Source organism: Peromyscus maniculatus, chromosome 7 (assembly GCF_049852395.1).
Source record: "Peromyscus maniculatus bairdii isolate BWxNUB_F1_BW_parent chromosome 7, HU_Pman_BW_mat_3.1, whole genome shotgun sequence".
NCBI lineage: Eukaryota > Metazoa > Chordata > Mammalia > Rodentia > Cricetidae > Peromyscus > Peromyscus maniculatus.
The window spans coordinates 28410042-28551124 of record NC_134858.1 but is presented as its reverse complement, the minus strand read 5'-3'; the positions used below and the strand labels follow the sequence as shown (position 1 = coordinate 28551124).

At 45.0% G+C, this 141083-nt stretch overlaps 1 long non-coding RNA gene and 1 pseudogene across 1 annotated transcript; one reads left to right on the top strand and one right to left on the bottom strand.

The window, feature by feature from the left end:
- Positions 1-8705: 8705 nt before the first annotated feature.
- On the bottom strand, positions 8706-9701 carry LOC143274392 (small ribosomal subunit protein uS5-like; annotated as a pseudogene).
- Positions 9702-21876: 12175 nt separating this feature from the next.
- LOC143274101 (uncharacterized) lies at positions 21877-109471 on the top strand. The gene is made up of 4 exons (XR_013052541.1): positions 21877-22469; positions 34558-34820; positions 37805-37938; positions 109287-109471. It is a non-coding gene; the product is annotated as an uncharacterized LOC143274101 (long non-coding RNA).
- The last annotated feature ends 31612 nt before the right edge of the window (positions 109472-141083 follow it).

The window sequence follows — 141083 nt, the reverse complement described above, 5'->3', positions numbered from 1 at the left end:
ATGAGGGGCAAGAATAGTTTGCTTTGCGATGTATCTGTAGGAAGAAAATGCATTCTTGTCCCAGTAGGAAAAAAAAAACCTGCATAACTTTGCAAAATAGTCTTGAGTCCCTGAGCTAAACTCTGCCTGCCTAGTGAGTCCTGGCAGGTCCCCAGCAGGCTGAGCTGGCAGAGGCAAGGGCAGCGTGTATGACCCCAGAGTCTTTCCATTGATCCTTGGCTTGTACCCAGCCCTCCCTGGGTGAGTCAGTCCTCAGGCTGCAATGCTGGCAACAAATCCCAGAAGAACGAGTCTCCCTTCGGGCCCTTCAGACGCCACCGTGTCACCTCCCAACCCACACAGCTCTGAGAAGGTTGCAATGAAATGCTCACTGCTCTCAAGCACTGCTAAGCAGAGCGCTGCATAGAGCAAACCCATTTCTCATCCTCCTCTGCCCATCCCAGGCCTTGGAGGACTCACCCCACCCGATCTGCTCTTGGAGCTCTATTGGGAAGCCGTCTATTGTCTTGTCTGGGCGATGGTCAGTAACGCAAACCAGGTTCCAAGAATTGACAGGAATGTGGTTAAGAAGATAGGAGGCATTCCAAAGGAAGAAACAGAACTGTTTGCCTCCTAAAGGGAGCAGTTTGGGGAGAAAGGACAAAACAGGGAGATGGTGAGATAAGGACATCTGGAAAAACAACAACAACTGTATTTTGGGAAAAAAATGGAGAGAACATAGTCCCGGTAAATGGCTGGAGGCTGGTGAGGTCAAAGTTGCACCTCAAATCCTGCTTTTGCTTCCCTGTCCCCTCCCCCACCCTGCTGTAGTCGCAGACAAAATACAGGGCCTTGGACACTCCGTCTTTGACTCTGACCAAGTGTTCTGATGGCAGGGAGACCTCTCTCAAAGCTAGAGAGTGAGCAAACAAGGCAGGGTTAGCTGTTGGGAGGAGGATCATGAGAGCGCACACAGCCTTTGGGCATTCTAGGGAAATGAGGCCAGGAAGCTGAACTCTTGGAGTGCCCGTTTTTTGGTGAGGTGTGCTGAGCCTCCTTCCAGATGTTCCCCGTGCTCTTTAGGAGCACTTGTCGTCGAGAGGCAGGGAGCCAGCTGTCTGACCCTTTGTTTTGCCCTGAAGCATTTCTTGTATGGAGCATGTTCCTGACATAAGCCTTTGGGGCCCCTGAAGGGCCCATCAACACACCCTGAACTTGCCCGAGAGTCCTGTAATATCTCCTACTAGGAAACCTATTCTCTTAATTGCTTTCTTGGCACAATTCCCAGCGGAGCTTCTGACGTCTCAGGGTTGGGAACTGACACGTGGAAACCACTTTGCCACCAAAGGAACCTTAACTTCAGAGAAGCCCAGACAACTGGGAGAGTCTGAGCTACTTTGAGTGACAGAGGAGGAGAGAAGTGTAAGAAGTGAACAAATTCTGGGCACGGGGCCCCTTATTTTCTCTGAAACATCCAGAGAACTGTTAAGAAATTACTGATTTCTTTGAAACAATTATGAAATATTTGAAATATACAGAAGGTACAAAGGATGAGAAAATAAAGCTTAGGTACCAATCACATGGTACAAAACGTAAAAGCACTACCGGCTGTGGGGTAGGGCACCTCTAACCCTAGCACGTGGGAGGAGCGTGAGTTGGACACTAGCCAGTGCTGCGTGGTGAGATCCTGTCTCAACCAAACCAAAACCAAACCAACCAACCAACCAAACAAACAAAACATCACTCACTCACTCAGTCGGATTCAGTGAATAGTTAAGACCCGCATCGATGCCTCTTGAGTTCTGCCCTGGTGGTAAATATCATCCCCAGTTTGGTGTTGGTCTCTCCCAGTCATTCTTACAGCCTTCTGCTGCACATATGCATTCCTAAGCAGTAGATAGACATGCTTTGCATGCTTCTAGCCCGCGGATAGACAAAACAGCAGGTTACATGCTCTTTCTTCCAAATTACTTTCTTCTTTTCCTCTTCCTCCTCCCTCTTCTAAGAAAAGAAAGCGTTTAATTGGGCTTATGGTTTTAGAGGGTTAGTGTTTATGATGGCAGAGCAAAGGTATGGCAGTAGGAACAGCTGAGAGTTCACGTTTTAATCCACAAGCTGGAGGCAGAGAGAGAAAGAGACAGACTGAGAATGGTCCCAGTCTTTTGGAGCCTCAAAACCCACCCACAGTGACACGCTTCCTCTGACAAAGCCACACCTTTTAATCTTTCACAATTCTACCAACCGGGGACCAAGCATTCAAATGCATGAGCCTACAAGGGCCATTCTCATCCAAACTACCTCATCTACCATCTTTTATAATTACCCTTGCCAGTATTTTTTAGTTTTTTTCCCAACATAATATTTTTATTGGTTATTGATTATTTGTGAATTTCACATCATGCACCCTGATCACACTCACTTCCCAGCCCTCCCAAGTCACCCCCACTTCACTGCCCCTTCCCAAAAAGAAGGAGAAAACCCATCATGTCCGATTTGTGTTGCCCATATACTCACTGGAGCATGGTCAAACTCCCAGTGGCCAGTCCCTTAAATAAAACTGAGTCCTTTCCCACACTCACCTCCACCAGAGGCCATCAACTGTGGAGATCTACACTTCAGCATCCTTATTACAAATTTTAAGGGTTCTCTTTGGTGGCTTTCTGTCTAGGTTGTTACTTTTTGGGGATGGGGTGGGTTGGGGGTAGGGGTTGTCACAGAAGCCTGTTATGTCCCTCTTTCTCAACTGTGAGTCTGTAGTCATCAGTACCACTGTAAAAGTAGCTTCCTTGCTGTTTACAGTCCATGGGAACATGGATCATGGACTTCCACATGGTTTCTGGCAACAGCACAGACCATGGATATCCACATGATCTACAGCCTCAGCACATGCCACAGACCTCAGCATGGTCTCCAGTGGCGGTACAGACCATGGGCGATGATGGACATCAACACAGCTCTTTGCTTCAGCATGGGCCCCAAATACCATCATAGCCTTCGGAGGTGGCATGGGACAACAGGGGCTACAGACACCAATATGGTTCCTGGTGCAGCTGGGCTCATGGACATCAACATGGCTTCAGATGGCAGCACAGACCACGAACATATGCATGGCCTTTGGTGGTAACAGGGGTCAGAGACATCAACACGATCCCCAGCTGCCACTGGACCATGGACACCACAATGGCCCTGTGGGGCAGCATGGATCACAGACATCAACATGGACTTAGGCAGCAGTACATGCTACTCACATCAACGTGGCTCCCAGCGGCAACATGGACCGCAGACACCAATATGGCCTCCCGAAGTAGCACAGACTACGGACTTCCCCCTGGGCTCTGCCAGTAGCATGGGCGTCAGACATCCACATGGCCTCCAGTGGCAGCCCAGACCTCGGACATCCACATGAACCTTGGGCTTCAACACGGCCTAGGGCATCAGACCATGGATACCAACATGGCCTCCAGGGCCAGCACAGACCAGAGGGTCCAATCCAGAAAATGAATTGTTCTTCATCTTGGACATCCTGCCGCTTCTCAGAGCCAGGATGATCCTGTGGCCAGGCAAAGTGTTGGCGGGCTGAGATTGCACAAGGTCCAGTCTACTGCACACCACCTTGCTGACCCTACTCCACAATGGCCGTTCTCTAGCTAATGCGCAGCCTTCTGTCACACTCGCCACCACCATCTCATCTCTAGTTCAGCTGCTCACCACTGCACATGAACCACTCCGTTCCTCCATCTTTCTCATGTTCCCATCTCATAGTCCTTTGTCAGAGTGGCATTGGAAACTGCAGCGTGTCACACAGTATATATATATTGTCCAAGCAGCTTTACATGCAAATATTTAATGCAATGAGTTGTTGTTCTGGTTCAAGGTTTCTGGTTTCTGACACACCATGATAACTGGACCTTCACCGAGACTCATCTTCGATATCCTGCTGTTGCCCAGAGTTAGGGTGATCTTGTATCTTGGCAGGGTATCTTAGGTTAGGTACCGTGCCAGCTCCAGGCTGCCGCACACCTCCCGACCCTCGATGTTGGCCACCCTAGGCTTGCAGAGCTTGACCTTTGTTCTTGTAGCCTGCAGGCATCACCACTGCCCTGTGCTCTCTGTCTCCCAGCAGGGCAAGCAATGTGGGCTGTAGCCACAGTGACTCCATGCTGGAGGCTGGCCTATGGGCCCAGGACCTGCCTTATTCATTAATGACATGTGATTCTACAGGACCTCATTCCAGCAGCTCGTAGACAGAGTAGATGTTGCAGTGGACTGACTCAAATCACTCTATCTGGGCCCAGATGGCAGCTGAGTTGGTTAGTGGGTGCGTGCTGCTCCTCTCTACTGTCTTTCTCCCTCCCCTCTCATTTTTTCTTTTGGGTTTCTCTGTGTAGTCCTGGCTGTCCTGGAACTCATTCTAGGCTGGCCTTGTATTGACAGAGATCCACCTGCTTCTGCCTCCCGAGTGCAGGGATTAAAGGCATGTACAACCACCTCCCAGCTATGTTCTTAACTAAAGCTGTGCTTGTAGGAGCCATTTGTAAAGACATTGTTAGTTATAGCACTTTACCTTATAGTCTGATATATATATCTATTTCAGTGTGTAGATATGAATGCTGGATGTGTAGTTTGTCTGCAGTACTTTACTGCGTTAAATCTGCTGTGAGCATTCTCATATATTCTCTCCAGTATATGGACTACGTGAGTTTGTAGGAATGGTGTTTCTGGACCATGGAGTGTGTGTACCTTTAACTTTATTGTTTGCTATTTCCAATTGTTCTTCAAAGGTAAAAAAAAAAACCCACAACAAAACAAACAAACAAAAAACACCAAAAAAACCACCAAGTGTTTGACCATAGTTTTTTTTTTCAGGGCCTGCCAACCTATCTTTCTGTCTCCTCTTTTCTTTTCCTCCTTCTCCCCCACCTCCTCCTCTTCCCCCTCCTCCTCCTTTTCCCCTTCCTCTCCTCCTCCACCTCCTCCTCCCATTCCCCCTCTTCCTCCTCTTCTTTCTCCTCCTTCTTTTCTTCTTCGCCCCTCCCCCACCTTCTACTGTCAGCCAGGCTTCCAGGACATATGCAGTACACTCATTTAGGAGTAGGGTCAGGAGAGAGTTGAATAAAGAACAATTTATGGGGCCTGGGCAGGTAGTGTAGTCAGTAAAGTGCTGACTGTACAACATGATGAATTGAGTCTAATCTTCAAGACCTATAGTTTTTTTTTTTTTTTTTTTTTAAGTGGGGCTTGGTAACACATACTTGCAATCCCAGAGCTGAGGAAGCAGAGAGAGGTCGATGATCCCTGGGGCTTGCTGGCTAGTGAGCATTGTGACTTTCTGGATATTGAAAGACCGTCTCTCCCAAAACAGAGTGGTATCTCCTGAGGAATGACAGCTGAGGTTGACCTCTGGCCTGTACACACACATGCACACATATGTACACCAACACAAACATACACTGACATACATATAAACACACACACACACACACACACACACACACACACACACACACACACACACACACGGAGACAGAGACAGAGACAGAGAAAAAGAGAAAACAATTGTAAAAAAATGTAAAATGCAGGCAGGGGATAAGAAATTTTATGAATCAAGAGTAGCACCCTAGGCTGGTAACGGAGTGGCCCAGGATTGTGAAGGGATAGGTGGTTATGAGGACAGAGTTAGAGAGGTTTCTGTAGATAGGACTCCCAGATAGGAGCTGTATTGGGCCTGCTTACACTATTGGAACAAAATACTGGAGTGTGGACCGTTTATGAAGAAAACAAGCTTATTTGGCTCATAGTTTTGGAGGCTGAGCATTGGAACCGCCTGTACTAGCTCTGGTGATGGTGCCCCTGGCTACATTACATTATGACAGATGATATCATGGTGGTGAAGACGTGAGAAGGTTCACATAGCAAGACAAGACAGGACACAGGATAGTGGAGAGGGACCACTGAAGACTAACCAGGGTCTCAGGAGAATTATGCCAACTTTTTTGAGGGTGATGTCCCCAAGGACCTCCCACTAGGCTCCACCTCTTATAGGCCTCACCATTTTTCACATAACGACATTAGAGCCCATGCTTCCTACCCAGGGACCTTGGAGAACATGCTCAAGCCATAGCAGCAAGTAAGGCTTTGGGTTAGGAGACATAGCTTCAGGAAACCTCAAACAGCTACTGCGTGAAGCCAATGGGATTAGAGATTCAATGTGGGGTTGGCATAAAGTGAGCATTCAATTTGCCCCAACTAGACACTACTCCACACAGAGAGAAGTTCCCAGGGAAAGAATTGCCATAGTTGCTACTTTCAGCCTGTGTTCTTTGTTAAATCAGTAGATAAAGGCAGGCACAGGGCACACACCTTTAGTCCTAGCACTCGGGGGGGGGGGGGGGGGGGGGGAGAGCACAGACAGGTGTATCCCTGAGTTTGAGACCAGCCTCAAACTACAGAGTGAATTCCAAGACAGCCAGGGCTACACAGAAAAACCCTGTCTGAAAAAAAAAAAAAAACCAACCAACCAACCAACCAACCAACCAACCAACCAACCAACCAATAAGACCATCACTGAAGGTTATTCTTATAGATATTTCCCTAATCCATCTGGGGTTCTGCCTGCTCAGGTTCCTGGCTCTTAGGAGTCAGTAGGAAGCCTGCCTCCTGGACATTGCTGATCTGATTTGGGGAGGTGACTCTACAAGGTTCTGGAGACTAAATTTCTCACTCTTTCCTCAAGTGTTTAATTAGGAAAAATATCAGATTTCCTAAATTGCAAGAACAGTCTCTAAAGAATAATCTTGAAGGAATAGTGGATAGTCACATGTCTCTCTCTTATAGCTTGTAATTATTATTTTATCATATCTGATGCATCCCTTTCACAGAGAGACTTTATTTAGATAAGCTGGAAGGTTGTGGGCTGACATTGCATTTAGCTTGTATTTCCTGAGCACGTGGTGTTTGAGATGTAGAAGATCAAGGCCTGTCTCTCCTTGATGCTGAAGAGTCAAAGACAAGCAAGGTAAAAAAAAAAAAGTACATCCTGCTGCAGGGAAGGGCCTTTGGGACACCTTTGGACATTTGTTTTTTTTTTTTTTTTTTTTGGAGACAGGGTTTCTCTGTGTAGGTTTGCGCCTTTCCTGGATCTCGCTCTGTAGACCAGGCTGGCCTCAAACTCACAGAGATCCGCCTGCCTCTGCCTCCGGAGTGCTGGGATTAAAGGCGTGGGCCACCACCGCCCGGCTTTGGACATTTTTAAGATTGCATCTTTGTTGATCTTGGATGAGTGTGTGTATGTATGTGTGATGTTCCTTTGTATGTGGAGGCCTGAGGTTATAGGAGTGGTTTTCTCCTACTACCTTGTGGGTACTGGGACTCAGACTCAGGTTGTTATGCTTAGTGGTAAGCACTTTTACCTGTTGAGTCATTTGCTGGCTTCTAATCCAGATATTTTTAATGCATCTCAGTGGGAGAGCACATGAAGCCCTGAGTTTAATCTCTAGCATCAAAAGACGAAAAAAGCTACTTCTTCATGTATCCTATAAATATCATCTGTGTGGCTGGGCGGCGGCGGTGGTGCACGCCTTTAATCCCAGCACTCCGGAGGCAGAGGCAGGCAGATCTCTGTGAGTTCGAGGTCAACCTGGTCTCCAAAGTGAGTTCCAGGAAAGGTGCAATGCTACACAGAGAAACCCTGTCTCGAAAAAACAATACACACACACACACACACACACACACACACACACACACACACACACACACACATATATATATATATACACATATATATATATACATATATATATGTATATATATATATCATCTGTGCATCTCCCAGGTGCCAAGCACAAAGAATATGAAGACTGTTCCTCTTGCTTCCTTGGAGTTTCTGAGCTGGAGTTATCATTTCTGTGGATTTTTTTTAGTTCAGTATTCCCCATGAGCTCTTCTTTCTCTACTGGCCTTTACTTGTCAGTGTTCTGTGGACCATGTGCACTTTAGGAGCAGATACAGGAAGATCCTGATATGTACCCTGGGCTACACAGCAAATTACTGTTTCAAAAAGGGGGGAGGGGTGAAAAGGAATTACAAAGCATAGTACAAGGCAAAAGAAAAAAAATATTTTTCTGACCTGCATCAGAATTAAACTTAGCTTGCTTCACACACTTTCCTAGAGAGTTACCATGCTCAGTCATTGCTTGAGGTAAAACCAGATTATTAACAGCTCCTGAAATCTGCATACTTAACTCCCTTCAGATTCCCATGGTTGGCTCCCCAGGCTATTAGCTGCGTGTGTGTGTGTGTGTGTGTGTGTGTGTGTGTGTGTGTGTGTGTGTGTGTGAGGGGCGGGGGATCTGGAGGTTGAAGGGATAAATGGTTACGAGGACAGAGTTAGAGACACTCATAGTTTGAGGGACTGCACATTGAAACCGCCTGTACTGGCTCTGGTGATGGTACCCCTGACTACATTACATCATGGCATTATGGTGGGGAACACCACATCTGTCCTCACAACACGACCCTTTCTACAGAGTGTCTTTAAACTTGGTCCATTCCTTTCCTCCACTGCTACTGCAATGCAGGCCAGTAGACCTTATCTGGATATATCACATTTGCCTCTGTCTTAGTTAGGGTTTCTGTTACTGTGAAGAGACACCATGACCATGGCAGCTTTTAAAAAAATTTTTTTTTAAACAGATTTAATTCACTTTATTTTTCTTGTATAAAAACCCTTATATAATGGCCACAGCTGGAGCCTGGTTCCTCTGAACAGAGACGCTGGTATGGGTTTTCACAAGATGGTCAGTGAATTCCTGATAAGGAGACTTGGTGAACACTGTCTCTTTCCAGAGGTCAGAGGTCAGGTACCTGTAGGTCTTAGAGATGGCATTAAAGGTGGCCTTGGCGAAGTTGCCCAGGGTGGCAGTGCAACCCTAGCTGACGTGTAGCAGTCATCCACACCGGGCATCATCAGTAACTTCTTGGGCACAGGAGCAGAGACGATGCCAGTGCGTCTGGGGTCAGGGATGAGACGCACCAACACAGAGCCACAGCGGCCTGTCACTTTGCACGGGACAGTGTGGGGCTTGCCAGTCTTGTTCCCCCAGTAGCCTCTCCACACAGGGACAATGGAAGGCTTGGCCAAGATGATGGCCCCTTGATGGCAGTGGCTACTTCCTTGGAATACTTAACACCAAGACCAACATGACCATTGTAGTTCCCAATAGTGACAAAAGCCTTGAACTTGGTCTGGTGGCCAGTCCAAGTCTGCACTGGCATGATTTTTAGAACCTCATCCTTTAGGGATGCACCCAGGAAAAAGTCAATGATCTCGGATTTCTTGCTTTTGTTTTTTGAGACAGGGTTTCTCTGTGTAGCTTTGTGCCTTTCCTGGAACTCGCTTTGTAGACCAGCCTGGCCTTGAACTCACGGAGATCTGCCTGCCTCTGCCTCCCCAGTGCTGAGATGGGAAGGGAGAACAGGTAGATCTCCTCCAGGGACTTGATCTTCATGTCCTTAACCAGGCGGCCCAGCTTGGTGACAGGGATCCACTCCTTGTCTTTAGCTGTACCTCTACAAGCCCCGCGGCCTGGACCACAGCCACAGCCTCGACCACGACCTCTGCCCTTAAGACTGCTGCTGAATCCTCTGCAGAAGTTGCTGGGGCCTCCTAATCCTGGGCCCCCGTGTCCTCTGGGCCCTCCTGCTGCACCAGTGTCATCCACCATTTGGTGTTTTCCTGAAGAAGCCCATGGCACCTCTTATAAAGGAAACCATTTAATAGAGGTGGCAGCTTACAGTTCAGAGGTTTAGTCCATTATCGTCATGGTGGGGAGCATGGCGTCAGGACACATGGCAGCCTGCCTACAGATACGGTGCTGGATAATTCTACATCTTGATCCAAAGGCAACAGGAAGTGAACCAAGACATCTGGTGGTATCTTGAGCATATATGAGATCTCAGAACCTGCCTCCACAGTGACACATTTCTTCCAACAAGAGAACACCTACTCCAAGAAGTCCACACCTCCTAATAGTGCCATTCCCCTTGGGGGCCATTTCTTTCAAACCACCACAGCCTCCTTTGTTTCTAGTTCTCTCCCCTTTCAACCCCCCCCCCTCCCACGCCGCCCCCCAAGGACTTACAGCCTCAGCAGTAGGAGTTCCAGCCTGAGCTCTCCTGGTTCCCTCTCCATCCTCTGTCACTGATATTACATGCATTGCTTGTCTTAGCTTATACTCTAAGGAGCTGAGGCTTGATTGTCCCTGTACTAAGTGAGTGTTTGACACACAGTAGTAATATAATAATTATATTAGGGTTCTCTAAAGGAGCAGAGCTCTTGGAATGAATCTATCTATCTATCTATCTATCTATCTATCTATCTATCTATCTATCTATCTATCTATCTATGTATCTATCTATGTATCTATGTATCTATCTATCTATCTATCTATCTATCTATCTATCTATCTATCTATCTAAAGGGGCTTTATTAGAGTGGCCTACATGCTGTGGTCTTGCTAGTCCAACAGTGGCTGTCCAACAACAGAAAGTACAAGAAGCCAGAAGTTGGTTAGCCCACAAGTCTGGATGTCTCAGCTGGCCTTCAGTACCTGCCGGAATCCTGAAGAAGTAGACTCTAATGCCAGAGAAGGCAGGTACACACGAGGCCTAGGAGTCAGTGTGATGGGGTCTAGAGTAGAGGTTTGTGTGTTGAGTATACAACACCAGCAGGAGCCACTGCAGGACTCTTGAGGTGATTTTGAAAGACTTCACAGAGGAAATTGTGCTTAAGGTGAGCCTGGAAGAGTGAAGAGAAGTCGTTGTGAGGATTAGGAGGCTCCTCAGATTGCTGAACGTCATGGGAAAGCTGGTTTTCAAAGAACTTGCTGTGGATGGGCAAATGCAACAGAAGAGGCAGGTGGATGGACGGCTTGCGGGCTGGGCTGGAGTCTGATCCGGAAGATTGCACGTGCCACGCTGGGAGGTCTTGCTTTGTCTGGTATGCAACAGAGACCCATGAAAGGATTTTCTATCTCTTCTTCAAATCAGATCAGATTTTAATCAGCCCACAACTGGTGAGCTGGCGTGAGCCTGGTTTGGAATAAGAAAAGATGGAGTAGAAAGACCAAGTAAGAGACCCAAGCCTGAGTTAACACTTGTGTGTGACAAAACTTTCCCTGGGGAGACACAACACACACATTTACCCCCCCCAAGACAGGGATCCCATGACAGACCGAAGTACAGAGAGCACCAGTGTCCAACTTGGTGAACCAATGAGTTTTATTGGGGTTATTACAGGAGTATAGGTGAGAGGTTACTCACAGGAGCAGAAATGACTCAAAGACAGCTGCATCACCAAAGCCCACCCAGGACTGGTGACAGTTCATGAAAGCTGGAAAATCTGGAGCACACTGCACAGCCTGCAGGCAGCTCCATGGGTTGGAAAGTGTCCTTTCCAAGTTACTCAGTTGGCATAAACCTCTTCCAGGCAGCTCAGGTGATTTCTGCATCTTCCTAGAAGCTTGGCTGGTCTCAGAATCTTCCTTGCAATTTGGCTTCTTTACCATGGCAGGGAGCAGCCTAAAGAATCTGGTCAGTTTCAGGGACTTCCTGAAGCTAGTTTGAGTTGTTTACCTTGCAGCTTTAAGGAGCTTCTCTGCAGGATGGAAAGTTCCAATCTCTGAGGAAACTGTTACAAAACAGCACTGCAGATTCTTTTTTCCCATCTCAATAACTTCTCTGCTTTATGAAAGAGCTACACAGTCCCTGTGATTCCTCAAATGTGAACATGACTGTGCAATGAGGGGAGAATAGCAGACATGCTTAATAACCTCTTGGGATTAAATTCTAAAACCCAGTGCTGCCAGAATTCAGAGGGAGGGAACGACTGACTTTTCTGCTGTTCCCGACTCCCACCATTCTTCTTTACACATTGTCTTAATTTCCTCTATCACACCTCCCAGAGCTCTAGTCTTAGTATTCTGTGGTTAACTTGGCTCTGGGAAAATGTACAAGAAGTCATGGGAGACTGAAATGAAGGAGGATAGAGAGATCAGAGAAGATGTCAGAGAGTGTTTACATATATTATTGCAAAGGCAACTGGATGGTATTTCAAATGTATTTCAGCACCGGTCATATAAACATATTTATTTTTTAATATACCCCCTGTTTCTTTCAATTAACTATATGTTGTACATAATATATTTCGATGCTTGTATCTCGGGATGGGAATAGCAGAAGCATATGTTAGCTGAGTTCTATTAACTCTAGAGACAATATCACTGAGTTACGAGATATTATGGCTACATGTTCCACTAACATATGTTACCCATAAGGAACCCTGGGATTTAATGTGGAATATAGTCCAGACTGGACTGGTAAGTGGATTGGAGGCAGGCTGAAAAAAAATGAAGATCTTCAAAATGAGAAGTGCTACATATTATACTTGGGTCAGAAAATCTTCCTTATGCAACCTAGCTGGATCTCCCTGCTGCCCAGCCTCTATCTGAAATGGAGATTCCCATTGGTTCAGGACACTGCTCTTTTGTTCCACCATCTTTAGAAAACTTGAACCACATACATTGCCTTGGAGATTGTTAGATAAATACTTGATTTCTGAGTGGAAATTTCTCTTAGTTCCCATGAGTCTGGGGTACTCTGTTTGTTTTATTCTTATTTCTTCATAACTTACCTATTTGGAGATGGGTCCAATGGCCTGAACAACTACTCTGATGGTTAATCTTGATTATTGACTAGATTGGATTAAGGGATGCCCAAGAGATCAGGAGAGCACAGTCCTGGGTGCATCTGTGAAGGTATTTCAGAGAAGTAACGGTGTGTGTGTGTATGAGTGTGTGTGTGTGTGTGTGTGTGTGTGTGTGTGTGAAGACACACCTCGAGGGGCCTGGATGGAATACAAAAGAGAAGCGGAAAGCCCCACTGTTTGTGTTTCCCTCTCTTTCTGTCTGTCTGTCTGTCTCTGTGGTTTTGTGTCTTTCTCTCCCCCTCCTTTTTTCTGGGCTGCCATGAAGTGAATAATGTCCTCTCAAATGCCTACCATCATGTTTTGTTTCCTCAAGACCCAGAAACAAAGAGCCAGCTGACCATGGATGAAAACCTTTGGAACTATGTGCCCCAACAGATCCCCTGTCCTTTAAATGGACTCTCTTGGGCATGTTTTCCCAGGGGTAAAAACCACAGCTCTGGCAGCCAGTGACCTTGTGGAAAAGACTTGTTCTTTGAGGGTTCCTTCTTCAGTTACTAGATGAGGCTCAGGCTTTGCTCGTCCTCAGTCTCCCTTCCAACTGCAGACTTATTGATTCCGGGCATTCAAAACACCACCTCCGAGGGGGGTTTTAAGAGCTTCAGTCTGCTGCTTCTCAAACAAAGGGAGATGTGTCATTTTGATTTTGTACTTTGGAAACTTCCGTGTCTCTCCACTCCTCTTTGGAAGTTCCTTGCCCAAGGCATGTCTACCTGTTTTCCATCTGTAGGCTGTCCTTCCGTGGGAGAACAGATCATTGGGAAATCCAGGCAGAGAGGTTTGCAACTGTCTCTGGGATTTTCTTAGTTCACTCAGTGCTAAAAGAAGTTTTTGATGTAAGGGACCAGGAAAATGATACTGGAATGTTCTTGTGCTAATTTATTTACTCTGCTCTTCCCGACATACTTAGCAAAGGCATCCACTTTGAACTCTGTGTTGTGACCCAGTGGGTAGCTCTCGCTGTTTCAGGCCTTGAGGAGGGACATCTAGACTCCTTTAGGAAGGTTGTATAATACGGTTGTTGTCTCAGCTAACAGAGGGTTTTCTATATGCACATTAGTGAACTGTGTTTATAGATTGCAAATTTGTGTAGACTACACATGGTTTGCCTTCATATCAACTTGAGAAAGTACGTTGTATTATCAACCCCATTTTGCATATAAGAAAACTGACTTTTGTAAGAGTTGATCAGTGACGAAAGCTTGGTTTGGCTTAGGGCTGGGGACAGTGGGCTGGTTGCTCCTGGACTTCAGATCCCATTGAAATCCTCAACAGCTGAGTTTCTGGTCCAGTTGCTTGGGTGGACTCAGTGGTAGACAGTATTTTCAGTTCAGTTTATAACTGCCTGTGGCAGTTTGTACTCAGAGTCAAAGCACGGTCCTCATCCTTAAAAGGTGTGTGATCCAGACCAGGGAGTTGTACTCATGTTTACTAGAAAATAAATATATAATACAGGACTATCCAGCAGTTTCATGGAGGAAGAGGGAGAGACAATTATAGGTCAAGTTTGGAGGCTTCAGATGAGATGGGAGATGGCTGGTGGCCGGGGGGACTCATAAGGATGATCTTGAGGGAGGGGCTGTGTCCTTCCCTGTTCCTCTTCTCCTCCTCCTGTTCAATGTTTGTTACTTCCTCATTGTATTCCAGGAGTATGGAATCAAGACAGTCCAATGGTGGGACCATGTGCAGAAGTAGGAGACAGGTGTTTTCTGAAGCCTCTTTGTGGGTGATAAGGAAGCTGTCCATCAGAAGGCCATGTGCCTGACAGGCTTTGGGGTGGGAGGGGAGCAGAGCTAGATTGTGAGATGCCCCAAATTCAGTCTTGATGCTGAACCATAGCCACAGAGAGTCTGGTTTCTAAACAAGGGAATAGCATTCTGAAACTATGTGGCAGTGACTTTTTTTAGGTAAGAGAAATTAGGGGAGGAGAGAGGAATATGCTTTGTGCCAAAAACAAGTCTGTGTTAAATGTGTTGAACTCTTTGAAACCAACTTTGGAGAACTCCCCCACACTGTCACCCCACTGCCTGTCTCCACCCAGAACTATTTCTGGAGGCATTCAACAGTGATATATTTAGCACTGGCAGCTATATTGACTGCTAGGGTCCCATTGCTTCCTAGGGTCTTTAAAGTGGTCTCCACAAGTTTAAGGAGTTTCTCCAGGTCCTGATGAGATGATAACTCCCCATCCTGAATCTAGAGATGCACTCTAACCTCTAGAACACACTCCTTGGTGACCACAGAGTTGAAAGTTCTGTCATTTTCTGGGGTTAAGTATGTGAATGACTTTTTCCACCTTCCTTTATGAAAACTGCCTCTCTCTAGGAAGGTCAAATTCAGTCTAAGAAATAAAATAGGCCACCTAAAAAGGAAAGTAGGAAGATACTTAACTACTGGGAAAGAACTGTGATGGATTATTTAGCAGACTATGCAAACAAAATCCAAAGATTCCAGGAAATATAAGATAGGTTTCTTATTCAGCATAGACCTCTTTGCTGCTGAACCTGAACTACAGAAATATTCAGAAAAACAATCACTTTTTAAAAGTAATTTTTATAATTGAAAAGGAAGAGAGAGATCAGATATCTAACAAAAACAAGAATTATTTTAATCAATTATGGTCTGTAGATGTAACCAACTGTCTTATTAAATAAGAAACACAGAACCAATGTAAAAGAGAAAGCCAAGAGGTCAGAGCTCAGAGCTAAAACCATACCCTTCCTCCTGCGGTGGTCCTACCTCTCCGAAAAAGACCTACTTCCTGTGTGTTTGTCTTGATATAGTCTTTCTGTTCTGCCTTCTCATTGGTTGTAAACCCAAACACATGACTGCTTCATCACCGCCTGTAAGTACAGCCCTCTAGGTCTTAAAGGCGTGTGTCTCCAATGCTGACTGTATCCCTGAATACACAGCGACTTACCTAGTTCTGCCTACCAAGTGCTGGGATTAAAGGTGTGCACCACCACCGCCATGCTCTAATAGCTCTGACCCCAAATAAAATACCACCATAATGGTCCATTCATAAAACAGAATTCTATGCAGCAGTTAAAAAGAAATACAGTAGAGCTGTGCATAGGTTTATTGGAGCTGACAGGAAGCTGAACACCAGGGACTGGGTTTCTTAAAGTTCTGGAGGCCTCAAGTCCAAGCGCAAGGGGTCAGCAGGTTTGGTTTCTTCTGAGCCGCACTTGGCCTGGTCTTCTCTCTGTGTGTCTCTATTTTATTATTTTCTTCTCCCTCTCTCATTGCCCCGCTTCTCCTGGATGGTTATGTGCTGCAATGGCTTGATTATGTTTGTCTCCTCAGAAACTTAAGCTGACTATAATGTTTAGAGGTAGGGGCCATTGGGAGGCAATTTGGTTAGATAAATTTACCAGAGTAGAGCATATTATTGAATCTCAATTCCTGTATAAGGAGAGAGAGACCAGAGGACACACACACAAACAAAACAAAACAAAACAAAACAAAACAAAACAAAACAAAACAAACCACTCCCCTTGGCAATGGCTTCTCTAAACATCTGTGTCACACTTGCAATTGGGAAAAGAATAAGACTTTTTGTGACAGTCAATTAGACAATGAAAGCAATACATTAGGAACAATGCTTGGCACCTGTACCAGCCGGTTTTATGTCAACTTGACACAAGCTAGAGTCCTCAGAAGAGAAAGCCTCAATAGAGAAGATGTCTCCCAAAGACCCAGCTGTAGGCAAGCCTGTAGGCATTTTCTTAATTAATGATTGAGTGATTGATGGGGAAGGGCCCAGCCCATCATGGGTGGTGCCATCCTGGGCTGGTGATCCTGGGTTCTATAAGAAAGTAGGCTGAGCAAACCATGAGAAACAAACCAGTAAACAGCATCCTCCATGACTTCTGTATCAGGTCCTGCTTCTAGGTTCCTGCCCTGTTTGAGTTCCTGTCATGACTTCCTTTGATGATGACCTGTATTGTGGAAGTGTAAGCCAAGTAAACCCTTTCTTCCCTAAATTGATTTGGTCCTAGTGTTCTGTCATAGCAAAGTAACCCTAAGACAGCACCTGGTAAGACTAACAACTGGTAACTATTTTTATTACTATGATAGTAAAGGAGAAAAATTCTCACTTGCAAGGTTGGGGCAACAGGTATGGTGTTCTTAATCCCAGGGTGTTGTCAATGAAATACTCTGAAGTTTAACTGATCAAACAGTGGAGAGCCTACCATCCATTCAATGCACCCTGCTAAAATCTGCAGCAGAACAACAGTATTAGGCCAAAGCATGCTTATCCATAGCTTGACAATAGCCAGCTATGAGTTCATCTATACAATCAATCACATCTATGTTCACAGCAGTATTATGACAGTTTAATGAGGAAATAAATCACTTAGAATTCAATACACAGCAATAATAATTGATTTTTGTTCATTTGTTTATCTTTTCTAGTAAAACATACCTAGAAAGTAAATTTAGAAGGAAGCTCAAATATTGTTTTAACTTCAGCTCAGTGGCTGCCCGTAACCTGGTGCTATCTCAGTCAGTAATTGCAGCTCCATAGTTACTGGCCTTCTTCTCTAGCAGCAACCTGGTTGCTCAGACCACAGCCTGGCAGGAATTCTGCTCCTGCAGGCACTGGCCCTGTAGCTGCCACTAAAGGCAGCTTTAACTAAATCTATATTGTTCTACTTATAAATAAGATTCAAAGGCTGGAGTAAAACCTGCTAGCTCAGAGATGTTGGGTCGCAATTAGCTAACCTTCCCTCCTTGCTGGTGTCTCTAAAAGACCCATGCTTCCACTCTGACATAGCAGAAAAAGCTGCACCACTCCAAACTCCACCCTCCTACTTCCTGTGTCTCTCTATCTCTACCAGATGCCCTTTGAGACTCTATGATTACTTTCTGTCAAGTAGTTGCTAATGCAGCCTCCTGCCCCAAGGTTCATTTTATTTAATTAACATAAATGCAAATTCAGAGTTCACAGTGGGATCGAATATTCCTCACCACTAAAAAAGAATGTAGGTTTAGGAATATTATGAAAAGTATCACCAAGGTATATGTCCATGGTTAACTAGTGTTGGAATTTAAGGCATGTGCCACCACACCTGGCTGTTTCCAGTGTGGTCTTGAACTCACAGATATTCAGACAGATTCCTGCCTGTCAAGATTAAAGGTGTGTGCTACCATTGCCTGACTTCTCTGTTTACTTATAATGGCTCTTCCTATCCCTCTAATCTCCAGGCAAGCTTTATTTATTAAAGCACAAATAAAATATCACCACATTTCAGCACAAATAAAATACCACCACAAGCCACAGCATCTGCTATTTCTCTGGAGGTCAAGTGGGAACAATGAATCTGCAAAATATGCTTGAAAAATAGGTGGGGTCAGAAATGGGCTCTGGAGAGTGTTAGTTTTCATCAGACCAGATTTCTTGACACAGTAGCAGAACTTTTCCCAGGAACCTGTAGGTATCTGTAAGACAGATGGAATGGACTTACATCATGGCAAAAGGGTTAAAAAATCCATTTAGGATTCTTAAGAACTCTTTGTAGTCAATATTCTATTAATTTATCAAAGCTGCATTTATCAATATTAAAGTTTTGAACCTCTGGACTTATATCTGAAACCAGTCTATTCTGTACCATGTGAATGAGGCATACCTGTGTGTAATTGAAAAGCATATTTTAGCTGGGCAGTGGTGGCGCACTCCTTTAATCCCAGCACTCGGGAGGCAGAGCCAGGCGGATCTCTGTGAGTTCGAGGCCAGCCTGGGCTACCAAGTGAGCTCCAGGAAAGGCGAAAAGCTAAGCAGAGAAACCCTGTCTGGAAAAACCAAAAAGAAAAAAAAAAGGAGAAAAGCATATTTTATATATATATAAAATCTTGGGATTGGTGCTGTTGAACTGATACCCTAGTCATCAAACAGCATCAGATCTGAGAAGGATAAATTTAAGAAGAAGTGAGACAGTTTTCCAGCTACCCAGGCAGCAATCCCAAGTCTCTTCGTGGTTGTTGGGGGGTAGAAAACTAGAGATGAGAGTTAAAGTTTACAAATTTATTTGGAGCCTTTTGGCCTATGGTCTTAGTAATTGAGAAGAGCAGGAGTCCCAAGCAGGAGAGAGAAAAAAATAACATCTTTAGGAACAGACAAGTGAGGAAAAAAAAAAAAAAAAGTTGTAGATGAATTAGTATGTCAGTCAGTACTGAAATCCAAATCGTGGAAAAGCAAGTAATGAGTGCCAAGGAAAATTTAAAGTGTATCAGAATTGTATGAATGTTAAAATCTGAAATTTAAAGTCTTAATATAATGATATTGCCTTGCATGTGGTTCAGCTGATGCCCTGGAAGGGAGCGCATACATCTCCGGGCCCTGCCCATATGAACGGCTGTGGAGGAAGAATGGCAGGCTGTGACTGCCCTTGCGCCCTGCTCAGATGACTGGAGCCTGAGAGAGGCAGCTGAGGAATGCCAGGCCAAGGCCGGAGGACTTCTCCGCCGCCGCCGCCGCCGCCGCCGCCGCCGCCGCCGCCGCCGCCGCCGCCAGTAAAATAATGGTGAAACAATGCACACGGGGAGGCGATTCCCTAATCTCCCTCCATACTGATGGCCTGAGCACTGAGTGCCCTGGCCACATGCCCTTAGTAAAGATGGCGGTGAGGTCCTATGACCTGCCTGTTTCGACCTTAGCCAAGATGACAGGTAGACCATGTGGTTGCCCTTATTTAAGATGGCACGGCCTGATCACATGATTGCCCCTATCAAATATGGTGCCTGACCATGTATTCATGTGGGTTTTTTTTTTTCCAAAATAAACTGAGCAGATAAGGAACTGATAAATTGAAGCATTTAAAACTCAGTCAGAAGGAAATATAGATGGCCCTATCAATCATATATTTCCATTCACACATAGGACTTTGTGAAAGGAAGATGGAGAAGTAGCAGTGTGGGAGAGAGAGACACCCCAGGTGTCTCTGGGCGGGAGAGAGAGACACCCCGGGATGCGGCATGGTGCCAGCAGCTGCAGGGGAATGAACTCAAGCCATGGGTTGATGGCAGTGGTGGGGGTGGGGTGGGGACCATTGGCACATTTTTCTACAATCAGGCATAAGGCCCAGCGGACTGACCTCTGGTGTCCCAGAGGGTCATCGAGGGCCAAAAATAATGGCTCAAGATAGCCAATGGACTGTCCGTCATCACAAAGGCTATGTGCCTTGGAATTGAGAGGGCACAGGCCATCTCCATATGCTGTCGCATAGGGACGGGTCTGAAGGGCTATGAGCCCGAAAGACACATGGTACCAGCAAGCGGAATGAGATGAATCTGACCTCCAGCATCCCAGAGAGTCAGCAAGGAGTAATGAACAGTGCAAGATAGCCATAGGACTGTCTAACAAAGGCTATGGGCTATGGAATCGAATGGGCACAGGTTGTATCCATATGCCATCGCATCGGTACCGGGGCTGAGGGGCTTAGAGCTCAAAAGACACGTGGTACCAGCGAGGGAAAGGAGATGAATCCTCACTTGTGGGAAAATGGCCAGAAGGGAAGAGGGAAGAGTCCCCAGCAGTGCTCCAGCCTGAAAAATGGCAGGTGGTACAGGATCCCAGGGCTCCTCAGATTGCCAGTGTGCAGGAGAAAGCAGAGGGATTGCATTGGGCATCAATGTTATGGAATATTGCATGGGTAGGCCCCCGAGAGTATCCTGAGAGTGCAGGGAAACATGCTGGGCAGATGCACATGATGTGGACTGGGCAGATGAGTGCCATGAGGGCAAGGCAGAGGTGGCCAGTAATTCACAACCCAGATGCTGCATCCACATGGAGAGTTTATTATAATAGAGAGATGAAGAGAAAGATAGGAAAGAGAGAGATAGAGAGAAAGACAGAGAAGAGGAGAGAGAGAGAGAGAGAGAGAGAGAGAGAGAGAGAGAGAGAGAGAGAGTTCAAGGGCGTGCACCTCTTGGGAGGAAAAGTGGAAGAGAGAGAGGAAGGGGAGGAATTTTTCCTTAGAATGAGGCTTTTATGTCAAGACGCAGGGTGGTGCCAAGGGGTGGGATTTCAAGGAGTGGATCAGAATATTAACACTTACACAAGCCTACATGCTTAGCCTCCTACACACCTGGGCTGTATGCTGTGTATCCATGGTGCTGCAGCCTGTCACCTCTAAAGCCATGGTGAGCCAAGCAGTGTGAGCACAGCTTGGGAAAAGAAGATGCCGGGTGGACAGGATAGGCTCCTCCTGTAGCGCTGTGCACTGCTTTATAGTAAACTTAAAAAAAACATGGCGGAAATGCTCTAAAATAATGATAAAACTACAGAACTGCGATAGTGAATCATAAGCCCTTTATTATCGATACTGAGTCTCAAGTACTTTACAGAATCGTAGGTGCTGTCTATATATTTGTTCCTCTGGGGTTGTAGTACCACGAAGGTGTGACTAACGTGTGGTGCTGTGGTGTTAGGCTAGCCATGACCTCACTGGGTGATGAAAAGTTTTCAGCACCGTTTTAATCTTATGGGATCTCTGCTGCAGCTATTGGCTGAATTCTCCCTTGTATGGAAAATGACTGTACTTACAGGTATTGGGGTTGGGCAGAGTATGGTGAAAGGGAACTCAGGTGAGAGCCTGGGGCCAGTGAGACACCTGGATGGGTGTGTGGTGGGTCTGTGGGAAGGTAGGCACCTGCAAAGGAGAGGGTGGAGGCACAGGGACTCAGTCCGGGCTCCCTTGCTGTGAACTTCAGGTGACCTTGGGTGAACCTCGCTCCGCCCTGTGTTTGGTTTCCTTATCTGTAAACAGAGTTAAAGGTTGTACCCACCTCTTAGGCTTGCGGAGGGGATTAAATGTGATAACCTAGGAAAGGTACTCAGCACACTGAGTACCTGGCTGTACTACTGTGGCCCGCGCCCGTCACTCAGCACAGCTCAGCTCTGTGGTCCTGAGCAGGGCACCAGCAGGGAGGCAAAACAGGGAGAGACCTCCTGTGGCCCCCAAGCCTCTCCCTTCCTGCCGTCCAGGTCTCGTGTTATGTGGGAAGATTCTTTAAGGAAAAGGTCCACCTCCCGGGAAGGTCACTTTCTCAAAGCTTTAGCTAGGGAGGTAGCACCTCCCTGACCGTCAGCCACGTGGTCCCTTCTGTACAGAGCGGATTCTTTCCTGGTCGGTTTCTTCAGCCCTGGAGATGCAGGCACAGAGGGCAGAGGACTGTGAGGCAGCTGTGGCTGTCCCGGGGCAGGCTGCTTCCTGGAACAGAAGGCCCGCAGCCCCTCCAGCTTCCAGAGATGAACAAATCTGGCCCCTTTTGGATATTCATGTTGGAAAGATGAAGTGTGACTTCCCTTGCTCAGCGAAGCCTGAGCCAGCCCGAGCTGACCTTATCTCTCTGCTCAGCCCAGTGTTTGTTTTAAGAAAATCAAAGCATACTCTTTTTCTGCTTTCTTCAAAGGAAAGAAGAGACTGATGCTGGCCACTGCAAGAGGAGAGGAGACTGTGAGTTGAGGGTGGAGTGGTCACGTCAGAGCTTCCTTCTCAGCCTCTTTGCTTCTGGTCAAGTCTTATCTCTTCCTCGGGCTATCTTCATGGAATTATTAGACTGCATTAGTGGCCCTAATCAAGGCTCTGCATGGTGCAGCCTCTGGATTCAGCTTTGAACAGTCATCTTGCCTGGAGTTCACCTACTTCTATGGCTCCCCTCACTCCCGGCTCACCACCCTTCTCCTCTAACACCCCTGAAGTGTAGGGAGCAGAGGAAGCTCCAAGTGAGTAAAGTCCTGAAGGAATGTATTATGTTGACAAGGGCATGCTGACCATGTCAGGGACTCCAGGGCCTCGGACACATGAGAAATTGGTAAAGTTCTTACCCATGTAGGCCAGGCTCAAGAGGCGTGGCAAGGCTTTCCTTGGGGGTCCCAGTATGAGTGTTTATGAATGAATGACCATTGTGCGCAAAGACTAGCAACTGCAGCTTCCTCTTGCTGGATGCTTACAGACGGAGACTGCATGCATTCAGAGACCTCCCATCAAGACTTGCTAACCCCTCCCCTATGCTTAATAAACACTCGGAGTTCAGAGTAGCTGATCCTACCCGATCCCAGATTTCCTGTATGTGTGTCTGAATATCTGTCCTTTGTAGCAGGCTTTTCTTTCAGGCCACCAACCAGCCTCCAAATCATGACATGGAGATTTATTATTAGTTATGAATGCTCGGCCTTATCTTATGCTCGTTTCTTGCTAGCTCTTATAACTTCACCTGCTTCTCTTTATCTACATTTTGCCTTGGGGCTTTTTAACCTTTCTTTCTGTATGTCCTACTCTGTGTCTGCTGGGCTGTCAGCTGTCTGCCTGGCCTGGCATCTCCCTCTTTTTCTCTCTCTTTCTCTCCTCTCTTCTCTTTTCCCGGATTTCTCCTCCTACTTATTCTCTCTGCCTGCCAGCCCTGCCTATCCCTCTCCTGCCTAGCTACTGGCTGTTCAGCATTTTATTAGACCAATCAGGTGCCTTAGGCAGGCAAGGTGAAACAGCAACACATCTTTACATAGTTACAAATGCAGCACAAACAAATGTAAACATCTTTACATGTATTTAAAATAAAGAATATTATTTACAATAATATTCCACAACAGTCCTTTCCTCATTCCAATGACAACCCTAGTCAGCATTCCAGGGCCCAAACTGTGAGGCCTTTCAGACCCCTTTGGCTGGCTGCCACTTCTGTTCAATAGTGTTTGCAAGGGACAAGCCTTGGCCCTCCTGGAATGCCACTTTCCATGTCTGCCCATCTATGCCTTCTCTCTTCCTTGTCCCTCTTCCCATACCTGGGGCCAGTACCACATTTGTCCATCTCCCCTCTAGGGCAGGTCCTGATCCTAAACTCTTGTCTTCTTTTTTATGCCCAGATCTTGGGGACCCCCAAAAGACCACCATGGAGACCAAATCCTGCATGTAAAAGCAAAGAGCCTTTATTTCAAGCTCCAGAGCTTGGTCTCTCTGTCTGTCCAACACGGCAGTGAGAACAGAGAGCCCTGAGTTCAGGTGGGGCAGAGTTTTTATCATAGCAGAGGTGGGGTAAAGGGATTTCCAGGGTCCAGGACCCTAATTGGCTGCCAATTGTCTAGGGGTATCTATAAAACAAAAATAGGTGTGTGCTAGACTCAAGGGCATCTGGGCACCTTATCTAATGGTTAGAATGTTTGGGATGTCAGGTACTTCCTCACCCCTGGGTGGATTCCTGGGTGGTATCAGCGTAAGACTTTTCTTTATCTGGGTGTTGCATGCCAGTAAGTCTGTCACAGAAGCTGTGTCTAGGCCCCTAAACCTGTCATGGCTGCTGTGTGGTCAAGCTATTTTGGGTCTCCCTCCCCATTCTTCTGTCTCTACTGAGAGTCAGGTTATTTATTTGTTTCACTATTTTCCTTTTCATCAGGGATTTGCGAGAGCAAAGTCCAGCCATTGTGAAGGGAACAATCTGTTCATTGAGATGCTTCTAGGAGCACTTAGGCACTACTAGGTTCCTGGGTGGCCTCAGCCGTGAACTGAGTAGGGCAAGGCTTATGTGTGAACTCTGGGAAGCTATGCTGAGTGCTGTGATCTGTTGGATCAGAGCATCAGTGAACATGTATTATCCCCTGGATGGTGCTTTATGGTACTCACGTTTTATTTTTTTTTCCACATCTAGAACATTGCTTAGGAAATGTTTAAAATGTTTTAATTCATTTTTATTTCATGTATTAGTTGTATCCATTAATTGGACCCAGTGTGATATTTCTATATATGCACATGGCTTGTATTGATCAAATCTAACCACCATTCTACCCCCACCCTCACCTTTTCTAATCTCTTATAATTTTAATTCCCTATTATATTTCCTGCTTGACTTTTCTCTTCCCTTCTCCTCCTTCCCCACACCTTTCTTCCACACACACAGAGAGAACATGATACTTCTGACTATTGGTGTCCAGCTTATTTCGTTTAACATAATGTCCCCCAGTCCCATCCACTTTTCTGCAAATGGCAGGATTTTATTCTTTATTGACAGATAATGCTCTGTGTATATTGCCATCCTTTCATTATTCATTCATCTGATGACTGCTACCTAGCGGTTCTGTGTTTAGCTGGTGAGAGTAGTGTTGCAGTAAAGTTGGGGATGCAGGTTTCTCCTTGGATGCTGAATTCATTTCCTTTGGGTATATCCCTCAAAGAAGGATATCTGGATCATATATATATGGTAGATCTGCTTTTAGCTTTTCTGAGAAACCCCTTACTGCTCTCCATAATGGCTATGCTGATTTACATTCCAAACCATGGAGTTTAAGAGTCCTCCCCCACCTCTCCATCCTGCCAGATTTGGTTAGTTTTGCTTTTTTGATAATTGCCATTTTAACTGGAGTTAGATGGTATCTCATTGTAGATTTGAGTTGCATAAAATATTTTTATTGTTGAATATGGTGAATATCCTGTAATCTTAGGCCCTGGGTGATGGAGTTAGTACAGTCATGAATTTGAGGTCAGCCTGGGCTGCATAATGTGATCTTGTCTCAAAAAAATATTTTTTTTCTATTATGGGTATTTAAAAATATACAAAAACAGAGGCGCTGTAACAGGAGTTTAAGTACTTACTACCAGGATTCAGAGTCATGAGCTTACTCTCCCTGCTTACCGATCCCGTCTCAGCTCTGAGCAATAGTGTCTTCTTAACTTGCAAAGAGTTAGGAGTTTTTGGATGAATTTGGCACATCCCTTTTTGCCACAGTAAACAGGAAGCCAATGCTATTCTTATGGTTCATTATGTTGGCTCATTTTTTACACTCAGGAGTCACAGTCTCTGTTTTACTAAGGATCGGAATCCATTGGCCAGTCATTGTCAGGAAGAACAGCCCCACCTAATGCTGAGTTCTTGAGAAGGGCTGTTCCACCCAGAGTTTTTCCTACATCCAATCAGACAACAACAAACAATGATGTGACTGGCCAGTTGAGGCAGCTGCTTGGTGTTGGATATCAGCTGAGGACCAGTTCATTACTGCCAGCTCTCTCCAGTCCTCCACCAAAGCAAAGCCCCTGTAGATTAGGAGCCCGTACCCAGCCTTGGTAATTTGCCAATGGGTTTATCTAAGGATGCTGTCCACAAGTCACCCATTGGCCTTTTTAAAGACACGACATCACAATTCCTCCTAGAAGGCAGCACCAGGAAAGCCTTGTCTTCCTTGATAACTGGCATGGTTTTTTGTTTTTTAATAACAAAGTTGTGTTTTGCTTCTTGCCTTGACTACCAGGAAGTTTTCTGCTGAATTTAGGGCTCAATTAGAGTGACTATTTCACCTATGACTGCAGTGAACTTAGCACATTTCCTCTATATGATTTCCGATTCCCTCTTATCTTTATAAGCCTAGGGCACAGAGGTTTTATTGTATCTGGGCTTCATTTCTCATCTCTTTAAAATTAGGAGTGGTAGAAAATAAAAATAAAAGCAAACAGAATTGGACTGTGTCTTTCCTGCAAATGCTGTCCAGAGAGTCTTGTTTGCTGGAAACTCAAAGGGTCTAAAGTACTTGTCCAAGATTAATGGTGGGTAAATGTGGGATTATCAGAGCTCTCAAGCGTGGAGAGCATTCGTGCTTTATCATGTATGATTTGAGCCTTTAAAAGTGCTTCCTTGAGCCCTGATTCAATTTGTTCTTGATTTATTATTTCAACATACACTCACTTCCACTTTATATACTAGGTGCTATAGGTGAACCAATAAAGATAAACAAACATTTATCTGTAGAGAATTTATAGTTTGCTGTTGAATACCAGACATGTTCCTCTGATTATAACACAAGATAAGAAGTGTGGGAGTGTTTTAGATAACATTTATTGAGAGGAGAAAGAACTTACAGTATTTGGAAATGAGAAATGAGAATGGGTTTTATATAGATGGCTAGCATGTAAGCTGGTTTATTTTTGTATATTTATTTATTTTATTGAAAAATGGATTCTTCTCTCACACAATATATCCAAGCCACAGTTTTATCTCCCTCCATGCCTTCCAGCTCCCTCCGACCTCCTGTCTCCCCTAGATCTACTCCCCCTCCATTTCTTCTTCAGAAAATAACAGCCCTCCAAGAGATAACAGGCAATCTTAAAGGAGAGGGAAGATATAGATATATGGACCACTTTCTCTACTATTTTCTTCATTCTACAGAGGATAAAATCAGTTCAGAGAAAGAACACTTTCCACACTAGCCAGTTAGAAGTTATTATATTCTAACTATATATTATAGCCATGCCTGTGTGGAAGGATGATTCCACAGCATCGGAAGGTTGGGTTCATTTGTTCATAAGTGACAAGTGCAGTTGGTCACTCAAATTTGTAGGTTCCATGCCTCTGGATTTAATGAACGATGAAGTAAAAATATCTGAACCACTCTTGTATAGCTCAGGTAACTCCCACTTGGTTGTGGTATATAATCTTTTTTTTTAAATACAATGTTGGATTGGATTTTGTTGACAATTTTTGCATGTATTTTTATCAGTATTGATCTATAATTGTCTCTTCTTTCAGTGTTTTTCTGGCATCATAAATAAATTAGGAAATATTCCTTCCATTTGCTTATGTCTCCTAGAAAAGTTGTTACAGAATTTGCATAATTTTTTTGTTAAATGTTTGATAAAACTCATCAATGAACTCAGGGGATTTACTTCATGTTTTGAAAGGTTATTCACTATTAATCCCATTTATTTAACAAATACAGATATATTAAAATTGTTTGTTTCTTTCTATATAAGTTTGGGTAGATTGCATGCCTTTAAAGGAGTTGGTTCACTTCATTGAGGGAACACATGGGCATAGAGTTGGATGTATTACTGTTTTAAAAGAGTTAATGTTTTGAGGAGGCTAAAGAGGTATTTCAGTGTTTAAGAGAATTTTACTCTTCCAGAGTACCCAGATTTGATTCCCAGTGCCGACAGGGTGGCTCACAATTATCTGTAACTATAATTCTCAGGGAATCCAATACCTTCTTCTGGCCTCTGTGGGCACCAGGCACACAAGCAGTACACATACACAAATGCAGACAAATACTCATATACATAAAATGAAAATAGATAAATCTTTAAAAACTAAGTAATTTTTTCTTTTGAGGCCAAAGTTTTGTTATATGCTTCATGCTGGCCTTGAACTCAAGATCTATCTGCCTCAGCATCCTGAGTGATGGATGTGCACATGTTACAGATGTGCACCATCATGCCTGGGTCAGTGTAGTGGGCAGCTGTTCTAGCTATGACCCTGAAGCACTGCCCCAGTGAGGTAGCAGGTAATTGTTACCCCTGCCTATGATCTTGAAGTACATGCCCCTGAGGTGTGGCAATTTGGGACCCTTAGGATCTGGGATGCATGTACGTGGTACTCTCTTGGCTCCCTCGTGTTTTTTGGATGCCCCACATTGGGTGCCAGACAATGGGTACAGATATTGCTAGCAATCCATGGAGTCTGCTTAAAGGACAAAGGAATTTATTAGAGAAAGAAAACTCACTATACAGAACAGAGGAGTTATTGCAAGGTCCTGGAAGGCTGAGGCATAGTCCCACGCTGTTCTTTTGCCTGATTTAGCTCCAGCATCCAAAGCCATCCCAGGTCTTAAGGGCCCTAAGCGGCCATGCCGCAGGGGCATGTACTTCAAGGTCATTGTCAGGGATAACAGTTACCTGCTGTCTCAGCAGAGGATTATTATCCTTTGAATGTTCATGGGATCTGTAGTGATGTCTCTTTTGTCAATCTTGATACTGTTAAGTGTGTCATCTCTCTTTTTTCCTCAGGAATTCTAACTGTAATTATTGAATTTCTTGGCTTTTTCTGAGAACTAGCCCTTTCTAAAAAAAAGTCTTTACTAATTTTAGGTTTTCGGTTGCATTTATTTTTGTCTCTAATTTTTATTATTTCTCTGTTTGCCCTTATTTTTTTCAGGTCTCCCAGGCATGAACTTACATTACTGAATTTATTATACTTTTATTCTTATACACTTATTTATTTATTAAAATAATTTTTTTTCATACAATATATTCTGGTCATGGTTTTCCCTCCCTCATTTCCTCCCAGATCTTCCCCATCTTCCCACCCATACAACTCCATGCCTTCTTTCTCTCTGTCTTCAGAAAAAAAACAGGCAAATTAATAAAACAAAACAAAACACCTAGACTTAAAAAAAATAACAGAAAAAAAATTGAGAAACACACAAATACACAAGCAAACAACAAGCAACGAAAAAGCCCAAAACAAATCCCCATAAAAACACAAAATCAGAAATCATCATATACAAGCAAAAGACAAGTAGCATTAAAAAAAAAAAAAGCCAGCAGGGTGGTGGCGGCGGCACATGCCTTTAATACCAGCACTCAGCAGAGGCAGGCGGATCTTTGTGAGTTTGAGGCCAGCCTGGGCTATAGAGCAAGATCCAGGAAAGGCACAAAGCTACACAGAGAAACCCTGTCTTGAAAAACCAAAAAAAAAAAAAAAAAAAAAAAAAGCCAAATAAAATGCCATTGAGTTCATTTCATGTTGGCCATCTGCTGCTGGGTATGGGGACTGCCCTTGAGTTTCTCCATTAGAGAAAACTAATTTCCCCTTTGCAGTCGTCAGTTGAAGATAGCTTCTTGGTTAGGGGTGGGAACTTGTGTTCACTTCCTCTCTCAGTGTTGGGACCTGTGCAGACCCTGTGCATGCTGCCACAGTCTCTGTGAGCTCACGTGTGCATCAGTCCTGTTGTGTCTGGGAGACACATTTCCTTGGCATCACCCATCCCCTTTGACCCTTCCAGTCTTTTGTTAAATGCTGTAAAGTCCCTCCCAAGAACTTCTTTCACCAACTTCCACAAATTTGATAAATTGCATTTTCATTTATTTCGAAATCTTTTAAACGTTCTTTTGAGGTGTTTTCCTTTGGCCTATGTGCTACTATGAAGTGTATTATTCAATCTCTAAGTATTTGGGGATTTGCCATCTCTCTTTCTAATTCCACTGTGGACTGAAAGCACACTGTAAGCTCTCTTCTTTTAGACTTGTGAAGACCATTCTTTTAAATTTTAAAGGCTTGTTTTATGACTCAGAAAGTGATCCACCTTGCTGAATGCTCCATATTTGAAGAATTTGTGTTTTATTGTTGCTGGGTAATATAGCCCACAGATGACAGTTATATCCATTGACTATTGGGGCTACTGAAGTCAACTGTGTCCTGCTGTTTATCTGTGTCCTAGATTTGCCTGTTTCTGATAGAGAGATATTCAAGTCTTTAATAACAAGATTGATTAATTATTTATTACTTAATTCTATCAGATTTTGCCTCATATATTTGACATATTTGAATATATTAGGACACTGATGGATGTTAGCATGATATATATTTCTTCATCTTTTTACTTATTACTTCACCTTTTTTACTCTTTATTTTCATTTTCTTGGTGGTACTGTGTGGGCGTCCAGCTCCCACCTTTTGAAGGGTTCTTAGGTGGAAGAGAGGAATGAGGAAATATCAGATAGAATGATAGCCCTACATGACAAGAAGAAAGACAGAAATACAAGACAGCTTTAGGAGGACCTGGGTCAATACCCACCAGCCTTGTCCTTTATTGAAAAGGGCTTTTTACTGGCTTTTTGGAACCCACTACCTATGGTGGGACACATTGCAAAGCCTTGAGGCAGGGGGAGGGGCTTGGACCTGCCTCTATTGAATGTACCAGGCTCTGCTGACTCCCCATGGGAGGCCTTACCTTTTTATAGGAGGGAATGGGGGGTCAGTTGAGGGGGAAGGCTGGAGGGATGGGAGGAGGAAAGAAGGGGATCTGTGATTGGTATGTAAAATGAATAAAAAAATTCTTAATTAAAAAAAAGAAGAAAAAAAAAGAAAAAAACAAAAGGGCTTTTTTATAATATGCCCCCTTGCTAGATCAAAGCACACTGTACAGTCAAGTGTAGACCCTTCCAAGCACCTGGTAAACACACTCGTGGCCAAATCATCTCCTAACACAGCCCTGCTGGGTAAAGCAAGCCCACATTCTCTGACCCTGAGTAAGCTTCTCACTTAGGAAGCCTCTGTGGGCTCCCACAGTACTGAGGATTGAACCCAGGGCCTTATACATGCTAAGCTTTACAACTGAGTTACATGCCTAATCTATTCATTCGTTTGTTTTTAACACACATGAATCATTATTTTTCAAGTGGGCTTCTTGTGAGCAATATATAGTTGGGTCTTTAATGGCAATCTTTGTCTTTTAATTGGTTTTTGGAAGCCATTCATTGATGAGTAAAATAATTCTTGGTATAGTTGGATTTAAATCTACTATAGTTTCTACTGTTTTGTACATACTGCCCTTAGTTTTTTTTTTGTTGTTGTTGTTGTATTTTTTTGTCTTTCATTCATTTTTTTTTTTTTTGCCTTTTGTGGGTTTTTTTTCAAGACTTATTTTTAAGTGGTGTGTGTGTGTGTGCGTGTGTGTGTGAGTGTGCAGGTACCTGTGGAGGAGAGGGCATCAGATCCCTTGGAGCTGGAGTTACAGGTTATTGGGAGCCTCCTGACATGGGTGTTGGGAATGGAACTTTGGCCCTCTGCAAGAGCAGTGCCCACTTTTAACCTCTGAACTATGTATCCAGATCCCGTTTGTGTTTTTTCTTGTTTCTTCTTTTGTGGTTTTAAATGAACATTTTATATTATTTTTTCTCTTCTTTCTTCACAGAATTACTCTTCTTTATAAAACTCTTTCAGTAGTTATGCCACAATTTGTAATATACATCACAATCAATTCAAATTCACCTTCAAATAACTCTGTATTACTCTAGAAGTAGGACAACACCCTCCCTCCCCTTGTATCATTGCTCTTATCCATTGTACTTACACACAAATGTTACTTATAATGCATTAAAATGTACACATGAGAATAAATAATCCAACACATTGTTATATTATTATTTTGAGCTAATTTATATGCTATATTAATAATGCCACGTAAGAGAGAAGTATTTTTCTCCTTTTCCTTTCTTCACACTGATCTGAGTTTCTGACTTTTTAATTTTTCTTCTGAGAAATTTTTGAAAACATTCCTTGCAAGCATGTCTGTTGGGAAGAGATTTTTTCAATTTTTGTCTCTCTGAGGAACTCTTTATTATTCCTTCACTTTTGGAAGATAATTTCACAGAAATTGTTTAAAGAACTTGTTATTAAAGTTACTTTTCTTTTGCTGTGATAAAACACCATGACCAAAAAGCAATGCAGGGAAGATAGAGTTTATTTTGGCTTAAGCTTCTGGAGGGATAAGAGACCATCACGATGGGGACACATGGCGCGGTTAGGCATGGTGGCCAGAACATGAAGCCAAGAGCTCACATCCTCACCCACAAACAGAACAGAGACTGTGAACTGGAAGTAGAGTGAGGCTATACACCGTGAAAGTTGGCCTCCATGACATACTTCCTCCATCGAGGCCACACCTTCTAGGCTTCCCCAAACAGTATCACCAATGGAGCCTGTGGGAAACAATTCTCATTCAAATTACCACAGAATTCCAGTACATTTTTTTTTTTTTTTGTCTTCTTTATTCTGTAGACCGGTTCTGTTACCCCAGTGGTTGCTAAGCTGTTGGATATAACTCTTACCTTGGCTTCACATAGATAAGGTGTTTTTCCTCTCGTGGCTTCTCTGAACATACTTTTCTAGTCTTTGATTTTCTTTAGTTTGAAAATAATTTATCTAGAAGCAGTTTTGTTTTTTGTTTGTTTGTTTTTTTAAATCCTGATTGGTAGTCTTTGAGCTTCCTGGTTCTGCCCATAGTTTGGTGACACTGATTTAGAGAAATTCTCAGTTATGATCACTTTAAATAGTAAGAAGTATAGATTCTCCTGATGTTCCATTTCATCTTGTGATCTCATAATTATTGGTACTCTGTTATTTTTTTTCAGTACTTTTCCTTTGTGTGTTTTTTGTTTTCTTTTCCATTTTGACTTTTTTTTGCAGTGTTTTCAAGTTTACAGACCTTACCTGGACTGTATCCACTCATGAACCAGACAAGCACTCTCCCGCTGAGCCCTATCTCTGTCCCCTCACATTTCCTTTTGGTTCTCTCTTAGCATTTCAATAGCTCTGTTTACACCACCCATTTGGTTGGTGTTGCATATTGTCTGCTGTGTGTGTTGGAGGCTTTGCTGTATTAATTGTAGTTACTTCAAATTCTTTGTTCAATAATTGCAGCATCCTTGCCAAATAAGTTTGATTCTGATGCTTAACGTTTTTCTTTTGCCTTTTACTGTGCTCTGTAATTCCTTTCACCCCTTCCCTCCTTTGGAAACAGTGTTTTGATATGAAGCCTCGGGTACATATCAAGATCTTCCTGTCTCTGCTCCTGAAGTGCTATGGTTACAGGCGTGCACCGCCAGACCTCTGAGTTTTCTTGACAGTCAGCCCTGATGTACTTGTGGAAAGAACCTGTAGGCTTTACTACTTTCAGAAAGTGAGGGTGAGGGAAATTCCCAGTCCTTTAGTGATCTTGTGTCACTGCTGCAGCCTCTTTGTTGGGGGTGATAGGCTTCTGGGTCTACCGCTTCATCACAGATAATTGTTCTCCATTTAGGATTGATAGAGTTCTGGGTGAAGCCTTTCCATCACAGACACTTGTTTAGAACTTGGGTCTGATAGATTCCTGAGTACAGCTTCTCCATCACAGATAATTGTTCTTCTGTTGGGGTCTGTTTTGTAGGGTTAAGTTTCCTGGAATTCAAGGTGACTGAAAGGTTTGGGTCAATGGCCTAACTTTGTGCTTTTAGCCTTGAAAAGTGAGGAGATATGTTAGGCATAGCCGGGTCTCACGCAGACTCTTCTTAGTGCCTATTCTGCCAATGAAAAACCAGCCAGGAATCGGACCCAAAAGTAAAGGAGACAGACACGAAATAACAGCAGAGATGCCAGGCTCTCATCCTGGTCGTGGTGACCTTGGCAAATCGACTTCTAAATGTCCGTTACAGTTCCCATTGATGCGCAGTGATGTCTCACGTGCTTATGTTTAACATACTGTTGACACGCTCCTTTGTCACCTTATATCTTCTTGGGTAAAATATCTTTGACCTGTTTGATTATGAATCATTAATTCTAACCTTTTTAAAATAGTGATTTTCAACATGCATTGTAATGTCCTTTGCAAATAGGGATTGTCTTTCTTCATTTTGAATCTACATGCTTTTTCATTCCTTATACTGGTGGGAACTTCCAGAGTTATGTAAACCAAAGCAGCAAAAGCAGGGCTGGTGGTGTGGGCACTTGGTAAAATACTTGCCTGGTGTGTAGGGAGTCCTGCAAAAACTGGGCATGGTGGCGCACGCCTATAATCCCAACACTCAGAAGTTCAATGCCATTTCTGCTATATGGTGAGTTCCAGGCCAGCCTGGGTTACATGAGAACCTGTCTCAAAATCAGAGGAGAAAAACCAGGTAACAAAAGCAGACACTGTGGCCCTTGTTCCTGAATTTGGCAAGGGCAGGAGAGAACACAGAATTAATTTTCATTGTAAAGTATGCTGGGTGACATTGGCAGCAATTGGGTAAGCCTTGTGTATTTGGAACAAACCTTGTCTGGTCTTAAAATATTGCTGAAATCCTTTTGTTTCTGGTTTTTTTTTTTGACCTAGGATGTTAGCATGTTACCTGGGCTGGCCTCAAACTTGTTCTCTTTCTGCCTTCACCTCCTCAGTGCTGCAATCACAGAAAATTTCCACCATCCTCGGCCTGTATGTTGCTTAATTCTATTTGCTAATATTTCACTAAGTACTTTGACATTTATATTCATAAAGTATATTAGTGTATAGTTTTGATTTTTTGTCTGTTTATTATTTTTAGGGATGGTGAAATGACAAGTGAAGGCTCCTGTCCCCTCACCCACCGACCTGGATCTGACCCTTCTGTCTCTGCATCCCGAGGGCTGAGATTATCAGTGTGAGCGACCACGCTCATCTCTGGTTTTGGTTTGAAGGGGAGGCTAGCATCAGGAAACGGGCTGAGCAGCAGTTCTGATGTCTCAATACTTTCTGGACCAGAGTGGATGTACTCAGTGTGAACTCTTCTTTAACTAGCTGGTAGAAATCTCCAGTGACATCATCTAGGTATGGAAATTTGTCTTTCTGGAATTTAAAAATCACAAATTAAATTTCCTTAATAGTAATAGAATTATTCAAATTGAATTTTGTATTGAGGGAGTTATGACTGCTTTGGTCTTTCCAGGAACTGGGCCTCTTCATCTAAGTTGTCAGATGTGTGCTGGTGGAACTGTATGCAGCAGCTGCCTTGACTGTCCTGTGTCTGTGAGGGCTGTGACACTCTGAGTCATACTCCTTATGTCACTAATTTGTGTTTTTTTCTCATTATTTTATGATTTGTAATATTTTTCCTCATTTTTATTGGTCAGTCTTTTTTTCAAACATAATTCTTTGTTATTCTTTGGGAATTTCATATCATGAACCCCAATCCTGCTTACCTCTCAGTCCCCCCATATCCTCCCCTCCCCCCTGCAGCACCCCTCCCCCCAATTAATTAGAAACCAAATGGTGCACATACACAAAACCCACCTTGTTCCTCTGTCTTTCCAGCACCTCTTCATTCAGCCTAGTGGCACTGGGAGCTGCAATGTGCCACACAGTACTAGACCCTTTTGTCCAATCAGCCCCACCCACAAAATGTTCATTGCAATGAGTCTTTGGTCTGGTTCAAGGCCTCTGGCACACCATCATCCCTGGAACCTCACCGAAATTCCTTTCGGACATTCTGCTGTTGCTTGTCATGGAGATCCTGTGGTTATTATTTTGCTGGAACAGTCCCTTCATTTACTCCAGCAGGTCATAGATGGGGTAGATGTTAGGGTGGGCCAACCCAAGGCCCAGGATGTGGGGCTGGGTGGTAGCTGAGCTGGTCAGTTTGGGCCACTGGGATGGCCCCCCTCGGATGAGGTCTAGAGCTAGCTCTTCTAGGCCCATTGGTGTAGGGTGGGGCCATCTCTCCAGAGTGTGGAGGTCAGCTCTCCTATGAGGGTGGGGCCAGCTCTCCTGCTGCAGTGTCCAACGAGAGGCAGGGCTAGCCATCTCAGGGATGGTGAGGGTTGGCTCAGCACGGCCCTCAGATTTCAACATGCATGGTTCATGTGACCCCCCCCCCCCCCCCCCCCGCCATCCCCTGCAGCAACATGAGCCAGCTGTGGCAGGAAGCACAGATCCAGACATGACCTTCAGCACCAGTTCAGGCCCAGATGTTACCATGGCTGCAGCGGCAGTACAGGCTACGCAGACCAGTATGGCCCTGGAGGCAGCAAGGCCCTTGGACACCAACGTGGTCTCAGGTGGCTGTCCAGACCCTGGGTATCTACACAGCCATGGACGGCAATAGGACTTACAGATATCAACCCAGACCCTGGCTGCTGCTGGGCTATGGACCCAGACATGGCCCTAGGCAGCAGCCCTGGTCCAGACAACAACATGGATCTGTGTGGCAGTGTAGGATACCTGGGTCAGCATGGCCATGGTGGTAGCAAAGCCCTATGGCACCAATGTGGCCACAGGTTGTAGCCTAGACCCTGGGCATCTGTGTGGCCTTTGGCGGCACCACAGGCCACAGACATCAACATAGACACTGGCTGTGGGAGGACCATGGACCCAGACATAGCCCTCATGGGCAGCTCAGGTTTGGAGGTCATCATGGCCCAGGTAGCAGCAGCACAGGCCACTCAGGTTGGTATGACCCCAGCTGCAGGGTAGCCTTTGGGCCCCAACCAAACTCCAGGTGAGGGACCTGATCCAGGGCATCCACATGACCCTGAAGGTAAGAGGCACCATCGGCATCAACACAGACCCTGGCTGTGGTAGGGTCACAGACCCAGACATGGCCTCTGGCAGCAGCTCAGTTGGTCCACAACATGATCCCTGGTGGCAGCACTGTCCACTTAGATCGTCATGGCCCTAGCCACAGCACCCCCCTTAGTTACTACCATTGGCCACAGTTGGTGACCCACAATCTGGGCATTAGTGTGGCCCTTGGTGGCAACTTGGGCCATGGACATCATCACAGACCCCAGCTGCTGTTGGAACATGGACACAGACACGGTCCTGGGAAACAACCCTGACAGGGATGACACCAGGGTCCTGGGTGTAGAGCAAGCCACTTAGGTTGGCATCACCCTGGCTGCAGGGCAGCCCTTAGAGCCCAACATGGCTCAAGGTGGCCCAGATTCTAAGCATCCACATGATTCCTGATGGTGACAGGAACCATGGACATTAACATAGGCCCTGGCTGTAGTAGGGCCACAGATTTACACATGGCCTCTGGCTACAGATCAAGCCCAAATGACTCCATGGCCTTGGGCAACAGCCCAGGCCAATCAGACCAGGAGAATTCCTGCTGTGGCATGGTCCTTGGGTACCTACTTGGTCACATGTGGTAGCTCCAATTATGGGTCAGTCTTGAAGGTTTGCCAGCTTTGTTGATTTGCTGAAGAACTGTAAATGTTTCTTGTTCCAACTGCCTGCTCCCAAATAATCACTCAGAGGCTTAATATAAATTTATAATATAAATTATAAATGCTTGGCCAATATCTCAGGCTTGTTACTAGCTAATTCTTTTTTTTTTTTTTTTTTTGGTTTTTCGAGACAGGGTTTCTCTGTGTAGCTTTGCGCCTTTCCTGGGACTCACTTGGTAGCCCAGGCTGGCCTCGAACTCACAGAGATCCGCCTGCCTCTGCCTCCCGAGTGCTGGGATTAAAGGCGTGCGCCACCACCGCCCGGTACTAGCTAATTCTTACCTTTAAATTAACCCACATTTCTATTGGCTCATGGCTTGTTACCTCATTTTCTACATGTCCTGCTTGCTTGGAGGTTGGCTTTCATCTCCCTGACTCTGCCCTCCTTCCCATTGTTCTCAGTTTGGCTTTCCCACCTAACCTTCTGCCCAGCTACTAGCCTACCAGCTTTATTAACCAATGAGAGTAATACATATTCATGGTGTAGGAAAGGATTATTCCACTGCAAAGAACTGGCTTTTTGCTTCATTCATTTTATCAATTTCACTATTTTATGCTCTTGTCCTTATTTTCTCTTTTTTATAGCTTGGATCTGAAATGTTCTCAAGAGGCCCTCATTGTTGAAGCAATTTTCAGCTTGGTGCTATTGAGAAGTGGTGAGACTTTAAACGTGGTCTCTTTGGAGATTCCAGGTCATGTAAAGAGTGTGCCCTTCAAAGGTATTATGGGATACCAGTCTGTTTTCGCTGTACTTTCCCACACACTGTTATTGAATGAGTGGTTTTCTTTGCCATGTGCCCCCTGTCTCCATGGGCTGCCTTACCATAGGCTCAAAGCAATTAATCGATCCGCCATAACCTCTAATCAGAGAGGTTCTCAACATTCCTAATGCTGTGATTCTTTAATTTAATACCTTCCTTATGTTGTGGTGACTCCCAACCATAAAAGTATTTTTGTTGCTATGTCATAGCTGTAATTTTGCTACTGTTATGAATTGTAATGTAAATACCTTTTGGAGATTGAGGTTTGTCAAAGGGGTCATGACAACCACCTCTAAGCCATGAACCAAATCAACCTTTTTTTTTTTGCTTATAAGGTTATTGTCTTAGGTATTTTGTTACAGTAATGAAAGACAAACTCACATATTCCTTTTACTTCATTTTGTTTTCTTTTTCTTTTTTTAAAGGTTTTTTTAAAGTAAGAGCCTAGATGATCAATTCAAACACAGACACTGCCCCCCGCCCCCCATGCACATGCACACACACACAGCCTCACTGTGTAGCCCAGGCTCATCTTGAACTTTTAATCTTCCTTTTTCAGTCTCTCAAGTGTTGCAGTTATAAATGTATGCCACATCCCTGAAGAAGAGACATTAAAAAAATGTATCATTTAGTTTTATACATTTCCCTTGGAGCACTGCTTTAAAGGCCCAACAAATCCATATTTTCATTCAGTACAGCATTTTTTTTGTCTTTAGAACTTCCTGTTTGAATACAGATTATTTGTAGATGTGTTGTTTGTTTTCCCACATCTTCTTTCTGCTATTGATTTCTAGTTTGATTCCATTGTTGCTGAAGAATCCAGTCTGTGTGATTTCAGTGAAGGGTTTTTGAGGCTTGTTTTACAGCCCAGAACATAGTCTATCTTGTGGCCAAATGCTCTGTGGGTACTGAAGAGAACATGCATTCTCTAGTGTGAGTGGGATGTTCCATAAATGTCAATCAGGCTCTGTTATGATGGTATTGAATTGTTCTATATTTTTTCTTTTTTTCAATCATTTTTCTTCTGTCTACAACATTATTTATTTATTAATTTATTATAGTGAGTGTGGGCATACCTTTGCCATGACATGGGTGTGCCACAGTGCACGTGTGGAGCTCAGAGATAACACTAAGGAGTTGTTTTCCTCTTTCCACCTCAGGAGGCAAGGTCTCTCTTGTATGGCCACATGAATGCTCCAGAAGGGCTAATTGTACCAGGCTTTTTCTTTCAGGCCACCAACCAGCTCCCAAATCATGACACAGAGACTAATTCGTTTTGAGGGCTCAGCCTAGCTTAGGCTCGTTTCTGGCTAGCTCTTTTAACTTAAAAGAACCTGTTTCTCTTTATCTACCTTTTGCCTTAGGGCTTTTTACTGTTCTTTCCTTCTGTACATCTTCCTTTCACTGCTCCATATGTCTTGCTGGCTGGTGGCTGCCTGGCTTCTTTGTGTCCCTTGTTCTCTTCTCTCCTTCCTCCTCTCTGAGCCTATTTATTCTTTGCCCACCAGCCCCACATGTCCTTTCTCCTGCCTAGCTATTGGCTGTTCAGCTTTTTATCAGACCAGTCAGGTGCCTTAGGCAGGCAAGGTGAAACAAATGCAACACATCTTTACATAATTAAGCAAATGCAGCATAAACAGATGTAACATACCTTTATACAGCTAAAGAAATATTCTGTGACATAAACAAATGTAACACATCTTTGCCTAGTTAAAGTAATATTCCACAACACCTGACTCTCAGGTTTACAGGTCCTTCTCTTATAGGGAGCTGCTGTCTCCCATCTTGGCAGTCAAAATTCTGGGATTGCAGATGCCTGCCTCTACATGTGGCTATTTATGAATCTACTGCTGTGGTCATTTTTCCAGTTTTGGTCAATGGGTTTTTACCCTTCATCTTTCTTCCATTTCTAAATGGAAGCTACATTAAATATTTGCTCTATAGACATTAGTCCCCCCGCCCCCACTGTGTTTCCTTCTTGGTGTTTCCCAGATTCTCCCCCTCACTATTCTTTCCCGTTTGGAGCACTTCCATTGGCTGTTCTCTAAGGTATGTCGATGACAAGCTCTCGGCTCTTATCATGGAACATCGTGACCATCCCCTTCTTCCAGAGGATGCTTCTGTTAGCCACAGAATTGGGAGTCAACAGTTCATTTTCTTTCAACATTTGAAAATTATTATCCCACTTACGGATGGCCTTCCTGGTGTCCAGCAGGGCCTTGCTTTGTTTATAGTTGTCTTCCAATATGGCATGGCATAGGTTGCTCTGTGTTGATCATTTTAAGCTTGCTCAGGTTCTCACATCTATATTTGCATCTTCTACTAAATTTGGGACATTTTTAGCCAATATTTCTTCAAGACTTTCTCATCTCTGCTCTCTTTCTCTCCTCTCAGGACTCTGGTAGCATGAATGTTCCCTGACATTCTTGTTTGCTTTGCTACTATTTCTTATATCCTTGTATCTTTGTGCATTTTCAGTCCACTTTCTTTCTGTTGTCAATAGATATTTTTTAAGTGGCCCTGTCTTCAGACTTACTGGTGTTTGTCTTGTTGTTTGAGTCTTTGTGTCTTATTATTATTATTTTTTTTACTTGCTTAGACTTTCAATTTCTTTAGACATTCAAGAATGCTCATGAATTGCTTGGTGAAGCATTTTAATGCTGGTTACTTTGTCAGATAATGCTACTGGTGTTGCATGATACTGGTGTTGATGTCTGCAACTGTTAGAGTCTGAAATTTCCCTCATAGGTTCATGTGTTTGAACAGTGGGCTCACAGCTGGTAGTGCTCTTTTGGGGGTGGATTGTGGAATCTTTGGGATCTCTAGCTAGGAGAGATGAGTCATTGAGAGTGGGCCTTGGAGGTTATGCTCACTTGTGGTACAAGACATAGCTTGCAGCTTCTTGATTGGCTAAAATGTGAACAAGCTTTACTGCGTGCTGTCACTGCCATGCCTTTCCATCATGGTGGACTGCATTCCCTGGAATCTTGAGCCAAAATAAATCCTCCCTAACTGGAGTTGCGTCTGTCAAGTTTTTGTCCCAGTGAGGGAGAAAGTAACTAATACACGACCACTAGGTGCTATCTGTCTTCTCTCCAGCTCTCAGAGGATTGCATTCTAAATAGAAAACACATTAGTCAGGGTTCTCTAGAGGAACAGAACTGATAGGATAAAAAAAATGCATCGAGAATTTACTAAATCAGCTTCTGTTAAAATAGTAACAGCAGTTGTCTCATGCCTGAGATGCTGAGGACGCAGGACTCACTTGGTCCTCCAGGCTGCATCTCTCAGCAGTTGGAGCAGTCCTACAGTGGCTGTCTCACTCTAGAGAAGCCAACAACGCTGTCCACCACAGGGTTGGGTGCCTCAGCTGTCTCAGTCTGTCATAGGAAGCCTGGAAGTTTCCTGGAGAGCTGCCGATCCTTTGTCAGGGATGGAAGCCTGGCCATGCTGTTTCTGTTTCACTGAAGGAGCATCACCAGCAGCAACAGGAAAGGCTGAGCAGGCAAGAGGCTATGCCAAGCCAGAAAAAGGTGAATAAGCTTCCCTTTGCCATGCTTCTTAAAATGAAAATTCTAGGCTACTACTGGAAGGTGCAGTGCACACTTGAAGTAGGGTCTTCTCGAATCAATCAGTCAATCAAGACAATCTGGACAATTCTTCAGGTGAGGCTCCCTACTTGGGTGACTCTAATTTGTGGCAAGGTGACATCAAAATCAGCATCCCCATCTAGGATGTTTAGTTGAGTTGAGTGGAAGGACTAGGGACCACAGGTCTATGTACACTTTCCCTGAAGTGCAAATTCAGCATTCCTCTTTTGTGCATGTGTATATGTATAGTGCACGTGTGTGTGTGTGTGTGTGTGTGTGTGTGTGTGTGTGTGTGTGTGTGTGTGTGTGTTTGTTTGGGTGCACATGTGTGTGCTTTTGTGCATAGAGGCCAGAAGTTGACATTGGGTGTCTTCCTCATCTACTTTCCATCATTTTTTAAGTTAGGGTCTCTCACTGAACATGGGGGGGGGTGTCACTGATTCTGATAGACTGGCTGGCCAGAGAATTCTGGGGGTCTGTCTACCTCTGTCCTCCCAGCACTGAGGTTATAGCTGTGTGCTTCCCTGCACAGCTTTTTACAAAAATACTGGGGATCCAAATTAAGATCTCCATCCATGCATGGCAAGTCCTTTCCTGGTGGTCCCATCTCTCTAGTCCATCAGTGGTCCTCTCAAACCCTCACAAAAATGATCATGATGGTTTAAATTGGTGCCTCAGACCCTGGAGAAGGGCAGCCTTTATACATTTTAAATTTAATTAAAAAGTATTTTTATTTTATGTGAGTGTTTGCCTGCATGCATGTATGTACACCACATGTGTGTCTGGTACCATCATGGTCAGATATGGAACCAGATCCCCCCGGGACTGGAGTTACAGATGACTCTGACTCACCATGTGGGTGGTGGGAACCAAACCCAGGTTGTCTGTAAGAACAGCAAGTGCTCTTAACGACTGAGTCATCTTTCCAGCCTCAAATTTAATTGCTATACTTGAAGTGTACATGGATTTAATATTTATTATTGATATTTAATAGCCCCAAATGTTGTAAGCTGGTTTATCATCGTTGTCCCATGTAACCCTCACAATTATCCTTTTTGTAGGCAACTGCTTTTAGCTGAATCCACAGATATGGAATTGGACCTCAGAAAGTAAGGGCAAGGCTGGACCCTGAGATCCTGAGAACAACTCTTGTTCTCTATAAGCTGTCTCCAAGGACCTTCCTGAGCCATTAGGACCCTGACAAGTACTAGTGACCACAGTGTTTTCTGTCTGGGAGACCTGACAGACTGCTGACATCTGAAGGGCTTTGGGAAGAGTCTTACTTTCTGTGATCACTGGCACCAATCATGATCCCACTGAAACAGGAAGATACTTAGGGCTTCTGTGTAGAGAGCCAGAGTCAGGCCAAGGACCCCAGGGCTATCTCTCCTTTGTTTCCAGTCTTCAAACCTAAATGAGCCATTTCCCTTAGAGAAGGTCTGTTCTACTCTTATGTTTTGCAGGACTTGGAGATGATTAAAAGTTGGTACTAGCTTATTATTCAAAGTAGACCGAGTTTGTTCTCTGAGGGTATGTCTCCCAACTCCCAACTTCTCATTCCTGAGTTTGAACTCAGGGCCTTGTGACTGAATCTTGATTTTTTTTTCTTTTAAGACAGGGTCTTACATAGCCCAAGGCATCCTTGAACTCATCATGTAGCCGAGAATGATCTTGAACTTCTGATCCTCCTGTCTCTATTTCCAGCGTGCTGGGATCATAGGCTTGGGCCTCTGTGTGTGGCTTTATGTGGTGCTGGAGAGCCAACCCAGGGCTTTGTATGTGCTAGGCAAGTTCTCTACTAACTGAGATCCATCCCTAGTCCTTATGCTTGGGTCCATAAACAACAGATGAAGAAAATCTTCTTTCATCCAAGGAACTCTGTGGCTGTGTCCAGGAATGCCTATGAAAGCTGCTTTCCCTGTGTGGAGTCTAGCTCAGGAGGCCTGGTTTAAAAACAAACACCAAACATTTGTCTTGGACCTTGACCAACTCCACCAGTCTGATGTTCTCCTCGAAACACAGTTATGACTCTAAAGTGTGTGGGAAAGGGAGAAAGGAGCGCCCTTCAGACTTCATATCCTTGTCCCTAGTAGTAACTGAGAGCCCCCTTCTGAGTTGTCTTTGAGGAGCTTGTCCCTTCTGAGAAGGTGGCTTGGGCTGTAGGGAACGCTGAGTGACCATTTCTACTTCTTATTGCCATACCTGAGGCCTACACTAAAACACAGGTGGGAAGTTGAATTGATACATTTCCAGGAAAGGCAGTCACGTGCAAGCAAACAGGGGAGGACTTCCTGGTCCTTGTGTGTTGGAGTCATTGATGACAGATTACGCTGAATTTGAGATGACAAAACAAAGGCTTTGGTGTCAGACCATGCTGGTTCAGTCTCAGCTCTTCCATCTGCCTATCATCTGGAAGGTTCTTTGACCTTTTTAGTTCCAGCTTCCTCAGCTGTGAAGTGAGGACAGCAGCATGGGGCTCAGGGATGCTGTCCCGAGGCTTCTGCTAGGCAATGGAAGAGTGGTACTTGGTTCCAGTAACAGCCTCTGTGTTCGTTAGGGTTCTCCAGGACAACAGAGCTGATAGGAGGGATCCACATCCATTTATCCACCGATACATACTAGGATTCATTGTAAGAATTACTCCATACAATTATGGAGGTCAAGACGTCCCATAATCTGCCACGTGTGAGCCAGAGAACTGGAAAGCTGGCAGGGCAATTCAGTCCAAGTCTGAAGGTTTGAGAACTTGGTTGGGGGTAGATGTGATATTTGAGGGGGTGATGTTTGCAGAGTTGTTTCAGTCAAAGAAAAGAGAGAATGAAGTTGCTCTTCCTTAGCTCTTGATGGGTTGGGTGATGCCTGCTCACATGGGGGAGAGTATATCTATGTTACTCAGTCTATTGACTCAATTGTTAATCTCTTCCAGAAACATCTGTAGGAACATACCCAGGAATAACATGTAATCAGCCATCTGGGCACCCCTTAGTCTAGTTATACTGGCACATAAGATTCTCCATCAGAGTGTTTGTACTAGACATGTGTTAGTACACGGCATGACCAAAATACAACTTAGTATTTTCCGTGTCTCACTATCACTGTAAGGTTATCCTATGGGTGTAACATTGTTGTCTTGAAGGAAACACCATAAGGTGCATACTGTCAACACTCCAGAAACCGCGATGTCCAGAGACAGACACTCATCAAAATTCTAAACTAGATTTGATGTTAATCTCCCTTTAGTTGGGATTGGAGCCTTAGGAGGGATGCTCCAGAGTCATCAGGGGCAGAGGCAGAGGTGAGGAGAACCAGAAGCGGAGATGGGGAGAGAACATAGGAAGGGTCCTAAGTAGCTTCATGCTTTGTGTGCACAGAGCTCTCTCCTCTGTGGACAGTGAGTTCTTTGGGGATTCCCACTAGCTTCCTTTCTGTAGATCCCTTGAGCCAGTGGCTGTATTTCTAATTGACATGAACCTTAATAAAGGACTCCTGCATGATACTATTTTTTTAAGCATCACATTCTTTCTGATTATGTATTTCAGAGCACAGATCTAGTCAGTGGAAATCAAAACCACAAATAACCAGAGGCAAATCAGCGCCACAACGTGGTGAATGGAATAGGAAAATGTTATGTTTAAAAACCACACTGTTAAACTTGGCACATGGTTTCAGCTTGAGCATTATGAATGATGGGCAGCCCATGGCAGGTGTAGTGTAGTATCATTGGACATGCTGTGTACTATGAGGCGATATTTGCCATGATTCTTTGCCTGTGTCCATAAATGGTGACTGCTTTTAGCTCCTGCTGCAGGTTCCAGTAGTCCTGTATCTTTTCTGTCCTATTGTGTCTATATAGTGCCTCAACCTTAGGTGAACCCCAATGATACGTTACAAGAAAGCCCAGTTCTGCTGCTTCCTTCCAGGATAATACTCAATACCTGGGGACTCTATGCACTCTTGTCTACTTTCTATCCATCTGCCTCCCCACGGCCATGCATATCTTTACTTTCTCACAAGAGAATTATGTACCCTGTCTCTTTGTCTCCCAATATTAAGAACCCCAGTAAAGGTTTACTTTAGGAATGTCCCCCCGCCGTGTGTGTGTGTGTGTGTGTGTGTGTGTGTGTGTGTGTGTGTGTGTGTGCAGGAATGCGCATTAGTGAGTAGATTCTGGCCTTCCACCTTACTGAGTTAGAACCTTGCTTGTTTTTGTGACTGCTCCCCAGAAGGAGTAACTTCAGGCTAGCAGGCTGACGAGCTTCGGGTTGTCTGCTCTCTTTCTGCCTTCCATCTCACCTTCGGGTGTTGGGAGGGTCGTTTTGCTTCTACATGGATTTAGGGATAGGACTCCCATTGTGAGCCTTGCAGGGCTTTACCTTCATTCATTGGCCCCACCCCCCTGAATCCCCATCCAGTTAAGGTTTTCTAAATCCTCTAGATACCCCCTCTCACTAGAATGTGTTTAGAAGGGTCCCCCCCAACCCCGGGGGGGTGGTGGTGCTAGGGCTTCTGTTTCAGCCCCATCTCCTTCATACAACCCTCTTTCTAATCTTTCCTCACAACTCTTGTGGCTCCCTACATCCCTGGCTGGCTCAAAGGTCCCAGAATGATGCAATTTTTTTTCCTTCTGGGAAATGTACTGTGTGAAGTCTGCTGACAGGAATCAGTTTCTCATCCACAGTGCTATTGATTTTTATTATACAAACAAGTTCTCCCGCTGAAACTTTAATTCTTGTGTCCTTTTAAATGTTTAATAAGATCAACATTTGAATTTTTAAAAAAATTTTTTGGTTAGAGGTCCCCCCCACCCCATTGCCAAATCCTGGCTAATTTCTTCCTCGTTGCCTTCCTACTTGAAAGGCTGGGTTTGGCTACCCGTCATCCCCTCCCCAACCCACCCTCGTGTTATTTTCTGAGATTTGTTGTCAAAAGTTTCGGAGAACTGGCTCCTCACAAACGCATCGGTCTTTAGTGGAGCTTCCTTAGAGGTCAAGACAGAGCTTCGAATGGACGTCTGCGTGGAGACAGATGGGCGTGGCTGGGAGGCTAAAGTATGAAGGGAGGTGCCCATGAGCCGCTTCGGTGGCACAGCTTGAAACCAGCAGCAGGACTGGTGGCCAGTGGCCAGGAAAGAGACCCTGGCAGAGCTCCAACCCACAGAGAATGGTGAGGTACCTGGTGTCCAGACCAAGTGAGAACTGGAGAGGAGGCTGCCACTGGGAGGTGGAGGACGAGATGCCAGAGAAGGCTCTTCTCCAGGTGGCTGGATCCCCTGGGGTAGTCAAGCTGATTTTCGATCTGGGCTTCCCTCCTGGTTCACTTTTCTTCATAAACACAGACCTCGAAGGGGTGAACTTCAGAACTGGAGAGGACAGATGGGCAGGACGTTCTTTTCCAGACTTTTCTGGATAAGCCAGGGCCTTGCTCCTAGCTCAGGGCATGGTTGCCGGTGAAAGTTGGCTGTAGCCTGAGCTGTGAGCAGGCCCCGGGAGGAGCCCCGTGCCTCCTTCCTGACCTGGGCTGGTGCCTGCATGCTGGCTCAGATGGAGCACACACCTAGTTCTCATGCTGGGGCCCAGGCCAAGTGGCCTCATCCCTCCTGCGGCCTCCGCATGGCTCCAGCTGACAATTTATGGCTGCCCATTAACTCTATTAAAATGGCCCAGTTCTTAGGAACATCTGCTCTGTGGTAGGCAAGCTGTGATGTTTGCAGGGACACGTGGTTAGACTCTTCCTGAGCACAGACAAGGCTCCTGCAGGGACAGATGTGTGGGGAAGTCCATGCTCTCTTCCATCTTTTATTTATCTATTTCTTACGAAATTTTTTATTCATTTTACATACCGACCACAGATCCTACCCTCTTCCCTCCTCCTGCTCCCCACTCATCCTTGTCCCCCAAACCACCCCCCACTTCCCTCCTCTGAAAAGATAAGGCCTCCCATGGGGAGTCAGCAAAGCCTGGTACATTCAGTTGAGACAGGTACAAGCCCCTCCCCCTGCATCAAGACTGTGCGGTGTCCCACCATACATAATGGGCTCCAAAAAGCCAGCTCATGCACCAGGGATGGATCCTGATCCCACTGCCAGGGGGCCCCTTAAGCAGACCAAGCTACACAACTGTCTCGCTTATGCAGAGGGCCTAGTCCAGTCCCATGCAGGCTCCACAGCTGTTGGTCTAAAGTTCATGAGTGCCCACTAGCTTGATTCAGCTGTCTCTGTAGATTTTCCCATCATGATCTTGACCCTCCCCACCCCTCACAGAATCCCTCTTCCCTCTCTTCGACTGGACTCCTGGAGCTCGGCCTGGTGCTTGGCTGTGGATCTCGGCATCTGCTTCTATCAGTTACTGGATGAAGGCTCTCTTGGTCCAATCAGAAGGTGGCTTCTGTGTCTCAGGGAGCCACTGAGGTCGCAGGGGGATGGGTGGATTTAGGGGAGGGAGTGGGTCATGTAGATTGCAGGGTCTGATGTGGGAGGTGTTGGTGGGGAGGCCTGCCTGCAAGAGTCTTTCCCTGTTGGTCTGCAACCGGGGCAGCCACTCTCTTCCATCTCAAACAACTGCAAACAGACATTTATTTTTCACCTCTAGTGACTGTGTTGCAGTGAGGCAGGGTCCCTGGGGTCTGCCTGGCACTCCTGCTGTCTGTACCTTCCCCCTAATCTGTTTCTGATGGAAGAAAGGAAGGTCTATAATAAATCCAGACCAGAGGTTCTTAAATATGAAGGGTGTATGAGAACACTACTGAGTCCCATCCTTAGAGTATCTGATTGGGTATGCCTAGGGTACAGGGCACCATCTGCATTTCTAACAAGCTCCCAGGTGTTGGTGGTGCTGATGGTCTGGGAACTACCCTTTGGGAAGCAGGGTCTTGAGCAGCCTGGAACTGGGCATCTCTTTGCAAAGGTAAGAGGTTGCTGCATCTGATGTAGAGAATTGATTGACTTCAGGCTTAGACAGAGGGAAGGTAGACTTGGGTGGGAAGTTTTGAGAGGGTTTATAAGCAGAGATGAAGTGATTCACAGTGCCGAATTCCAAGCTGTTCTGGAGTATAGATTGCTCAAGATCCAGGGAGTGCCGGGGGTAAATTAGCCTTATTAAGTACAAACCAGCCCCAGATCAGGCCAGGAAGGCAGCAGCAGAATCTGGCCCAAGAGTGCCAAGCATGGCTTATGGGCAGATGGCCGTGCATGTTGTGCTGTCTGGGTTTCCATGGATGAATGTGCTTGCTCGGCCAGCTTCATGAATGAGTCCACACTGCAGATGGCGAACCTCTGATCCACAGGCTGCCTTCTGGAGATGTCGAGGGACTCCAGTATTGGCACCCAGTGCTCTTTTGAGGATACTTAACTGTTGGATATCTTCTCTCCACCTCCTCCTCCTCCCACCCAATCCTCAGAATGAGGGGAAGTACCACCTCTCCATTGCTTCTGCAGTGAAGGGCCTACTTCCGAAACCAGCCAGGGCCAAGCTCCCGGACGGGACTGAGGGCTTGACAAAGCAAGTCTGTCTGCTGTACATGTGTCTCAGGCTGATCACCGTTAAAAAGGCTGGCATTGTCTGGAGACATGCTTATCCCAGGGAAGGGTGCAGCTCCGGCTGGGGCTGAGAGAAGGAAGCAGGGATTTGAAGCATCCGTGCTCATGCGAAGGGGAGTAGAGGAAATCTGGGCTGAGCCAGCTACTAATCTTTCAGCAGAGCTGTGGAAGCAGGGCGGGCGTGGGCTTGGTCAGGGACAGTGAGTCAGACTGCTGACACCACGAAAGCATATGGAAGGTTGTCCCTGAGAGAGATGGCCATCTTGAAAAGTGACACTCGGTTCTGAAATACACCCTTGGAAGCTTGCTGGCCAGGTAGCTGAGGAGGCCACATAAGGACACCTCTTTGTAGAAGCGGCCTCTGCCTTCCTTTGCTCTGTCTGGGGCTTCTCTGCTTTCATCCTTGCATGCTGAGGTCTGGTGGTAGAGTTTGTGGCTGGCATGGGGCTGCATGGTGGGAGAGAATGACATTGCTGTCCTGTGTGTTTTCCTGGGGTACAGCTGCCAGTTACAGAGTGAGAAGGCAGAGGATCTATATGGAAGAACTCTATTGATTTGCATAAGGTAGCTGCGACTTGGCAGAATTGAGATTTGGTGTTAGGAATCTGGACTCCATTCCTCCCACTCACAGATGCACCTCGCCCAAGCGGCCCCGGGCTTCCTTACAGTTCCCAGGGTGAGTGGGAGTAAGGGAGGGTGCTGTACTTTTGTGTACAACTCACCTACACCTGGTGTTTAAACAGGTGGCTTGCTGCACATGCTATTAAGGTTAACAAGAGAAGCAGACCCACTGTGAGTTATGGAACGGGAGATCCTTTAGGAGTGAAACTTGTGCAGGACGGCCAGAGTCGGGGGTAGTCAGTTGGACAAGGCACATCGTGGAAGCAGCTTGGGGAAATGGGAGCTGGTGGGAATGAAGATGAGACACCAGACCCATAAAGATGTCCCAGGGCCATCAAGGGAAGGGGATGGTCTGTCCTCAGAAGAGATAGGTGAGGATGAGGATGGTGAGGACACCATAGATTCCTCGTTAGCACATGGGACCATCTGGGCAGAGGTGGTAGATCCATGCCCTCTGCCTTACTTCTGCTTGCTCCATTTCTAGGCAACTAATTGAAATCCACTCGGAGAAACAGTGCCCGTAAAGCAACAGCAAATCTTTGAATTTCTAGGTTGATAGCGTTTCCCTCTCCCGCCTGTTTTCATTTGCTTATAAAGCCTCTAACCAAAGAGGAGAGGGAGAAAGCCCCAGGGGGCTCCAGAAAGTTCTCTGAAAGAACTCTTTCTGTAATGAAAATTAACTGATTTTTTTCTTTAAATAGCAGAGTTCCCACAGCTAACCCTGAAAAGACGTTGTTCTGAGCCCCACAACCAAGGGGATCAAATGCCCTGGGTCAGGCCAGTGCTAATGATCACCAGTTGTCTTAGTGTCGTTATTATCAGTGTCTCCTTGCAGTCTCGAGAGTCTGCCAGTTTGAATGTCAAATTTCATCTAGTCACATGGCCCTCAGCTCCACACTGAACTTGCAGTTGGAGGTAGGGTAGGGAAACTAAGGGAGGAGGAGCCAGGACTCCTACGGATTTCTCTCTTGTTCTTACCATCCTGCCTCTCTCACTCTGGGCGCCATGCATGAAGACGTCACATGCTGTGGATGACTGATTGATAAATAAAACGCTGATTGGCCAGTAGCCAGGCAGGAAGGATAGTCGGGACAAAGAGGGAGGAGAATTCTGGGAAATGGAAGGCTGAGGCAGAGAGACGCTGCCAGCTGCCGCAATGAGGAGCAGGATGTAAAGTACCCACATGGCAAGATATAGATTAATAGAAATGGGTTAATTTTAGATAGAAGAACTAGATAGCAAGGAGCCTGAGCCATTAGGCCAAACAGTTTAAATAAAATAAGCGTCTGTGTGTTTATTTTATAAGTGGGCTGCGGGACTGCCAGGGTTTGGCGGGACCCGGGGAGAAACTCTCCAGCTACAGTCATGCCATGTCATTGTTTGCTAAAGGCTTTGTATGCTGTGAGGAAGCAATCAAGATGAGTCTGCCCCTGGGAACCTTGCAGATTTAGCACAAGAAAGATTCATCTAATTACCATAAAAGCCAGATTATCAAGGAAGAAGTGAAGGTCTACTTGGATGGACAACACTGGGGATGGGGCCTTAGCAAATGACACTGCCCACTTCCTAAAGTGATTTTAAGTATGGAGACATCATCTAAACAAGGCAAGGTCAAGAGAGCCTTGACCCTAAGTAGCCACTCAGTGACAGCTCCTGGCTCTCTCTCACGTGCTCTGGGCCATGACCCAGGTGGAGCTCTGTGGGTCTCAGCATTTCCTAAGCACTTCTTGCTCATTTCTGAGTCTGTTCTTCTCTAGTTTCTTTGGTCCTCTGGTCTCATTTCTGTCCATGCCTGTTCCCACTGGAGTCCCGTCTCCCCAGGAGGGCTCTTGAGTTCTTGCTTCACCATCTTCACAGTTAATACACACCTGTGAGAACAGATACGATCTTCTCTCTCCAGGAGAGGATTGGCTCTCTCTCTCTCTCTCTCTCTCTCTCTCTCTCTCTCTCTCTCTCTCTCTCTCTCTTCCCTTTTTGGTTTTTCTAAACAGGGTTTCTCTGTGTAGTTTTGGTGCCTGTTCTGGATCTCACTTTGTAGACCAGGCTGGTCTCGAACTCACAGAGATCTGCCTGGCTCTGCCTCCCGAGTGCTGGGATTAAAGGTGTGCGCCACCACCGCCCGGCCATGATTGGATCTTAATATATGGGGAATCTTTCTTATCAATTCCTTCCTGGTACTCAGCTCATGAGTGGTACCATACAGTGGTAGCTGATGGCACCTTACAGAACGTCAGACACAGCCTCCTTCCTAGTAGCAAGGTTCCACGGCAAGACACATTGGAGGAGAGCTGAGAGTTTAGTACGAATTCATTTCTTTTCCTGCAGCATCCTCCAGATTGCATCTGTCCAGCTCTCTATCCGTATTTCCCAACATGGAGTCAGGGGTTGCAGAAACCCAAAGGTGAGAGGTCTCAGGAAACCGTGGCAACTGCATTTCAGCCTTTGGGAGCTTAAGACTAAAAGCATAAATGGCCTTGTTGGGTAAAATGTTGGCTTTAGAGGAAAGACTGGTGGCCCACAGCATTCTCTGCCATTGCTCTTTGCTTTGTATCCCAAAGTGGCACTCTTGTGACCAAGTACAACAGAACCGTGGCCCAGGAGAGACAACGTTCGTGAACGTGTGCCTGGTGTTTGTAAGCATGCAGAGAGGGGCAGAGGGGAAGGAAGGAGGAAGGTGGGGCAAACACCATGCAGGTGGATGGATGTGGAACTGCGGAGGCTGGAGGAGCGTTGGGACTGAGCCGTGACATTTTCCCATCCAACAAAAGCTTCCTGGAAGTCTGTATATCATAGACAGGAAAGCCAGGAGGGAGGGGGGAGAGGCCTGTGCACTCTGCATAAGGTGCATGGTCAGATGTGGGGTTCTAGACCTCTTTCTTCTTGTCTTGACCTAAAGAAGGAGTACTAATCTCTCTCTCTCTCTCTCTCTCTCTCTCTCTCTCTCTCTCTCTCTCTCTCTCTCTCTTTCTCTCTCTCACCCCCAACCATGGTCTCACTCTGTATTCCTAGGCTGGCCTAAATCTCTCTATATTCAGGCTGGGCTCAAACTCACTATTCTCCTGCCCTTAGCCCTAGCTCCCGAGTGAGTGCTGGTGTTATAGAAGCAAGCTTCATGCTGAACATCGATAGCTCACACTTGGAAAGTGCCTTGAATGGGTGGGAGCTGACCCTGAGCTTGGGTCTGAATCTCTGTCCTTTTTTTCTACGATGTTATGTAGCCCGAAGGTGATGCTTTTGTTTTAGGCCCCTGCACCTCTCTTCGGCTGTAGTTCCGGGTGTTTGACCACATTGTGGATCAGACAGGAGGCTCTGAGGGCTCTGGGAGTGCCGTGGGCAGTGTACTCAAATGGTCTCTGCCGAGGGGTGGAGGGAACAGATACTCTGAGAGGGTCTGCTGTTCATAGCAGCATGGTGTGTGAGGTACGGCTGTGTGGGTGTCTGTGTGGGGTCTGGGTGGGGAGGAGGCCACGGGTGGGGTGTGCACATCCTGTGTGTGTGGTCCTTCTGGCCTTGAAGCCCCCAGGAGGCTCTGGTTTGGAGTCACTGGGCGTTGGAGGCTTTTGGGCTGCTTCCAGCAGGCATGGTTGGTGTTGAAGGGACTGTCTGATGGCGGTGGGAATGGCACCAGTCTGCCTGGTCTCTGAGGTGACTGATTTCCTCTGTGTCTCTGGGAGTGGACACTAGTGTCACAAATTGTGTGGGAAAAGAGGGCTGCCTGGGGTGGGGCCCAGGACAGCAGGGGTGTAGACTGGGAGGAGTTGGGGAGGGAGGTAGATGCCTGAGTCTTTGGAGAATAAGGAGAAAAGGATTTGAAAGCCAGGATAAAGCATTTCCCTCGCACTTGGCTGTCGTTATCTCTTAAAATTAAAGCCAGGCCTCTCCTGGAACGTTCCATTGGAGATTCTGCTGGGAAATTCAAAAGATGGAGGAGGAGCGGGTTGTGAGTTTGGCTTTTCTGCCTCAGTTGATAGTATACATGCTGGCTTGGGCAACACAGCCATTTGGTATTTGTTTTAATTTTGAGTGCTCATGGAGTCCTAGGCCTTGACTTAAGGGATATGTAAAATAGAAGTCACAGTCCAATGGAGAATGCAGATAAATAAACAGATGGTGATGTGATAACTCACGCTGGAGAATGTCAATAGTAAATATGCATGCTCTGTTGATATGTTGTGCTTGGAGAGGGTTGTGTGTGTGTGTGTGTGTGTGTATGCCATGCGCTGCTCATGTGTATGCTATTACAGGATTTCCACAAAGATAGATGCAGACCTATTTACTGTTCCATCACCTATCTATAAAAAGGTCTATCCCCCCTACACCCACCAACTCATGTATTGCTTAATAACTGAGATCTATTCTGAGAAGTACACTGTTAAGCAAGTGTGCTGTGGGCTGAGCATCACAAACAGCCCAAGTGATATGGATTGATTACTCTATGAGGCCTCAGTGCCATCAAAAGACACAATAAACCTAAGACATGTGAGGCTGCTGATGTCATGGCACACTCTGTTTTATAGTAAACTTAAGCCAGTTTTTAGCAAAAGGAGTACACCCTAAAACAACAATTGAAAGCATAATATAGTTATACACAAACCAGCCACATATCATAGGTGTTTATCATTGCAAGTACTGTGGATTGATAGAATTATATGCTCTGTGCCTTTACACAACAGTGGTGCAGTACGTTTGTTTATACCAACACCACCACAGTCATGTGAGTAATTGGTTTTCATATGACATCACAATGGCTACAATGTCACTAGGCAAGGGAGAAGTTTGTGCGCCCTTGCAGCCTTATGGGACCATCACTGCACATGTTTGCCACTGAATGAGACCGAGTTTGTCGTTCATGACTGTTTGCAGGCACTTGAAGCTGTGGATTAGCTCGAAGCAGTTAGCCATCCCCACCTCAGCTCTACCAGATCAGATATTCCTTGCCGGAACTCCTGCTAGCAAGTGGTATGACTGGAACTCAGGCAGCCTTCCTCCAGCGTCTCTGTTAATAAATCCATCAGTAGAGGTGGATCCGAGGTCCAAGAGGAGATTTGCGATAAGGACATTTAACTCTGCTCCTGGGGCCCAAGAGAGCCTCCCTTGAGGAGGAATTAGGTTGGAAAGACTAGAGCTCCCAGCTTGGATTGCATCTGTGTGTGGGTGTGCTAGGGGGCAGGTGTTCTGAAGGAGGATTCAGAACTGTCCAGGGCAAGAGTGTGAAAGAAATAAGGCACCTCATTTCTGGCCAGCCAAGAGCAGGTCGGTGCAGCCCAGGCTCTCTCAGCCCACACCACGGAAGGCAGGGTCAAGGCCTCAAACACGTGCAAGGCTCCTATCAGCTGACTACAATCCAGGCTCCAGTCTCTCCTCATAATGACAGCAGTGCAGATGTAGCCAGCGCGGGGAGGGAGGGAGTCCACCAGGGAGAGGGAGGGGGCTTGGAGCCAGTCGGTTTCCCAGCAGTGATACCACCCCGGCCATCCGCTCCTTGCCAGCAGGGTCAGCACAGGCATGGTGAGAGGGAGGCGGAGGAGCTGTCTGCACTGTTGCTCAAGCTCCGGCACGTGGAGCCCGATGGCCCCGGTCAGCTGCTATCTGGGTCTTGTTTAACATCCCTCCTCCTGTGAGCCCTGCTCTCTGGCCCATCTGTCCGGCTGATGGGGAGGTTTGCAAGCAAGGAATGCCGCTCTCCCAGGTCTAGCCATGTTTCCCTAGCCAAACAGATGCGCAGAACAAATAAACAGGCCAGCAAGTCTTAGAGGGCTAAGTTGTGTTAGGCTTAGTTGAGACATGCTGTCCTTTTTGAAAGCTGTTGATGTGCTTAAGAGAGACTAACATCTGAAGCCAGACCATATCTGGCTGTGTATTAAGCTCACGGCTCTCAGCCCATCCACGATGGCATTGTCTAATGCACTGTTTGTGGAGCCCCGAGATTGCCACCCAACACAGAGTAAACTGAGTCCTGCCTCCTTGGACTCCTAAGTGTCAGATCTTTCCCTGCCTCTGGATTCCTAGCTGTGGCAGCTTAGACAAGGTCATGGAAGTCCCCTCAGCAATAGCAAGCTGTGCTTTGCTGGAGTATGATTGTGTTTATTATATCCCCTGCCCACCCTGTTCAGCAAGGCAAGCTGTTGGGTATAGTTCCAGGAATTTGCTGGGGTTGGGAGGACCTTGGGGACTGCTGTATAGTCAGAAGTTTACCGTTTGGGGGTGGAGGACGAGTCGGGCTCAGCAATGGAACAGACCTGGATTTGTGAACACTGCCTGCCTTTGGCAGGTCCTTGGATGAGTTCTTCGACATATTTGACCTTGGTCATCCCTTTGGTAGCATGAGAATAGGAAGTCCAACAGCTTTGGGGGTTTTGTGGGGATCCCCAGGGCGACTCAACCCCTCACTTCTCATTTCTTCCCTAGTTTGACCTCAAGCCTCTTCTTTCAGGGACACCACACCCAGCTTGCCTGGCCCCTTCCTTCTCTCTTTCCTTGGAAGTCTCCTTTTTCCCAGCCAACTTGTCCATTCACCCAACTCTCTGGGAATCCCTTGCCAACCTAGGCATGAGGAGCTCCTCTTTCTCTCACCCAAACCTGCAGATAAAGGCTTGAAGAGCTTAGCTGACGCCCCCTTCCCTCCTCCACGCTCAGCTTTGGGGAGTGGTTGGCTTGTAACTGGGCCAGTAAATGTTAGAACTGACTCCTGGTAATCGCTCTCTCTCTCCTCGATCCTCTGCTCTGCTGCCTCAGGATGAAATGCCTCGTGCACATAAGCCTCTGGTTGGCTGGCCATGCTCAGGCCACACATGCCTGTCCTTGAGCTGCCAAGGAGGAAGGGAAGAGAAACTGTGTGCCCCTTTGGTTCCTGTGACTTGGGACTCCTAGCCCTCAGCGTATTGGGGGTATCTCCCATAACTAGAACTGTGTGAATGCTAAGCAGCCCCTGGGCAGTTGCTCACACATCCCTTGACTTTCCAGCCTGGCTCTCATAGAGATTTTATGCACCATCTGCTTCATAGCAGTTCCAAGGTCTGAGGACCAAGGTGTTTTCTTGACTATTTCTGGACAAACCATCTATAATTCTTCTGGTTTTGTTTGTTTGTTTGTTTATTTATTTATTTATTTATTTATTTATTGGGTACAGGGTCTCGTGTACCCCATGTTGGCATTGAAGTCATTATGTAGTGAGAGGAACTTCTGATCCTCCTACAGCTACCACCCAAGTGCTAAGATTACTGGCATCCACCACACCTAGTGTATTTGGTACTAGGGGTTGAACCCAGGGCTTCATGTATGCTAGCCAAGCATTTTCCCAGCTAAGCCATGGCTCCAGCTCATTATCTATAAAGCCAAAATCACTCTTAACCGACCCTTTCCTGACAACTGGCCACCATTTCCCTTTGAGGCAAAATAGGTCTAAATGCCTGTTGTCAACATTGCCTCCTCCGAGCAATTTCTGTCTGGCCTTCTTCTTATTCCATGTATTGTGCATGGGATGCAGTGAACTGAGTCAGGGGAAAGGGTACCACACAGTGTGACCTTTTCAGCTGTTTCCTCCTATAGTAAATGGCCTGTCATATTCTGTCCATGATCAGGGCACAAGTTCAAACATTTGCTGATACTAAAACCATCCTTTTTGTTTTGCGTTTAAAAAAACAGCTTTATTGCCAGGAGTGGTTGTACAGGCTTATAATTCCACCACTTGGGAGGCCGAGGCAGGAGAATTATTATCATGAGTTTGAGGCCAACCTGATGACATAGTAAGTTCTAGACCATTCAGGGCTATGTGAGAGATGCTGCCTTAAAAAAATAAAACAAATTGGTTTTGTTGAAGAAAAAATGATGTCTAAAAACTCCATTTAAACAAAATTTTGGCATGAGTATGTATGTGCTGTTCATGTGCGTTTGGAGAGCAAAGGACAACTTTAGGTATCATTTTTCAGATGCCAGGCACCTATTTATTTATTTATTTATACACCCATTCCTTTTTTCTCGAGACAAGGTCTTTTAACTGTCTGCATTTTAACAAGCAGGCTGGTTTGGCTGGCCAAGCACTGGGGATCCACCTGTCTCTGTTTCCCCAAGCACGATCCACTACACCCAGCTTTAAACAAACAAACAAACAAACAACAAAAAAGAAAGAGACAAACAACAACAACAAACTAGGCTTCTGGGAGTCGAAGTCAGGTTCTCGCACTCGGGTTAAGCAGTTAACCAATCCCTTGATGTGTCCGGTTGGATGTGGGTGCTCGGATCTGTGTGCACCCTTGGCACTTTAGCTCAGTCAGGGAAGAGTCAGGTGCACTGCCTCCCAACTTTTTCCATGTCTCCCATTTCCTTTAGTGTGTGTGTGTGTGTGTGTGTGTGTGTGTGTGTGTGTGTGTGGTGTGTACATGTGTACACGTAACAGAAGAGTCTAACAAAATTCTAAGTGCATAATTCAGTATTTTGACTGCGAGTACGGTGCTGAGGAACAGCTCTGCGCCCCAGTTCATGCAATGCCTGTCGGTTGTTGCTCACCGGGCAACGATTCTCCATTTTGCTTTCCCTTTGTTCTTGGCAACTGCCACTCTCTCTTTGCTTCTAGAAATTTGACTGTTTTAGATAGCATGTATGATTATATGTATACATGTATATATGGATACATGCTGTATATCACAGTGTAAATGGAATCATAGAACACTTGTCTTTCTTGGACTAGCTTATTTTACTTAACATAATAACATTGTAGTCTCCAGGTTCATCTTCCTACTGAAAGATGGTAGGCTTACCTTCTCTGTTTTTTTATTTTTTTTAAGGCAGGGTCTCAGGTAGCCCAGGCTGGCCTCTGAACTCTCTATGTAGTCAAGGATGACCTTGTACCCTGATCCTCCTGACTTCACTTCCTGAGTGCTGGCATTGTAGGTGTGTGTCACTATGCCTAGTTTTAGGAGTTCCTTCTTTCTAAAGGTGGAATGACCTCCTACCATTCCTTTATGTATATATTTGTTACTGGATACCCTGGTTCTTTGATGCATCCACTGGGCACACTTACCTGTGGGTTTATCTTGTGGAATCAGAGGAGATGATACTGTGTGGAGACACTGTCTTCAGCTTCTTTGAAATTCAAAAAGTTCCTGCATTGAAAATTCAGCTTTATGGGAAAAGGACTAGCTCTTACCTAGTAGAGGTCCTGGAAAGATCCGTGAGTGGGTAACAGATCATTGCTCCATTCTTCTTCTCGCTTCCTGACTTGGGCCAGTGTTTTGCTTCTGAATCCTAATGCTGGAGGATGGAATAAAGAAGAGTAGAGATTCATTCTATTGCCTTAACAGTTTGAGAATTCCTCAGACAAAGGTTTTGAGGGGAGGCTAAGGACACAGTAAATGAACTTGCAATCCTTTGTGGCCTATGTTTTTCTGCTGCCCTCCGTCTGATCTCACAGCGGTGGGCAGGAATCTTGACAGGCCTAGCATGGCTCTGGTGTCCTGAGGTTTCATGGACAGAAGCATAGCCGTCCCGGACAGAAAGCAAAACTCTTCTGTGCCTCGCATTTCTGCAAAGGTCAGAGTGAACACTCTACCCCCACATTTTTAAAGACATCAACCTCACCCCAGAGGGCCTGGGAGAGCAGTTACATTTTAACAGACCCTAGTCCCAGGGCTAAGTAAACTGGAGGAGTAGCATTTGTGGAGGCTGCAAGGACCATGGCCCTTGCCACTTAATTTCTAGGATATTAGCTCTATAGGACCAGCCCTCATCACTGAAGCCAAGAACCATTGTTAACCTTCCATTCCAGAGTTTGGGTTCTGTGGAGTACAGTATTCAAAAGCACATTGGCGTGTGTGACTTTGATGTCGCAGGCAGCAGGCATTTCCAAGGAGTAGTACGGTATTCCTGCCCCATAGTTCTCCTCCTGGCTCCCCTTCCCTGGGGGACAGTGACTGGAGCTGCATTCCTTCACTATCACACTTCCTTCCAGGGACTGACACGATCTGTGAGAAAGCACTCCAGGCTGGTGGGAACAGCACTCCCAGAAGGAACCTGACTTGTTTCAGAAGCTTATCTTCTGGCGTTTGTTCCTCCAAAATAAAAAAAAAACTTCAGCAGGAGGGCAAAGAGGCAATCCAAGTGTGCGGAGCCAGCTACACACAGACTCAGCCCATGGGGGCGGGGGGGGGGGGGCAGAAAACGGGTGCCGTCTCGCCTACAGTTTGTGAGAAGAACAAACATGTCTGGCAAACAAACATGTCTGGCTTCCTCAGGGTCATTTGTTACAGATGAATCTACTGTCACTCAGGTGGAGTTACTGGGTGGTCACCGGCTGTGACTCTGTAAACAGGGCAGTACACAGGTGTGTGGCAAGCTGGACATTAAAGCTGACGATTCTGTTAGATAAGATGACATTTAATAAAGGATAGAGGTGTGTGTGTGTGTGTGTGTGTGTGTGTGTGTGTGTGTCTGCACACAGATTTAAGGGAGAGAATAAGTGTGCACTGCTGGATCTTCACATTGGTTTCATGTGGATGTTTGATTTGAGGTGAGAGGGTTGGCAGATGGGGGTGCCACGGGGGTGGCAGTGAGCTGGAGGCATAGAATGGCTGCAACAAGAATGCAGGTGATGGGGAGGCTGGTTTTGTGCTGAAGGGGGTTTGAAAACTCTTTTTGTTGTTTTCCATTTGTACATGTGGTGTCTGTGTGTGCAGGTACATGTGTAAACATGTATGTGTAGGCCTGACATTGATGTGGGGTGTCTTTCTTGATTATTCTTTACTTTATTTAGCAGGATTTCTCACTGAACCAAGAGTTCTCCAATTCTATTCTAGCCAGCCAGCTTGCCCTGGGAACCTCTTGCCTGAGTTCTGGGATCACAGGTGGCTACCACGTTGCTTGGTATTTACGTGGGTTCTGGGGATCTGGACTCTAGTCCTTATGGTGACACGGTGAGTGCTTTGTCCACTGAATTATATTTCCAGCCTTCCATGAAAAGTCTTTGCCTAAATTAAAAGGATAAAACCTTTGTTTTTCTTTTAGCGTTGAGGAAATGTTTTTTTTTTCTTTTTCTTTTCTTGGTTGGTTCTTTTGATGCAGTGATTTGCCAAACTTCCTAAATAAAAAAGTCCTTCAAGTGGTTCAGAACACAGGAAGACAGCCAAGCCCTGTGGGAAGAGGTGGGAGCAGGCAGGAGTGGCTGTAGGTGGCCCTGAGGTCTGTCTCTGCTCCACTGGCCTGTAGTCCTGCCAAAGCGGCCAGATTCCTGCCCTCCCATTTGGAGTAACTGCCCTTTATCTTCCTTCTCTCTTTTGGGTTCTATCAGCGCGCTCTTTCCTCCCTTTTAACTGTGTCCAATCAAACTGGCATGTGTGAGGCTTGGGCACATGGCTTTCTGCCACCCCATTGCGTCTTGCCAAGCGAACGCTGAGATTTTTGTTTCTATCTCATCTTGTATTCTGTCTCCAAGTCACTGCGCTCTTCTGTCTCCAGGCTGGCGTTAATGTACCGTGTGTGTACATACATGTGTACATGTGTGCCTGTGTAATGGGCCCTGATTGGATAGTATGGCCAGGGCGTTTTGTGAGAGGTTTAGTAAGACTTCCCAAAGAAGGACCTTTCACAGCGTCATGGCTGTTCAAATGCCTGCTGGCCTCTGCCTTTTCCACTTTGCAGATCTGAAACACGTGTCTGCAAGGACAGAAGGCAGACTTAATGACTTCTCTAACCAGCAGAAAGTGTGGTCTTTTGATTCTCCATTTAGCACTTTGAACATTTATTTCCTCTTCTTACCCAATTTTAGCTGTACTGGAGGTGCAGTCGGATTGTAGAAATTTTATATATGGGAAGGGTTCTTAAAAAATCTTGGCACACAGGGGCTTCTAGTGTTTGGGGAAAGCTTCATCACTTGGAGCGGCTTTTATATATTGAGTTTTGACCAGCTGGGGACTTCTGTGTTTTTATAGGTGAGCAAGATAAGCCAGGGAGCAAAGGGGGAAGGTGCCATTTATTAAGACAAGGATTGGAAAGGCTTCACATACCTAGAGGGAAACAATCTAAAGATTTTATTCAAATGGTTTTTATTAGAAGGATAAGAGGAGATTGTTGACACTGTCATGGGCATAGAGCATGGAATAAAGTTCATTTTTACATCCTTTTTTTTTTTTAAATTTAAAGTTCTTCATACCATATATTTCGATCGTATTCTACCCCCTTCCCCACCACCTCCTAGATCCTTACCACCCTTCTCTACCCACCCAAAGTTATGTTCTCTCTCTCTCTCTCTCTCTCTCTCTCTCTCTCTCTCTCTCTCAAAACAACACACACACACACACACACACACACACACACACACACACACGCAATCAACACAGCAAGCAAACAATCAAAACCTCAAGACAAAAAAAAGTCAAAACAAAACTAACAAAGTGGAACAAAAAGCCCACATAAAGAGACGTGGAGTTCATTTTGTGCTGGCCAACTACTCCTGGATATAGAGCTCTCTTTGGAGTGTGGTTGACAGACCCAGGGACACGTCACTAGGAAAACAAAAAACAAAAAACAAGAACAAAAAAACCCAAAAAAAACTAACCACCTCATTTTCCCTTCTCCAGCAGGTATCAACTGCAAATAGCTTCTTGGTTAAGGATAGGACTTTGTTTCCACTTCCCTTTCTTAGGAACATCTCTTAGGATGCTAAGATGTGAATGTTGGGTACCAAAGTTAGAGCTGCCTAATTAAGCTTCTTGATGAGGGACATTCGAGATATTTTAGGGAGACTGTGAAGCCATTTTCTAATCAAAAATAGCTGCAGCCTCTGGAGAAGCAAACAGGGATGATGGACAGGTGGATGGGGTGCTCAGATGACAGGAAATTGTCCATGATGATGCTCGTATTTAGAGGGATGGGTACTAACAGAAAGACGAAGAAGCCAATAGGGTGTGGCTGGAGAGATGGCTCAGCAGTTAAGGACACTGGCTAGTCTTCCAGAGGACCCAGGTTCGGTTACTAACTACAGGATGTCTAACAGCCCTCTAACAACTGCAACTCCGATTGTAAGGACCGGACGCCCTCTTCCGTATTCCTTTCATGCATATGGTGCACAAACATACATGCAGGCAAAACACCCACACATATACAATAAAAACAGATAAATCTTAAAAAAAAAAATAAAAAAGAAGCCAGCCAGACATAGTCTCAACCCTATCTAGGATTGGTTTGATCAAATCCTGGCGAAGGGAGTCCCGGTTCATGCCTGGTGTGAAAAGATTTAGATCACTGGAATGCCTTCATAGGTCCTTTTTCTAACACTAAGTTTGATGATTTGTTCATTTTACCACCGACTTCTGCTCTGGCTTCTCCCACTGTTCCTCTGCTGCCCAAGCCTTGCAGGCAGGCCTAGCATCCATCCCTCAGCTCCACAGCTGGACTGCTGGAGCAATCCTGGTCAACTGGCTTTCTTGGCCTTGCTCAACAATTCTATGCATTTGCCTAAGTGAGGATGTCCTAAATTAGCTGAAGTTAGGCACAAGGAAGAGAGTTACAAGAAAGTGGTGGCATTCCAGAAGGAGAAAATGTAAAAGGGGGTTCATTCTAGCTGTGGACTAATGATTAATGAGATTATCATCTTAAAAAAATCCAACTATAACTGGTTTTCCTAAAACTGCCTGTAGAGGCTCCATGGATAATCCTATTGTGGCCTTTTACTCCAGGGAAGCCTTGGGACACCTTGGCCATGGCCGTGTCTGCACAGCAGGCTATGGGAACCATCTCAACCTTCCTAAGATTCTTCAGCACATGCACCCATTTGCTCAGAGCCATCTGTGTCCTGGGAGGACTGTGAGGTGGGGGCTCTCTCATTATAACCCACATGTGACCTTTTCAGATGCTTGCTTTTGGATGGGGTTTAAGTATAGGCATTTTTTTTTTTCTCTGTGAGAAATCAAAAGGCTTGTAAGGCAATGAATCTTGGTCTTAGTTAATGATACTTTATCATAGTTATTCAATGGCAAATTTATTTACTGTGTGTAGACATACCAGGCAGTGAGCTAATGGAGTGAGATGATCTGATTGGTACTAAAGGATGGGTCTGAAAAATGAGTACTTAGAGAAAGGATGGTTAGGAAGTCAATTCAGGAGGACAATGGCAGGCGTTATCCTTGCATTAAAAGTTGTTCGACGTGTGCAGGAACTGGCCCACGATGTCTGCATTAGCTCTTTAGTCTGAGCTCCACTGTTGAGGGAGGGGCCAGGCTTGGCCTTCCGCCAGTGTTTGTCTCCCCATCGCGGGCTCCCATGTCTTCTGGGTGGGCCTCTGTCTTTTGTTGCATGCTTGCCCCTGCCTCTAGACCAATTCTGAACTCTCCCCAGAGAATGCACCCAGGAGCTGTTCAGTGGGGTAAGGGGCCGTGGAAGTCCTCGGGCCTAATTTGTTCCGCTTCCCTTCAGCCCTCCAGCGCTAATTCATTTGTTTGTATTTGGGAGTGGGAGGAAGAGCCAGTGACAGACCTCTCGTGATCGGCTATGCAGTTTCTGGAAGTTGACATGAAAGTTGCCATTGTTTTAGCTAGCAGCCTCTGAAGGCACAAACCGTTTGAGCCGTAACGAGAACAATAGCAATGATTCTTCCTGCCTAGGGACTTCCAATGGTTTGATTTGAGCCTGGGTGTCCATTTTGTTAGAGTTGAATGTGCGCTGAATTTGAGGTGGGTATATTTATTTTTAAACTTCTTATGGCTGTAATGAAAACCAGCTGTCTCGGCAACAAGTACATTGCTTTCCCACAGACAGCCTCGTAGTCAGACGACAGGGGTTTCATGTGTCGTGATGTTTCCTGCCTCCCCCTCTATCCGTCAGTCCTGCAGCCCCCCCCCCATCATAGACCTCTGGGTGCCTTCTCTCTTTCTGTACTTGTGGCACCTACTGGCACTCTCATTTGGTGGCCACATACGTGGGGCCTCTCCTACACTTACTTAGGGAGGTGGGAGTCGGGGAATCCCCTTATGGGAAAGCTGGTTTCCATTCTGTTTGAGTCTGGGATGGTGAGACCCAACTTTCTGCCCACTGTGGATGGTTAACTCCTGCTCCAAACTGGGGACATTCCTATAATTGCCAGGACCACATTCCCTCCCATGTCAGGACATCTGCGATTGCCTTTTCTTCACAGGAGTGGAACTGAATGAAAACCCTTGCGTGAGGTCTGGATGTCTAGTTCAGTAGTAGAGCGCTAGCTCTGGGTTCAGTCTCTAGCACTTGCCCCCCCCCCCCCCCCCCCCCCGCCATTCTTTCTCGAGTAGGCTGATGAGTAGGGGCGGTGGGAGGGCAGGAAACACAGAAGTGTGGAGAGAGGCCAGCAGACAGTGTTGGCCTGGCCACCATGATAGGTTTGGCTGAGGAGAATGCCGAGGGATGATTTACTAGGTGCCTCCTTCAGCCTGCATGGATGGTGCAGGGAGACTGTGGAATGCACTTCTTTTCTGGAATAGAAGGCTCTTGGCTGGGATACTTCCCAGTTATTAAAAATGGGGCAGGGAGGTGAGCTGTAAGCACAAACTCCTACACGGGAAAATTCAGAAAAAAATCACAAGGGGCAAGAAGATGCAGGAGACGCCGCTGGGGAGAGAGAAAAGATTCAAAGTAGGTGAAGAGAAGAAAGGTAGAGTGTTGAGAGTGTGGGGGAGTGAGAGGACATCCCGAGGAGGTGGGTAGACACTCAAGGAGAGCAAAGTCTGCTTCTTGACCCTCTGGGCGTATGTATGTGTGTGTTCTGTGGGACCAGGGCATGCCACAGGTGAGTGCCCACAACTGTGTTTGCTTCCCATGTAGCCTCTTCCCGTTTAGTTCCCACAATACTTGTCTCCCTCACATGTTTGCCATTGTTTCTGCTCAGTGTAATGAATTGTTTCTGTTATTGCTCCATCCTGTTTAGTACATTTTCTCATTACAAGACTGTGAGATTCTTGGGGACAAAGAGGACACTTTGTACTTCTTTTGTGCCATTTACAGCCTTTAGGCTGGTGTGCAAATGGTAGGTGTGGAGGGATGTGGGGCAAACAATGACTTCAGAAAAGCCTTCCCTCTGTTCTCTCCCTGCCCCCTCCTCTCCCATCTGCTCCTCCTTTCTCTTCCCCTCCTCCCTCTCCTCTCTTCCGGTGTTGGTCACTTCTCTGTTGCTGTGGTAAAACACCCCGACAGAGGCAACTTCAGGAAGAAAGGGTTTCCTTTGGCTTATGGTTACAAAGGGTTAGAGTCCATACTGCTGGGAGGGGTGTGGCAGCAGTCAGGGAAATCATGGCTGTAGGAGGGGAAGCTGTCTGATGACATTTTCAGGCACATACAGGAAGCAGATGAAACAGGAAGAGGGACAGGATATAAACCCCAAAGCCCACCTCCAGAGACCTACTTCCTCAAGCAAGGCCCACCTCCTAAAGGTTCCAGAAGCTTCCCAAATACCACCACCAACTGGGGACCAAGTGTTTAAATACATGAGCTTAAGTTGGGGGACATTTCTTTTTCAAGCCATAACCCTTTCTCTCTCCCCTACCCCACCAAGGATCAGTCTGAACTTGAGTCTAGGTCTCTGTTTCCTCAGTGACTTGTCTTGATTGACACATGCCTGTGTAATGGTTGTCTAATGGTGCTTCAGATTCAAATGAGGGCGATACAGGTGGCAGGCCCAGGGTGAAAGGTTCGTTCACTTTATGGATTTTTGCACACTATTTGCTATGATGGCATGGTTGTAACTGATGTTTGAGGTATTTTGCCTTTTATTTATGCAGACTGTTTCATATGGGGACAAATTTCAAAAAAATCAAATTCAGTTCCACAGCATAAAGGCAGACTGATAAGTACCTTCTAAATAAACTTTACTTTTTAGAGCAATATTAGGCTCACAGCAAAATTAAGAAGGTACAGAGATTTCCTATATGCACCCTCCCCCTTCACATATCAACAGTCTCCCCTATTGTGCTTTTTTTCCCCTCAAATGTGTGTGTGTGTGTGTGTGTGTGTGTGTATGCATGTGTGTTCGAGCATATGTATATTTGTGCATATGATATAGAGGCCAGAGGTTGTTAGTGTGGGTCTTTTTTGATATCTTTCCACATTATCTACTATGGCAGGGTGACTAGCTGAACTCAGAGCTCATCGATTTGGCCAGTCTAGTCAGCCAGCTACTGCATGCTAGGATTATTATATGCTAACTGCCATATCTGCCTGGCTTTTACTTGGGTGCTGGAGATACAAACTTCTGTCCTCATACTTGTGCAGCAAGTGCTCTAGCCACCCGCCCATCTCCCCAGCACCACAAGTCAGCCTATATCAGTACCTCATTATCACCCAAAGTCCATAGGTTACCTTGAGGTGGGTGTTGGGCATTCCATGTATCTAGCAAACCCTTGATGATGTGCATTGCTGTGGAATAATCCCTTTGTTCATTGTGAAGATGTGTTGCTCTCATTGTTAATAAAAAGCTGATTGGTCAATAGCCAGGAGGGATTTTCAGGGCAGAGAGAATGCTGGGAAGAAGGAGATTAGAGTCAGGGGAATCTTCCGAGCCAGATGTGGAAGAAGCAATAAGGAAAGTTCATAGATGAGGTAACTGAGCCTCAGGGCAGCTCATAGATTAATAGAAATGGGTTAATTTAGTTATAAGAGCTAGCTAAAACCAAGTCTAAGCTATTGGCTGAGCATTTACAATTAATATTAAGTCTCTGTGTGATTATTTAGGAACTGGTTGGTGGGAAAGAAAAGTCTGCCTACAAATGGCACCCAACATGGGATACCAGATGTAGCTGCCAAATGAAGTGATTACATAATTTATTCTAGTATGATAAAAACTTGGGAGTTAGCAATTGAAATAAAGACCTGAAGAATCCAAGGAAAGTGGAATGATTGGCCGACCCTCTTTCCATGTTCTCTGGAACTTTCAGCCGAGGCAGTTCCAACCAAACTCCTCCTGAGACTCTTCTTGTCCTCTCTATCAAAGTCCTCCAAGAACTTTATGGGTAATCCTGGTCATCCAATCTCTGACTGTATCCTAGATTCAAGGTTGCTTTATTGGCACAGTGGAATGGCTGTACAGACAATTCTCCTGCAACAGTGTATCTACTTATCTAACAATCCTTTGTGCGCTGCCTTTTCATCTCTTCCTTCCCCAACTCCAGGAAACCAGTGTCTCCATAGTTTTGTCTTTTCCAGAGTGCTGTAACAGAGTTAGAGTCAGATAGCACATAAATTTTCTAGGTTGGCAGAATCTTCTCCTCCTTCTCCCTCTCTATCATGTTCATGAAAGTTTCTCCATGTCTTTTCATGGCTTGGTAGCTCATTTTGTTTTATGTTAAATACTATTCCATTGTTGAAGACAATATAGATCCATTTGTTTACTGAAAATCACCTTGGTGGTTTCAAAATTGGGAAATTGTCAATAAAACTTCTATTAACATCTATGTACTGGTTTCTGTGTAGACAGAGTTTTCAAGTCAGTTCAGTTCACACTAAAGTATAGGTGGTGTGTCGTGTGACAAAAGGTTTTAGTTTTACAGGAACTGCTAAGGAGTCTTCCACGGTTCTGTGGAGGAGAGTCCCTGTTGTTTCACACCTTGCTTGTTGTTCTGAAATTTTGGCTGTTCTAAGATGTGCATAATAGTTTCTCATTTTAATTTGCTACTCGCTAGTGGCATGATTTTGAGTTTCTTTTCATCCACTTGTTTATCATTGGCTTACATTCTTTGGTGAGGTACATGTTTAGCTTTTTTTTCCCCATTTAACATTGGGTTGTTAGTTTTCCTTTTGTTGAATGTGTTTAAAAACTCATCATAAAACCTGTGGACAGGGCTGGGACCATAGCTCGGTGGTATAGCACCCAGCATGCACAGGATATCTAGGTTTTTCTTTCTATGATAGCTCTTGGGAGTTTTAGAGTTTTGTATTGGTCAGCGAATTCCAACACCTTTCTGTGGCTCCTCAAACACTCTACTCTCTTCTGAACATCCTCTCCTTTAAGCTGCTCACTCCTCCCTTTTGTTTTGAGACAGATTTCCTTATGTAGCTGAGGCTAGCTTTGATCTTCCTGCTCCTCCAGCTTCCACATTGCTGGGATCACAGGTATACACTACAGTCCGAGTTCACCCCCTCTTTCACACCCCATCTCACTCATGGGAAAGAAAGAAAACAGGTTACATCCAGCTTGCAACACAGGTAGGTTCTTCTAGTCAGTAGAACTGGAAGGAAAATATTTAACTCCAAGTCTGCTGGATGATCCTGGGAGACCTAGGCCAGCAGGCCTGTCCTGGTTTCTTGATTTTTTTCCCTCAGTGATGTATTTCAGTAGATGTATCCCTGTATCCCTGTGCTTGCTGTCCATCCCCCCCCCCCAGCCTTACCCTTGGCTTCTCTCCTGTTCTGTCTGACTGAAGGATAAACTGAGATGGAACTGCCGTTGGAACCTCTTTGGGCAAGACTTCTTGTCCAGTACTTCAATGTTGACACAGTTCTGGAAGTGACCGCTGTTGTTTTCCTGGTATGTTATGTACCAGTGAGACACTGTGAAGAAACGGAACACAACAGATTTGTGAAACTCTGTGACCCATCTGCACCCACACGGAGGTTCTGCCTCAGTGACCTTAGCAGTATTCAGATCCAGTTTGCATTTAGGGACTGATGGCCAATTTCTTTCAAAACCTTAAGCTGACTTCATACACGCGGGGAATCTGGCTTTCACTCCTAGTTGCCCTTATTTTTGGCTTTGCTTTTGATATGTGCTGTACTTTAGATACTTCCTTTTAAGATCTCAAAGATTTAATTTTGGTTATTGTGGGTTAGCTGCTTTTTTATGTACCATGACCTCGAGGAGCCAGGAATCCATTATTGCGACATAGAGACCTCCTGAAAAACAGGACGTTTATCCTCCAGCCATCTGCTAAGTGCTGTCCCCATCAGCCCAGAGTTATCAGTGTGCTGTGGCTGCTGTCTGCTCAGCCTAAAGGATGGGGCTAAGGAAGAACTGTGGTGCCAGCCAAGATGGGGTCATGGAGACAGCAGTTAGCAACAACAGTGTAGGCTGGAGAGATGGCTCAGTGGGCAGGGGTACTTGCTGTGCGGTGAAGAGACCCTGAGTTTGGAGTCCAGCATGCCAGGTGTGGCCATGTTGTGTGAGTGAAACCACAGTGCCATGGAGGGAAGTCACAGGATTATTGTTGAGACTTGCTGGTCACCAGTCCAGCTAGTTTCAATGAGAGACCGTGTCTCAAAAGCAGGGAACCTAACATTGTTCTCTGTCCTCTGAATGTGCATACACAGGCTTATATACACATATGTGCATACAGAGTACATATACACATACCACCACCACCACCACCACCACCACCACCACCACCACCACCACCACCACCACCACCATCACCACCACCACCACCACACAACAGCAGCAACAAAAGCAACAAAAATCCCATTTTTTACAGGAAGCCACTAGGCCATGATGGTATCAGAGCCGTGGTTTTCTGTATAAACAAAATGAAGCCCATTGGTCACAGGAAATAGCAAAATAAGTATGTTACCAATTCCCAAACTGCCAATCTCTGATGAGAGTCTACCGGTCAGAGTTCACCATCTAACCTCCATTACGAACAGACCAGGTCAAATGTGCAGCGATAGCCAATGAAACAATCGCTTGGCTTTTGCATTCTGCTATGGAAGGCATTCTCTGTGCTACTATAACTGAGCTCCCAGGCCCTCCCCCAGTTCTGAGTGCCGGCCTGTGCATAAGTGGCTCTTTGCTAGGATAAATCTTGCTAAGTTCAATTTGCCTGTGGTTTTTCTTTGGACAGAGGCAACACGGCTCCCTCTAATAAGCTGTATATGGAAGTGGCTGTTAACAGAATGATGTAAAGTGTTATTAGGAAGAGTTATTAGATAATAAGTGGCATGCCATTAGTTTATGAGCAGATCGATGCAACTATAGATACAAGGAGGGCAATGGTTTGGATAAGTGTTTTGCACTGGCCTGTGTGTTGAAGGCTTGGTCATCATCCTGTGGTGTTACTGGGAGATGGTGGAACCTGTAAGGGGTAGGGCTTAACAAACTAGTGGAAACGTGTGACCTGTGGACCAATAGCTGTGGAGTTCCCATGGTACTGGACTAGGCCCTCTGGATAGGCGAGACAGTTGTTTAGCTTGAACTGTTTAGGGGGCCCCCAGGCAGTGGGATCGGGATCTGTCCCTGGTGTTAGCGGGCTTTTTGGAGCCCAGTGCCTATGGTGGGACACCTTGCACAGCCTTGGTGCAGTGAGGAGGGGACTGGACCTGCCTCAGCTGAATGTACCAGGCTCTCCTGACTCCCCAGGGGAGACCTTGCCTTGGAGGAGGTGGGATAGGGGGTGGGTTGGGGAGGAAGGCTGAGGGGCGGGAGGAGGGAGGAGAGGTGGATCTGTGGTTGGTATGTAAAATGAATAGAAAATTTCTAAATTAAAAAGAAAAAGCCGGGCAGTGGTGGCGCACACCTTTAGTCCCAGTACTCGGGAGGCAGAGCCAGGCAGATCTCTGTAAGTTTGAGGCCAGCCTGGTCTATGGAGAGAGATCCAGAACAGGCACCAAAACTATACAGAGAAACCCTGTCTTGAAACACACACACACACACACACACACACACACACACACACACACACACATGGCTTAACATGGGAGGAGGTCAGGTTACTGGGAGAGTGTCCTTGGAAAGGATCTTGGGACCCTGGCTTCCTCTTTTCGCTCTTCTTTGCTTCCTGGCAACCACAGGGTGACAAGCTCCTCTGCCACACATCCCCATTGTCATGTGCTGCCTTGTCACAGGCCCCAAAGCAACGCACCACAGGCTGAACCCTTCAAAACTGTGAGTCCAAATACATACTTTCCCTCCATTCCTCCCTCCCTTCCCTCCCCCCCTCCCTCCCCCCCTCTCCCTCCTTTCATTTCCTGCATTCCTGAAGCTCCCCTGTCTTCAAGGTGTCCTCTCAGGTACAGTGACGGGCGTGAGCTAACACACTGCAAATGGGTCTACAGCATGACAGAAGTTGCTCCACGATATCATTAGAGCTGGCTGGAGAGTCACAGGGGGTTGGAAGCAGAGCCCCAGCTGGAGAGGGGCTGTGTCTGCCGTCAGGACAGCCTCCGTAGTCAGCAGCATGCTCGTCCTAGAATAGTCACTGGGAGCTTAGGGATGGACCTCCGAGGTTCCATTAGTGCCCAGAAATGTATTTCCAAACTCCTGCTCCCACTCCCAGGTTTATTAACATGAAGTCATTGGTTAAGGGTCTGCAAACTATAGCCCCTGGACCAAATCCAGTCTGGGACCTTGTTTGTTTTTATAGCTTATGGCTAAGAGTGGGTTTTTTTTTTTAAGTTTTAAAGCTTTATAAATAAAATGAAACAAACAAAAAAGAAGAAAAAGAATATGCAATAATAACACAAGCAGCCCACGGAACTGAGTATCCAACTTACGTTTTTACAAGGGTTTATTTTATTTTATTTTTATGTTTTTGTGTGTGTATATCTGTGCATCTGTCATGTGTGTGCGGGTGCCCTTAGAGGCCAGAAGAGGTTGTTGGGTCCATTGGAGCTGGAGTTAGAGGCAGTTCTAAGCTGCCCAGTATGGATGCTAGGAACGGAATTTGGATTCTCTAGAAGAGTATAAGTGCTTTTAACTATTGAGTCCTTTCTCCAGTCCCTACCTGACCCTTTAAGTCTGACTTAGGTGAATGTCTTAGCTTGCTTCCTGTGCTGTGCTAAAAGCACCATGACCCAAATGCACCCATATACACATGTGTACTGACATGAACATATTTATATTATATATGAGAGAGAGAGGAGAATCTAGTGTTGGTGCTCATGTGTTGTCTCCTCAGATAATGGTAGTTTGGAAATCCATCACGGCTCCAGGACAAGCCCTGAGTGTTGCCTGTAGAATGAGTCATGGGACTAGTATCCTGTAAAAGCTGTGGAGCATCTGGGTGAGGAAAGAATGCCTTCGAGTTGGGCAAACTTTCCACTTCCTGGAAACTCAGAGACTTTAGCCTTAACAGAGAGATACCAAGATATTTCTGCAGGAATATCACAGAGCTTAGAGAATTTGCTAAAACAAACTAACAAACAACAGCAATATTCCCCCCCCACCCCCTGCCCAGATCTCAAAGCAATGTTTGTGCTCTGCCTCTGTATAGACTGGTCAGGCACGTGGATTAATCTGTTTCTGCACAGACATGGAAAAGGAGTAAAGAAGTCAGTTTCCCGAGCCAGCCAACGAGAGTCCCAACTAGTGGCATTTGACTCTACAGCTTGTCCCTTCCGTATTACCCAGCCACTTCTTGGAGAGTTCTGGGCCATGAGGGAGGTTTGCAGGTCGTTAACCACTTTCAAGTGAGAAAATAAAGACTGTGGAGAAGTGAAGGAGCTTGTCCAAGCTCATTCCCCTGATTGCCAGAACTCTGCTTCTGGATTAGAAGCCCCAAGCTGCCGTGCATTTGTCCTCAGAGGAGCTTAGGTTGTCAAGTGGAGTGACCGGAAACCCTGGGGACAAAGAAGCATTGAAGGCAAGGGGGTTGGAGAGCCCGCACACTTCCCTTGTGTTAATGACCTGTCAGTCGATGTCCTCTTTGGAAGGGCTTTAAGGAAGCTGACAGACTACCTGTTTAGTTAGCTCTTAAAACATTAACTCGGCTAGTTTAAAACAACCCTTCCAAACTTGGGAGTTCATGAGCGGAGGCCAGATATAGAAAAAGTCATCCCCACCTACCCGGCACTTGTCTAGGTGGACCCTCAGCCGCTGGTGCACCTGCAACCTGTCTCCCAGTTTCCCTGTGAGTTCATCTAGAAACGGCAGTGGAAGAACTGATCAATAAGAAGTTCAAAACCAACCACATTGTTAAGTCCCTTGCCTATCTGGAAGCTGCTGCTGCCCCAGGGAAGTGCAAAAGCACAAGTGCTTTGCAAATGTGCCAGTTTGCAGAGCATTGGAGGCACACACGGTTTGGTTTCTTCATGCAGCTTCTGGACATATTTCATGGAGAATCTCTGCTGTCTTTCAGCTTCTGAATATTGTACGGTACAGTGAGTGCCTGGCCCACAGAAGTGACCGAACAGTTTTTGATGACACTCAAGGACAGGGGCCAATTTTCTCTCTGGATAATTTGAGTTCAGTTCTTCCTAGTGTTTAGGATGTCTGGATGGATTCTTTAATCTCAGGTCTCTTCCGGTTTCCAGTTTTGCCTGTAAGAACATAGAAGCCTGAAGATTTGTGGAGTTGTCACAGTTAGTGTGAGCAGTTTGCTTATGTGAGACAGCTAAGTGAGGGTCTGGTCCTCATCTTGTTGTTGGGAACAGAAGGCCATGTGGGCCAGTTTATGCTTAGACAACACAGTGCTGATATGGATATCTGGTGTGAGTCAGCTGAAACATGGGTGACACCAGATATCTGCTATGAGCCAGCACAAATGGCTGACACCAGATATGGTGGATGGAGTGAGCAATGTGTCCCTCAGGCTCCTGTATTTGAAAACTTGATCTTCAGTTAGTGGTGCTGTTTGAGAGGTTGTGGAACCTTTGGAGGTGGGCCTTACTGGAGGAAGTGCATCACTGGGGGTGGGATTTGAGTGTTTATAGTCTTGTCCCACTTCCTGTTCACTCTCTGCTTGGTGCTTATGTTTGAAGATGTGAGCCTTTGGCTTCCTGTTGCTGTCACCATGCCTGCCTCTTGCTACTGTGCCTCCCCACCATTATGGGCATTTTACCCACCCAGAACTGTAAGCTCAAGTAAATTTTTCTTTCTAGAAGTGTTTTCTAGAAAGTCTCTGGTCATGGTGTTTTTATCACAGCAACAGCAACGTAACTAATACACAGGATGTCTGGAGAACCCCAAAGTAAACAGTGATGTAATTCCTTATATAACTTCTTTTGGCAGCGTGCCACTTTTGTGTAATTCTGTATAAATGTGGCCTTGAGGTTAAAGGCTTGAGCCTTTGCTTTTGCCGGGCTGCTCGTGTATGTCTGTCTGTAGCCCCGTGAGCCTACTTCAATGTGGCCAGTGTGCTGCTCTGCATGTTTATCTATGCCCATCTGTGTGCAGCCTGTATGGGCTTTGGTGCCTGTTGATGACTGCATGTTTAGTGGCCTGTGTGATAGTAAATAAAATATGTCCTATTAGTCTATGACTCCTCCCATTCTCTTCAGATCTTTGCCACCTCCTTTCCTGGTACCAGAGCTTGGACCTCACACTTGTCCAGACAGTTGAGTCTATTTCTGATTTCACTACCTTCCCCAATCCACAAAGCTGGGAAAGAGGCAGACACAATCACACCCTTTACTTTTTCTTCTAGTTCACTCCACTCCTCTAGTCAGCAAAGACAAATAGCTTGAGCCTAGCTCATTAATCTGCAGAGAGGGAGATGGTTATTTCTTTGCAGGCTCACTAATGAAAGCCTTCAAGAAGGCTAGGGCCATGAAGAGGCATTGAAGAAGCTCGTTCAATGCACTGTTTCCAAGGGAAGCAAATACAGAACAGAAGGCAGATGTGACTGATTAACTCAAGGCCTCCACAGCACAGCAGGGGCAGGGTGAGCTGACCTCTGGCCTTCAGATTCTCAGGCCAATAAGTTTATGGTCTGTTGTGCTGTGTCTTGATGCCTCTCTGAATTAGGGGCTTCAAATTAAAATCCCCAGTCCTTCAGTGAAAGCAGAAAGGACGCTCATTTGTGCCAAAGGGGGAAAAAAACTCTCTTGTGCTCCTTGGGCAGAACAACCCACAAGGCTGATGTTTCTCCCTTGTCTCAGGGTGCTAACAGAACCAGGTACTTGCAGAGAGCATGCGAGGACTTGGTTCTCTTCGCTCTTTTTGTCTCTTTAGATGTGAGAACAAATATGCAGAAAGGAGCTTTAGGGAGGTAGCATGAGAGAAAATGAGGTGTAGGAGGAAAGAGGGACAGCTCATCTCTCAGTTGTCCTCAGAGAAAGAAATACTTGGCTGCTTTTTCTTCTCATTTTTCTCCCCTAAACTGATTGTGGTCAGCTGAGCTGTATTAGACTCTGTTAACTCTCTCAAACGCAGCCTTTCCTACTTTCTAGTAAACTTGAGTTGCCATGGTGAAAGAGTGGCCTGGGACAAGTCAAATGTAAAACACTGGAAACAACACCCCAACCCAGGGCAACAGATTGAAGAGTTAATTAGAACGAGCTGCCATGTGTTTCCCATTCCCTGCCACAGGTTCGATTGCTTTATGATTTATCACCTGTTGTTCTAAGCAAAGCATGAGCTCTTGTTCTCAGACCCCCTCTTGAATGTGTAAAGAATGGCTGGGGACCCAGGAGGCAAGGGAAGAAGACAGAATGAACACATTTTGTTGTTCCTTTCGAAAGCATCCTTAGACCAAACTCACCGCCCCTTTGTGTCCCTGGTTCCGATGTCCACCATTCATCCTGTGCCATCCACCTGAGTACCTCTCAGTTCCATATAATGAGAAGGAAAGTTGGCTTTGAAATATGCAATGAAACTGACCTATTCACATAGCACTTCACAGTCTATAAAGTATCTTGTTTCATTTTTGATCCATCTTTATAATAAGCCTGAGCAGAAGAAATGGCCAGAGTTACCAAACTGTTTCTCACTTACAAGAATGGGAATATGGACCCAGTGAGAAGTAACAGCTTAACTATGTTCATCCAGTCAGGTTCAAGGCTGAGTGTTCTGAATTCAAATCCATGGCTCAGCAGTTCTCTATATAGGTGTGGTGTTGACAGTAGTGTGTGAGCACAGAGGTCTCAGTGGGATGAATGACCATGAATAGAAAGCTTTGGCCTCAGTCTTCTCAGAGAGAGGGTGGGGGAATGGAGAGAGGGTCTTAAGAGAGTAGAACACACAGCAAAGCTGACTGTTAATTGCATTTGAAGTTTGCCTAGAGTAGATCTTGTTTTTTAACTACACATAGATAACCATGGGTGGTACTAGGTATGCTAACATATATATCAAAATATCAGGTTGAATATCTGAAACCTATAAATTCCTATTGGTCAGTTTTGCTCCAATAAAGCTCAAAATTAATATAAAGAAAGAGTTTGCCTTTTTGGTCTTAAACTGGTTCGACTGCCCCCTGTTAAATGTTTACAGACTGGGGCCGAGTTCCCAAGAGGTGGCTGAGGATTGTCTTGCTGTGGGTCAGGTGTTGGCATCATCTCACAGAGCATATGTTGCATATCTTAAACGGGGTAAATTATGAACAATATAAATCTATTGATTAGAGTTCTAGAAGCTGAGTGATTCAAGATCAAGGCACCCAAAGATTAAGTGTCTGGCAAGGGTTGCTGTCTGCTTCATGGATGATGCCTTTTAGCAGGGTTCTTAATCATAGAAGGGTTAAGCAGCTCCCTTCACCCTTTTACAAAAGATTTCATCCCATTTGTGAGGACCGAGTCTTTGGGTCCTAATTAATTTCCCCAAACACTCTTGTCTCTTTTTTTTTTTTTTTTCTTTTTTCTTTTTTTGGTTTTCCGAGACAGGGTTTCTCTTGTGTAGCTTTGCGCCTTTCCTGGATCTCACTTGGTAGCCCAGGCTGGCCTCGAACTCACAGAGATCCGCCTGCCTCTGCCTCCCGAGTGCTGGGATTAAAGGCGTGCGCCACCACCGCCCGGCTACACTCTTGTCTCTTAACATTATCTCACAGGCTATTTTGGTATTAGCAACCCAAGACTGAGACATCTTTATAACATTTTTATTTTACATAGTAATGTACATTTAGAAATTATTTTTCTCAAGCAAGCATACATTACATAGTAATGTACATTTCGAAATTATTATTCTCAAGCATGGTCACTCTTAGCATTAGCTTTGCTGCTAACAATTCTAAAGAAGTGACTGCTTAAGGTGGGATGGAAGAACTTTAATGGAGTCACTGGAGATACAGGTGCATGGTCAAATTTTCACAAAATGTTGTTGATGAGTCAACAGCAAAACAAAATGCCAGCCGCACACATAAAAAGCACAACATTCCCACCTAGATCATTCTATTTTAGTCTTCTCCAACCACCCTTGAAGTGAATACTAATAATACCACCACATACTTTTGATGATGAGGGCTGTGACTAAGAGATACATACACATACACAATACCACCACATACTTTTGATGATGAGGGCTGTGACCAAGAGATTTTACATGATTTCTCCCATATTTTAGCCAGGAAAGCTTAGGTGTACCTAAGGGTAATCCTAAATGATTCTGTACAATGGGCTCATTTACCGCTTGGAGGCCAATCGGAGTCCAGCTCCTACCTGTCCTACCTTTTCTAAGGTTCTTCAGAGGAGGAGAGAGGAATAAGAAAATATTAGATAGAAAGATAGTGAAGAGGAGAAAGACAGAAACATAGGATAGCTTCGGGAGGAACTGGGTCAATACCTAATTGCCTTTTCTGTTTATTCAAAAGGTCTTTATTTATTTTTATTACAATGCCAAGGGGCAGGCCAAAAGACCTCCCCCTTGCTAGATCAAAGCTTACTGTACAGCCAAGTGTAGACCCTTCCAAACACCTGATAACCATGCCCATGGTCAAATCATCTCCTTATGCAGCCCTTCTGGGTAAAGCAAGCTCAGATTCTCAGACCCTGAGTAATTTGGGCCTCCACAAGTGCAGAAAACTAATATGCTAATTTCTGTGGGAGGGACTCTGGATACAGAGTTTAGTGAGGACTCTCATCTTTGCAAGGCCTGTGTTTTTGCTTAGTGACTCTATTGGAGACACCAAGGGACAGACACAATTTTCCTTGGAATTTGACCAAAGGTAATTGGCTGTCTTCAAGGGACACTTCCATCCACAGGACTGATGATCTAGAAGTTGAGCCCTGGGTGGTGGTAGGGACACTCTGAGAATCTTATTGCATGGCTTCCTCTTGCCAGACTCCTGAGGACCCCTACCCTCTGTTATGACAACACAACATTACCTCACATGCATTGCAATTCAACGGAGTAGGTTACCATAAACCACATTCCAACGTGTTTTACTGGAGAGGCACCCTGGGGTCACCGTGATTGGACTTAGGGGAGACTCTGGTGTCCTTAATTGAATTTGTACAGCATCCTGTTCTCCTTGACAGAAAATGGGGGGGGGGTAACCCCACTCCCATCAATGGCACATTTACAACCATCTCCTGAGTGGTTCATTTTTGCAGATGGGGAAGCTCAGACATTTTATGTTCTTATTGTTTTCAATTTACTGACCGAATTCTGGGACTGGACCCAATTTGAGGTTTGTAACCTCTTGTGTGTTATTATGGAGAGAGAAGTAGGGCATAATGAATGAATTTCTTGGTTTTGCCTCCGACTCTGGTTTCTAAGTAGGACAGTTAGGTGTCACATATTTATGTATGTGTATCCAAGCATATATATGTATATAAGCACACATATATTCTGAAATGTGCATATTTGATGCAGCATACCTGAGAGCCAGAGAGCCAGACACAGGATGGGTAGCTCGGACTGAGCGCCTCTTTTTCTACACCTCACTGACCATGATAGAGTCATCTTCTGCCTGTTACTTTGCTTTTGAGTCCCTGTGCCATAACAGAGATGGGATGTAACAGGACTTATATGTTAATGCATTTAATCATTGTCATATATGCAGAAATGAATGCTAGGCACATTGCACATACTGGCTGATATAATCCCATTTATAGCTCTTTGAAGTGGATACTGTTAATGTCCTGCTTTTACAGACTATGAAACAGGCAGATTACCTTGTGTGCTGGGGCTCTGGGTTTGTATGGGGTAGGGGGCGTGACATGGAACTTCATTGCTTTGAGAAATTTGGGTTTTGTTTTCTATGTACAGGAATGATAAAAAGCTGTGGTCTGATAGTATCAGGGGGTGACAGAGAGATAGCAATCATTCTTCTGTGACCTAAAACCTAGAGTTACCAAAGGCTGGGTTTTACTAACTAATATACTGATTTTATGAGCACACACTTACAGGTATTAAAAACACTTTTATTATTAAAATTCCTGTAGGAAACATAACTTTGTAATTGTGATATTCCAGGCTCCGGCTTCAGCTTCCCCTCCCTTGAAACAATTATGTGCATAACGTGCTTTTTAATGATCTGTGGTTTCCTTGGAATGCATGTATCATGCCTAACTATTGTACATGACTCTTCCTAAGTTTTGGGGCCTCTGTGCACAGAAGATGCCTGTTGCTAAGGATCCTAGTTCCTGCTGTTACAGCAGGCCTTGCTTGGAGGCAACATGGTGGCAGATGTATGCTTACATTGATTTAGCATGAGTGATGTATTCACAAAGCCGGAGTCATCCTGTGAGTAGCTCATGTCCTTGAGCTGTAGTTGTGACCAAATTGGCAGTGGCAATGCTCTGAGGGGTGAACGCTGCAAGCCACGTGTTGGAGAAAAACTAGACAGGGTCAGTGGTCAGTCATAGGCAACGAGAAAGAGGAGTCATCTATAGATGTGAAGTTGTCTGCATTTTGGACTGTAAGCTCCTGTGGCTCAGGAATATTTGTAAGCTCAGCACCATAGAATAAGTAGCTGATAAACATTTTCTGAGTTGGCAGTTGAATAAGTGATGAATGAAGAAGTGATTCAATGAATTCCTGTGTTTTGCTCATGATCACCAGACTCTTCACTAGAAAAACCAATCCTAGACTCTGGGTTACCTGAATGTGAGAACTTTTGGCTTCATCTTCTATTTGTAGTATCTTTTCTAGATCTTGAACTCTTTGAAGGTAAAGGACTATAAAATTAAAGATAACTAGAATTGTCATTTAGCATTAAGATGGATGTCCATGTGTATGAGTGTACCTATTTCCTAGTGTCTTAGAGTTTCTGGTATTTCGATGAAACACCATGACCCAAAAGGAAGTTGGAGAGGAAAGGATTTATTAGGCTTACATTTCAGCATTACTGTTCATCACTGAAGGACAGGAACTCAAACAGGGCAGGATCCTGGACCAGGAGCTGATGCAGAGGCCATGGAGCATGCTGTTTATTCACTTGCTTCCCATAGCTTTCTCAGGTAACCTTCTTATAGAACTCAGGACCGGCAGCCCAGGGATGGCTCCACTCACCATGGGCTGGGCCCTCTCTCATTGATCACTAAATGAGAAAATGCCTTACAGCTGGATCTCAAGGACACAATTCCTCAGCTGAGGGTCCTTCCTCTGATGACTCTAGCTTGTGTCAACTTGGCACATAAAATCATCCAGTACGCCTAGTGTAAATGCATTTTTCCCTTTGTGGATAGAGTTGGGGAAAGATTGTAAATTTTCAGGTACAGCAGGACTCTCAGTTTCTTCCATTGTCAAAGGGACACATATAAATTGTATTCATCCATTTTGTGCCACTGTGAAGTCCTTGAGACCAGATAATTTATAAAGAACAGACCTATTCTTACATGTCTAGAGGCTGGAACATCCAAGGACAAGTGAGGACTGTTGTCCTGTACCATCCCATGGTAGAGGATGGAAGGACAGGAGAAAGGAGAGAAGAGAGAGGAGAGAAGAGAGAAGGAGAGTTAGAAGAGAGGAGTGAGGTGGAGAGGGAAAAGTCTCTCCACACGCTTCCGTAAGGGATTCGGTGTTTAGCATGTACGATTGGGAGGCACGTTCCCTCCACTGCACTCAATGTCTTTCGTGTCCATGCTTTCTAGTCTATCTCCTCACTGGTGTCTCCTCTTACCCTGCATCTGGACCCATGTAATAGTGTCCCATCTTCTACCTTTCCTCTTGTTACCTGTATTCTATCAGCCTCCTGAAGCAGCTTTTCTATGTGTTAGCAGGGTAACCCTGGTCAAAGCATTTGTCTTTTCAGAGCCTGAGTTTATTTATTTGTCAAAAGTAGATAATGATGAAGAAAACGCCCCACTAATAGTCTGCAAATTTGTTGAAAATATCTGTGTGAACCAGGCCAAACCACAGAGGCTAAAAAAACCAGGGTAGAGGCCTAGAGTGACACCAGAGCCAGATTCGGCCAAGGCCACTTCCTTTTTGCACTGAGGTTGCCTCAGCTTGCAAGCAACAAGGAAATGGAGGACAGAAGGACAAGTGTGTGCCCAAGTGCTAGTTCAAAAGCAGCAGTTCTAGTCAGTTTCAGAGAATCGGCTGAGGTTAAAGCCGACCTCCGACCTCGAGTAGAACCAGTCCACAGTTCCTTAAAGTCTCCTGATGCTGTGCTTACTTCTAGCTCTGGTTTCTCAATGTGCTAGACACTTTATCTTATTTAATCAACATGAGGAAAGTGGATGATGAAAATAGGTATAATCATCTCCATTTTATAGAAGTGGAAACCAATCCAAAGGTTAAGTAACAACAACAACAACAACAACAACAACAACAACAAAGGGGTTTTAAAAAGTTAAAAAAAACATGGAACTTAGGATTTAAACTCAGTTTTATCTACAAGCCCATTAACTTTGACTTAATGCTGTCAAACTACATGCCTTCTCTCTCTAGGAGGAGTTGGTTCCAGCACCCTCCACAGATTTCCACATCTGCACAGTCCTGAGTCTGTCCTATGGAATGGTTTGGCATAGGTCTATCTAAACACCCTCCCATGTGCTTCCCAGCATCTCTAGATTGCTGACGACACCTAATACAAAGTTGGTGGTAGATGAGTTGCTCTAAGTTGTTATATGGTGTTGCTCAGGGGATACTGACAAAAGCAAGGACTCTTCATATGTTCAGTGTCAGGTTTTGACCGGTGTTGACAGACTAGAGTATAGAGCCCACAGATAGAGAGCACTTGCTCTATTTGTTGAGGCAACATCTGTGTCTTTTGATTATCTATCCACATAGTGCTTTGCATTATAAGAAGTACTTAGTAATATTTTCTGATAAATGATATCAGGTAAATAACAAAGTCCTGTCTTATAGGTTATGACTTTTAAAAAAATCAAGAGTTTGGAACATTATTGGCAAGTAATTATGGCCCCTGAAGAGAACATGGATGAGAATGTCTTAGAGGCCTAATTGTTGTCCTTTTATTTAATGGTTGCTGCCTTTTAAGCCATGGCTGTCTGAATCAGCGATTACAACCTCACTGCTCCCAGAGGTTAGGCCCCAAGGGCCACAGTCGGAGGGAATTCTGTTCCCTCAGGCTCTGACTCTTGCAAAACTATGAAGGGAACTTAACTAAACCTCTGTCCCTCCAAAGAACTCAAGATTCAAAGCTTAAGATGGAATTCTGCTCTTCAGAGAGGCCCACCTCCTCTCCTTGCTCTCATCCTCCAAAAAGCCCTCATGCGTCTCCTCACCCCTCCTTACAAACCATTCTCCACCTGGCTCCCCACTACTACTTCCTGCTAGCTAGTTGCTGATGCAGCCTCCTGACTGCAGGGGAATTTTATTTAATCAAACACATCTTTCCATCATTAAACCAATGTTCCAGAGCATAAGCAAAAGTAGCACTGTTTTAAAAAGTTAATATTCCATAACACCTAATTCTAAGTTAAATTTCCAAGTTGGTATGCAGAAGCCAAGAGGCTGAGTCAGGCAGCTGATACAGGAGGATCATGAATTTAAGGCCAGCCTGGGATACCTATGATAATACTCTATAATGCTATAATAATATATAAGAGAGGGAGAAAGAGATGAAAGGGAGGAGGGAGAGAGCATATTTCTACTGGTTTGTACTGGTGTAAGCAACGTCATAAGAGGACTGAGCACAGGTGCTCTTTGTCTTAGGGGCATCTTGTTTCCAGTTGAAGCGGCAGCGTAAGTTAATAGCTGATGTAATTTGAATGTGTTCCCAGAAGCCCATGTATTGGAAAGTTAATCCTCAAATTCATGTCAATGGTGTTTGGAGGTGGGGCCCTTAGGAAGTCATTAAGATTAGGTGAGGTCATAAACGTGGGGTCCCCAAATAGCATTAGAGTCTATAAATTCTTTTTCATTTTATGTGTAAGGATGTTTTACCTACATCAAGGATATCGAGTGTGCGCCTGGTGCCAGCAGAGGTCAAAAGAGGGCATTGGATCCCTTGCAACTGGAGTTAAAGATGGTTGTGAGCCATCATGTGGGTGCTGGGAACCAAATCTGGGTCTTCTGCGAGAGCGGCTAACTTAACAACTGCTCAGTCACCACGCCAGCTCTACCTGTCAGTGCCTTGTTTGGCACCCCTGCTTCTCACCATGTGCTGCCTTCTGCCATATTGTGATGTGGCAAGGAGGCCCTCACCAGTAGCTGGCACCACACTCTTGAACCTTCAGTTCCCAGTGCTGTGAGCTAAGTAAACCTTCCTTAGAAATTGCGCTGCCTACGATACTCAATTATAGCACAGGAAATGGACTAAGACACTCTCCAGAAAGAAATCAAGTAAGGCTAAAACTGGTTCTCAAAGCATCTTCTAGCAACCCCGATGCCTAAGAAAGGCTATTCTGAAAGATAGTCTTTTTTGAAAAGGTCACGATTTCATAGAGATGGAAGCATTATGTGGCATATAGTCTAAGGATGTGCATGAACACATTAAAGACATTCCTTCAATTAAATTATAGGAATTAAAGAACTCCTATAATTAGAAAAACCCTAGCAATAACAGAACTCTCATTAACTCCACCTAACCAGTGTCTCCAGATGTGTTCCACACTGATCTTTCCCCAGCACTTCTTCTGCCGTGGCTCCCCTCATCTACATACCAAGGAGTGGGGGAAGCAGAACCTGCTGGGGACATTGAAGGGAAATCAAGCACTGCCTTGAAATAAGAACTATGTTCCCCTTCCCTTTCCATGTATTCTGTTCAGAAGTCAGATGATTAGGAAGTTGGTGATGGGGTTGGTCTATTTCATCTATCTCAATAAGTGTTTACCAAATGCCTGTAAAACTAAGGCACAGTGGGACATTTACTAACTCTTGGCTTCATAAGGAAGGGAAGAGAAAAGACCAGAGCAAAGGTATGGAGTATTAGGGATCACGACTGATTGTATCCCCAGGTTCTCCCGCTCTGGGAAGTTACTTATGCCCACCTAACAACAACCTATGTCTATTCTATGACTGGTTTACAGTTCAGTGTTTTATTAGAGTTTTCTTTTCATATAATTTTTTGGGAATTCCAAAGGAAGCTGTTATACTGTGAATCTGCAATGTCCTCCACAGGGTCATGGCATCAGGTTGTGTCACTGTTTTGAAAGGTGTACACCCTTTAGGAGGTGGGGTCTGGCTAGTGGAAGTAGGTCACCAGGTGAGGGTGTGAGAAGGTCATCCCCACCTCAAGTCTGACCCGTGTTCTCTCCTTCCTGTTTTGCGTGCTGTGAACAAGGTAGCGTTTCACGCTCCTGCTGCCACAGAAGGCCAGAGCAGCCCTTGGCACCACACCTTGCCCCCCACGGTGAACTCAAATCCCTCTCAAACTGTGAGCTCTCTCAACCTTTCCCCCATTTTGTCATTATGTTGACAAGAGTTGCTGTACATAACTGCTTAGTACTCCCACGATAGAGGGGCAACTCCGCTGATTTACCAGACTCTTGGTCACTCTGACACCTGTTGGTCACTTCTCCAGGCTGTTGCCTTCCTGCATTTTGTCAAGAACAAAAAAAGTTCAGTTATACCACAGCTAAAATAGTCAGGAAGAAAGACAATGATGTTTTAGGTCAACAATTCTGCAAGTTCTACTCATGTCAAGGTCAGTACCTTTAAACACAAGTTGATTGTAACCCTCCAAATGACAGTTTTCCAATTGAGACCATTGGTGGTCTGACCTCTAACAGGTGCTCTATTAAGTGTAGCGGAGACACTGCAGCCATTTTGAATCCAAGAGAATTTCTTTAGCAAGTAATGCGATTCCTGGGCTTTGCTGGTATTTACAGAAACAGTCATGATGGCCTTGGCCACGCTGATGCAGAGTATGTGCTGAAAGAGCAGTTCCAGAGATTTCTTGGTGAAAAAAAAATTTCTGATGATTGAAACTTCCTAACTTGAAGGGCACATGAAGAGGAGTGATTGTGGATAATTGTGGGCATAATCATATATAAATATGTCATATTAGGGCAAGATCTAAAAGGAAAGCCTAATTTGTAAACAGTATGGCTGTCTTAGCCTCAGTTATTCCAAAAGAAAAAAACAAGAGCTGGACTTGAAGATATATTTTGAGAGTGATTCCAATGAATAGGAGTTGAGAGGGGAAACTGAACAGGGAAAGATAGATGGGATGTGCTCTGGAGCTCGATCACCTCTGGGGGAGCTGAGGCTCAGTCCTGCAGATGATGCCCGTGGGACGTGCAAGAATCTTCTGCCTCAGTCCAGAAGAATGCTGTGCTTATCTGTTGACTGCAGGACCTATGGGTCAGGATCGCCTAATGGCATCTTAACTTTATCATTGCCAGGCTGGCCTATAGGCCAGATGACTAGTGAGCTGGTTGGGCGAGGAAAAGCCCTGAGTGAGTGAGAGATACCAGCTACTGTCAGGCTAAGCCTGCATTCGCCGGCAGACCCTGTCAATGATTTATCCTGTCACTTGTAGTGAAGTTCTTTATCTGGAATAGCTTCTGAGTTCAAAGGTCAGCTGTTCACTAAACTCCAGGCTGTCTGAAGAAAAGTACAAACTTAAAATAGAGCACAGGAGATGGCCTTAGGCAGGGGTAGGTCTCTCCGATTTCCATTTTGTTTAGTATGTTTTATGAACTGACATATCACAAGGCTTACACATTTGTCTAATTGTGAGGACATGGGAACTGCCATTGTCCCTGTTTAAGGGTTGGTGGCAGAAGCAGGTGATATGGGTCAGTTACCAACACCATTTCCCAGAGCATAGGACGCTGTGTCAAGGCAAGTGACTTTCTACCAATGGGTCACGGGGATGGGCTTATCTAAGCCATTAGTCTGCTCCATCACTCTGTGTTAGTTTTCTTCTCACATCTTTATTGATTTCTCTTTACTGTTGATCTCCTGTGCTGAGGGCATAACCTCTGTTGGGGCAGGGCTTTATTTAGTGAAAAACGGTGCCTCGATTATGGTTGGTACTCAATAAATAGTATGAGTGAAAACTCAGTAATGAGATTTTTATGGTGTGGGTGCAGTGAGATTGTTCTGTTCAAGAACTTTTTTTCTGTTTTGGACAAGGTCTCATATAATCCAATCTCTCCCACGTAGCTGATGGTGACCTTGAATTTCTGATTCTTCTGCTTTCACCTTTCAAGTGCTGGAATTACAGACATGAGCTGCTCTACCCAGTCATTCCGTGCTTGACAAGCACTCTACTGGTTGAGTTATATCCCCAGCCCCAAGAATTTTTAAATAATTATTTAATTGTGTGGGTGAGCATGCATGTGTGTACATACACAAATGTGCATATGTCATGGTGTGTGTGTGTGTAGAGGTCAGAACACAACTTTCAGGAGTCAGTCATTTCCTGTCACTTTGTGGGAACTGGGGATTAAACTCAGGGTGTCAGGACAGCATGCAAGAATCTCTACCTACTGATCCATCTTGGTGGCCTTTCTAAGAACTTTCTGACAAGGAGATGATGGACCTAGATATGGGTCTAGTCTCAGGGAGCAGGGATAGATCTCAATGGGAGGCCCATAGAGTAGGTCATTGTTGATGGTAAGATGCAAAGAGGAATGAAAAGGGGGAGGATGGGGAAGAAATTCATCCACAGTGGTCCCACTTATCAAATGTTAATTGGATATTCCATCTATCCCCTCTTTACATGATAAAGGACACAGTTGTTGGCTATCCAAAATAAGATGTAGGCGAAGTGGCAATGAGAGTAGAGAAATTGACAGGAGGAAAGAGTCCAGAAGAAGCCTCTGCTAGTGCTAAGACCAGGCCTTCTTGCCAAAGCGCTGACGCTCCCATGTGAGTGACTTGGAGGATATGTTGGGGGAAAGATTGCCAATAAATTTCGCATCATCAAAACCTAGACAGAATTTGACAGTGTTGCCAAGCTTCAGAGTAAAAGAGGGCCAGCCAGATGCTGTCTACTGACAGAAGGACAGCAACTTTGACCAAGATGAAACAGAGCACATTGAGAGTCAAGTAAGAATTAGCTCCCTATGGGTGAATTTCTGCAAGTGGCAAATTACTTTGGGCAGGGGATGACGGAACTGTTGTTATTTTTTCACTGAATCACTGTTTCCCCCACCAGAGGCTGACCTTCAGAGAGCTGGGCATACCAAGAGTGCCAGGAGGAGTGTGGCCTCTGTTTCTTCTGGTCTCACAGCTCCTTTTATTCTGTTGTCTCGTACTGCATATCCTTAGGTACAGGGTGGTGAGTGGTTTGGGACTGGACACCCGAATCAGAAGCCATGCTGAGGTCCTGCCGCTGGCCCTCTCCACTTTCTGTGTTGGATTCAGGGAGCCCAAATTCCAGGCTGGCATTTCTGACTTCCCTGAACCTCCCTGGGATGCTGTAATAAATCACATCATCATTATGTAAGTGATATAATTCCAGCCAGGAACACACAGGCCAGGGAAGAAGGATGCTCAATGTTTTGATTTCTTTCTTTCTTTTTTCTTTTCTTTTGGCAAACACTTGTTGTTCCCATACCTGTTGAGGCAGAAAGAAAATCCACTTGGTGTCACAGGGGACAGTTCTTGACCAACGTGAGCATCATTCTGTACACTGTATGGATGACAGAAGCGCCATTGTGGAAGAGTGCAGAGTGCTTTAGTCTAGGGCCTAGATAAGCAAGACAGACTGGACTAGCTTGCTCCTTATCACGTTCTCAGTCTGCTTTCATATGGAACTCAGGACCACCAGCCCAGGGATGGCACCATCCACAATGGAGTAAGCCCTCCTCCATCAATCACTAATTAAGGAAATGTCCTACAGGCTCACCTACAGCTTGATCTTATGGGGGCATTTTCTCCATTAAGGTTCCCTTCTCTCAGATGACTCTAGCTGTGTGAAGCTGACATAAAATTTAAGCAACACAGGTAGTTAGAATGAGAACATCTCCCATAGGCTTATGAATTTGAATACTTGGTTCTTGGTTGTTGTTGATGTTTGGGGAGATTTAGGAGATGTGGCCTTATTGGAGAGGAAGTATGTCACTGGAAGTGGGCTTTGATTCTTTCAAAAAGAATCTGGCTTCATTTCCGGTTGCTCCCTCTCCTTCATGCTTGCATTCTGGGATGTGAACCCTCAGCTTCCTGCTCCTGTTGCTGTATCTATCACTAACTGCCATTCATCTCCATCATTATGAACTCCATGCCTCTGGCATCATAAGCCCAATAAACAATTTCTTTTATAAGTTATTTAGGTCATGGTGTTTTATCACAGCAACAGAAATATACCCAATCCACCATTATTCCCTGAGCAAAGGAATCACCAAGTCTAACATTAAGAACAACCCTATTCTGCATAGCATAGTGGCCCATGCCTATAATCCCAGTGCTGGGGAGGCAGGGGCTAGAGAAGGGTTCTTGACTTAAGGCCAGCCAGGGCTACATGGCAGGACTTGGTTTCAGAAAGCCGAGGGGGCAGGATGCAGCTTAGTAGCAGAAGATTGACCTACCATGCATAGAGCCCTGGGTTCCACCCCAGCACCACAAAACAACCAACTAAACAGTGCTTCTCGGTCATCATTTTCCTTGCTATGCCTTGAAGGTCTTATCTCTATTTGGGAAGTGTGTGTGTGTGTGTGTGTGTGTGTGTGTGTGTGTGTGTGTGTGTGTGTGTTGGCACTAGAGTGTACACTCTAGAGACATCCTAAATACTCCTTGGCCCTATCCTGTGACACAGGCAAGCTAATATTTCTGTGCCCCAAGGTATTGTTTTAAAATGAGTTGATGAGACTTCTTACACTGTAGGCTGTTGTGAAAAACTTAACAAATGACATAAAAGCACTGGTGACCAAGCAGAGCAGTAGCATTAAAAAAAAAAAAAAAGATGGGATGAGTCGTTGAAAAAGCCTGTAAAGACACACAACAAAATGTTAATGGCCTTTTAACATTCGATCAGGGGGATTCATGGGCTTTAAAAAATAAACTTCTCCCTTTGTGCTTTTCTTCATGTTTAAAATTTCCACAATGAGCATATATCATTTTTATAACCCCCAATTACAAATGTGAATTAAAATTCCACCAAACATTTAAGGGCTAGCTGAAATGATATTTTTATTAAAACTTTCCAGTCTTCCCATTGGCAGGGATCCCTCTCTGAGAAAGTTATGGAATCATGCTGAGACCTAGTTTGGTCCCCTGTACAGGGAAGACTAATAACACTTGAATAAAAATATGCACATTATTGTATATACATACCAAATATAAAGAAGGCCCTGTACTCAATAGTGGCTCAGTTTATCATTTCTGGACATCATGTTTTTTTTTTTTTTTGTTTTTGTTTTTCAAGACAGGGTTTCTCTGTGTAGCTTTGCACCTTTCCTGGAATTCGCTCTTTAGACCAGGCTGGCCTCGAACTCACAGAGATCTGCCTGCCTCTGCCTCCCGAGTGCTGGGATTAAAGGCATGCGCCACCACCACCTGGCTTCTAGACATTATGTTAATGCAGTAGTAATACTCAACAGTAGAATCTGCACTTCAGATTTTGCATTTTACATTTTCTCCTGGGTTAGCAGTACATTGAAGGATAGTCTCTCATGACACTGGGCAGGGGCAAGACGCCATAGCTTTTACCAGTTCCAAGGTCACCAAGGTGAAAAACAGATACTCTGTTCTACTGTGTTGTCAGCTTATTTGGGACGTTATGTTTTGTGTTTTCTCTCCTCCTCCCCCTCTTCCACTTCCTTCCTTTTCTCCTCCTCTTCCTCCAATTTTTTTTAGAAAAAAGAGATTTTTGTTTTCATTGAAACAATAGAGGGGGAAAATACAGATCCAAACAGAACAAGGAGCCTTTCAAACAGCCACCTTCTGGTGGGCCTGGCTCTCTTGCGATGCATTACCTAAGAACCAAGGAAGTGGGACGCTTATCCCTTGTGTGTTCTTACAGTGCCACACCTGGTTGGACAGCTCAGGAAGTATGGTGAGACAGAAGCCCAGCAGTACAGGCCAGGCAGTAGCTCTCGGGACTGGTGAGTCCTTGTGGGATGTAAGAAGGCTGGCTGGGAGGAGGTGGGACTTGGCTGCTAAGGTCTTTCCCACGACTTTCTTTGTCAACAATCTCCTGTCTGTGCCCTGGGATCTTTATCTCAGGGAGTGAATAGCGAACGTGGCAGACACATGCATGTTTATATGTATATATTTGCATAGGTAGACAGATCAGGAACAAATTAAAAACATCTGATTTTTGTATGTCAAAATGAAGTGCTTGATAATAGTAACAGTAAAGGACTGAAAATATTAAACATTTGGGTAGAGTTAGAGACAGCAATGAGGGAGGTATTTATAGAGCACACAAGGAGTAACACTGTTTTTGAACACTCAGTAGGTTCCATCATTATTTCACTGATATCATTTTGTGTCTGTGACACCCTCATGAAATAGACAGAATTTTCAAAGTCCAGAGGAGTATACAGACTGGGAGAATGTGTTAGTCTGCTTGGCTTATTATAACAAAAACTGGGTAGATGGACTGTCTCTTAAACAACGGATATTTACAGCTCATTGTTTGAAAAGATGGAAGCCAAAGTTCAGCCAGTGGTTCTCAACCTGTGGGTTGCAACCTTTTGGGGGGGGTCAAATGACCCTTCACAGGGTTTGCCTAAGACCATCCTGCATATCATATATTTACATTATGATTCATAAAAGTAGCAAAATTACAGTTACAAAGTAGCATCAAAAATAATTTTATGGTTGGGGTCACCACGACAAGAAGAACAAGGGTCGTAGCCTTAGGAAGGTTTAGAACCACTGGTGTAGACAACGCCATTCAGTGTCTGGTGAATGCTTTCTTCCTCATTCACAGATGATATATTCTCTCTGTGTCCTCACGTGGTGCCAGGCAGCTCCCAAGGGCATCTTTTAGAAGCCTGTATTCCTATTCATGAGGGCTCCACCCTCCTGACCCAACCATCTCATGGGTTAGGGTTTGACACAAATTTTCAGTAAACACTGACATTTAGAGCATTGTACAGGACAAAGTAGTTTATAAGGTTGAGAAAATGACATGAATCAAATCTTCCAGCTCAAAATCCTTTGCTGTTGCTACTGCACAGCAATGAAATATTTTGCATCTTACATCTCTTTTTATATCATTTCTCTAAAATATTTTGTATCTTAGAAACACTGCATATCTTAAAACTCCCCAATCACTCTATCAAAAAAAAATCAGAGTGTAATTCTAACACAAACACAAAGTCTACTTTTCTAAGAATTGGCATTCATAAAATCCATAACTCATGTAACTACTTGAGTTGCAACAGTTGAATTTAGGTATGGTATGCTTTCTTTCAGAGCAGAAATATTTACTTTTTTTTTTTTTTTTTTGGTAAAGACTCAGAGAGCACATATTTTAGACCCTGTAGTTCAGCTCTGCCTTTGCAGTGTGAGCGGCCACAGGTGATGCCCAAATGATGAACTTGGCTGTGTTTCAGCAAAACTGTTGACCAAAATAGATGGCTCTGGGTTTGACTCCTGGGTGCATTTTGCCAGTTACTCATTCCTGATAATTACCAGTTAATTTCAGAGAACAGGACAGCAATCTGGACAATTCCTGCTTACTGCTTTAATGCCCAACATTGCATAAGTTACGGGGCAGCTGATTCTTGTATGTAATGAGTGATGAATGCTGGACAGAGCCGGTAAGACATTCCTAATGGAGCAAACAGCTCACAAGTGTGGTTTCAACACAAGGCAGATTTATGATTTAAGATGGGAAGGTAGCTTTAGAAGCTGTCTTCTGCCCTGGGCAGGGTTATTTCCCTTTCGCCACTTTGGCTCCTTTTTCTTGGATCCATGGAGATGGAGAAAGACAACTCCCAAGGGAAGAATGAAGGAGAGAAGTGAGCCTTGAGCAATGCTGAGTCAAGTACTCTGCCAGGACTTTTGCAAGTGCTGTTCCCTTAGTTCTCACACCTGTGGGTATCATCACCCGCATCTGCCTAAAAGCCTTTGGCACAGGTGCTGGATCCTGGGCCTGATCCCATGGCTATGCTCCTGGGGGGGTCACTGGAGGTTGAGTTTCCACATTCTTGCCCACAGCCAGCTCCGGGCTGGGCATCTGATGAGCTGAGTGCTTTTGATCTCCGTGCCTGGCTGAGCAGCACTGGCCATGATGCTTTCAACTTTCCAGCTCTTGTATCGGTCCACAAGGGAATGTTGTTTTCATCATTTCAGGGATGAGCCTGATAGGGGCTCAGCACCAAACCTAGTCACCTCCCTTCTCTCAGTCAGCTGTCATCACCTCCACCTCCCACCCCAGGCCTTCTCTTCCTAGCCTGTTGTCAGGAGGTTGGCCGGCTCCTTGGGAAGGTGAGAGAGGAAATTGGGAGGCTGCGGGGGTGGGGGGCAAGGGGAGGCTGGGGGGAGCCATCACTGCCTCTCTTACTCTGCATCTAATGGAAATAACACTTCTCTGGCACAAGAAAGCTGGTCGCAGCCCGGGCTCTGCTGCACATTCTCAAGTGGCACTGGATGAATGTCTTCCCCATCCCCAGCCAGAATCCTTACAATGGCTCTTCTCACCTGTGTGAGGGAGTGATGCTCTTGCTGGCTCGACTACCTCACGGCACAGTTATTAAGGGCTGGCTCAGTGCTGCCTGAGAGCAACCTTTCCCCCCCTTGAAGAAGCGGAGCCGAGTCCAGTGCTCGTCTGCTGTGTAGCTCCAAATTCCCAGGCTTCTGGAAATACCGACTTCTGGGCCCACCCTTGGAGTTTCTAATTCATCGGGAGGGGGTGGGGTGGGGGTGGGGGGTGGGGGTGGGTCTGGTGTAGATGCACTACGAATATTAAGCTGCATTAAATAAACCTCTGAAAGAATTTCTGCTGCAAGCAGAGTGACTGCAGGGAAATAATGATGTATTGTGTACTTCAGGTCTAGATGAAAGGATTTTTAATGTTTTTACTATAGATAAATGATACCTATTTGAGGTGATAAATACATTTCCCTTCATTTGAACATTACACAGTATACATGCAGCCTGAGTTTGATCCCTGGGACTCACATAGTCTGAGAGGACCAGTTCCTACATGTTGTCTTCTGACCTTCACACACACACACACACACACACACACACACACACACACACACGCTGTGGCATGTGTTCATGTGTGTGCACATGTACACACAAAAAAGTAAAGGTTGAAAAAAAATTAAAAGTTAAAGACATTGGACTTTATTGAGGTTTAATTGACATTCAAAAATAGTCTGCAGATACTTAATGTGATGATTTGGGTCTATGCACATAGATATGATATCACCACAGCCAATGTGGTAACAAAAGCATCCCTTCCCATGTATGTTGGAATGATCACTTAGCCCAAGGCTCAGTGTCTTGAGATATCCCAGAGTGAGCAGGGCTGTGCTATGTCCATGGGCATGTTGCTACACAGTAAATCTTTGGTAATGATTCATCTTGCAGCATAAAGTGTAAGCTTGTTGAGCATCAAAGTCATGTTTTCCCATTCCTGCCCCTGTCAACCACTGTCCTCTCAATTTCTTTGAGGTTGGTCACTTTAGAGACCTCTGATAACTAGAATCACATAGCATTTGCCATCTTGGCTTATTTCACTCAGCACAGTGTCCTCTGGTTTGATCACAGATGTTCTGAACCACAGGCTTTGGCTCTCGTTAGAACTTCAGTAATATCCTATTGTTTGTATAGTCTGCATTTTCTTTTAAGACCCATGAAAGTGCACTGTAGCTCTTTCTCCTCTGACCTCCAGCAGGGACCGCCCAGTGTTTTCCTTTTGCTATGAATTTGAGATAGTCTTGTCATGTAGCCTGGGCTGTTCTCAGTCTTACAGTCCCCCTGCCTTTGCTTCCCAAGGGTGGAGAGTACCAGTGTGCACTTCCATGGAGCATCTCAGCAGAGGCTGTCTGGAGTGCTGCTTTGGACAGGATGCTAACTTGTAGCTGAAGAGTTTTCTCTCCGGGTCCTGCCAAGCCCTGGCAGTTCGACAGCCTACTGATAAAATAAACATGCAGATGCTTATATTATTTAAATTATATGGCTGTGGCAGGCTTCTTGCTAACTGTCCTTATATCTTAAATTAACCCATTTCTATAAATCTATACCTTGCCACATGGCTCGTGGCTTACCAGCATCTTCACATGCTGTTTGTCATGGCGGTGGCTGGCAGTGTCTCCCTCCTCCTTCCTGTTCTCTCAATTCTCTGTTAGTCCCGCCTATACATCCTGCCTGGCTACTGGCCAATCAATGTTTTATTTATTGACCAATCAGAGCAACACATTTGACATACAGACCATCCCACAGCACTAACTACTTCATTCTCATGTGAGATCTCCAGTACTAAGGCACATCTCGACAGACAGGTGTTGATGAGGTGTGCATAGGAAATGTTTACCACTCTACATTATCTGCCGTTTCTGACACATGCTGAATGTGCCTTTATAGTTAAATTGTGTGCTTCTATATAGAAAAGGTTTTATGAGCACATGCTAATTCACAAGACAAGGAGTTTCATCATGACATTTTCATACTTGCATGTGCAGTATTTTGGTAATTGTATTAGTTACTTGTCTCAATGTCTGTGATAAAATATCTAACGAGAGCAACTTAAGGATGGAAGAGCTCCTTTTGGCTCATACTTCCAGGGTCCAGTTCATCATGTTGGGGAAGTCATGATGTAGGAACTTGAGGCAGCTGGTCACACAGCAGTTGGGAAGCAGAGAGCATTGAATCCTAGAGCTCTGCTTGTTTGGTCCTTTTTGTTCAGTTCAGGACCCCATCCATGGAATGATGCTTAGGGTGAGTCTTCACACCTCAAAGAACCTAATCTCGATAATCCCTCTCAGGCATGTCAAGAGGTTTGCCTTCTAGATGTTTCTAGAACCTACCAAATTGACAACCAATATGGCTTATTTTCACAGTTGTATTCACTCTCTTTTACCCTCTTTACTGGATAGTTTTATGTCAGTTGATACAAGCTGGAATCATCTGAATCATCTGAGAAGAGGGAACTTCAATTAAGAAAATGCCTCCATAAGACAAGATGGTACCAGAAGTGGGGTCTTTCTGTGACAGACCCGACTGTATTGTTTTGGGGAGGATTGTGGAGGGACTTCGGAACTTTGTGCAAGAAAAGCCATTGAGTATGCGATGCTTGGTGAACTGTTCTGTAGGAGCTTGGACGATAAGAAGGTTAAGAACAGTGCAGATGATTGAGGCTTGGATTGCTTCAGAGGGAAGCAAAGACTCTACCGGGCTTTTCTTTCTCTCTTTCTTTCTTTCTTTCTTTCTTTCTTTCTTTCTTTCTTTCTTTCTTTCTTTCTTTCTTTCTTTCTTTCTTTCTTTCTTTCTTTCTCTCTCTCTCTCTCTCTCTCTCTCTCTCTCTCTCTCTCTCTCTCTCTCTCTTTCTTTCTGTGAATAATCTCTGGTTCTGGTTAGGTGGGGCTGTGATTAGTAAGATACCAGAACTACTAAAGTGAAACCTTTGCTTTGTTGGGATGCTCTATGCTGATCAGCTGGAGCTGAGACACTAACAGTGATCAAGAAGAGACCAGCATCACTGAGGTGAAATTGTCTGGAAAGTGCGTCCTGAGAGTCATCACATAGAAGCTGTGTTCCAGACATGGCACCTTGTGCTGGCAGCTGAACTTGGTAGTGTAAGAGTCACCCAGGGGGTATTAGTTATTGAAGGCACAAAGGGGTCACAGAGAGCAGCTGAGGCTTGGCACTGTGTGGCAGGGCTGGAGTCCCCGAAGAGAGCCAATGAGAGGCTAGTGGTGAAAGTGCAGCTGAGTTGCAGCAGAAGATCCCAGAATTTTGAGGATGCCAGTACCATGGAATGATTACCAAGATCAGCAGCAGCGGCAGAGTGGAGTGGGCTGGTACCTAGAAGACAAGCTGTGTGTGCTGCAGAGGGTGGAGCTGGAGAAGTGACGCAGGCCCTTGCAGGAGCCTAGAGAATTGTGAATGAATCCCAGACATTGGATATAGTTAGTTTGGTTTTGTTGGGATTTGATTGTGACTGTGCCCTGGCTCTTTCCTCTTGAAGTAAGAAAGTATTTAATTTATTTTTGAGTTTAGAGGAGCCCACAGTTGAGAGATTTTGAATTTTAAAGGAGATTGGCTATTTTAAAGAGACTGAACTTTTAACATGTTTGAATTAGTAAAGACTGGGGTTTTTAAAAGTTGTTTATATCTTTAATATGGGATCTTGGGGATGAATGGGAAAGCAAAGGTTGTAGCTTAACAGTGATGTGTGTGTGTGTGTGTGTGTGTGTGTGTGTCAAATTGAAAAGGAGTCAATTGTTCTGGATAGTTTTATGTTAACTTGATACAAGCTGGAGTCATTTGAAAGGAGGGGGCCTCAATTGAGGAAATGCCTCCATAAGATTGGGTTCTAGGCAACCCTGTAGGGCATTTTATTATATTATATTTATTATAATATATTTATTTTATTATATTATAAGTATAATGATTGCTGGAGAAGGGCCCAGGCCATTTTGAGTGGTACGATCTCTGGGCTGGTGGTCCTGGGTTCTATAAGAAAGCGGGCTGAGCAAGCCACGGGAAGCAAACCAGCCAGCAGCACCCCTCCATGGCCTCTGCATCAGTTCCCGCCTCCAGGTTCTGCCCTAATTGAGCCCTGTCCTGATTTCTTAGCTGATGAACAGTGATATGGAAGTGTAAGTCAAATAAATCTTTTCCACCCTAACTTGATTTTTGGTCTGGTGTTTCATCCCAGCACTAGAAACCCTAACTAAGACACACTCTTTGGTCCCACTTCTACTTCTGCTGAGCATTTTTCTCTTTGCAACTAGCTCCCCTGCTACTTTTACATCTTTTCTTTTTTCTCTCTTCCTTTGTGACTCAATGGGTTTTGTTGGGGTTGCCAATAGAAGCATGGGGGAGGCATTATTTACAGAACATGGGTAAGTTACCAGAGCCTAAACCACTGAAGAAAATCTCTCTCCTTCCACAAGCAATCATTAGCTGCCTATCAATCCTCCTTGATGACAGCATCAAATATCGTTTTCTGCTGTATCTTCTAATGACACTTGACTGTGAGCAAATGACTGAGCTCCTCAGCCCAGGGCCAGAGTTCTCTTCATTCTTAGTTCTCAGAACTAGCACAACAGTGCATGCTACAGTGGTAATCCTCCTCATCATAATAATATATTGGTAAGCAATAATAATAATAACTTTTCTCAAAAATAATAATTTTGAAATACCAGAAGAACATTGCCTCAAGGTATTGATTGGTCACAATGTAATAAACAGACACAGCACAGTTTAAAATTTAATCTGTATACTAAATTTTCTCCATCACTTTCTTAAGTCTAGGCCACCCAAAGCCATAAACCAGCCCCCAGTTTGTACTGTTTGCCAATTTCTCTGGTGTAGACACCTCTGCTGAGCTGATAATCAGCATGATGCCACTCAATACAGAGCTGGGGGGGGAGATGCAGTGTCTCAGCTGTATGCAGTGTTTCTACCAGGCTGATGGGATAGATATAAATAATCTCACCGCACAAGTCACTATAACCTGGTTATGAAGTGCCAGGTTTTGAGTATTTACTACCTTTGTTTTTAGTATACCACTGTCCACATCCTGATAAAGTATGCGTTAGCAGAAAATATCATTGGGAACAAAGTATAACATATTTAATGTCCGTAAACTGCCAACTATCTTCACAATTTAGCAAAGCCTACATCTAAGAATGCGCTCAGAAAACTTCCATTAGCCTACAAGAGCAAAGCACCTAACACCAAGCTTCTCTCACTCTCTGTTTTGTTATTTTATAGCCCCGGCTGTCCTGGAACTCGCTCTGTAGACCAGGCTAGCCTCAAACTCAGAGATCCACCTGCCTCTGTCTCCTGAGTGCTGTGATTAAAGGAATTTGCTACCACTGCCTGTCCAAAGCAAAAACAAACAAACAAGCCCAAAACAAAAAACCCTGAAACCAACCAACCAACCAACCAACCAACCAAACAAACAAACAAACAAACAAACAAAAATCTCAAAGAATGGTTATCTGGATATGATTTCATATGTCATTATGGAGCAAAAAATATCTTTAGTTGGGCTACTGGTAATTTATGTGACTGAAGGTTTATAGAATTTATTCATCAAAAAAAGTTGTATTTAACACATTGCTTGCATAGTTAGTTGGCTTTTAGCAAGTGCTTTTCAAGAGCTCTTTGAAGTAGACTGCTGTAATCAGAATAGTCCAATAGAAGGCAGCACATAAAATTACATGCATGCATGTACGTATGTATGTATATATGTGTATGTATGCATGTGTGTGAGTGTGCATGTGTGATGGCATGTGTGTGGAGGCCAGTTGGTTCTCTTCTTCTACCATATGGGTGCTTCAGGTAAAATTCAGGTCATCAAGCTTGGTGGCAACCTGCCGCCGAGCCATCTCTCCAGCTCAAGAAGTTAGGGCTTCTTCGTTGCAAGTAATAAGAGTTCACTCTAAAACAGGTCTAAGTCAAGAGAGATTATTTTTGGGTCACAATGTTTAAAGCTTGTAGGAAGATGGGGTAGGTGTGACGTAAGCCCACATGTCCTTAAGACCTTCTTCTCTATGCATTTCTGTCCTTTGTTTGGTGTCAGGGTGCCTGTCTCCATCTGAGGCCTCTTCCTTCTGGGTTTTAGATTAGCGGTGAAGGCGGAGGTGCTTGGTCATTGCCTGTAATAGACGGCGTTCTATGAAGCAGGCATAGTGGCCAGAGCAGTGTGTGGCTTTCCTTGTCAAAGCTTGTGGCCCACATGGACTCATTGTTCCCCAAAGTGCCTGTAACTGAGAGTGGGAGGGACTGAGTCTTCTGAGGAAATTCTAGTCACTGGAAGAGCACAGGGATGCTGGCATTGAAGCAAATATCCACTGGAAGATCTCCTGTCTTTTATTAAAAATTGATTCTATTTTTCATACAGTATATACTGATGACAGTTTCCCTTCCCTCTACTCCTCCCCACCTCCCCTGCCATCCAGAGCAGTTTCTCATCAGAAAAGCACAGGCTGCTAAGAGATAACAACAAACACAACAAAATAAAAAAACAAGACGAAACAAAAACCATTACATTGAAGTTGGGCAAGGCAAACCAACAGAAGGAAAAGAGCCCCAAGGGAAAGCACAAGAATCAGAGACCCATTCATCTACATACCCAGGAGTCCCACAAAAATACTAACCTGGAAGCTATAGTATGTATGCATATATTTCTCTAGACAGAGACGCCTTTCCTGGAATAGATGACTCTGGTGTTAGCAAAGCCCTCATGGGAATTCAACGAGGCAGATAGTTCATCTGTGCACACGAGGGAGGAAGAAGAGGGGAGAACCAAGTGGGGTGAGTAAGGTAGCAACACTCTGAACAGCTTCGTGACTTGGGGGTCCTTATTCAAGGAGGGGTTGGTAAGGTGTTTCTGGGAATTTTAAGTATCAGAATTCAAAATGTGGGAATCCTATTTGGATATAAAGCCCCCAAGTGTGGGAGCTCTAAGAAGGAGTGACTTTTCTGGAGGGTATTTTGCTGGTATAGCTTCTGGGGAGTCAGTTTGAGTTCTTGTCTTACCAGCCATCACTCCTCTCTAAGGGTGTCTTATCTGCAGGCCAAGGGAAGGCCCTTAAACCTAGTGTCTGCAAAAGTACAAAGTGCCCAGAGAAATGAAGTGCAAATCAAGGGGCCCCAGGCTGATCTCTCCACTAGGAGATTCTGAAAGAAGAGCAAAAGACCTCGGGTTGGCTGTGGGCAAGTATTGCTGTGGTATTTTGTATGCTCTTTTGAGGAGGTGAAAGGGAGAAACTTTGAATAGAACCAGATGTGTTTTGTCCGTTCCAGAGTCATGACTGGTTCCTCGGGGTCAGTCAGGGCCATGGGTGAAGGAGAGAATGCCAGGCTTCCTGTGCAGTGGCTGTTCCAATGCTCTCCTGTGGGAGCCCACTAGGTTTTCTAGTGGCTGTACCCAGCAGGTCTGCATGGAGAGGTTGATTGGACCACAGGCCTGAGTATCAGGTGACTGTAAGGGTCTACACTTGACTGTAACTAGCAACAGGGAGGTCTTTTGCTCCACCTCTTGGCATTGTTATAAACAGACCTTTGGAATAAAGTTCTGGGCTGGTGGATAAGGATCCAGGCCCACCTGAGTCTATCCTGTGTTTTCTCTCCCCTCTTTACTTCTAACTATGTCTCTCATCCCTCATTCCTCAAGAGCTCCTGGAGTAAATAAGTTTGGGGGCTGGTCCCCCACACTCTCCTTATCTGCATTGACTGGAAGTTGGCCTGGGGTTATCTGTCTGTTTTTAGCAGAGTAGGGCTGAGAACCTGCTGTATGTTTGTAGACTGTGTGTGTTATGGGGACGGTCTTCTGCATATGCTGGTCACAGTACCAGATGTTTCCACACCAGCCCTCGACTACTCTTTACAGTAGGTTAGTGGTTCTTCGTTCCTTGGCCTGTAGTTCTATGAGCTAGCATGGAGCAGAGCTAGACCCCATTCCAATTCCTTTGTACTGTGAACTGCTGGCACATCTGGTCCCAGCTGAGCGTGAATCACATATGCAGTCACAACTAGCATGTACCTGGGTGGGGCTGCGTCTTGTTCCCAGCCTATCCCTGGTGGCTCCTGGCAAAAATTGAAAGCATGTAATTACACGTACATTTTTCACCACCCTCAGAATAGGTATTAAGAAAAGTTTTTTTTTTTTTCTGCATCACAGAGCGGTTAGATAGTTTTTCTGAGTTTTCATAGACTATCACTTCTAGTCAAGTCTGTGCAAATCAAAAGCTGGGGATCGTTCCATTATGTGGTGCATCTTCCCCTTGCCCTGCCCTGGTGCTGTTCACCTTGTCTCCCTTCCCTGCTGGGTAGAGTGAGCTGGGTATGGATGATGGACAGAGAACTGTACTGGGGGCATTGGCATCACCGCCTCATTGAAAGAGAAGCCACAGGTAGGCCAGCAAACTGAATTCAGGCTCCACCCTTGTGGCAAATGGATAATTCTGCTTTATTTACTTGAAATTTTCCCTTTAGGATTTCATTCCTCTTTCCAAACAGAGGATTTCTTCTAGTTAATGTAATAGTGCCATTCAGAGTTTTTTTTTTTTCTTTTGGTTTTGAAAATTTTACATGCAGTTTTTAAAAGTTGCATCTGACATTCAATATACAAATCTTCTGTGTTGGGTAAATACTTGGGCCATTTATAGACTTAAATTTCTCTAAACTTTTAAAGCTGTGTTTGTAAATTGAATATTTATCTTATTTTAAAGCTTTAGCAAAATCAAACCTCCAACTTCTTAAGCAACTCATAAATAAAATAAAATAAACTTACATATGTAATGATTAAATATGCAACTGTTATAAGATTGCATATAAACTTAGGAAAATTCCCATTAAATGTAGACATTGAAATTTCAACCAAGCGCTTCTAGGCAAATGCTTGATACCACTGAGCTCAGCCAGCCCATCAGCCATGTGTTTCTAACAGGAATTTTCAATGCAGGTATATTTTATTATATGCAAAGTCCCCTTAAATATTATAAATATCCATACTACTGAATGTATAGGTTCATTATTGATGCATGCACAGTAATGCTCTAGGTTTTTTTTCTTGCTAGGCATTTTATTATTAATTCTAAATATTCTCAGAGTTAAGACGAGCATACTGCAATCTTGTGTAATTTGGAGAGAATTTGTGATGCTAGCCAGAATTCTCGTCATCCCTATTTATAGTCTACACCAGGAACTCATGCTGTTGTGAATGCTGGTTCTTGTATACAGTCTGCATAGCCTGGTATGGCTTCACAGCTGGGGACCACTGGCACTTGCACTGTTTGCTAGGCCCTGCAGTGTGCAGAGGGTTAGGAACTCAGGGCATCCCTCCTGCTTACTTCTACTCAGTTAGCCTTATTTAGTCTGGTCATGGAATTGTGCCTCTGACTGGGGCCGCTATGTGACTTGATTTTGCTTTCCTTTACCTAGGCTGTATTAATTTCTTTTCTGTGTAGCTGCAGTGACACTTGACCTTGATGGAATTGTATCTTCTTTCCGCATTCTTCCTGACCAGTAGGACCACACAGCTCAGGCAGTTATTAAAATGATATCCAATTGCATTCTGCACATCTCACAGCTTCTAAGGGAAAACTCCTGACAATTTTACAAAGGCTTCTATTGTTTAAAATATGTTTTTAAACATAACACTGGCTGGTGGAATCTTCAAGCCTTAGAAGACAGAACAAATATTTGGGGGGCACCTGCTATGAGCCAAGTGCTTTGTGTACATTATTTCATTTTGTTCTCCAACACTCTGTCAAAGTGTTTATTTTAACCCTCAAATTCAAATGAGGAAGTTGAAGCCACATGGCACACAAATGGTGGAGAGCATGGACTACAATTCGGAATACTCTCCAAAAGGCGTACTCCTCCATGGTGTCAATTCCTCTGGTTTTGAAGGTTTTATCAGCAGGCTCTCTAGTCTCCTTATTTCTATACTTTGACCACTATAACCTCCTATTGTCAAGCCAGTATTTCCAGGTGCCCACCAGGCTCAAAAGTAATACTCTTTTCTCAGCTTCTTCCCTTCATGTTTCTTAAGCCACCAGAAGATTCTGGTTTAAGATTTCCAGAGATTTTCACGATGCCAGCACATCCCGGGCAGGCCACCGCCTTGGGTAAATATCCCATTCTCCCTCGAGAATGGCGGAGTTCATGTCTTTGACCCTGAGCTCTTCATGCTTTCTTCCCTCTCCAGGAAGCTCTTGAAGGGAGTGAGATTGAGCACTCCCTGCCTCCCTCTCTGCCTTCTATTCCATCTACTAATGTTATATCCACTTTCTGTGGAGTCCCAGTGTGGCTCAGAACCCACACTCTCTTTGAGAAGAGGATGGAAGCTGTGGCCCTTCTGTGCTAAAGTTTGGCTAAGTTTTCTTTGCAGTGTTGCATAGGCAGGAAGGATGGTGGGCTTTTTCATTTTTTCCTAGTGATCAGCCAAGAAGGAAGAAAGAGACTATTTGACTCTGGACATGGATGCATTCCCACATTCACTGTCCCCTTTGTGGGGAACTGGGTAGGGTTTGAAGGAAGCAGAGCAGTAGGAGGCTGTTAGTAGAGCTCCATGTTAATGGTGAGATTTGACACATGTCTGATGTAAGGACCCAGTGTCACTGACAGGGATTGGAGCCAAGACCAAAACGTGTTTTTGGACTGGGGTCCACATTTTGATTTCTATCTTGGGTTGGGGATTTGGGCTAAAATATTGTCTTGATCCATTTGGGTTATTATAAAAGTGCCTTATAGATTTAGTAATTACAAACAACATAAATCTATTCTTATAATTCTAGAAGTTGAGGATTCTAATTAGCTAGGATTAGCAATTACAAACAACATAAATCTATTCTTATAATTCTAGAAGTTAGGAAGTCTAATTAGCATTGGATACCCATAAATTCAGCATCTGGTAGGAGCTCAGTCTTTGCTTCATAAACTGTTCTTTCTCTCTGCATCTTCACATATTGAAACAGCTAGATAGCTTTCTGGGGCCTCTTTTTGGAAGGACATTACCTTCATTCATGAAGGTTCTGCCCTTAGGAACTGTCACCTCTCAAAGGCCCCGCCTTTTGTTTTTAAAATGACTCTTTTAGGGCTTTTAAATGCATTGATTATTTTATTTGATCATAGTCACAACCCTCTGTTTCTTTCTCTAACCCTTCTTGGAGCACCTACCCACCCCGCCCCCATTAAAATCTATTGAGTACGGATTGTACTTTGCATGAGTGTGGACCTCCTCACAACTACTTCACTGGGAATTATTAGGTTTCAATATATGAGCTTTGGGGAGGGGCATAAACATTCAAATGAGAGCAACTATGAACTAAGGTATTTTTCTCCTATCAGAATGTTTATTTTGTTTTCTATAAAAAGTCTTTCAGACTTATTTTGAGATTAAAAAAATTATAGATCAGGGCTGGAGAGATGGCTCCGAGTTAGGAGCACTTGCTGCTTTTGTAGAGGACCCAGGTTTGTCTCCTAGTACTCCCATGGTGCTTTACAACCCTCTGTAATTGCAGTTCCAGGGGATCTGACACCCTCTTCCGGACTCCCGGGGGGCCAGGCATGCATATTGTGCTCAGACATACATGCAGGAAAAAACAATCATGCACATAAAATAAAATAAATAAGTCTAAAATTTTACAAATCACAGTTCATTCTTGTACACACAATGAAAAGGAAAATTCTGAGTGAAATAGTTTGAAAAAATTTTCCCTAAATGTTCTCATATTCAGAGACCTACTTTTTAACTTGAGCATTAAAAACTATATTTTCCCCACTCAGCCTGGTCCTGGGTGCTCTGTAAAATGATGATAGGATACCTCTCATAGCACAGGCAGGAGCACCCAGGAATGCTCAGGCCCTACCCCACTAATCACGTTCTAATCTAGTTTCTGAAATTGCTTAGGCACAATACTTGGGTAGGAGTTGTTGACAGCTCTGTTCAAAGTCCTCAGCACCCATTTTATGGGCTGTATCAACATAGACTTCCTTGGGCTTTATGCCTTGGTTTGGGACCACCTTACTTACGTGGTGGGGTTCACAGCAACCTGTAGGTACCTGTGAGGCAGAGCTTCCATTTTGATCCAGGAGATGCTGCTGTACCACAGCATGAACCGCCCCCCCCCCCGACTTTTTTCTGGTTTGTTCATCAAAGGGTGAGTTTGGAGTGCTGTAGGTAGCCACAGACTGCTGGACCTGATACATCCTTTGGGTTGGCATGGGTGTCAGCCACATAGCCAAGGACAACAGCTTGAGTCTCAATTATGGGGCTGGGTCAGATAGCCAAAAGGAGATGGTTGAAAGGGACTCGGAGAAAAGGTGGAGCACCACTGTTTTCTGAAAGAGGAAAGTGCCGAGCATTAGTGGCTCTGTGTGCCTTGTGGACAAAAGAGAATTTGGTGAGATGATTCACCCCCTCCTCCCAGCCACACCTTCTCTTATCACTTCTTAGGATGCTGAGCAGACAGGAGGCATTTAAACCTGCTGGCCTGAGACCAGCTCCTCCTCTCACAGATGCTCACTGTTCTCTCTTCTCTTCATTCTGGGAACCAGGCAGGAAAGTGGAACTAGGTAGGTATTAGTGGTGGGAAGAAATCTTTCCTCTCGACCCAAGAAAAGGACTAAAGTTCATGCTGCTAAGTGGCCTTAGGAAACCTTGGCTAAGTTTCTTGCTTAGTTCTGAGGAATAGAAAATTCTGCTAAGAAAATACTTACAGCAAGCTTAGGGTGAGCCTTGCTATCTGTATTTAGCCAAGCAAATGAAATGGACTGGGGCATGTTGTCAGGCCAAAAAGATATGAATATGGCTGAGCTTCAAAGTGGATTTGACCATGGGCTTTGGAGCCACAGATATCTGGGTTTTATGTCTGGCTTTGATACTTATTCTGTGACTCTGGGGACTTAGCTTTTTCTGACCCTCAGTCCCCATCCCTGTAAGAAGATGATAACAGTACCTACCTCTCATGGGGGCAACTGAGAAATGTTTGGGTTGAGGGAGGTTTTCAGCCCAGTGCCTCGAGGCTCTAAGGCATACAATAAATGATAATTCTTATTATTTCTGGGAGAGGGAAAGGGCAGGGGCAGATGACTCAGCACCAAAGCAGACATTTACTATAGAAATTCTTATTTTATTCTATTGCCTTTCTCCCACAGCACATTTTACTAATGCCTGTACATTTTTAACAGTTATAAGTCTTGCCTAAGATGATATAATAAAGAAGCCACCAATAGGATATGGTGAGGTGTGTGTGTGTGTGTGTGTGTGTGTGTGTGTGTGTGTGTGTGTGTGTACATGGATCCAAGTCAGAGAGTAAGGATAATTTTACTAATTCTTTGAATATATTGTGATAGTCCTACCAGCAAGTAAAATGTGTTGCTTTGATGGTCCATTTTTTTTTTCCATTTTCTGGATAAATATATGTGTTGGGAATCTACAAAACTTGCCAGCATCTTCTTACATCAAACTGAAACCAATAACAACAGAGATAATTATGGCTCTGGAAACACTAAAAGCAAGTGAATGGTGGTTTCTTTCTAGAGGCCATGATTTCTAGTTGGTTACTAGCCCATCTGCTAAGGGGAATGTTCTGGGACTCTATTAAACCCATGCCATTAAGATGCTGCCAACACAGTTGTGGGAGCAGGAGATCACGTTAGAGAAAGAACACAATGAGAATTCGTCTGTGCCCAAAAGCCCATCTTTCCTGGGTAAACAGAGCCTTCTTCTGAGGCCAGCTGGGGACAATGTGGAAATCTCCGGTGGAGCTTCCACTACAGTTAAATGCCAGTGTATCCTAGAGGTAGTCCAGGCTGGATGAGAGACTGATGCACCTTACGTGAAAGTTCCAACTTCTATTTCTCAGCCCCCAACCCATACAGAAATCACTAAATTCTCAACAAACCAGGGCGATCACGAAGGCAGGAGCATTCTTTATCAGAAAACCACAGGGAGAAACTTCAGGGATGAGCTTGGTCCTGACACTTACTTTCAAATGACAAAGCTAAGAAACACTGAGATTTTCTAACTGGTAACTCAGTTCTCTCGACAGACATTGCTCACAACCTGTTCATGGGTTGCTGGTATATACAAGAGTATTGGAGATAGAAGCGCCCCCCCCATTAGCATAAAGCTAACTATAAGTAGATCAATAAAACACATGCACACAGAGCAATAATGACTTCTGGCCATATGTAGCTTGTACCATGGGTGTGATGGGGCTTGGGGCAGAAGAAGGAGTGGCTTCTCTCCCTTGACGGGCCAAAGAAGCTCTACACAGAAGATGGGCCGTGAGATGTGTGTGATTTGGACAGGAAGAATGGAAGGCCATTCTAGTTAAGAAAAAGATGTGTTCACAAGAGCCAAGTCAGGCAAGCAAGGGGACTGTTTGTCGGACAGTGACATAGGTAGGTCTTCTGTGATCAAGCAATGTTAGAGTTGGAAGACTGCAACAGATAGTCTCAACATCCTCACTTTATTATTGAGAATATTAGGTCCAGAAAGTTTAAATGGTTTTCCCAGTGTTACCTAAGAGTGGCCAACATAATTAGACACTTAGCCCCTAGCCTCTCCTGGGTTCATTTCCCGCTCTACACTGCTGTCCTCAGGGAAGGTGTGATAGCAACAGGAATACCACAGAAAAACTTGCATGAGTTACAGGATATTTGCTTGTACATTGAAAGCCTGCAACTCTCTGAAGTGGGATGTGGTCAGAGTAAGACTATACCACCAGGGAGCTCTGATGATAGGATGTGCAGACTAGATTAACAGAGTAGATCTGGCAAAGAGGACCTCCTTCAGACTAGCTAGCTGTGAGATAATTGTTAGGCTCGGGCCGGGGTCTACTCAGGGCATGCTCACCTGCAGCAGCCATACTGAGATCAAGATATACCCTTCCCTGAATTACTCCATATTGTGTGAAAGTGTGGTCGTTTTCCATTTTTACAAGCAACTCTTGATTCCACTGTGAGGGTGGAGGATGATTGTGCATCTGAGTGTACCCATAAACACTACCATCTGTCTACTACCACCCATGTAGCACAGACTTATAAATGGCTTATTCCTGGGAGCAGAGAGTACACTGCCCTATAAATTTATCAGGGGAGTTGAGACTATAGGGTCCATGGGCATATTAAAGCCATTTTAGGGAAACAAGGCTCAAGAACTTACCAGATAGTCCAGACAAAGGACAAGTGTAATTATTGTATCTAGACCCCCACAAAGTGGTGCACACTCAGCATGCAGTGACAAATGATATCATATCAACCTGTCATCTGATCCCTGGTGGCTGCATGAAAGACCAACACACAAAGAACTCCTGACTGTCCGTGACGTTCCTGCTAGGTTCGCTCCCTGTTTTTGACATGGCCTGCTTGACAGCCCTCTGTCCATCCACCTACTCACCCATCTGGACTCGAGTCTGCCATTCTTGCTGGGACCTAGTTCTCCCCTTTTATCTTATATCTAGACTCAACTCTGCATCTTCGCTCTCAAGCCTGACTCTTCTAGCCACAGCAGCAGCTTCTTCCCAGTGACTGGCTTGGATTCCTCTTATCTCACTTCTGAAATCTCTGTAGCTTGGCTGTGGCCTCCTTAACCTTGTATTCATTTTGTAAGACACACACACACACACACACACACACACACACACACACACACACACACACACACACACACAGCTGTGTGATATAAGAGTTCATATTAGTAATTAAGATAGGAATTAAAAAACCTGCACTCCCCTTGGCCAGATTACCAAGGCAGGTGGGATAATCTGGCAAATTGCTGCCCTCAACCTGTGAATCTATTAATATTCAATAAATTCTAACACTGTGGAGAGACACAAACATGGTAGTCTATGGTTCTTACATAGTGCACCGATGAAAATCCTTTTTCTTTCTCTACTGATACTTTCACAGAGGCTGTAACAGAAATGGCAGGCACCACACCATGACTCCTTGTGAACCTGCTATCATACCTTCCCCAAGCACTCTAAACTAGTAGAAGCTACAGGCAACATTGTCCATATAATGGACGTACATTAACCAAAAGGCTGACCCTTTCCCTCTTCCCTGTCACCCCTAGGAATCAGACAGCCTGAGTACAAGCAAATGCCATGGGCCATTCATTAACTACAAGGTGAGGGACCTCCACGCTTTCCATGAAACATGAAAGGAGACTGCCTCCCTTGTGAGCTGGAACTCTCTTCAAATGATTATCTGTGTATGGCACTACTAACTCCCCCAATAAATCTTTTACCTCCGAAATCAGTCTGTCTTAGTGTCTTTCTGGGACCCCAAAATCTGAGACACAGACTAGGGATGTAGACGAGAAAGTGGAGAGGCAATGATAACTGTAAGAGCCTTAACCACTGGCTGCAGAAGAGAATGGGTACTGCAAAGTTAAAGGCGATGCTGGAAACAGACTTGTCTAACTGCCCACAGGGAAAAAACCCCAGCTTTTATAATGTCTTAGACCGCTTTATATTTTTCCTCTTAACTTTTGCTGCTGTTTCCCATGGCTCTATACTCACTAAGTCTCTCATTCAGCCAATGGTTTTTGAGCAGTATGGAAGATCTCCCATACTCACTCACTAATCGACATGGTGTTTCTGTTGTCCTCTTGGGTTCTGCCTCCCTGAACTCGTCTTGGCCAGAATGGTTGGAGGGAACGGAGAGGTGAAATCCGAACAGCTTGGTTATTGAAAAGAAAAGAAGCCGATTGTCTGGGAGGGTGTTGAAAAGTCAGCAAGATTTGAAATGGGAGGAGGATCAAAGTGTCTTGGGAAGAGAGAAGGCGGGTCTGTGCACACGGAAGCTACTGGTTTTCGGGGGAAGACAAGGTCTCACTGTAATGGTAACAAAGGGCCTCTTTTGTCCATTCACAGTCAGGGGCCCGAAGGGGTGAACAGCCTTGGCCCTGGGGCTGGCCAGGGGTGGCTCTAGGCTCAGGCTTCTGCCCCCCAAGGGAGTGCAAAGTCCTAGAATTGACAACCCTCTGAATGGCTAGGCACTGAGGACTCAGTGTTAGCAGACTTAGGGCCGATGAAGGGCCCCCATGTGGTCTTCGCACAGTTGACATTATAACCATGTCCTTCTATGGAATCCCACTGTCTACTTTTTTCCCCAAAAGGTCTTATCATAAACTAGAACTTTTAGGGAACAAAACCCCCTGGGCTTTGGTAATCCCAACAGGCTAGGATCAGCCACCCATCTCAATATGCCAATTCAAGAGATAAGTGATGGTGAGAAGCAGAGAGGAGATTCATTCAGCGTGGCCACATTGGGAAAAGGAACAAGTAGAGGGGTCTGGTAATCCCAAGTGTGTCTTCAGGGAACTGATACAGACCTTATGTTTAAATCAAAGAAGAACTGGGCCAGTGGGTCAGAGGTTAAGTTGTCTGGTCAAGGTGTGGTCCTGCCCATTATTGTCTCAGCTCCTGCAAAGCGGTCTGCTAAATTATTAGTCATAGCCAGAGGAGACCAGTTTGGTTTCTACAAGATGATCTCTTCCAAGGTGAAGCTGCTCATTACAGATAAATTGCTCTCATCTTGGGAATGCTGTGTCCTGCAGGAGAAGACAGACACAAAATGATGGTGGAGATGCTAGGCCTATGTCTTGCTTCTATAGTCTTTATGGGTCCACAGGAGGAGCCAGTGTTCTGTAGCAAAAGCAACTTCTAAGTGTCTGTTATCACTACCAACTAGACTCTTAAATCATTGTGATGAATACATTAAGTCACATGGACCAATTATTAGATTGAACCATAGCCATTCTAGGAAGTGTACTCATGTTTCTAGACAGAGCATGATGATTCTGGACATACAGGTTTCAAGATGAACTTTCTGGGGCCTGGGGAGATGACCCAGAAGTTAAGAGCATTGGCTACCCTTCCAGAGGGCCTGGGTTTGGTTCTTCATACCCACATGGCTGCTTAAAACCATCTGTAACTTCAGTCCCAGGGGACCTGATACCCTCTCTGACCTCTGTGGGTACCAGGCACACATGTGAACACCAGTACATATAGAAGGAAGTAATAATAATTGAAAAAGATAAACTTTTTTCTGCCTCAGTCCCTAAGAGGGTCCCTGAAGACCCCCAGCAGAGACCCAAATTCTTAGATGTTTGAGTTCTTTTGCTTTTTCCCCCTCTCTCCCTCCCTCCATGAATTTCTTTTTTTCTTGCTTTTTTTAAGGCAAGTTTTCTCTGTGTAGCTCAGGCTGTTCTGAAACTCACTATGTAGACCAGGCTGGACCCTAACTCACAGACATCCTCCTGCCTCTACCTTGTGAGTGCTAGCATTAAATGCATGCTCCACCACACCCAGCACTCAAGTTCTTAAAAATGGTGTAGTGTTTGTTGGTAACCTGCATATATCTTTCTACATACTTTAAATCATCTCTAGATGACATATAATACCTAATATGACAATAAACATGTAGAAACCACTTTTGCTAAGAAGCAGCAACTCTTTTCTTGGGTCCACATAGATAACAGCAGGATGAAAGCCTGTAGAATGTCTTCATTTCCTGTCTGTTTCCTTTACTTTAGGCCAGACTCTTATTCCATGCTGAAGGGGCATATCATTACTCAAGACATGTCTTCCTAACACATGTCTCATTCCCTTTCAAGGCTGAAGGCACAGAGGTATGTCATTATCCTAAACCTGCAGTCACCTTGGATTCTAAAAAGAACAAAGCCTCTGAGAATAATTATTGATGATGCACAGCTACATCCCAGAGTAGAAGCAATCACCTACTAGGGACCAGATTGATACCCTTAAGCAGAGTTCTTCAGACCACCACAAAGAGCAGGAACTAAGACAATGGTCACGCAGACTAGTCTCAACCAGGATTGATCAGTGTTGCAGGCCTCTGGTTTTTGTCTCTATTGAAACCTGAAGCTCATGTCAGTTCCCTGCAGTCAAAACTGGGGGGAGGTGTTCAGTGGACTGATTACATCTCCTCTTTCTACTTTTTATCATCACTGTTTAGTGTTTTGGAATGGGAAAGCTGAACCTAGCCTATCAGAGCTTCTAGAAGTAGGGCTTTTGCCTGGCACTGCTCCAGTTACAATATGATATAAATACTAAATAAATAGTATAAATAAATAAATAAATAAATAAATAAATAAATAAATAAATAATGGTTTTAGGACTAATTGGGAACAAATCGACACTGTCCTGCACAGACACAATTCCTTTCCCAAACACTTTCAAGCAGTGGTTGGTTGAAGCCTCAGATGAAGAACCAGTAGCTATGGAACCCAGGGATGTGGAGGGCTGACTACTTTCATGTGTAGAGTGTAAGAAGGTCTATAAGAGGATTATAGGAACATGACAAACAAATACAAGTCAAATAGCTTTCCATTCACCTTCCAAAATGCTTAACCAAGGGTCTTCTGGCTGCCTGACATAGTCTCTGAAGTTAGAGTGGCTCGGGGATGCATAGTGCTGGTCTGGAGACTTTGTTGTGTTACTTCCTAGTCAGTGACTAGGTAAATCAGCGAATTTCTGTGGACTTTGTCCTTCACCTGTTATAAAGTCTGATGTTTACTTCTCAGTTGTAGTAGATTTTAGCACATTTCGGGCAGACCAGATGTATGCTAACTGGAAGTCGTTATTGGGATCAACAAATGACACCCACTGGAGTTTAGGACTTGGCAGTTGACTTTTGCTGTTGTTTCATGGCTGCTTCCTACAGGGGGTTCTGGAAAGAGAGAGTATATATTCAAAAGAAGTGGGATTCTCCTGATGATGATGGTGGTGGCATTGCTATCCACAGAGTTATTCTAGAGGGCAGTTTTCACATCATGCTGTCTTGTACCTGGATACCAGGTGTCTTAGTTAGGGTTTGATTGCTGTGAAGAGACAGCATGGCCGAGGCAAACCTCATGAAGGAAAGCATTTAATTGGGGCTGGTTTACAATGTCAGAGGTTTAGTTCATTATCATCATGGCAGGAAGCATGGCAGCACACAGGCAGACATGGTGCTGGAGAAGGAGCTAAGAACTTTATGTCTTGGTTGGCAGGCAGAAGAAGGACACTGCCACACTGGGCATGGCTTGAGCATATAAGACCTCAAAACCTGCTCCCACAGTGACTCACTTACTCCAATAAAGCTACACCTCCTAATAGTGCCACTCCCTCTGGGCCTTAAAACATACGAGTCTATGGGGGCCATACCTATTCAAACCACCACAGCAGGGATGGACATATCTTTAAAGTTTAGTATAGGAAACCTGAGAGCTGGGTTCCATCTGCTTAGGAAAGTCATGTCCTAGCATGAAAAAGTCAGTGACTTGTGCAAATTTCAAGTTGAGTCAGGAATACAACCTAAGTGCCCTGACTTCCTGCCTCCTACCTGATGATAAGGACCCATTCTGCTCCCTGTATCTGGTTTTGGCCCCCTCTAGAGGTATGAGAGTGACAATGGAGCCTTGGTGAGCTTACTTGGTTGTCCTGGAGACAACCAAGTCTGTTGGAGAACAGAGAGGTACATCTGTCCTCCATGGGAAGGCTTGCAGTCTGGGTTTCTCAGGGGCCAGTGTGAGAACAGGTTCTCCCTTGAGTCTTCAGGGAGCATTGAGCTTTGAGAAAGCACTACATACAACCTTGAGAGGAAAGTCACTGAATGAAGCACTGAAGGGGAGGGACAGAGGGACTTATCAGCAAATCCTAAACGAGCAGAACTTGCAGGCCTGATCTCAACACCAAGAAGGGTGTGGGAGAGAGCATTCTGCAAATATTTAAGAGGCATTAATGCCAGAGAACTCAAAGACTGAACCTGGGTTAAAAGGCATGGAGGGGGAGTCTTGCTCAGAGCCATGGGAAGCTTGCATCTGTTTGGGCATCTTCCCAAGACCCAGGGCTTAAGACCCAACAGAATCCAAGATGCAGATCACATTGGCCAGAGATATAGGCCCAGATCACTTTTCCTGAGAGGGAGTTGGGCAGAAGCAAAAGGAATCTCAGGAGTGTGAGATCAGTGCTGGCCATGGTAGTCCTGGCTTGTTATGCATTCTTGATGGCCCTCTTTTAATACCTCCCTGTTTATCACACATGTCTGTCACAGCTCAGCTTAGCTTGTCTGAAACTCAGATGGCACACTGTGTCATTCTTCTTCTTCTTCTTTTTTTTTTTTCCTCTAGCACCTTGAAAGGTCATCGTGACAGTTTGAATCTGCAATGTCCCATGGTTTGGATACTTGGTTCCCATCAGGTGACTCTATTTTTAGGAGATTATGGGAACTTTAGGAGGTTGGATCTCTGGAGAAAGGTGGTCTCAGGCCTGCTTTTTTTTTTTAAGATTTATTTATTTATTTATCATCTATACACAGTGTTCTGCTTGCTTGCATGTACCTGAACACCAGAAGAGGGCACCAGACCTCATTATAGATGGTTGTGAGCCACCATGTGGTTGCTGGGAATTGAACTCATGACCTCTGGAAGAACAGCCAGTGCTCTTAACCTCTGAGCCACCTCTCCAGCCCTCAGGCCTGCTTTTGAAGGTTAGACATCTGGCCTTTTCCTCACCCCCTGCTTCTTGTCTACCACGGATGAACAGCCCTCTCTTCTGCATGTCCCTACTGCCATATTTCCCCTTAGCACGTGGATCCACACAGCCATGGACTGAACTGGCTTCCTACTCTAAGCTGTTTTGTTGGGTATTTTGTGACAGTAACTATAAAAGCAATTAATGTTTGCTGCATGCATGCTTTGTCCTCCTAACCATTCTTCTCTGTTCTAGATAGATTTTTAACCTTTGCCTTTCCTGAGAATTTCTAAATTTGTTTGTTCATGGAACCTGACCTTTTCTTTCGATGCAGATCCTTACTGTGTAACACAGGATGGTCTCAGATTTGTGGTAATCCTCCTGCCTCAGCTTCACTAGTGCTATTTACAGACATGTGTCATCATACCGAGCTACAACCTGGCTTTCAGACCATACAGCACTCTGACTTAGAGGCGTTCTCACTTGGTGGTTTATGTGCAGCTGGCTGGCATGCCCCAACTTACATCCTAGACTACCAGGGATGGAGGGCCATGTTCTGCTTCCTTTGCAGCTCCCATAGTGCATTGCAAACCCTATGTGAGCTCAGCATTTGGGTTGAATTAAAAAAGCAAGAACATCAGAAACAAAATGAAAAGCACATGATCAAACCAGCAAAAATGTGCGACATATGTGTAAAAGAATGGTATCCTGAACACAGAAAAACAATGAATGTTGCAATAGAGATGGAGAAAAACAGAGAATTCATGAAAGTTATGTACTTAAAAGTCTTTTAACTAGCAACAATCACAAATATATAATAAAAAATGAAGTACTCACTAAGCTAGCCAAAAAACAAACAAAACAAAACAAACTCACAGTTTTGGTTATTGAGGATAAAGGGAAATAAGCCCTCTTTATTTGGTGGCTATATATATTATAATATATAATTTGAGAATTTTATGCATGAGTCTTATAGTCACATCGTTTCTACCCCTTCATCCCTCAAACTTCGCTCATGTTGCTCTCATTCCTTCTCAAGTCAATGACCTTTTCTTTAATTATTATTGATACATAGCTCTCCTACAGAGTCCACTTGTCAGTGGAATCCAAGAGACTCTCCAAACAATATAGGTTATCACCATTGGCCTTTGTTGCCTCCCAGAACATGAAGGTAAGACCTTCTTGCTGAAGACACTACAGATTTCAGACTTGGGACTTGGAGGAATGGAGCCAGAACTGACCTGGAAGCCTCCTCCCTGAGGGCTAACTCTTACAGCATCCAAAGGTGCCTTGTAAGCTGCTAAGGGATAAAGGCAGTGCGTAGTCATACCTATTTCTAATGCCTCCCATCCTTCAATGACAGTCTATTGGAAGCTACTACACATGGGAGTTTCACACAGTATTTGAATTCAGAACTATACCTGGTCAAGATGCAAAGAATAAGTGACCATAGGCAGCCCCATTCCAACTGGTACATTCACAATCCAACCCCTACACCAAAAGGCTCAGGGAATATTATGCAAAATGGGAAAGAAAGACTGTAAAGACCAGGACAACTGCTGTTACATAGTGTCTTCTAGACACAAGAGAGATGCTATACCTATGAAATTTCAACAATATACTTACATGAACAAGACATACATAATGACCACACCAGTTCACATGCCAGTGTGGATGGGGGAAATTACACTAGACCTCACCTAAATGAACAGCTATAGGCAATCAATGGATGCCCAGAGAAGAAGAATCAGGTTTCTGCAGGAATGAGCCCCCTGATAGTTATTCAGTCTCAAGAGGTAAGCCTTAAACGCAGGTACAGATGGCCTGTTGACTTAAAAAGGTTATATATAAGACTTCTCTCCCTCCCTCCTTCCCTCCCTCCCTTCCTTGTGATACTGGGGATTGAACCTAGGGCTTTGCTGATGTTATTCAAATGTTCTAACCATGAAATATATTTCCAGTTCTACCCATTTTTCAAGGTTGTAATAAAAATGAAAAATTTCCCATTATGAATTATTTGCCACAATATGCTGTTGCTAGGTCCTTCATGTACCATATCAACATTCATTTTATGACCACACATTTGTGTAGTTTTAATCTTAGATTATTTCTTTAGGATACAATTTTGTTAAACACTATTAGTTATATGATTCATACTCAAATCATTCTCCATACTAAATGTAATAATAATAATAATAATAATAATAATAATAATAATATAAATTTAGCCTGGTTCATGTGGGTCAGGAATTGAGGCAGGGCACATAGGTAGCTAGTCTCTGACTCCTGATGTCTTAGGCTTTATCTTGAACATTCAAAGCCTGGGGACCTAGACTAGAGTTACTTGAAGACTAACTCATAAGGCTATTATTTGAGGCTTGGCTGATCTATCAGCTGGAATCCCTGCATAGAGCATCTCTGTGTGATCTTGCCTTCCCTCCAATATGGAGGATCAAATCTCATGGTAAGTGAGGAGGGCACTACTGCTTTAACAAATTACCACATAGTTGCTTTAGTCTGGGCTACTTACTCATACATTATTAATAAAAAAAAAATCCTAAGGAACTGGGTGGATCTGACAAAGCACAACTCATCTCCTAACAGCTGGTTCCAAGTATGTCCTAACTTGGTGTCGCATGCCCTAGCCTGTCTCCACACTGGCTTCACAATATGTCCAGAACTCTTTCTATGCCAGATCCTGACACCAGAATCCCAGAGGCGTCCATCCTGACTTTCCACTGGGGCTGCAATAATTTCCGGGCTGTATCTTTTCCCAACATTGACGCTAAGCAGCATCCTGGAGTGTGCCAGATCACACAGCTTGGGTTTCATGGTACTTTTGGCACTATCGTGTGGATCTACTTACTTTTCTACTGTGGGCCCTCCAAGGGTTAGTGACCTCCCATGCTACATTCATTTTCTGCTCCCATTCATTTATGATCACACATTTGTGTAGTTTTAATCTTAGATTATTTCTTTAGGATCAAATTTCATACACAACAATCATTCCTTGTCTGCAGGTTTCAGATCAGCACATTTAACCAACCACAGATCACTATCTATATAGTTAGGCCTATGTTAGTTGTATCTGTACTGATCACGTATAAATTGTTTTCTTGTGACTGTTCTCTAAGCAATATAGTTTGATTACTATTTACATAATACTGTTACAATGTGTTAGGCATCATATGTGATTAACAATGGTTTGAAGTATATTTCTGGGTATGTGTTGATATAAGCAACCACTTTTCTTTTATATAAGAGAATTGAACTTCTATGGATTTTGGTATCTGTGAAGGGTCTTGGAATCAACCCACAGACAGGGATGACTGTGCGTGTAGAAATTCAATGTTTATCATATAGTGTAGATGATGTGGCTGTCAGACTCTGGGCTTCTGACTTCATGGTAGGGAATTTAAGAAGTGACTTTGGTCTGGGAGGGATATTGAGGCATGCCTCTTACTAGACGCTATTGGCTCTGTCCTCTTGGATCCTTCCTAAGTGTTAAATCCAGTGATTAGAGAAAACGTGCAGAAGTCTAGTAATGTTGCATCCTGTGAAGTATCCTGGCCATCTTGATAAAATGCTCTTTCCCTGCAATCTCAGCAGCATTGCTTCAGCTCCTGGTGGACCATGCAGACACATACTTCTAATCATTTCAGTATATACGATCAGCGGGGTCGTGCTGGGATTTACTGAGTTGCATCCTAGTTATTGGCCTAACAGTAAGGAGACACAGTAGAGTCAGTTTCTGACAGGCTTGTGGGGGTTCTGATTCCCTTATTGGGGACAGGCTCCTGTAGGATCTTCTAGGATCACAGGAGGGAAAGCCTAAAGGACAGCATCTTCCACCAGGAAGTCTTTGTTCCATATTTCAGATTCTGGGTTTTCCCATCATGGCCCTGCCTTTGAATAAGGCTTTTGAAAAAATACTACAGTAGCTGAGTATTGAAGTTTTTCTGGTGGTTTATGACTCTAGGAGTTAGAGCTTCAGACCACATCCACTGTAGAACTTCCTGAGGAAAACCCTGGGCTGTCACATTTAGTCATTCTTTGCGATTTGTCTTTAGTCTCTAAGCCTTTTCATGCAATCTGTCTAATTGTGGCTAAATTAGCCAAATGCTCGCCTCATCGGTATTTCTCTGTCCAGATTTTAAAATCTTTACAGCATTCTTCTCAACCATGACATCATGCGGGGTACCACTAATGAAACCTTTAGTAATTTGAGCCATTATTTTGTGACTATCTGGACTTCATCTACCAATGAGGATGGTTGGTTGGATGAACCACAACAAATCCTCAATCCCCTCTTACCACTTCTTTATTCTTGGAGAACTCCTGGGATCCCTGTGTTAGTGATGTCATTTGAAAAGCAGATCCGACGAGGTTAGAGCCAATGAGGGGCACAATGGAGAGACCGGGAGAGCTGTTAGCCTGTGACCTAGCCATCTCCACTGAGGACCAGAGGGAAGAGTGAAGCTGGCAGCATCTTAGTCTGCACTGAAGTTGGGAGAGGATGCCACACAGTCACGGGGCCTGGGAGCTTGCAGGAGGTGCCCTTGTCTCCTAGGCCCAGGCTGGCTCGCACTCCCTGTTTTGTTGGGTCATTTCCTGGGAACAGCCGTGGGAGGGGTATGCATGACCTCGGAGTGAAGCAGCCATGGAGTTCATCAAGGCACAGTTGCTGGGGCTGACAGTTGACAGGTAGAGAGCTGTGGGAAGTGGCCGTCCATGGCTTTCACAAGAACCATGCCTTCAACATTATAGACTCCCCTTTGCCTGATTCAGAGGCTGTATTGGTATCAACCTAGATCTTCTAGAGGTCTTTGAAGAGATGATGTCACCCTTCATTTGGTTTTATCCCGGGCTTCATTGGCAGCATGTTGTGTTTGGTCTGTGTTATAATTTGATTTAGTTTAAGCTATTATATAGCTTGAGAGTTTTTCCTGGGTATAGAAACTGGAGATAAGAATTAGTTTACTCATATTCCTTTTAAATTTGTGCTGCAAACTGATCAATGCTTTTCTGAGCTTATCTTAAAAAAAAATACAGTGTCATATGCAGAGGAAAAAAAACCCAGCTTATGTTTTCAATATTCTGTCCAAGTTTACACATTCATCAGATCATTTTCTGTCTTCTCAGTAACTCCTGGTTGTAACTTTGCCTACTAATTCACTGCCGTGTGACACAAGCTGATACTTTCTCTGACCCATCGGCTGATTTCCTGGTCGTGTTTTCGAGCCTCTACCCACTGTTCAGTTTCAATTCCCGTTATTCACTTTGTTGGCATTAGCAGAATCCCATTTCTATGGCAGTTGTGCCAATTTCTATGCCGTTTGATTGCTGTTCTAGTCCAAGGCCACAGCAAATGGATGACCAGATCTCATATACCACAAAACATGAATAAATCTTTTGCATGTATGTGTGGCATGTGTACGCATGTACGGTAGGCATATGCGTGCAAGTATGGATGCATATGTGTGCATGTGTTTGTGGAGGCCTGAGGTTAATGTTGGAGTCTTCCTCAATTGCTCTCCACGTTATTCTTTGAAGTAGGGACTCTCAGTTGAAACTGTAACTTTCCAATAAGACAAGTCAAGCTATGTAGCTTGCTCTGCAGTTCCCATCTCCACTTTCCTAGGGCTCAAATTACAGGAGGGTTGCTACCACTACCTCACGTTGATGTGGGTTCTAGGGATCTGAAGTGTAGTCCTCACATCTCCTGAAACATCCTCCCAGCCCACAAGACTGGTCCTTCCTTCCTTCCTTCCTTCCTTCCTTCCTTCCTTCCTTCCTTCCTTCCTTCCTTCCTTCCTTCCTTCCTTCCTTCCTCCCTTCCTTCCTTCCTTCCTCTTTCACGTTGCACTTCCTACATTATTTAATCCAAGATGGTGCCAGCTGGGGCAGCTCTGCTCCATGTGTGGCTTATCAGTCTCATGGGACCCAACAGGCCAGCTGGGTAGGTGACATGGTGACAGAAGAGCAGGCAAAAAAGCACAATTGTGAAAGCACTTCTTAATACTTTGGTTACTTTGCATGTGGTGACTTCCATTGCCCACGACGAGTCACGTGGCCAAGGGGAAAGTCAAGGGACAAGGATGTACACTCCACCCATGAACACGGAGAGGAGAGGGAATAACTACTTCAGAGCAGTCACTCGTGAGCCCTGCGATTTACTCTCAGGGTCTTTGCCGCAAACCACGTGTTCATTTTGTAGGTCGATTTCACTTTCAATGACTCTTTTTAAGTAAAAGAAATTCAATTTCATGGAACTAGACACTTTATTTTAGTAAATAACCAAGGATTGTCTTTTGCAACTTTCTTTCTTTCTCTCTTCCTTTTTTTTTTTTTTTTTTTTTTTTTTTTTGCTTTGTTGTTATTGTTTTGAGACAAGGTCTTACTCTGTAGTCCAGGCTGGCTTGAATTTATTATGACCTCCCACCGTGACCCCTTACTGCCTGTACTAACATGCCCGGTTCTGCAACTTTCTGAGTTCGCCATGAATTGCCACAGATCATAGATGAAGAGATGGCCGGTACAGTACATGTCCTCAGGAGAAAGGATTTCTTGCTGGTATTCTAGCCATGTTCCCTTTGTGTCTATTTTGAACTCTAGAGGAAACACTTAACCATGCCTCAGCCCTGCCTGAGTACAACCTGGTAGCCAACAGCTCTATCCTTAAGACTCTCTTTATTGACTACCGACTCTGTATCTGGAGTATGTTAAGTGCATCAAATATGGCAATTCCTCAAATCCTCATCACAATGTTGTAAGGATGACTTAATTGCTTCCAGATACAGAAGTATATGAAAGGTTTGAATTTGGGATTAACTAGTTCTGAAATCAGTACTCTTACCCATAAAGACACTGCCATTTTTTTTATATGTTTTGAATTCCTTCTGTCTCTATTTTCCCATCAAAAAAGAGACATCTCTGTTGCCCAAGGAGCTCTAAAAGGCCAGATGGAAATGAAGGAACTGCTGACCTGCAGGAGTCTGGCTGAGACCACTCTGATCAGCTAGAGATCTTGGGATGTTTTGTCTTAGCCAGGGTTGAGGCTCCATAGGAAGAACAGCTTGCTGAGGGGTGGTTCCCCAGCTTGCCAGAGTGCTCCCTCCCGGCCTGTCTGGCGTGGGGAATCACCATGGCACAAGAAAGGGAGAGTGTCACTCTGCCAGATGTTCCTTTCCCTCTCTCGTTTGCCAGTAAGTGTTGTATGAGGAGACATTGCAGGGCAGGACACAGGTCACAGGAGGGGGGATGGTGAATGATTCATCTTCCCGTTAACAAAGAGCCATGGCAGTCCCTGAGTTCTCTCTGTGGACTCCAGCCATCCAGATGCAACAATCGAAGCAGAGCCCCCTCCTCCGCTCTGCCAGCTTCCTCTCCATCATTTTACTCTCTATCCCCCCCCATTCCAATCTTGTTCAGAATGCACCAACGCCCAGCTCTGCATCTCTTGATATTTTCTAGCTCCTCTTCATCTTTGAGGGAGTTGGTCCTGTTGCAGGATTGGAGGCTTCTTGTCTGTGTATATCATACAGTTGGTCAGGTTTTTGTGAAAAGTGAAATAAAAGATGTCAATGGGGGGAAAGAACAAAGAATGGGAAAACCCTCACATCTGTGTCTGTCCTCATGTTCCATGTCCAGTGGGTAGGGTGTGTGATCTCTCACTCCCCCTTCCCCCTCCAGGTCTATATCCCAGCTGCCCTCAAATTCATTTTGTATCTGAGGATGACCTTGAACTCCTAATTCTAGCACCACCCCATGAATGCTGGGATTGCAGTCTGCACCTGGTTTATGTAGTGTTGGGGACTGAATCTAGGGTTTCATGTCCATTAGGCAAGCAGTCTACCAATGGAGCTCCATCCTCAGCCCCTCTGATGAATATTTAATACAAATTAAAGAGAGCTGTGTTGGCCAGAGGTGACTGTGAAGATGGATATTTCATAGAGAGGATTAACTGAGGGGAGAATTAACCTTCTGTTGGGTAGGCCAGATAAAAAGAGATCCCAGGAAAGAGCAGTGTTACCTGCCTACTTTCGCCTCGTCTTCCAGGTAAATGTGTCTAGTGTTGGCTACTGGCACCCTTTGCTTAAGGCAGACTTCAGCTTATACAGCCTTCCATGTCCACTCAATGCCAGCAATTCCCTCAGAAATTTCCAGGCTTTAAGTGACAGCTCGGGATTGCTCAGGCATCCAGCTCTGTGAGCAGCTACTGTGTTCTCGTCCTCTCCCATGTGCAGAAGGCCATTGTAGGGCTATCCAGGTCATATCATGGAACCTGTACTCGTTTTATATATATATATGTGGTCAAACATCATGAACAAGTTAACTGTGTTGGATAGTTTTATGCCAAGTTGACACAAGCTGGGGTCACCTAAGAGGAGGGGACCTCAGTTAAGAAAATACCTCCATAAGGCTGTAGGAGGCAATCCTCTAGGGAATTTTTTAAAATTAGTGATTGATGGAGGAGGGACCAACCTATTGTGTGTGGTGCTGTACCTGAGCTGGTGGTCCTGGGTTTTATAAGACAGACTACCGAGCAAGCAGTAACCAGCAAGCCAGTAAGCAGCATGCTTCCATGCTCTCTGCATCAGCTCCTGCCTCCAAGTTCCTGTCCTGCTTGAGTTCCTGCCCTGACTTCTCTCAGTAATGAAGTATTACTTGAAAATGTAAGCTGAAAGAAACCCTTTCCTCCCCAACTTATTTTTTGTCCAGTGACATACTTCTTCCAACAAGACCAATCAGACCACCTAAACATTCTAAACAGTCCCCCCAACTGTGGATCAAGCATTCAAATGGCAAATGGCTGAGACTACAAGGAGTATTTCTTGTTCAAACCATCACATAAGCCAATCGAATAAGCCTTCTTTTCACAACACACACACACACACACACACACACACACACACACACACACACACGCGTGCACACACGCACAGCATTGCTTTTCTTTCTCTGGAGAACTTTGGCTAATATATACTTGCCCTTGACACCTTAACTTTGCCCTCTGGTTTATCACTCTCCTTTATTCTGAGACAGAACTTTCTTCTTCTCCTTGGGCAGGTCTGACAGAATGTTCATCCACACACTGTGTTGCCATCACCATCCTCTGTGGTCCGTTATACATCAGAAGATGCGTTAGAAAATTGCTAGTAGGGCAGGGAGGTCAAGGGTGTGAAGTTGCTCTGGGAGACAAGGAGGAAATGGTTCCTAGTACTTCCTGGTGTGGAGGGAAGAAAGAGCGGGAGGAAGAGGTTGGAAGGCTATGGGGGAGGAGATGCTCAGATATCTGCCCTTAGCTGTTTGCTAGAAGTGTCTGTGGACTGATGAATGAGACACATTCATCCCTACTCCCCTTTCCATAAATGTCATCCCTCTAGAAAAGGCTGGGCTTTCCCCTTGAAGGTTTACAAGGCTTTGCTTTGGCTCTGAAGTGCAGTGATCTTTTAATGCCCAGAAAGTCAGAAAACGATGGAGTTGGAAGGAAGACCAGTAGGGGGGAAAGTCGGGAGAGATGTGGTGGGAAGGAGTTTAGGAGAAGGAGAGACACATAAAAATATGAAGAACACGGTGATGTGGTGCAGGGATTGAGGCTAAAACACGATGGCTGTAGAAGTTCCCCCTCTTAGGCTGACATGATCCCCGTGTACCGACAAATCCAAAAGAGTCAAGCTGGGTGGGTGGATCTGGACCTAGCAGTGGGGGCTGTCATTTGCCTTCACAGGGGGAGCCCTATGCCCATGGATCTCCCTTAGGCTGCAGAATGGCTGCACAAAGCTGGAGCCCAGCCACATCTTCCAGTGTGGGAGAAGGGAAAGGAACAGGGGGGCATGTGCAGTGGGCCTGGAGCCTCATGTAGATCTTTTCTCAGATAAGCCGGGAGGACTTCTGGTCCATCCTTCCCTTCTATAGTTGCTGAAGACAGACTTGGGGCAGGGAGTGGGTTCCTGACAAGGAGCCAAGTCAGCTGGAGACCTTTCTGCTTTGGTTTTTAAATATTCACCAGTGAAACTTATTTGGGAAACTTTGCCAAAGTCTCTAAAGCTTTCTATGATGTCCTCCTGTCCTGTGCAGAACAAAGTCACAGTCAGGGAGCTGTGACATGAGACACCAAAGTGAAGATTCTGTCTGCTGTGGCAGCACATCGGAGACTCCCTGGGGCTCAGAGGGTCTGGACTTGGCCTTGGATTTGGCTTTTCATTCCTTTTAAAGGATTGCCCACATCATCATGGGCTGCTTAGAGGAAAAAAAAAAAAAAAAAAAAAAAAAAGAATGTCACCGACTCTGTTTTCCCCTCCACAAATGAAGCCACCAGCTCTAGGCATAAGTCCACACCAGACCTCACTCCAACCAGGGCTCATGCACCCACAGACTCGTACTCTGAAAAAGGCCCAAGCTGGTCTGAACTTCACAAACATATAGGGTAAGAAGGCAAGCAGCCAGATGCCACAGCATACTATAAGAGGCTAGAGAGAAAGCTTGGGTCCCTTGGCCAGAGCCCCTCCCCTACCCAGAAGCTAAGAATTGGACTAGCGGGAATGAAATTCAACTTTTCAGGACTTCCAGTCTCTACAGGGAGCAAACAGTTCAGTCTTATAGCCCAGTAGATAGCAGAGACAGGTGGATTCCTGGAGCTAGCTGGCCAGACAGCTTGGCCTACTTGGTAAGTTCTGGGCCAATGAGAGACCCTGTCCAAAAAGAGATAGAGTCTGAGGAATGATACATGTACAAGCACCCCCACACAGTAAACTAAGGCTCCAAGCCTGTGTGCTCAGCAGTATAGGAAATTGAGGCAGGAGTATCTCAATTTTAGGAATTGCCTGGACTACAGAGTGAGTTCAAGGCCAGCCTGGGCAACTAAATGATTCCTTTCTGAAAATAAAAAGTGAAAAAGGGCCAGGAGTAACAGTTGGGTGACAGAGCACTTTCTTAACATTAATGAGCCACCGGGATTCAATGAATAAATATATAGCCAACCAAATAAAAAAATAAAACAAGGCCAAGAATGTTGCGTACAGGAAGTTTTTATTTGGGGGACAGTTGATGGTGTGTTTATATATGAATAGAACATTTTTGGAAGCGTGCACAGGAAGCTATTCCTGTAGTTCCTTCAGAGGAAGTAGACAGGATTGAGTGTAGGAGGTTAACTGTTTAAACATTTGAAATAAACGTGGAATGTATCACATTTCTAGTGGAGTGTATAAAACATATGTACCATCTGAAAAGTAATTATAAGGCATACCAGACTTAATGTACATATATTGTATAATAAATTCCTGAGCTCGGAATTTTATACTGTCTGCCTTTAGTAATCGGTGACTTTTCCTATTGAAAGTGATCTCTATGAAGTAGACCAGGACATTCCTTCCTCTTCTCCTTCCTGAGTGGACAGAGGGCAGAGAATTTAGTGGAGGAGCCTGGGGTATGTCCAGGAAAAGCAGTCATGTGTGACCAGCCATAGGTGGCATTAGCCAGGAGGAAAGGGCCCAGGGAGCAGGGAGCCAGGATCCATGCTGTTTCTAGGACAACCAGACTCAGTCTGGCCTGGAGTTTTCTTAGCTTCGGAGGGTGGTAAACTGTTCTAGATTCTAGGGTGGCACTGTCTACAAAAAGGAAAGCTAGTGTTGGGTAGTCTGGTAAATGGTGAGTTAGCAAGCTCAACAGCATGGCCGTAAAGTGGGGAGGGTACCTGGTTGCCCTTGTGCTGTAGCCCATAGCAATGGGAGTGGGCATTCACCCATCACCCGGCATGCATAAGGACCCTCTCAGTCTTCATACCAGCACCAGATGGATATGATACCCCGATTTTGCAGGTGATGAAAAAGAACCTCAGAAAAAGGAGGTGACTTGCTGAGGGCCACACCTGGTGAAGGGTAGAAAGCTGATTCCAGGCCTGACTGGTTGGGAAGCCAGTAACCCCTGCCTCTGCTCAGTACGTCTTCCCACTTCCTTCATTTAGTCTGACAAGAGTGTCATTTCAGAATAACTTTCCCACAACATCTTACTCTGGGGCTGGATATTCTCGGGTCCCTCTGTGACAGTGGCCATGCTAGTAAGATAAATGTGGAATGAATACTGAAGTAAATATGCATGACATTGGGAGGCGCCCAGCAACCCCAGCTCTTATCACCTGCTCTCTGTCAATCATGGATTGTTATGGGCATGGGAATATTGAAGGCCTGCAATCTTCCAGAATACAGCCTCTGAAGAATGGGGCTACTTGAATCCTTTTGCTCTTATATTTGATCCTCAGAGTGGGTGGCCAGGGTGCCTGCGCTGTGTCCTAACTTTGCTGGGTAGCTATAGGCAGGAGTAGCTTTTGTGGAAGGAAGGAGTTAATTGACTTGACCCCCCCCCTTCCTTACCCTCAACCCTCTTGGAAACACACCACACACCAGTTTTATTTTTCAACCTTGAACACCCTGTGGATGAGCACCATTTCCTAGTCTGTGTCACAAGGCAGTGACTCCACAGGAAGACTTGGGCAAAGATCCTTTAGAAGGAAAGAAATACACATACTACAGGATGGCCTGGGCTCTGCCTCTGATCCACAGGGCTTCTCTGCATGGTGACAAGTATGGCCATTTGTACATCCTTGCCATGAATGGTGGGTGGATCATATGGGTTATGAAGAGTCCAGGAGTGGAACCAAGAGTGCAGTGTTACCTGCTTTTCTGGGGAGTTTGGTGGGATGCACCAGTGTGATCACACTGACTTCTGTCTCCAGCCAGCCTCCAAACACGCTCCAGTCCCTGACAAAAGCAATTCTCCGCTGTATAACAATGGGTGGGAAGCATGCCAGTTTGAGCCTATACTGTACATGCTTCTTCTCAACAGGACAGAACTCAATGAATAGTTCACCTTCATAATCTTGGCCACAATTGGGAGTTTGTGGATCTGTCTAAATCCAGTTTATCAGCAGGAATAAATGCCCTCAGAATTAAGGTGGGGGAAGGAGAATTTGGCTCTGCCACGCTGATGATTTATGAAGGAGCACCGATCTGGAATGGATGAAGAAGGGGGAGGAAAGGAAGGCAGGACTCTGTGGGATTCCACTCACAACCTATAAAAGCAGCAACATGTACTCTGACGAGGGATCGTGTTCCAAGATACATTTCCTTCTGTGAAGGATAAGGCGTCTGGCATCCATCACTTTGTAGGGACGGAGGAACTGTGGGGACTGCAGCTGCCATTGGGTGCTTAGCAGGTGTGGGATGGACCCAGATGGGGCCTGGGGCTGGATCTGCAACAGTTGTGGCCTTGAGATTGTATGTACTTTCCCTGAGCTGTCCACAAAGCCAGCTAGGCATGACTTCCCACAGCCTATGAGGCCTTGTCCTCCCTTAAGCAATACCTCCTCAAGGCTTATTCCCTTCATATAGCATCTTAACACAAAGCGCATCCGCAACATCCTTTCCCTCTGTAATTGCTATCCAGAACTTTACAGACACATCTGATCAGTGCTGTTGTATGTTTAGCCCTTTATTTTGTCTTTGCATGGTTCCTCCCCACTCCCATGCACATAGAATCTCCAACAATAAACAGTGTCTCTGTGGGTTGAGCTCTGGAGTCAGTTACCTGGGCTGCATCCCAACTCTGCCTCTTAGTGGTTGTGTGATTTAAGTCTGTTTTTATCTTAATTCCAGTTTTCTCATTGGCAATGTACAACGATAGCATACTCACACCCATTGTGCTATTGGGAGAATGAGATGGAATAACAGCTTAGGCAGTAACTAGCACGTGGTTACTGTTCATTCCACGGAGATGATGGGGATGATGATGGTGGGGATGATGACAGAAACAGGACTTTGTAGTTACTAAAAAAAACCCACCATGAATGATGGTTTGAAACAGCAAAGCGTTTTGTATATCCCAGAACTTGGCTATCTGTTGCTTTTTCACATCATTTTGGGATAACTGGCATCAGGACCTCCTCTCAGCCCCTCCTTGGACTTAGTACAAGGAAGTGTGCATGAGCTTTGGAATGTCACTGGCCTGTAGATGAACTATGATAATGGGTAAATCACTTAATCTCTCTGGGCCTTAGTTTCCTCATATGTAAAATGCAAACATTAATAAATATTTCTCACGGTTGTGGGGGTGGATCAAATGAGATAAGGTGGACAGCCTGTTGAGAGAGCAACAATAAGTTCAAATTTCCTTGCATCTGCATTTCCCCAGAAGTCTCTAGGCTCCACCTGTCTCAGTCTTTGTGATGGTCTGAATGAAAATGGTCCCCATAGGCTCATAGGGAGAGGCATTATTTGAAAGGATTAGGACATGAGGCCTTGTTGGAGTAGGTGTGGTCTTGTTGGAGGAAGTGTGTCACTGGGGGTCGGCTTTGAGGTTTCAAGTGCTCAAGCCAGGCCCAGTGTCACTCTCTCTTCTTGCTGCCTGCCAACCGAGATGTAGAACCTTCAGCCACCTCTCCAGCACCATGTTTGTCTGAGTGCCACCATACTTCTTACCATGATGACAATGGACTAAACCTCTGAACCTGTAAGCAAGCCCTGATTAAATGCTTTCCTTTATAAGAGTTGTTGTGGTCATGATGACTCTTCATAGCAATAGAACCCTAACTAAGACAGTCTTCTTTTTAGCTGTCTTTGAGACTTGTCTCCTCCATAAATTCTTCCACAGATGGACTTCCCAATGAAATATTTTGTTATATGCTGTGGGTCTTTGATGACTTTGTGCATATCTAATTTGTAACTCAAAATAGATGGTGTCCTCTGAAGGACATGCTTATCTTAAGCACACCCCATTTTTCTTGTCAGAAGTGTGGCATAAAGAGGTGAATTGACTGCCTTTGGAGTTAGGAGGAGCCAGTTGCTGGAAGAGGTAGCCTGGGAAACTTAAAGGACCAGTTCCCTCCAAGGCTGAGTTTCTTCTCTCTCACTTGAATTTTTTTCAAATCTCCCACATTCTTTCAGCTTTTAAGAGAAACCATAATTTCCAGAGACCAAAGGACAAAAAAATTATAGCTTTTATTAAGAAGGGGAAATAGGACATTGGGCTCAAAGGAGGATATGGGATACTCATTCATTTATTATTGTCCATTCAACAAATACTTGTGTGATTTTTTTTTTGTGCGTGTGTGTCCATGTGTCCAAGACCCTGTGCTGGACTCTGAGAGGGGAAGAAGGTTACAAAGAGTGGACAAATTTCCTGTCCTTAATAAATTTATAGCCTTGGGTCAGTGAGTTGGATCTAGCTGACCTGCCAGGCTGGAATTCCATCACTTTAATGAAGTCCATTCCCTTAGACTCATGGGACTTATCCAGGAGGTGTAGATGTGATTTGCTTCCCAGATAGAATGAGGACTCTTTGAAGATGGTTTTTCTGTTGACTAAACCTTTGCGGATCTTGTTCCTAACACAAGGTCTGATAAATGGTAGAACTGGCAGGTGTTGGTTAAATGGGCAAAAGAGGGGTGCTGCAGAGAGGCAGAAGAAACCAGAATTAAGGGAGTGCTCCCTAGTGTGGTCCAGGAGGGAGCTCATCCTCCTCAGGCTTCCAGGGATGCTTCAGTAATTCGAGGGAACAACAAAAGCCGTCTGGGCAGCCTGCTCTGCATCAGCAGTAGGCTAACTGTTGGAATTAGTACCTCCAGTGTGAGCGTCAGAGACAGTCCAGATGACAGTAAGGCTTGTTGGCTCCGCCTCTCACTCTGTGGTGCAGCATATGGCCTTGATATGACTGAAAGAGAATAGAGGAGGAGGATACAGAAAGATCAAGTGTATTGGGAATCATTCAGGCCTTGCTTCTTGTTGGAGCAAACAGTCTCCTTGTGGTCGGGAGAGCAGCTGATAATCCGGACTCTGTCAGCAAGCTGTGTGGACACTGGCGACTAATTTCAGTGCTGTGGGTCTTAGTTCCTCTATCTGCGAAGCGACAGGGCAGGTGAGACAACCCCCAAGTGCTCTCCCACCCATTTCATGAAGTTCTTGTTGCTAGGCTGTAGCTGTGGGTTCTGGCAAGAAGCATTGCTATTTCAGATTGTTAAGGAATTGAGGAAAGAAGGATATCGAGCAGGGGGGATACAAAGTGGACCCTGAAATGAAACCCAAAGCTCCTTTCCCCTGGTCCCTTGTCACTAGCTTGGACTTCGTCTTTGCTTGTCTTGTTCCCCTCTGTGCCCCAAAGACGATGGCAGATGCTAGGGTAGAAACAGAGGGATGAGCTGTGCTTTCCTCTCTGTGTGGTGAGGCTAATGTCACCTCTGACTCGGAGAGTGTGAGGATCCATGAAGTCACCGATATACTGTACTTTTTAACCTTCAAACATCCCAGAAATGTAAGGGATTATATCTAGTCTGGTCTGGATGGGAAGCATGCTAGCCAACAGTACTGTATCAGGTAGCCCCTTCTTTCATGGGAAGATTTCAGTATAGGATTGCTTCTCCTGACCCCTGTCAATGGCCTCACCCGCTGATGTTTTCCTCTGTCCTTTGGAGGGAGAAACACTGCTGGGCAGCCTTCTCTTCTTGGGATGGTTTAGCATTAGATTGGGAGAAGCATTTCCATATAATTTGGTGTGTCTCACTACGTGAGCGCAGCAACGTTTCTAGACGCTGAGAGCAGGCGGGGTTTTCTTTCCACCTCTGGACTCGGTGGCTGGTACCAAACTGTTTTGTGACTGGATTTGAACTGGAGAGGCAGGTGCCAGGGATTTGTTTAGAATCCCAAGTTGCTTAGTAAGTTGTGTGTTTTGATTGCTGCATATTTGCTGAGAGTTGGAAGGGACTTCAGATAGTATCTAGCTGAGGGACCCATTGGACCTGAGAGCTGGATCTTGGTTGAAGTGAGCTAGCTCACTTACAAAGGAGCAGTGACTGGCTTTAGTGCTCTCTCCAGCCCCCTCCATGGTTCCTTGTCCATCCTCTTCTCACTGGTCCTGGTTGGTTTCTTGTCAACTTGACACAAGCTAGGCTTACCTGGAGAGGGGAAATCTGTAGGACATTTTCTTGATTACTGATTGATGTGGAAGGGACCACCACATTGGGGGCAGTGTTTTCCCCGGGAAGGTGGTCCTGGGTAGTATAAGAAAGTAGATAGAAGAAGCCATGGGAGAAACCACTAAGCAATGTTCCCCCATGGTCTCTGCATCACTTCCTGCATCTAACTCTGGTTCCTGTCCTGAATTCCCGATCTGACTTCCCTTTATGAAGGGCTTTCAGCTGTCATGTGAAGTAAACTTTCCTTCCCAAGTTACTTATGGTCATGGTGTTTCTCACAGGAAATGAAAGCACTCGGACACCAGTCGTTTCCCATCACCCCTCAGCCTCCCTTCACCTCGGTCCTTTTGTTTCCCTTTCCCAAGCCCGTTTGGTTCAGCCTTCAGGATGAAATATAGTTTCTGGAGCAAGTAGGCTGTTTGGTAGGGTGGGGTGACCTTCCAAAGCAGCTTGGACTTGATGATGTCAGAGAGTATCCAGGACACCATGAGCTTCCTCTTAGAGCCCCAAGAGATGCAGGAGCTAGAGACTCCATCCACCAGCCCCACATCTTTACGGGGTCAGAACTAACAAGCTGGATTCTGTGATGGCCAGAGTTCACTGACTTTTCCCTCACTGACACAGCAGGAGGGTCAATGGGAGCTGGACAGCAGCCACAGTGCGGGCCAAAGTCTCCCTCCATGCAGACCACCTTGCCACCCTATCTTGCCTCCATTTGGGACATCCCAAAGCCATGGGGGATAGGATGCCCTGTCTGCCTATGAACCCTGTCCAGACTCACCCAGATAGTGGGGGCCTAAGTTCAAGTGCCAATATCAACTCAACACTGTGTTAGCTTGTCTAGGGGAATTCACCACAGGGGGATTGCTCCCTCTGGCAACAGCTGACTCTATTTATTCAGATGAGAACAATTTTCTCCCCCTTGCACTTTCAACAAGTTTGACCCCAGCACCCCCATCCCCCAGCCTGCTGTACTGCCAAGAGCAATAAAAAGCAAAAGGAGGAGGTGGGGAGGCAGAGGGCGGGGGAGACACTCCATGATAATTGAGCTGTCAGCCCAGCCTTGGTTTTCCTGGATCTGGGGTGTCTCACAGCTCACACGGCCCAGTTTTCAGTTAATAAGGAAGGGACTGTTTGGTTTCTAATCACTCTTAAGGATAACCTGCTCAGGACATGTGGGATGGGCCTGGGCAGAAGCGGCTTCTGCCTGGCCTTCTCCCCGGCAGACCTTCTTCCGAGTCTTTGCTAGAACGGCCTTAGTAGTTTAAACAGAAAACCTGCTTGTCACTTGTGGGGGTGGTGGGGTACCAGGGCCTCAGTGCTGTGCTCTGTGAGGCCCCCAAAAAGTCAACGAGGAGACACTGTCCAGGGACGCTATCCAGATGGCAGCTGGGTCCTCACCTGAACACAGCCCTGCTGGTGAGCTTTTTGGTCTTCCACAGCAGCTTTCCTTGCAGGGGGACAGTTGGGCTGACATCACCTATGGAGAGGCATATTGTACTGTTTGTTCTGGCCCCTTACTGTCCATGTGTTTCTTTCATGAGAATGAACAAGGCCCAGCTGTTTTATACTCTCATGGGACCCGGCTCTCCCTTGACATTGAGGTCGCACTGAGGGTACAAGGCTGGGGGTGGGTCCATCTTCCCTGGAGATGCTATTGGGTGGGGGAGACAGAGGGGAAGAGCCACGAGCGGGGTGTGATGGTAAAGACAGTGCCGTGTAGAAGCCAATAGCATTGCCACTTGGAAGCAGTTCATCATCCCCCGCCCCCAAGGTGTCCAAGGCCTCCCTGGTATTCGTCTGCTGCTTGCCTTCCTGCCCTATAGCATTCTGGTAGCATGTAGACCCCTCCCCGGCCTCCACCTAGAGTCATCATTCCATGAGCACATTTGACGCGTCTGGTTGCCCTTGTCATATGACTATCTCCACTGCCCTTTCCTCATGTCTACAACACACCCACAAAACAGGGCCTTTATTGCACCCCACTTCTTCCCTAACTTCTACTTCAATCTCTCTGAGATGGCCCCTGTTTCCTCTGTCCTTTCCTTATCCCGTCCTTTATTCCTCCAAGGAGAATGCTCTCTTCTTATGCTCACTGTCTCATGGTTGTCTAAAAGAGGGTTCCTGCTTTCTTACTGTCCTGTCTCTGAACGATTCAACACAGAGCTGTTAATAGGTGTGAAATAATCACCAATGGGGGTGAGTCATGTGAACGTACATTTATATAAGCACGGGCTTCATTTACAAAGATGGGGTGTCTATGCTTTGTCGCTCCTACTTTTGAACAGACAGTGCTGTGATTAGGGCGAACAGATATGTGAAAGGCCCTCGGCTTCCTAAGATGAGCTAGTGGTATGAGACTTCAGAGCAGGATGAGGTGGTAATTCAGTCCAATCTTTGTTCAGATGAAGAATGTAAGGTTCCAAGAAAGTAAGTTTCCAACAGCCATATAAGCCTTCATGGCACAGTGGGAGGCTGCTTAGTCTGGCCCAGAGATGCAGAACCCTCTTTTGTATTTGTTGGAGAAGACTTTCTACCCATGATCCTGGGATTTCTGGGTCTCCCCCACTCTCATATTGCTCCAATAATTCCACCTACAGTGGTTTACTTGGGAAATCTTGCAAAGCCTAATATAGATACTTCTATGCTGATTTATAAGGGGAATCAACTTAAAGCAAATACGAACCCAAACCAAAGCCCTCCCCATTTAATATGGGACCCCAAATCTTTCTTTTATTAATAAAATAAGATAAAACAAAAGCTAATACATCAGAATTGGACAAAACAAACAGAAGGAAAGAGCCCAACAGAAGGTACAAGAAATATTGTATATTGTATATGCCTACTCATTGGCATATTAAGGAATACTGTAAAAACACTAAACTGAAAGCCATATTATATATGCAAAGGACCTGTAGGATAAAAAATAGTAGAAAAATATAAATAAAAAGTAATAAGATAAAAATTACAAACCAAAACCAAAAAACAAAAGGGAAGAGCCTTGACACAACATTATGAGACAAGGAACCTCCAAAGATCCCACTGATCTTGCTTTCTGTTGGCCATCTACTGCTGGGCATACAGCCTACCCTTAATTATGAATGCCTGGTCTTAGCTTGGTTTGTTTCTTGCCAGCTTTTCTTATCCCATCTACCTTTTGTGTCTGGGCTTTTCTCATTCTCTTACTTCTGTAAGTCTTACTCTTACTCCATGACTTGCTGTGTAGCTGGGTGGCTGGCCCCTGGGGTCCTCCTCTTCTCTGGCTACTTCTTTTTTTCTCCCAGATTTCTCCTTCTATATAATCTCTCTGCCTGCCAGCCCTGCCTATACTTTCCCTGCCTTGCCTTTGGTCATTCAGTATTTTATTAGACCATCAGGCATTTTAGACAGACATAGTAACACAGCTTCACAGAGTTAAACAAATGCAACATAAACAAAAGTAATACACCTTAAAATAATATTCTACAACAGATGGGGAAAGGAAAAGGGGAATGAGCAGACAGGGAGAGACAACTAAAACTGAGGGCCATTTCTTTATCGATTCTTTTGTTGAGGAACATCTAGGTTGTTCCCAATTTCTGGCTATTATGGAGAGCTGCAAAGAATATGGTTGAGCAAGTGTCTCTGTAGTAGGATGAAGCAACCTTTGGATATATGCCCAAGAGTAGAACCCTAAATCTTTAGGCCGCACAGCTGGATTCCTAGCTCTGTCTCTTGGGAGGGATCTCAAAATGAATTTAAGGTCACACTAAATGAAATGAAAAAAATATGGGGAAGAAATTAAAAATCCATGAGAATAACACACAGAAGAATGGAAGGCCAGATTTGGGATCAGGGATCCTGGGTCCTAAAGGAGAAGGATGTTTTTCCCATGAGAAAAACATCCAGGAGCTTCAAATAAACTCTTCATGAAGGTCAGGGACTCCCGAGAAAAGGAGAAGGTTGTGGACTTGAGCTGTCTTCAGATGCTGGGATGATGAACCTGATAGATTCAGGCTCAGGACTGGGTAAGTAGGAGGAGTCCTCTCAGAACATCTTTCACAAGGAGATGAAGAAGCTAACTAGGGCAAAGGGGAGGACAATGAACATCCCCTCCCTCTCATCTCCCTCCTCCCATCAGCATTCTGAGGTTGGAAAAGAAGTTGTTTCTTGTTACCTCTTTCTTATCCAGGACTCTTTGGGGAAAATAAGAAAAGCAGGGTCACAGAGAGGGTAGCCCAGCCAGGTGGATGCCCAGCTGGGGACACTCCAGTAGAGGCTGGACAGAAGCCCTGTGTCCAACTGGCCTGTGCTGGCCCATGCTTGGGATGGCTATAAGGTGATGGGTTGACAGAAGGAAGGGAGAGGTTCTCAGCTTTCTTTTTCCTTCAAAACATTTGTTGCATTATTTGACCTACCAGCATCAATTTAAGAGACTCAAGAAAGTCCTTTATCTGCAAATTGTGGGACTTTGCCGAGTGCCTCCCAAACAGAAATCAGATCTGGCCAGAGGGAGGATGGCCAGATGTGAGTTGTGGCTTCCAGGTAGAGGTTGAGAGCTTTGGGTTTGCCATGTCCCCACATGGCTTTTCACTGCAGAGCTCAGAGGCTGTAGCCTGAAGATTTGCTGCCAGAAAAGTCTTTCTTCCACACTCTGCCTGGCTCAGGGCCCTGACAGCTCCAGCCAAGCAACTATGGCCTGGAGACCACAGGCACGATCTGAGGCCCTCGTGCATGCGCTGGTGAGTCAGAAGGATTGCCGCCGCCACAAGTGTTCAGTTTCTCTGCTGTAAGAGTCCACCTTGACGTTTGCCTTGACCCTGGCCACATTTTCTCAGTCAATACCATTTACTTTTTACCTCTCTGAGCTCCGAAAATAAATTTCCATAGGCCCCTTGGGTCTTTGGATGGAGCACACTTTCCAAGACACCTGAAGTTCAATGTGGGAGCCAGGAGATCCTAAGCTTTTTTGTTACCTATGCAAGACAGATGTTGAAGAAACTATTTTACATCCTAATTTTTCATAGTGCTATGACATGGGAACTCTTCTTTACAGTTTATGTTTGAATGTGTTTACTGTAGGCACTGGATCCTGGACCTGAGTTTCCTTAAATTGACAATGGAAACCAAAGATTGGCACTATTATTTCCCAATGCCTGCCATGGGCAAAACCATGTTTTGTGAACTCATGGAGAAGCTAAGATGTCTTCCCTCCTGGCATCTCGAATCCTCATCTGTTACCCAAGGGGAACAAGCCTGGCTGCCATTTCCAAGGTCTGAACACAGAGAACAGATTTGATTGTTATCAGGCTTTGGAAAGACCAAATGGTAAGAAGGAAGCGAACTGGCCAGGGTCTAGTCCCTGGACTCAGAGATTTATCTGAGAGCACTGTGTCCTCAAATCCTTCTTTTGCCTTATCTTGGAGGGTCAGGATTGGCAGCCAAGAACAATTTCCCAGGATCAAAACTTCCTCTTCCGGGCAGGCAGGGTGTGTAACTCAGTGATAGAGCCCTAGCAGAATCAGCACCCCCCCCCCAAACAATTCCTCTTCCCTTTTTCTTCTCTGTAACTTTTGCAAGGTTCTGTTCCATGGCTCACTGACTCTTCCAGGGTCTCCATTCTAAAGACAAGACCTCCTTAAGGAGAAGAAAGAAAGAAAGAAAGAAACAAAGCTAACAACCCCCCAAAGCTCTGCTGGTTGTGTTATATAACCTCCCAGAAACAGACCCCAACTACCACTTAAGACCCTAAAAGCAGCTGGGCGGTGGTGGCGCACGCCTTTAATCCCAGCACTTGGGAGGCAGAGGCAGGCGGATCTCAGTGAGTTCGAGGCCAGCCTGGGCTACCAAGTGAGTTCCAGGAAAGGCGCAAAGCTACACAGGGAAACCCTGTCTTGAAAAACCAAAAAAAAAAAAAAAAGACCCTAAAAGCAGACTTTCAAAAGAAACATCTGGGATGGACGCTATAGTGTGACTTACTTTGCAGGGGCCTGGGTGGTGTGTCTGCCCCACATATGGGACCATATGTTCTGTGGATAGCTGGACTAGCTGTGCCTCTGGGTCCTATCTGGCTGTTTCATCAGCTAAGCATCCCCTGGAAGATGCAGAGGAAAATTTGGTTCTCCATCCACCCACCAATCCGCCACCACCGCCAAGACTGCAAAGGGTTAAGAGTGAGGGCTCTGTAGTCAGGTCCACCCAGCTGCTTCCGAGCTGTGCATGTTCAGACACATTCTTTAAGGTCTCCAAGACTCTAACTGCTCATCTGCAAATAGGGGCTAATAAAGTCTGCCTTATGAGGTCGCCTTCATGATTAATGAAATAATACAAGGGGGAATGTTTGGCAGAACCTGACCTATATAAGTACTCAGCCCATTAGCACGTACAGATTTATCTGCAATGGTCTTCTTTCTGGATGGGCACAACTCTCTATAAATGCCAGGAACAATTGCCAACTTCTTGTCCCTGTCTCCTTCTATACTATACTTTTTTGTTTAGTCTAGTTATCATGCAGCCCAACCTATAGATTCTCACTAATCTAATTTGCCAATAAATTGAAGAATACACTGAGTTAATAGGAGGGACTAGGCCACTTGCTGGGCATCTCTAATCTGCTCTTCTGGAGATGAAAGTATAAACTTAACTAGCTGAGGCCCTCAGCACCCTCTTCAAGGATTTTTTGCTTAGAAAGAACTGAGATTTTTCAAGCGTCTGGAGAAGTTGCAGAAGTCTAGAATTTACTTTGGGTGGGGGTCTTGGGAAATCTTGCTATTTCTATTCTGTCCTTGACCGGGGAAGACAACCCCAGGGCCCTCATTTTGCTTAAACCCTTCCAAATGGTACCTGAGTTGTATACTGCACACCTTGAGGGGCTACAAGTGGCAGACCTAGACACTTTGAGTGAGCTCTAGATCCCAAGTCCCAAAGATTTATTTCTAAAGGATGATTCATTTTCAAATGGCCTGAAAGAAAAAAAAATGCAGTAGGGAGATCAAGGGTAATTACCATATCTACAAAGGAGGTATGACCACACTCTCTGGTAGTACTAGGCTGGAACTGAGCATACTATCTCAAAAGACCTGACTGGGTGTGTGTCTTCCCAGCTATGTGGAAACAGCATTTACACTATTGAAAATGACATATCCACAAACTCAGGTTTTCTCCCCAACTCCCACCCCCAACTCTGAGAGCTCTTTGTTAAATATTTGTAGTGCACTATTGATGAGGAAGATAATTAAAAGTTCTGGGCAGTGTGTTCAGGTCTAGTCACACATCACTGGGGAAAAGGAATTTTGCTTGCTAAATGTAGTATGAGAATTGTTTACAGGCCCACACTGGTAGGGATAGCTGTTTTAACTTTTCAGTGCTGGAGCACACAGGAATTTGTCAGGAACTCCAGCTCTTTCCTGATAGACTGTGGTTTCCCAAGGACTGAGGTGACTGGAGTTTCCTAATTCTCTCTCTCTCTCTCTCTCTCTCTCTCTCTCTCTCTCTCTCTCTCTCTCTCTCTCTCTCTCTCTCTCTCTGTGTGTGTGTGTGTGTGTGTTTAAACCCAGGACCTTTCACACATTAGACAAGAGTTTTGTTACTGAGCCACACTTCCTGTCTTAGAGTTTGGATCTTAGTGTCTCTCAAAGGTCCACGTGTCGGAGGCACAGCTACCTGGAAGGTGATGGTAGATAGTGACAGTTTCAGGTGTTGGTTCCAAGTAAGAGATCGCAGGACATTGGTGGGCCGTGAGCCCTCAAAGGGAAGGAGGATGTTCTGTTCTCCTCCCCTGTGAAGCAAGATGACTTTCTTAGGTATTTGATACAGTGACAGAAAGACGACTCATATACCTAGGAGGCAACGTAGCTGGAGAAAAGAATGGTGAATCCTGGACAGCCACAGCCACATCTGTCCTGCTTTGCATCCCAGCTGACCCTTCCTTTCTGATGTAAGGACCCGATACACAGTTTGGTTGACCTCATTCACATGATAGTTAAAATTTTATTCACTATGAAATCCAGCACACCGTAGACACATTGAAAAGAAAGAAAGAATGAAGCCACACCAATGTTAACAGGATTTAGGTGTTATAATGGTTAGTATTGGTTGTCACATTGGCTGGATCTGGAATCAGTGGTGGCACACACCTGTAAGGGATCTTTTTGATCAGGCTGTTGGAGATGGGAACACATACCCTGAACGTGGGTGGCACCTTTTGGTAAAATAAAATAAAATAAAATAAAATAAGCTGGATAAAATAAGGCGCAAGGGGAACAGCTTCGCTCTCTGTCTACTCCTGCTTGCCTTTGTGTTGCCTTCCTGTTGAGCTGGCAATTCATCTACACTGTTGCCGCCACTGCAGCCGTTCTTCACTTACAAGAGAACCCAGTTTCTTGGCCTTCCGAAGTGGAATGAAAACCAGCAACTCTCCAAGAATCCTCCAGGCCTTCAGCACCAGATGGGGACTACTGAGGCATCCAGCTGTGTGGACTGAGCAGCTCCCAGGTTCTCAACCTCTCCAGTGTGAAGACTGTCCAGGCCATTATTAAAACCATCTCCTTTTAATATACATTCATTCTATTAATTCTGTTCCCCTAGAGCAGTGGTTCTCAACCTTCCTAATGCTGTGACCATTTAATACAGTTCTTCATGTTGTGGTGGTCCCCAACTATAAAATTATTTTCATCACTATTTCATAACTGTAATTTTGCTACTGTTATGAGTCGTAATGTGAGTATCTGATACGCAGGATATCTGACATACAACCCCTGTGAAAGGGTCACTCATCTGCAAAGGGGTCATGATCCACAGATTGAGAACCACTGCTCTAGCAAATCCTTATTGACACATACATTAATTAATTTCTGTTCCTGTGACAACTATCTGAGGATGCCAGTTTCAGAGGTTTCCCCCATGGTTGGCTTGCTACATCGCTATGGATCTACAGTGAAGAAGAGCATCATTGTAATAGGAGGTTAACACTGAACAAATCTGCTTACCCTACCATGTCCATGGGGGTAGGGTGGGTGGGCAAACACAGTCGGGACAAGATAGAGCCTTCTGGCCATACTTTCCATAGTGTACCTCCTCCAATCAAGCCTCCCTTTCAGTTTGACACTACTGCCCGAGAAACCATCAAATTATGTATCAATCAGTGCATTGACCCAGGGATTCAGTCAGAATCCTCAGGATGCAATCATTCTGAAGCCCCATCATCTGGCAACCAAGCTTTTAATATAGGAGCCTTCTGGGGACATTTAATTAAAACATAGCAGATATGTCATGTTTAGATTGATGTCCATATATTACATGAAGTTAAGAGCTCAGAGGATCCATTACTATTATTCTGTTCCCATGGAACAACCGTGGTCCCTAAGACACAAACAGGTGCTCACTGGATACAAAAGTAGGTCTTTCTCAGGTCACGTGACAGCATTTTTTAAACTTTCATTTTTTTTGA